The sequence below is a fragment of the Calonectris borealis genome, chromosome 4 (assembly GCF_964195595.1).
Source record: "Calonectris borealis chromosome 4, bCalBor7.hap1.2, whole genome shotgun sequence".
NCBI lineage: Eukaryota > Metazoa > Chordata > Aves > Procellariiformes > Procellariidae > Calonectris > Calonectris borealis.
Window position 1 is genome coordinate 36,043,044 of NC_134315.1, and position 144,179 is coordinate 36,187,222.

General features: G+C 37.8%; 1 protein-coding gene across 1 annotated transcript; it reads left to right on the top strand.

The window, feature by feature from the left end:
• The first annotated feature begins 12,361 nt into the window (after positions 1 to 12,361).
• MTNR1A (melatonin receptor 1A) lies at positions 12,362 to 73,751 on the top strand. Its single transcript, XM_075149214.1, has 2 exons — positions 12,362 to 12,679; positions 72,883 to 73,751. The coding sequence occupies exons 1-2, from the start codon at positions 12,487 to 12,489 to the stop codon at positions 73,749 to 73,751; spliced, it is 1,062 nt and encodes a 353-aa protein (XP_075005315.1). The 5' UTR covers positions 12,362 to 12,486.
• The last annotated feature ends 70,428 nt before the right edge of the window (positions 73,752 to 144,179 follow it).

Here is a 144,179-nt window from a genome sequence, read left to right on the forward strand (position 1 = left end):
GAATCAGAAGAGTAAGAGTGAGAAAACTTGTGGGTTGAGATAAAGACAGTTTAATAGAACAGAAAAGGAAGGGGGGGGAATAGAATATACAAAATGAATGTACTCGCCGAGCAATGCCCAAAAAAACCAGTGATCGCTACTTCCTGGACATGCCTACCATTCATATACTGAGCATGATGTTACACGGTATGGAATACCCTGTTAGCCAGCTGGGCCAGCTGTCCCAGCTATGCTCCCTCCCAGCCTTTTGTGCACAGGAAGCTGAAAAAGTCCTTGACTAGCAGGGTACTTAGCAACAACTAAAAACATCAGTGCGTTATCAACATTCTTCTCATACTAAATCCCAAACACAGCACTAGGAAGAAATTTAACCCTATCCCAGCCACAACCAGGACAGTGACACATTGTCATTACACTACAAAATGCTAGCACCCTGGAAATTCCTATTCTTAACGTTTTAAACGCAGACTTGGAGGAAGCAGAAGGCAGTCACAAATAATAGAACAGTTCTGTCCCCTCAGTGCACAAGTATGCAGTAATACAGAGTGCCTCGTCTAGCAGCTGTGCTTGTTACTCACTGGACTACTAACATTTTGGGACAATCTACATCAATCAACTCTCAAAAGCAGTTGTTAAGGACCAATATCCTGAAGAACCACAGGACAAAGACATGGACAGGGCAAGGAAACACGTCGTACAGTAAGAGGTACAGTTTGAGGTAAGCAACCTCACTCTATATTTACATGTAACAACTTAGGCCCCTTAGTGTGATCTACAACTAGAAGCACTGATTTAATACAGTGTTAGAGCCATTGATGACAAAGCTGAGTATTAACTCACTTATCTCAGCAACTTTGGTATCAGACTACAGACTTCAGAAAGTATCAGTTTCCAATCAGGATTTATAGCCCTGAATCTTACCCACCCTCATCCCCCCAAGTTCAAAGTTAGCTCCAAATTAATCTTTTAAAAAAAAAATTCAGAGGTAGCATGCTTAAAACAGTCAGCTACAATATGCAACATTGCACATTCCTACCCTAAAACACAGAGGAGCCAAGATTCTCTTTTCTGCTTGAAAAGTTTCAAAGATAACTTTCTAATCATCCTGGAGAATGCTTTTACAATTAGATAATATACTATTCTACAGTGAGAAGCTACCATTGCCTCCTTTTCAGGCCATTTCATGTTGCAGGAGAAGAGAGTATTAATATAGAGAGGAGTCCCAGAACATAGTTCCATTTCTACAGAGCATTTCTCCCTGTCCCAGCCACGTGGTGAATAGCATCTCACCTTAGAAACTCTGAAGCCAGAAGCAGCCCCTGCTGCACAAGAACTGTTATAACAGCTCTCTCTGAAAGCAAAAAGTGTGCACTAAGGCAGTGCTGAATGAAGAACTAAAGAGCTGGCACGTTTCCCATCAATCTCTTACATCATCTGCCCAAAAACGGTGCTCGTAGACAGGATGCAATTTATACAGTTATTTTAGGACTTACAACATGTAGGTAGAAGATGCCACAGATTTTAAGTGAGAAAAAAACACTGAAATAAAAGACTTGTCACACAGATGCAGCAGGGAAAGAGAGCTGCAGATCACAAAATAAAACATGATGAAATTTCAGCACTCAAAATCATTCCTCTAAAAGACAGAAGGAACAACAGCCAAGTTCATTTGTAGTGCAGCATCGCAACTAATGGTTTGATGTAATAAACAGCAGGTATCTCCCACTGATGCAGTAGGTACAGTCTGTTACAGTACCTATTATTCCATACTGCTCACTTCTTTAATTCTAAACAATGAAGACTTGTTGCTTAGGAGTTCGGTAACTAGCAGGTATTGTGTTTGCAGGTGTGTAGCATTGTTAGACCCTAGTAATGATTAACTTTGAAATTAAGAACCATAAGTGAACGTGGTCCAGATATGGCTCAGAGACAAACTTCGACCTTATAAGGAAAGAAAGGAACGGGTTCATGAAGAGTTTACTACCCTACCGACCACCAGAGACCACTCGAGACCCTCAAGAAGACCCTAAAGACTTTAGTGCGCATGTGTCTAGGATGATGTAATATTATAATTAGTTCTCAGAAATTCAATGAATATGTAAAAGAGAAACTTAAAATATGCATGAGAAGCATGGATATAAGCAGAAAGGTGATTAGACCAGGTGTGCTTGATTTGTGGCAAGTCCACCGAGCACCCAGGCCTGAATAAAACAATATCTCTCCTGAGCGTGTGGAATTGGTTACTTGCACGCTGGGCACGAATCCGCTTTTCGGACAACAGTTTTTGGCGACCCAGATGGGACTGCTGTGAAGCCTTGCCCGGATCGACTTGCCAGCTCTCGACGGGGAGACCCTGCTCTCTGGACTCCAGCGCGCATTGACCTTTTGATCGGGGACTCCGTGAGCATCCTCCCCAACCAGAGCAGGTGAGCGACTCAACGATGCAACGCTAAGGTAAATGAGATATTGTTCCGGGGTATAAAATTGTGCATGCACTTGCTAAGGAATTGTGGCCAAAGGTAAAAAGGTATATTCATATGCATTTGACAGTGACAACTGGAGTATATGAAATTGTGGCGCCAAAGGTAAAAAGGGTATATTCATATACGTTTGACAGTGACGACTGGAGTATATGAAATCATGGTTTAGAACGTTCTTTTTGGGCAAAAATATGGGAACTCAATAGTCTAAAGTAACACCTTGCTCTCCCCTTGGATGCATCATAAAACATTGGGGAAAATTTGGGGGAGATCCTTTGAGAAAGGAGAAATTAATTGAGTATTGTACTAAATGGTGGCCAATGTATAAATTAGAAGATGAGATAAAATGGCCAGAATTGGGAACTTTGCAATATAGTACTATCTTGCAACTTATGTTATTTTGTGGACAACCAGAGTAAATGGGATGAGGTCCCTTATGTGGACTTGTTCTTTACCTTGAGAAATGATCATGAAATTCGGAAGAAATGTAAACTTTTAGACTCAGATTCTCATGTGATGATGATGATGATGGAGGACAAGGAACCAAAAACGCATTGTTGTTCTTCTTGTAGTATAGGAAAACAGTGTTTAAAACTAGGAGAAGAGGAAGAAGATATACAGATGTTGATGGCACCGAGTAAAAATGAAAGTTTTGAAACTGAAGCAAGGGGAAGTAATACATTTAGTCCAATAACTGGCAGAACTAGGACCCAACAGGGGTTTGTCTTATTAGCACCTCTTCATCAGGCTGTGGACCTAAGCGGGGAACCAGTGTTTGTGAAAATACCTTTTACTACTTTTGATTTGATTAATTGGAAAGAATTGGTAGGATCATATAGAGAAAATCCTGAAAAGGTGTATAGATCTTTTAAGACAATTATTAAAAATCATAATCCAGATTGGCAAGATATTCAAATTTTTTTTAATAATTTGTTAACTCCTGGAGAAAAGAGAGTGGTATTGGAAAAAAACTAATACGGAAAATGAAAGAAAAAAAAATAGGAAACAGAAAGCTGCTATTCTTGTGGCTGCTTTTGTGAATGACCAAGGATCTGCTGGAGGTAGGGGCAGAAGATATTTGAGAGGTAAAAGCAAAGAGTACTTAAGGGGCAGAGGTACAAGATGTGGAAATATATTTAAACAGTCTACTCTGTTAGGGATCAATCAATGTGCTGCATATAACAAACAAGGACACTGGAAAAATGAGTGTCCAGGGAATAAGAAAGTTGCTGTGATTCGGCCACAGCAAATTCCACCTGAAGCTGATCTACTTATGATGGGAGAGGATTTTGAATAATGGGGACTGGGGGCAGAAAATGATGTTCTCCCAGCTGAGCCCCTGGTTCCAGTAAAGCTGGGAAATAAAGTAGTTGATTTTTTAGTGGACACTGGAGCAAAATATTCTGTTATAAATACAAGTAAAGGACCAATGAGTAAATTTAATGTATCTATTGTTGGGGTCACGGGAAAGAAAGAGGTAAGGCCTTTGTTGAAACCTTTAAAATGTAAAATTGGAGTAAAAACATTGATGCATGAATTTTTATATATACCGGAATGCACCATGCCTCTCTTAGGATGGGATTTATTGAATAAATTGGGAGCACAAATTAACTTTAAAAAAAGGAAAAATCCAAGTTCATTTTCCTGAAGCTAATGCCTGGCAAGCCCAAGTTTATTTATTACAGACAAACACAGAAGAATCTGAAGAAATACCAGAATAAATTAAAGATGCAGTTTACCCTTTTGTTTGGGCAACAGAAAAACCAGGAAGAGCAAAGAATGTGGAACCGGTAGAACTTGAATTGAAAACAGGAGTTCAACCGGTAAGAAAGAAACAATATCCTATTAGTATAGAAGCCAGAAAAGGTTTGGAACAATAATAAATAATTTTCTCAAAAATGGACTTTTAAGAGAATGTACTCTATCCTTCCAGTGAAAAAGCAATTAGTGGTAGACATTAATCCAGTCCATATATGCTGCTAACAACTATCAGTGAATCAAATGCACATTTCTCAGTTTTAGATTTGAAAGATGCTTTCTTTTTTGTATACCTCTGGAAGAAAACAGTCAAAAGATTTTTGCCTTTGAAGGGGAAGATCTGTTGACCGGGAGGAGAACTCAGCTCTGCTGGACTGTGCTGCCACGAGGATTTAAAAATAGCCCAACCGTCTTTGGAGCAGCCCTGACCAAGGAATTGGAACAGTGGTCCGGTAAGGAAGATCAAATCACCCTCCAGTATGTTGATGACATCCTATTGGGAGCAGATACTATTGAGATCTGCAAAGAAAAGACTGTTAGCCTCCTAAACTTATTGGGAATGGCTGGGTACAGGGTGTCAGAAAAGAAAGCACAAATTGCAAAACAAACTGTAATTTATTTGGGATTTGAGATTTCCCAAGGACAATGAAGATTGGGAAATAATAGGAAAAAAGCCATTTGCAAGATGGCACCCCCTCACTCAAGCTCTGTTAGTGGAACAAGATGACATCATTTTGAAGTAAGTGCAATTTTAAATCCTGCTTCTTTAATGCCAAGTGAAAAAGAGAGTGATCCTAATCATGATTGTTTACAAGTTATCAAACAGGTATATGCCAGCAGGCCAGATCTGAAAGATGTCCCCCTCCAGACTCCGGATGAAAAATTATTTACTGATGGAAGCAGCTTTGCTGTGAAAGGAGCAAGGAGGGCTGGCTATGCTGTGGTAACTTTAACCAAAGATCATGAAGTAAAAGCATTACCTCCAAATACATCCACCCAGAAGGCAAAGATAACAGCTTTGACAAGAGCTTTAGATCTAGCTAAAGGTAAAAGACTTAATATTTATACAGACTCTAAATATGCTTTTGGAGTTGTTCATGCCCATGGAGCGATATGGAAAGAGCGAGAACTTTGTCTGCCAGTGGCTCACCTATGAAGTATGGAACAAAGATTTTAAATTTATTGAAAGCAGTACAAAAAAAACCCGAAGAAGTTGCTGTGATTCATTGTAAAGCGCATCAAAGAGGAAACGCAAAAGTAATACAAAGAAATTGAAAGGCAAATGAAGCTGCCAAGCATGTAGCGCTGAATACCACACCCCAAATTATAATGAAAAAAGAAAAATATATATAAGTTGGTTGAACTATTACAGTGCAGAAAGAATGACCTAGGATGATGGATTACTTCACATGGACAATGTATAGTAACTCCTGAAATCATGAAGAAATTGATGGTCACAAGCCATGCTGAGACACATATGGGAGCAGAAGCAATAGTCGAGTCGGTAAAACGATATGCAATAGGGACCAAAATATTATTGATTGCTAAAAGTGTGAGTAATACATGTGAGATTTGTCTTAGGAACAATCCGAAAATACAAATCCGACCCCCTCCTGGAGAGGTAAGGAAAAGCATAACTCCCGGTGAGTATTGGCAAATAGATTTTTCAGAATTACCAAGGTGCAATCAATACCGATATTTATTGGTATTGGTAGATACCTTCTCTGGATGGCCAGAAGCTTTCCCGTGTCGAACCACAAAGCAAAAGAGGTAACAAAACACTTATTAAAGGAAATTATTCCAAGATTTGGAGTCCCTTTAGGGATGTCCTCGGACAGAGGTCCACATTTTGTGGCAGAGGTTATTAAGAATGTGAGTAAGACACTAAGAAGATCACAATTTAGTAGACAAGTAGAGAGAATGAACCAAACATTAAAAAGACAAATTTCTAAAATATGTCAGGAAGCTCAGTTGAAATGGATTGAAGCTTTACCACTTGCCTTGTTAAGAATTAGGGTAACCCCGAGAGCTAGAGAAAAAGTAAGTCCATTTGAAATTCTGTATGGTAAACCTTATAATGTCTATCTAACAGGAAGGTTTGAACAAATGCACATAATAGGAGAAAAAAGTGTTAACTGAATATCTCTTGTCTTTGAGTAAAATAGTGAGTTCTTTACACAAATATGTTCTTTTGAGCACACTTTTACCCCTTGAATTTCTGGTACGTTCATTCAGTCCAGGAGACCAAGTCTACCTGTGAACGTGGAAGGACGACCCCTTTGGAGAAAAGTGGAAAGGACCCTTCCAAGTGTTTAGAAGAAATAAACTCTTGGATTCATTACACCAGAATAAAGAAAATACTTCCTAGACCGTGGACATCTACACCTAAGGAACCATTGAAATTAACTTTAAGGCTGTCGAAACCAGGACAAAGGCGTACTTGATGAGTCACCAGAGATGTTGCTGAATTATTTGTGATATTTAAAATATTTATTGTTAGAAAGGAAACCAAATTAATTAGGAATTGTGGGTTTAGGAATAGAAAGTGTGGAGCCTGTTGATATTAGTTACAGCGATCAGTAAAGCTCAATCCCAATTTCTATTGCCAAAATGGAATAGAAATCGAAATATCTGGGAACTTTTAACCCGAGAAGTAAATTTTCATGGCTTCCAAATTTAAATTGGCTCAAACAGTTATTTTTACTTGCAATACTGGTCGTCATCTTAGCTATAATTACTTGTTGTATGATTCAATGTATGTCTTTTTGTAGACTAAATGCTTATAAGTGAATGGTGTGAGATTCATGATGCTCAACATCATAAGTCTCAAAGGGGGGAATTGATGCAGTAGGTACAGTCTGTTACAGTACCTATTATTCCATACTGCTCACTTCTTTAATTCTAAACAATGAAGACTTGTTGCTTAGGAGTTCGGTAACTAGCAGGTATTGTGTTTGCAGGTGTGTAGCATTGTTAGACCCTAGTAATGATTAACTTTGAAATTAAGAACCATAAGTGAACGTGGTCCAGATATGGCTCAGAGACAAACTTCGACCTTATAAGGAAAGAAAGGAACGGGTTCATGAAGAGTTTACTACCCTACCGACCACCAGAGACCACTCGAGACCCTCAAGAAGACCCTAAAGACTTTAGTGCGCATGTGTCTAGGATGATGTAATATTATAATTAGTTCTCAGAAATTCAATGAATATGTAAAAGAGAAACTTAAAATATGCATGAGAAGCATGGATATAAGCAGAAAGGTGATTAGACCAGGTGCTTGATTTGTGGCAAGTCCACCGAGCACCCAGGCCTGAATAAAACAATATCTCTCCTGAGCATGTGGAATCAGTTACTTGCACGCCGGGCACGAATCCGCTTTTCGGACACCACCACCATGAGACGAAATGCAACATACTTATTGTCACACCAATTTTATTGTTGAGGAAGTGGAATTGTCCCACATGTTCACCTATAGGCATATCAGCAAGAGCTGTGTACTGAACATCAGCTGTCAAGGCAAGTTTGTGGGGAGAACTAAAGGACTGTGTCAGCGCTCTGGGAAGCAGCCCAAGAGGCTGGCAAATGTAACGGTGAAAGTGGCTCAGAGCACCATAGTGAAGAGGAGCTATGAGTTGCTTTTTTTCCTAGAGTGTCCACGAACCGTCATAACTGTTCTTCAAGATAATGGGGGAACTCTGAAGGTCTCAAAATAATAAGCTTTACTATAAAGAACAGCACCAGACAATCTGCAGCCACGTAATTTAATGCTGAGCATTCAAATGAGCAGCTGCTCCTACTCGCCACACTACTGCCTGTCACAGAAACACACTGCCACTTCATTTACCTCATCCCTTTCCCCCTCGACTCTAAGATAGTTTCTACATTTCACTACTGAAATGCCTATTGGGATTGAGCAGAACAGAGTCTGCATTTATTTATTTCATGCAGCTTCTGGGCTTCTCTGCAGAAGAGAAAGGCACCAGAACATAAAGGATATCAGAAGCTGCTGTTTCACTGCCACAGGCACCACAGCTTACCTATTTTCTTGTCCCAGCACAGCCCTCCAAGGGCTTCTTCCTGGATTTGTGTCCAAGTCAGCCCCTTCCCAGGTATGCTGTTATCAGCCTCCCCAGCTGATGGAAGAAAAACATGCAGTACCCTGATGAAGACTTCTCCATATGGAGACAAATGTTACCCCTTTTGCCCTCCCACTTCATTTGCTGCCAGGCACCCACAGCAGCACACTCTCAGTACTTGGTCCTGTTACCGACCATCACATATTCCAGTCCCTCCTGCTAGGCAGGCTCCATTCTCTTACTCAGAGAACCAGCTGAATTGCTAATTTCTTCTCATGCTTTCTACGTTTCCACCTATCTTTTCAGACAGATGGTCTCTCAATCATCTGGTGTCCCTTGCCGGGTAGCAGTAAGAGCTTCTCCACAAGGGAAGGCAAGCCAGGAGCCAAGGGAAACCACAGCCCAGGCAGCGCCCTCACCAACCAGAGCACAGTCTCACAGGATATAAGAGCAGCAGGCAGAGCCAGATGCTGACAACAGGCTCAGACAGGCTCAGGCAGCCCCAGACAGGGCAAAGAGATGAGTCCGGATCAGCATCCATCCAGAGAGCCCAAGTAAGATCAACAGGATACAGGACCAAAATCAAGACTACAACATCAGTCCAAGGTCAGCCAGAGACAGGACTGGCGACAGGCACACCCACAGCGTAACTCAGGCAGAGACAAATCAGCGCTCTTCTAAGAAAGACCAGACAAGTTCTGTGTTTCTTCATGTAATAAAGTAAATTCACCAAAAGCTGATTTGGATCTCTGCTAACTTTGCTGATTACAGTGAAGTCAATCCTGATTTAAACAATTATAATAGGAAGTGACTGGCCCTAGCGATTTGCTTGTTCTTATGTCTTGATCACTTCTATGCTGCTTTCATGTAAAGCATAATTTAACTTCAGTTACTTACACTTTAAAAATGCGTATGTAGAAAAAAACTGTAGAAAATGTGAGGAAAGAGAGACCAGTCCCAGAGGATGTAGCAGAGAATACCAGTCAAACTGCCTCTCAGACTGTCTGACTGACTCTGAATGCTGATTGGTGTGAACTAGCCTGATCTTGTCAGAGCTGCTGCTCTGCAATTTTCACAGCCTGCTTATTTGGGGGGCATCTTAAAGTCTCAAACTCTCAAAAATGTGAATAAACAACTGCAAAACCTCAAAGAGCAGCATGTTTTCTAGGATGAGGTGTCTCTGTCACAGTGAAGGAAGGACAGCCCAGAGGGAATGGGAAGGTAGTCCTGGCTGGAGCCTGACCCGTGTAGTGATGCTCAGTTCCCACTCTCCAGGAAGCAAAGTCAGCACACGGAGCAATAGCACAAGGCTTCTCAACGTATCTTGGCCCTTGTTGATGCTTGGGGTCACCCATAGCTCTTATAGGGTTTTCTGATAGGACCTCTCCAGTTCCTTTTTCAGGAAGCATTACCTTCCCTAAGCATTGCTCTCACCAGCAGAAGTAGCCTTTATGCCCAGTGTACACTGTTGTCACAAGACTAAAGTGGGACTGAGTGATGTCTCTATTCCCCTGTGGGTCTAAATTGCAAACGTGTGGCTGAACATCCCAGCAATGAGACAAATGACAGCAGTCCCCTCATGGACCAGCTTCCCTTTCTTTGAAGCAAAATTCTGGGCTGATCCTCATCGTCACTCTACCTTCTAGTTAAAAATATCTGACCTTGTGAAACTTCACAATTCTCTCTGAGTAGCCTCTCCCTGTCCAGTGAAACACCCGAGGAGGTCTACTGAGGACCAGGCAGTTCTGTCTGACTCCATGGGTGCCTGCCCTTGATCTGATGGCCCCCTGGTACTGGCTCCCCCTAATTTTAATCTTCTCCCACAACTTGATAACCTATTTGTAATGCACCTACAAGGATACACACACGGTCGTTTTTCTCCCTCTGCAAGATCACCTCGGGGGGGTGGGCGGGGAGGGGACAGGGTGTGCTCACCACCACACCCCGCTCAGGGCCTGCGGCGCCGCTGGGAGGGGTGGGGGAAGGACCTACTGCAACCTCCCCTCTAGTGCGGGCTGCTGCTTTCCATCGCCGGTGACGGGCTTTGCTCTCCTCGGGGCAGTTGGAGGGACTGCTCTGTAGAGCCGACACATCTCCCCGGGTCTGCTGTTTATCGCGGTGGGGGGAGGAAGACACGACAAGCTGCCGGAAGACTGCGCGTTTTTAAAGTCAGTAAGCGATCAAGTGAATCAGCGCTCCCCCACGGAAAAAATGCTCTCGTGCACCAGCGGGAGGCTGAGCCGCTGCGCTCCGTGCTCCGCTGCCCGCGCTGGTGCAAAAAAACCCCGGATGATTCAGGAGCTCGGGGTTTCCCTTACACCCACCTGCCCAGCCCAGCCCAGCCCAGCCCAGCCCCGCCGTGCGGGCTGGGACTGCGGGGCTGACCGGGCCGGGGGCGCCGCCGCCCTGCCTCTCCGCGGCAGCGCTGGAGGCGGCGGCGGGGCGGCCGCCCCGGCGGGGCTGAAGAGGGGGTTCAGTCCTGGGGAGAAAGCGCGGCCGTCGGTAGCGCCTCGGGGTACGAGCTGCCGCTCCCGCTTTCGCCGAGGTCCCCGCGGCAAGGGCCGGACCCGGCAGCGCTGCCAAGGGCCGCCGGTTTTCTTGTCACACCCGCCGCCGTTACGTAACGTAGCCGGCGGAGCTACCGTTGGTCTTAACGGTTTTTAACCGCTCATAACGGTGGCCTTAATCATTCATCACCGAGGACTGCCATGACAAGTGTAACACTGTAACCGCCGGGCGGCTGAGCGCAGGCTGCGGTGCCTGACTTGGCGGCGGCAGCAGCGGGAGCCCCTCCCGCCCCGCGCAGAGCCGCGCAGCGCCCCGCGGAGCCTGCGCCGCCCCAGGAGAAGCCCCGCGCTCCCACTGCGGACTCCCCCCGCCCCCACCGCCGCCGGGGTTTCGGGTACCCCCGAGTCGCAGTGCCCCAGTAAGTGTTTCGGGCGGGACGGCGGTGCGCGGGGTCCGCTGACAGCCCTGTGCTTAGGGAGCGCAGCGTGAGTTGCCATCCGCGCTCGCAGCCTCCGTTACCCTCAACGGGAGAGTAATTCCTATGCCCAGTTTGCTCCGGTAATTTAAACAGCTTTATATCCTGTTCAGTGGATATAAGGAGGAGATTCAGTGCCGTTATTACAGTCAGAAGAAAGTGCCTTTTTTTTTTTTTGCCGGAACACCCACCTTACGAGGGGTGAGGGGGTATCCCATTCACTCAACCGGTCTCTCCTCACGGCGGGGCAGTGGCTCCCTATTCGCGCCGCACTGCTTTTGGGGGACGGCGGAGCCAGACCCCACCGGGCTCCTAGCTGCGGCTCGCCCGCGCTGCCCAGGGGGTGGGGGAAGAAGGAGGGGGGGCTGCCGGGGCGGTGTATCCCCCCGCCACCCCCGTGCAGCGGCGGCACGTGGTGCTGCCGGGACGCGGGTCCTCAGGCGCCCGCCCGCCCCAGCCAGCGCGGCTTCGCCGGGAGCTTTTTATAGCAGCACCGAGCCGCTCCTCGACGGGGGGTTTCTCGCCGCGCTCGCGTTACTGTGCGAGTGCGATGTTCAATAAAGACGAGGGAGGAGGGGAGTGCAGTTCAGCGCGCGCCTAATTAAGAGACGGCGTTAACCAGGAGAGCTAAAAATAGCCCCGAGCGCCGCAAACCCCATAAGCGCAGGCAGCACAACCCATCGATCCCTCTCGCGCCGCCGCCGCTGAGCGGCCGGGCGCGGGTATGGGGGAAGCGGGGCGCGGGCCTGAACGGGGCCGCCGCGCCGGGCGGGCGCCGCGGGGGGGCGCTGTGGCGCTGCGTCGCCGCCGCCACGGCCGCGCGGCAGCTGGAACCCCCGGCCGCGCACGTGCCGGCGCGGGGGCGGCCCGGTGTCACCCGGCGGCAGCGGTGGCGGCGGCGGCGGCGGCGGGCGGGGCGGCGGGCGTGGGGAGGCTATAAAAGTGGCCCGCCGCGGCACATGCAGACTTCGGGGAAACTTCCTAGCCGGAGCGGCGGTGGCGGCGGCCATGGGAGTAGCGCCCGCTCCCGCCGGCCCTGCTCCGCCCTAGGGCGGCCAGCCCCGCGGCGGAGGGCGGCTGCGGCCGGGACCCCCGCCCCGCCCTGCCCCCGCGGGAGGCAGCGCTGGCGGGCGCGCCCGCTCCGCCGGCACCCGGCTCTGCCCTGGGAGGCGGAGGCGGCGGCAGGATGAGAGTGAACGGGAGCGATCTGAACAGCTCCGTCCTCCCGCGGGACCCGCCGGCCGAGGGCGCCCCGCGGCGCCCGCCCTGGGTGACCGCTACCTTGGCCGCCATCCTCATCTTCACCATCGTGGTGGACCTGCTGGGCAACCTCCTGGTCGTCCTCTCCGTCTACCGCAACAAGAAGCTGCGGAACGCGGGTAAGGGGCGGCGGGGGGCCAGGGGGGCCGCGGCTGCGGGGCAGCGCCGGGGCCTCCTCGTCGGCCGGTAAAACTTTGCCCGGGCGCGCAACTCCAGGGCTGGGCGCTCTTTGCCTTCATGCCCAGCTAGCGGCTGCAGGCTGTGACAGATGCCAGGGGCTTCGTCTTTCATACCGAGTTGGTGATCGAGCGGGTAAGGGTATTTTTAGCGCCCGCCACCAAATCGTGGTGCTATTTTTAGCTCTCGACAGTTCCCACCTAGCAAAATAGAAAGGCAAGTAAGCCTTATTTAAGAATGAAATTTAGACATGATACTGGGGATGCTGCTGTGGCATACAGTGTGTGTCTGTGCATGCTGGATGCTATTCTTCTGATCGATTTTCTTTGAGTTACGGAAATGTATCCAGTAACAAATACTATGATTGAAGCTTCAAATGAAGGAAATATTAAGTTACAGACATAGCAGGATTCAGGGGAAACAAGAAAGATCAAGACAGTCATTTAATTTTCTTTGTTCACCTCCTACTTGCTATCTAGGTCTTTGGGGAATGGGAAACATCTGACAGAAAACATTTAGGCACGTTCTTAAAAAAAGTAAATCTCTACTTTTGACAGGGTAGATTCTGTGATGGTCTATTGAGTAAATGCCTTTTAGTTCATGGGTTATTGGTCAGACACGCAGGAACTTCTTCAGATTCATTCTGCTTTATCATGTCAGACCAGCTGCTGTGCACGTGTACCAAATCTGTGCACACAAAACCCTATGCATCTTTCATTGAAAAAAAATATGGGAGCATGTGAAGGGAGCTGTGTTGTTATTGAAAGCAGAATTTCACTCCATGATGATTGAGATGCTGCTTTTATTTTTTTCACAACTGGCTGTCAGGTTCTTTATTATAACTCCACTAGCTAGTGGTTTAAAATTCATCTGAGGGGGAACTTGAGCCTGGGCTTTGCTATAAGCTAGTCTAATAAAGGTAGCTAATATTGGACTCAGGCAAACAGTGGCATGCTTAACTTTCTAAGGTTAAGTCAGGTAATTCAAATGGATTGTACGTTTCAGTTTTATTCAGCCATAGTGGAATGCCAACACACAGGATCAAAAGGAAGACTAACATTTTTTTTTTCCTCACTACGGTTGCCACTGATGTAAATTCTAAAAGCTGTATTCTCTTCTTGCTTTCATTAACAGAAATTTCATTCATTGGAACTGGCAGGGTTACACACTGCAATACTGTATATTTGAGAGGAGAATCAGTCTCTAGAAGTCCAAGTCAGCGCTTGACTACCCTTGTTCCCTGGGAGATTTTCAGATGGAGGGAGAAAGGGTTGAGAGAGGCATATTACTGTGGTTACTCCAGGGGAAAGGGTGATATTCTCCTCCCCCTTAATTACTAAATATATACTTCAGCACTTCTGTGGGGAGTTTGCAATACAGACATACCTGGTAGTAAGTCTGAAATAAACGTGGTGCCTGTTTTCTGGAAACATAACTGAATCGTTGGGCTCTATGTGGACGCATATTCTCTACAGCAGATCTCATGTAATCCCTCTTGAATCTCGACACGTGCTCACTTGCTCACTCTTACCACATTTCTTGTTCTTGCCTTTTCTGTCATAGTGGCTGTTAAGAACTGCAGCAAACTGGCAACAGTTATCTCCTACAGCTAGGAGAATAGAGCATTCTTCTGAACATAAATTGTTTTAGACTGGAACATGAACTAGATGCTGTTTTACCCTCTGAAATTAAGGATTACTTAAAACAGATACTTGGTACAAGATGGGAAATAGTTTATAGTCTGTTTTAGGAAAAAAATAAATAGTAACAATAAATCTTGTTTACACCAATTCAGATTACTCAGGAAGAGATTACATTGAAAATAATCTGATTTATACATACAATTAATTTATAACTTGCTGATTATGAAGACAGTTACAACTTTTTACAGACCTGTAATAAGAAAGAAACTTCTGATTTTACAACAACCTATATTAAAAAGTCTTTTGCTGGCACATTTATTGAGGAAAAAGGACACAGGATGAAAATTCCACTGGAAAAAGGTCAGGGAGGAATAGAAGATACCTCCTGAAGAAAACATATCTCACTGAAGACTTTCTTCCTTCTTTGCAAGAGAGGACTAACAGAAATAAGGACTATTTAACACTTCACCAAAAAGGTGGATTTGGTGGGGGAAAACATCTTGCATCTCTGTCCCACTCTCTATTATATAAATATTTTTGGAAGAGAACTACAAATTGAACCTGTGGACTTATGATTAAAAAATTGCATTGGGGAATAGTAGGAAGGCCTAGAAAAACCTTCTCAACAAGTGGTGTAACCTTCTTGGCAGTCAGAAGGTTAGTAAGAGACACTGATCAAAGCAGAGGAGTCAGTATCTCAAAGAAGTTTGTCACAGCAAGTGAGGAGTGTCTGATACTACAGACTCCTTCATAGTCACAAGCATGGCTTCAGTAGATGCTCTTCTAGACACAGAAGCTGATGATGCAACTGGTAGGATCCTCTTTTATTTAATGTACTTAACTTGTAATAAGTTTCATAGTTCTGGTCTGGTTTTTTTTTATGGTGGCTTTGTAATCTAACAGGTGCCTGACACCAATTCAGTCCTGATGGGATCAGCTGCAATTTAATGCTGGCATACACAAAGACTGAATTTGGTTTATGATCTTTTAACTTTGAAACAAAGTTCAAGGGAAACATTCAAGGCATAAGGATTTTAGTGACCATATCTTGATAGTACATTCCTGCAGCTCAAACTTTTTAAACTGATGTGCTTTCTTTAATAACTAATTTTAAAAAGAATGAGAATAGCTCATTTTAAAAAGAAGTTTGGTGTAAATAATCCTAATGTGTCTCATTTTCCATTGCTAATATTCATAGATCAGAAATAAGGTCATTCAACAAAAGTTCTATCCCGAAAAGATGAAATAACTAGTCTTAGAGAAGGTGGATTAAAGAAATACTAGTACTTTCTGCAACCAGTGGAGTTTTACTTGAAACTATCAGCATTGAATTAGAGCATCTCAGAAAACTGGAGAGATCATTTAGTGATTTATGTAATACTGCACACAAATTCAGTGATTGCTAGTATCCTTATGCCTTTGTTGTTACCCACACCAAGAAAAACAATGCATCAAGAACAAGCTGAGGGAGCAGTTGTAAGTCTTTGACTATGCAGATTAGTTTACTGCTTGTTATGTTAAAATGTCAGTTATCACGCAGGTGACAGGGGGACTTGGGTACTCAGTGATTGCAGGACTGGACCATTCTTAAGGTCAATGAAGAAAGCTCTCTTGAGGGCTATTATCCCTCTTGCTCTTCTTTCCTTTCCTTTTGAAACTGTTCTCTCAGCCCAGCGGGTTGCTTTTTCCTGAGCGCTTTACGTGCTGAGCAAAGGTGCTCTGACTACCCCTCCAACAGACTCCTGGGTTGGAAGGGAGCCTCCAGTAGGCAAGAAGAGAGCCCCAGCACTCTCACCCTCACTCTTCTGTGTCTGTCCTGCATGCTAACACCTGACACGAGTTGGGATAACACAGGGGCTGGTGCCAAGCTGGTAACGAGCATCTACCACATCAGGGCAGAAAGCTGCATTAACCCCCTTCTCACCAATCTCTGTTCTGTGCTAGATGCATTTGGGTTTTTGTATTTTTTCCCAGTTTCCCATGTTCTTGGCCCAAATGTTTTGTTGCTAAAACTCGTTTTTGTTACTAGTGATGAAGGCAGAGGGGAAGTCTGACATTGCTGAGGCCCCAGGGCCCTAGAGCAGCAAGATACAGCTAATTTCACTAGGACTGCGCACATGCTTAAACTTAAGTGTGTGTGTTAACTACTTTTCGGAATGAAATGGCAATGAAAAAGGGAAAAACCAATGTTCGTATGCTAAATCTGCCTCAGCTGCATTAGGTCCAAACAGTTCCGTAAAGACAGCTCTGTGAGTGCTCAAAAGAATAATGAACTCAAGAGTAATCCTTGACAAAACCTGTAAGATCAGTGGAGTCACTTATGGAAGAACTAAGGAACAAAGCTAATTATGATTTTTTTTTTTTAAATCCAATATTTATTAAATAGTACAGCCATTGCAGAATTGGGGGATGGGATCTATCAGTAAGAATTTTATTTTGAAGGCTTTTCAAACTGGTCCTGGGTTTTTGTTTGAGCAGTGTAGGAATTTAGTTGAAGAGTGTTCCTCTCAGTGCATTTTTTAGAATATAAATTTTAAATATAAGAATGGAACTATCTTTTGATAATCAGATTGGAGATCTCATCAGCCTTTTCAGAATATGGTTGTTCTTGATGATGTTTTGGTTTTTGGTTTTAAAATGATAATGTTAAATGCTCTATTAAAAATTGTTTTATCTAATAAATGAAATTCCTGTTGTGAATTCAGACTAACGGAATCATTGTTTTTGTCACAGGTGATCCTTGGATTTCTTTTTGTGCCCCGAGAGAAAATGGGTAGCCCGACACATATTTGACTCAAGGGAGATAACTTGTAGAAGATCAAGTTGTAGCACGAATTCAGGGTTCTGATGAAAACTGAGATGTTGATGGCAATGAACATTATTTCAGACATGAATAACTTCCAGTATTAAAAATGGTAAGCTGTTTGGGAGAAGGGAAAATGTCTAGTGGAGATGCTGAACTTTGCCAGTTGTTGAACAGAACTGAGCATAAAAATACAGTTTAAATAAAGCTGTTCCTTAGACTGGTTTTGATTGAATAATTTACTGAATCAAAGGTTTACTTCGGAAACCTGTTTAAATGGCACTGTGCTGTCAGTGACCAAAGGTAGAGTATTTCAAATAAGTAATACTCTGTTCTTACTAATATGTCTGTCAAACTCAGCTATTTATTCTCTCTGCAAGATTCTGCATTCTGAAGTTTTTAGAGGCTTTGCTTTTTCTAGTTTGCTGCTGCCAGCAGACAACGGTACTGATACACTATACTATTTGCTGTCTCTTTTAGGTTTTTTTTTTGGAGGGGTTCTCCCTTTTCTCATTAAGATTTTTTTCATCTTTAATCTTTTCATTAGCAATTTCTGATCTGCTTCTACTCTTAACCCTTTTCTATTTCTTTTCTTGTTAGAACTTTCTTATCTTGTTAGAACATAGATACTTCATGTCTTTCTAGCATAAGACATCATCAGCAAGTCTAATTTAGTGACAGAAAATGCTACCAACAATCATCTAATGCTGATATGACAATGTCCATTCTGTTTGTACAATGAGGTTTGCTTTCCTAGGGCAATAAAAATGTTGCAGTGTCAATTCAATGTTGTGCATCACAGTTTAATTTTGCAAGCTCAATAAGAACCTTGTCACCCTTGCTGTTGGCAATTTTTCTTCTACTCGCATCCATGAGCTGCCTCAAATTCCACGTTTTCCACTCCTGGGAAACAATTACCAACCTCTGTTTCAGGAGGACAAGTGTTACTAACAATTCTTCAGGGTAACAGGACACAATTTGTTAACGTTTTAACGTTTGCTTATTTAATGAACAAATAAACATGTATTTAACAAGTGTAGTTAAATAATGCTTGGGACTATAATACAAATGCTGCTACTAAAGAAGTGTTCTTTCAAAATCATGAAGCCACAAAGAAGGGCAGTATTACAGTTCAGTGAGATAATCCAGGTTCCTATCTTACATGACAAAATAAATGTCTGATTATCTTCTTAGTTTTAAGTATGGATAAAATATACAAAAAAACTTTACTGATACCCTTAAAAACAGGTGATAAGCATGCTGCAAACTTTTTAATCTTTTCTTTTTCAAGTAGAGCAGAAACTAAGGTATAATCAGTAAGTCTGTTTAACTTTTAAATAGTGACTTCTGTAGCTTCTCAATAGTTTTGTGGTAATAAACACCCAGTAAATGTACAAAGTTTCGTGTCCTATAGTTCTTTTTTTATGAAGTTCGTTATCTGTAAAGAGAAGGCAAACTTATACTCCTTCCTTGAAGAAACACCTTGCACCAGAAGTAAAAGATTTTTCAGCTCATTCTTTTCATTTTATAAATGATCTAATGTAGTACCAGGTCATATCATTAGATATGCTTTTTGAAGAATAGTTATTACCTTATCGATGATCATAAAAATGCAGCTCTTGATTATCTCAGAGTCCTATACTTGAGTTAGGGACTTGAATTAGGTTGTCGGGTTTGGGGCAGGGGGCGGCTGGTGTTTTTTTGATTGTGGGGGACTCCTCATCTTTTCCATTGCTAGAGTTCTAAGAAAGTCCTTCAACTGGTTATAGTGCAACAGTCAGTACTATGCTATTTAGTCAGACAAGATGGCCAACTCTATAGCCATTGGCCAAAGTGATGAATGGGCATGAGTACAGGAATCAGCCTTGAAAATTGGTATCCAGTCACACCCTAGAGAAGTTTCAACAGATACTTATCTTTGTGTGTGTTTTGGGGAAGAATCATTAATGTTCTTTCCCCCCTGGGTAGTAGCTATGGATTTCATTTGATGTTCCTGTTTTCCAGACTGAGTGATGAGCAGTTTTCTACTCCTTAGTCTTGATTTTTAAGGACACATTCCTCTCCTTGTCTGTGTTGGGGAGAAAAGACGTGATTTCATTTTCAGAGGTGAAGGAGTATTCTTAGCCCAATACAGTCAGAGTATGGACTTTTTTGTGTTAGAGATACTGAAAGGAAGGTACCTCTTTACGTGAATTTTCCTCATTAACAGCCACTCTTTGCCCCTTCAGTCAAACATCACAAAGTCACTTGTAAAATGAAGAATTGCAATGCCTGTTTATCCCCCTTCAGCACTCTTTGGATATTTTTTTTCTTGAGTAACAGCATCCACAGACTTATTTTGAGACTGGATATTGTTGAAAATATGGGACTTGCGTATTATGAAGAATCGAGGTTTGCATAACTGTGAATGAATCAGTTACTTCAGTTGCATTTTTGTTTCATTTTGGATGAAGAATTAATAGCCTATAAATAAAAAAACCCACCTGTTTTTATTAACAGTTTATGTGTATTTTGCATTAATAAATTCTGTCTTAATTGTAGTAATTATTTACATTAAAGGTATGTCTCCAGATTATCTCTGGCTGTGTAATTCTGGGGTCTGCCTTCTGTAATTTGAGTATTGTATTGTACTGTAATGCCTGCACCTAACATGTAGGTTCACATAACTGCAACTTGCTTTACAAAACCTAGGTTCTTCCCCACACTTCCATTATGCCATATTACATCTCCCAACCTTCCCCGAATCTGTTACTTAATTAGTTCTCACTTAGGACAAAGGATTGAAAGGGACCTTCTCGATCACCAAGTCCAATTTCTAGATGTGGTAGGTGTTCATACAAATCCTTTTAGAATCACCCTTCACCTTAAGTTACAGCTTTTTCTCCTTATTCCAACTCACTGCCTAAATCTATTCTCTGTCAGTTTATATGCTTTTGCTATTGTACCAATGTTACTTAACATTACTTAACATCTCTCTATTCTTGTAATGAGTGAGAATAAAAACATCTTTTGGCTGTCATCTTGCTAGTCAAAAAAAGGCAGATATCAAATTCTGTTAGTCTATTTACAAAATAATCTTTCCCCTTTTGCAAGAGAGCACTACCCCTAGGATTATGCCTCATCTCTGGAAATACCTTCCCTGAAAGCGAAATCCTGGTTTTACTGAAAGCAATAGCAAACCTCTTACCAAGGTGAGTGCCTGTCTCTCACTTTTTTGGCTGTAATGCTTGCCCGTGAGTAAGAAGGCTGCTATACTGCTAACAATCTTAAACCCAAAATGCGGTAAGCAGAGAAGTCTTTACCATAGCTTTGGAATCAGAATAGGATTTTTGTTGGATCACTGATATCCTTGCAATAAAGCAGATTACAGATCAGGATCATAAGTGCCTGATCTATATATCCTGAGGTGGGTGCATCATGGGAAGCCACTTACAATTTCATGTATAGTAGGTATGCAAGCTAGTAAGTCTGAGAATTGATGCTTCAAGAACACTGCTGGGAATAAAGAAAACACAAGAAACCATCTACTACTGCTGTGCTGTCTTTTCTAGGGTTTTGGGGGTTTTTTTTGTTTAACAAATGGATATTATGTTACTTAGGTCAAGGACAGTTTGTTTTTACTAGAGTTGTCTGGTCAGATCACATCAGTTTATCGTTGGTATTATCTTTGTCCTCTTCTGCTTTCTAGAAACTCGTAGTTCTTTAATATATTCATTAAGCAGAATAAATTTCAGAATTGGGGTTTTGCTGCTATAGCCTCATTGTACGGATTGTCTGGTGGTTCTGTTGCCAAATACGACATCATCATATATATGTATGATGTTCCTTTGGAAATTTCTCTTATCAATCTGCCTATCTCTGACCACTACCTTTTCAGCTTTCCTCTTGATTTTTTTTCTTGTCTAAGGAACCACACTGTTGAGAATCTCTGCAGTGCCTCATAAACCCTTCTTATTCTCCCTTCCTGATGATGTAACACATTTCAACACTTGTTGCTAAGAATTTTCTTAGTATTGGCTATGTCTTGTTTTGGGATATACAGAAACACATTTATATAAAAGCATACGTAAATCCTATTGGTTTTTACGATGTTGCAGAAGGTACTCGTACTAAAGGTTGTTCCATTTTGTGGTATACATTGGTTTTATGAATTTACAGATATAGATGCACCTAGGAACATTTTGTCTAATTATTTGGGTATTTTTGCAGAAAGTACCTTTTCATTTTCTTTTTCTAATGCAGCATCCACTGGCAGATAGTAACTCATATTTTCGTATATTGCTTGTGAATGTACACACTCTCTCTAGAAATGAGGATCTCTCATATGTAGGAGAATAATATTCAGCATGTCTGACAGGAAGGAAAGAAGGACAGTAATCTTTCCTTATCTTTCCTCCACACAGGTGGTGGGTTTAGTTCATGGTATAAATTAGAACAGCATCAACATTTCTGTAATTCATGCTTATTGCAACAGCTCCTACAGGGATTTTTGTATCAACGAGTGTCACATAAACATAGCTTTCACTGGCCAAGCTCATTCTAACTATTCGGCATGTAAGCGTCCAGGACTACAGAGTTAACAGTAGTCCCCGTCAGGCTGAGTAAAACAGCTTTTCATCTCCTCTGTATACTGGTAAGCACGGAGAAGACAGCAGAACCAAGTTTGTGTCTTAGCATATATTAAATACCTGATGTAGAGCTCAAAATGCAGTCAGATTTTCTTGCATTTTCTTACAGCAAAGGTTTTCGAACATTGTTTTTAGCAAATAATCAGGCATTTCTTTTGCAGCTTCTTTTACAAATTTGTGTACGTCCTAGTCCTGTTTTTTGCAGCTCTTCTTCTGATTCCTTTTTCTCTTACCCACTCAGTGTATCCCACTACTGGGAATCTCTGCAGTGCCTGGTAAGATTGTCAACTATGAAAATTTTGTTAGTTGCTGGAAACCTGCCTTGATTTTGATAGTTTTTATGGCATACTACTTGTCTTGTTCATAGACACTCTCCTCCAACAGTATTTTGTGTCTACCTAACATACCCACTTTTGTTCAATTATTTTTGGATGTTCCTAGGAATTTGTCCTGCTTCTGTTCATCATACGTTTGCACTTTTTCTTTGGACAATCCGTACCCACTCAGTATTATGCTGAAGATGGCATGAAGATGATCACTCCTGTACTGAAGAATAACTTTGCACTATCCTTGTTAAATTGCTTGGTGCTGAAGTTTTTTTTTCTTTTTTCTTTTTTCCCTGCATTTTTCCATTGAGGGTAGATCCATCAGGTTTTGTCTGAAAGGCTCTTGTTTTAGAGTTGTTGCTGACTTGGGTCTCTCCCTTATGGGATCCATTACACATTCTGTGAAAGCTGTTTTTTATACGCTCTATAATAATAGAATACTGAGATGCTGCACTGTTCTTAGGGGCATTACGTATACTAGCATTTTAAAAGGAGGTTAAGTGCTGCTCTTGCAATTATTCCTGGTAGGAATTTCTAGTGCATACTTAGTGACAATCTAGGGGAGATTATACAGTTGCACAAAGCTTGCCCTTGCACCTTGTTAATACTGCTTGCAGCAATCATTATCTAAAACAGGCCCTAAAGGTATGGCTGAATCTGACAAACATGTAAATGCATAAGTATGAATAAAAACAAAGAAGCAAATAAGCTAAGTTGAAGCAACGTAGTGGAGGTAGAATTTGCAATCTGCTTATTTTCAGTGCTTGTTTTGTACTGGGGTATCCCATGTGTCACAATAGTGATGCATCCCTTCATTGTCAGCTTTTCTCTTCTGCTTTTCTCAAGCTATTGCAGTGACAGGGCTTTGCTGCCAGAATGCTTACTGGAGTCTAGATGCCTGAGCACATCTTTCTTGTGCAGAGATAACTTCATAGACTACCACCAAAGCAGTGAATTGATTTCTACAATCTTTTGCTTATATTCAGATATTCATATTATCTCCTGTCCCCATATTTACTCAGCAAACTTTCTTGATCAGATTCAAATCTCACAGAGATTTCAGCTGTGTGTTTTGAATTGCTGACGATTCCTTGTGATGACTGGATGGAATGTTTGCTTACTTTACTCGAGAACATGAAACTTGCTTGTCTTGCAAATAAATGCAAATAAATGAATTTGCTTGTGTTGTTTTTTGGTCTACTCTCTTACACAGGTATTCCAATGAAGTAAATGGAATTTCCAGTAGTAACACTGGGTGGCAGCTCCAGTATATGTTTAATTTAAGCTAAAACCCATTCTGAAGACATATTTATTAACATTATTTTAAGAATTTATTTTGTAGGAGCATTTCTACATATTCATGTGATAAGTACAAATGTAGTATCTAACCAAGTACTTTTTCTAGAAACACTAAAAAATGGACATTTTTAGTACATTGGAATGTTGCTGGAAATAAAGGACTGTCTAATGATCATCTGTAAATTAAAATAATATTATGCCTTCTACATTCAAAAATGAGCTATGAGAAGAGTCAGATGAGCTGACAAGTTAGGAATGCAGTATAACTGGAAAAGTTAGATTAATATGTCAGTTACAGTAGGGCACTAATTAGGCAGTAATCTTAAAACCAACTTTCCTCTCTCAGGTCTAAGTGTGGAGTTAGTTATTAGAAGTAAGCTACTAGTCTCTTTGCACATGTACCTACATGGTTACTTAGGGCTGGAGCCTGTCTGTCCTACCAGAGACCATTCTCAGGATTAGAAGCCCCAAACCCCACCCAGTGATTACAGCTGCAGTAATTACAGTGCTTATGGTGGACAGAAAGGGCCTCACTGCAAACTTTCAGTTATTCAAGGTGATTTTAGTCCACAGGGTGTCATTCAGCTAGCAGCCTCAAAATGGTGCTGTTCTCTCTCATGCTTTCTTGCGTTGTTTTATTTCTCTTGCTCCTGTAAAAGAAATTGGACGCTTCAGAGCCCAGAACATTTTGGGTTGCATTTTTTTGCAGTTAATGTTATGTGATAAGTATCCTGATTTTGATAAGTACCCTGACTTATTTGCCCTGAAATTAATTATTCAAGTGAGTTTTTAGCTCTAACTTGGAATTCTCCTCAGAAACCGTGCAGAACAGAACAGCTGCTTCAAAGATACCTCTGCAGCATCCGTGAGAGATGGACGTGCATGGTACTAGACCCCATCATAATCCTTGTCACAAGGAGGCTTTCCAGAAGGACCTGCTCTTTTGTTCAGGATATCTCGATTCCACCAGGCTTCTGACCATTTTAGATTGCAGTACTAAGGGAATCCATTTGACTAAGTTCTCCTGCCTGTTTGCTATCTGACAAGGATAAGAGAGCTATGCTGCTCATAGCTGAAACAAAACTGCATGTTATCCAGCATGCTCTAAGGTACCAAATAATAAATGCAAGTGGGTGTAGTTCATTTGTCATTTTCTCTTGCCCTTTATTTCTCTGGAGTTTTCAAACAGCTTTAGGTTGTTTTTCCAGCTCTTGAACAACAAATGGCAGCAAGCTCTCCAATGCTGTTATTTGTGCTTCTTCAGAAGATCAGACTTAGAAAATCTTCTATTGAAGTTCTAATGAAAGGGCATCAGTTGCCCTTTTCCTTATTGTCTTCCAGAACCACCTTCCCAGTCCTCTGTAGACTTCATTGACTCTATATCCATACTCAAAGTTCAGAAGTGACCTTTTTCTTTCAATCTGCGTCAATATATTGAATACTAAATTTCTGAGCACTTGTGTACATGTGACCTCTATTTCTTGTTCTCCCTGGGACTTTTGCTTTTAGGGAACTTTTTGCTGTTCTCCTCTTTTTTTTTGTCCTTCTGTCTGTCATGTCTTTCCTTCCATATTTGTTCCTAATCAAAGCTTATAATTCATTACATTTCATTAGATCCCCTCATAGGTCTTGCTTTATGTCATGGTTTTCAAGCTGTCAGTGTAGAAAATAGCTAAATCCATTGGCTTCTATTGCTTTTTGCAGTCCCTAGGCAATTTTTGCTACATGTATTTTCTACACCAAACCCTATGTCATTTTAAACGGTGATTACGCTTAGGAAACAATGACTTTAAAAATTACACTTTAGCACTTCATATTTATTCTGCCTCTACATCAAATCCTTTCAGTTTACAAATCATTGTGAAATACCAGGAGTGTTCAGCTATGAAGATAAGTCTTTTCTACATAGGTAGATAGGCTTGATAGCATCCCAGTTAATAACTACTACTAATAGTATCTGAAAGAAAGTGTAGCAATAACATAACTTCAGTCAAAACAATTTCAAAAGATAAGAATTTTATAGTAAGTAGAAAAAAAAAATTTTGAACCATCCTGAAATACAGTATTACACTGCAAGTATCTTAGAAAGATTTACTGACAAGTGTTCTTCGCTTCTTGCTGTTTCAAGTTCTTGTTTGGATTATCGCCACTGGAAAAAAAGTCTGCTTGGAGTTAAGCTGTTTAAACCAGTACCTAATACTTTGTTAATTATCTAGACAGATTACTTATTTTAATGACTCAGCATTGCCTTCAAAATTTCATGGTATACTGGCACTGTTCTGAGAGGAGGGACTGTGGAAAAAGGGATTAATATGAGTCTTGAAATTAGTCTCAGTTAAGTGGAGAAAATGGTGGAATAATTTTGAACCTGAAACTCATAGGCACCTGAGATTCCCATTTGCTAGTATTGTGAATCCAGAAAAAAAATCACTGCAAGTTTCCTCTGTCACCAATGACTTTTACTTATACTATTACAATATACACATTTACTTATACTATTACAATATACAATGTACTATATACAATAGCTAACTATTGTTTGGGTCTAAGCTGTTTTCTTTGTTACACTGTAAAGCCCTTTAAGCAGAAATAGTGTATACATTACACAAACTATTGACACCAAAAAATAGGTGACAGAAGTATGTAATGAAATAAGAAGAGTAAGGCCTTTCTAAGTATGGAACAAAAAATTCCAACCATATGAGATTTTTCAAAATTCTAGTATTGGAAAAATCTGGACTCAGCTGTAGTTAAAAGTATTGACTCTCTTTTAAGGACCTATTTATTCCCTGGAGATGATACTGTCCAAGCCTAATTGGACATGAGGCCTTTGGCTTCGGAACTGAAGATGCCACAGATGCCAAAGGATCTTATAGATATTCAGTTTTCAGAGCTTGTGAAGTTCTGTAAGAGTCTGTAATAATTTGTAAATGAGACTTGGATAGTGTAAAAAATTAGTCCAGGACAAGAAAGATATTAGATCACATGCTGCTTTAAGATACAGATGGAATAGGCAGTTATGTATAGGAATGCCATAGGCAGAGTTAATTATATATTTGAAGAAGAAAAAGGATTAAGGTGACCTATTTGATTCCCTTCTACACAAACTGAAATAGGAATATGATTTTAAGATCAATTTTTTACAACTGAAGTAATGCTCAGCATAACCTTGGAAGTATTTCCCAAGAAAATTAAATATTATCTGGAATTGACTGCTGTCTGTTTTATTTTGACCCATTTGTTTATATATTTGTTGATATTTCTTTGAGGCATATACAATGATAAGTAATTTCTTCTCAGCTGAGGATCTAATTCTTTCTTATGTTACAAGTGTCTATCTCCTGTTACAACTACTGTTGTAGTATTGTAAAAGCCCAGTTCCTAAGCCATTTTTGGACTTTACTGTTTGAATGATACTGGCTTGTGTGTAGCATCCCAGTTCTGCTGTCGAATTTACTTGTTCCAGTACTTTGTTATGTTCCCATGAACATTTCCCAGCTTCATTCTGGAACAGTCTTTTATCTCAGCAGGGCAGTCAGTGATTCTTTATCTGAAATAACTGTGCAGGAAATATAATCTTCCACAGCATCTCTGTGCCATATAGAAGCCTTGTACCAGACTATGACTGCAGCTTTTTTGGCTTGGTTTTCCATGGAGAGAACATATAGTTAATGTATTTGATTTCTTTCTTTCACTATGTGATCCAACTTGCTATTTTCTGTCACTGCTCTCTTCAGTGCTTCCTCATATTCTCTCTGCGTTTGTGTCATGTCCTTAGCTATTGCATGGATGCCTGTAATGTCCCTGAATTAGTCTCTTAGTTCTTTTGTCAAAGTATTCCACTATTCCACAGTTTACTTTATCCCCAAAAGAATATGAAAAAATGTGTAATGCTGTGTGACCAGTTTAGCTGATTCTTCATCTTTTTTTGTCAATATCCATTTTCCTTATCCAGAATAGTTAATTTGTTTTCACCACCTATTTGATTATTTGATTATTTGATCTTAAATGTTTGTGGTTAAGTGCATAGACTCTTCTTATTTCTTAATAGCTATGTTAGGATCTTCAAGATTAATACAAATTGTAGTTGGGAGGGTGCTTTAGGGCTGTGCTATTAACATGTGTCATGACAAATTCACACTACTTATGGTTCTTCCCTTTCTAGGTGTATTTCGACGAAAATCGATTTTTCTGAAACTTCTGTATTTTAAAGGAGTATATGAATCATTACAAATCTACAATGCTCAGGAATGCCCCTAGCCCCTCAAAGAATTTCAGACACTACACAATTAGATTTATTTCAGTGATGGATGCATTTGTTCAGAGCATGCCTATTTTAGCATATTTAGACTTAGCAAAAAGGAAGCTTTTCAGCTTCAGTGGCACTGCAGAACTGTTCAAGAAAAAGTATTAAGAACTGTCCTTATTCTGGACTGTTGCTTCCACTAAGTTCATCTCACCTGAGGCTTTTTTGGATCCCTTCACATCTTGCAAGCACAGTGTCAGACTACCTTGTCTGAGGGAGACCTATTATCTCTATTAAATGAGTATCCATAATAATGCAATACATTAGCTTCAGTCCCTTTATAAAGCTTGAGTGATACATTCTCTAAATACAGCGAAGGATACTAAGTTTCTCTGAATTCCAAGCTTTATATGTGATTTATTCTGTAGTACTTTAAGGCTGAGGCAGAAATTTGTGAATTTACCTTTTGGGTAAGTCATCTACTCTGAGTATGCCAGATTGTGATTTTGTTTTCCACATTTGTGACCCATTACTTCAAAACTTGTGTCTGTATAGAGACTCAGTTGTGTGGACTGTTGTATATATTCCGCATATATAATTACATGTATTCATTTCTGACTTTCAAGTTTGGTGCTCTCCCTGTTCTTTTGTGAGTGGTCTATGAATTTGTCAGTATGCAATTCAGTCTTGATCTTCCTGTACATTTTTAAAATAATTTTTATGCAGTTTGTGGAATTCTGAAAATGTACATTGCATGTTACTTAATGATAACTTTAAAAGAAAACACATGAGTTTTTCTCCAAATATCCTTCCTTACAAATGCCATTTGTTCTCGAAAGTGTTTTATTCAGAGAATATATGTCCAATACACCTTCAAAAAATTACCTTGAAATGAACTATGTAATTAGATGTTCTTTCGTGATCATGTACTGAGGCAATTTCCTGCTTAAGTTTGCACAGCTGTCTTTGGATGAGATGATACAATGAAGATAAACATTAGAAGGTGTTGGGTTTATTTTTTCTGGAATTGTTCCAAAACATACCATTTTGAGAGGCATCAGTTAGATGGCAAAGCTAGTGGAGTTCATGAGACTGTGATTCATCTGATCTGCTGGGTTCCACTGCAGCATAGTCTTTTCAGTATAACTGTAACTAAATGTTTGTTACTGGATTACAGGTATTGGATACTATCAGGTGGATTAAGTGATCTCCCTTTAAAAAGTCTTCATTTCCAGCATTTCCATATGATGCTATTTAAAACTTGTATCTCCGTTTACCTCTCTTTTGATTTAGGTACATCATGAAGGTCATTGAATTAAACATATGAGTTGGTCACTAGTGATACAAAGTTCAAAAGCTCATGTGAATTCTTTTGGCTTTCTGTCAGCCCCTTTAGCCATGCCATTTAGTTGACTTTTCTGCCTCATATTGCCTAGCTTCAGTGAAAATACAGCTTTTGGATATTTCCACTTTGTGTCTCAAATGACAGCTCAAATAATGTCTAACATGCCCCAGAATGCACCTTCTCTCATTTCTTCTTGCACCAGTGCCTAAAGTTCATGATGATTCTCACAGAGCTGGCCCTAAAATCTCAATTTTACCAGGTGAAATAAATGTTGTCATCTCTTCCACCACATTTCCGTAGCTTTCCATGCTATTGAAATCAGAAACTTCACAGAAGTTGCTGGACTTTGCTGAAAGGAGGAGATGGGCTTGAGCTGCATTTTTCTCCTTGCTAAGATTGCTCACATCAATGAAGTTAACATTGTTTTAAAGTGTACATATGTGAAATCAGTGATCAGCCCCTCAGTTTGGCCAAAAACTACCTTGCTGTACTTGCTGGGAAAGCCTACAATGCTGCTTATTTACAGGCAGCTTTGTCTGTTTTCTCCTAAGACCAGCACGTCTGATGACCATGTTCAGAAGGCTGCAGGTTATCTGTGAACAGATTTATAGTAAGAAATTCAGATGTCCTTTAGTTTGTGAATTTTTAAACTTCTAATAAAATTGTTTCCGTCCTTACAAGCAAGTTGAAATACCCATTGACAGTGACTATGTGTGAGTGAAAATTCTACTGACAGCTATAGAGTAGTCATAAAATACAGGCATGGCATAGCTTTAAAATCACTACAAGAAAAGCTAGTAATGCTTGCTGCTACAGTTATGGTCTTTGCCACATAAACTGCAGACATCAAAACTTTCTAGAAAGTTTCTGTTCTACTGACACGTTTATCATATTGATGTTAATTTTAAGAGACAATGAGTGACTTTGACTTAAAAGTAATCATCATAGAATTAACATGCTTTTTACATTAAAATATTAATCTGGGTCTAGCAGCCAAATATTCTCTCTCATAAAAGCAACAGCAAATCAGACAGACTCCTGAAAAAATCTTGTCCCTGAAGAAACTAAATAGCAAAGCTGAGGTCACATAGAGTAAACCACAAATCAAGCTGCTAGCGTGACTCGGAGATTTGTTAATACAGCTGTAAACCGTAAACAGAGATTTTCTAAAAAGCATTGGAGCGGTCCCTCTGTTGATATGCAGTGGTTTAAATATTGAAACTATCATGAACAGTATAAGGGGAAAGCACGAATTTGGAAACAGCCTCTTGTTTTCATTTTCATAAGCCTTATCTACTAATTTGAAAAAGTGTTTTCTAAACCATAGGAAAAAGATGAAAGAGGCTTATGTTTATGACAACAGAAATGAAATTACATATTAATAGGAATAATATTTACCAATTTCATGCTTATTTATACTGCCCCTGACATGGATTGAGCTTCTATGTGGTAAACTTTGCAAAAGCACAAAAAAAGAGGTCCCTATTAAACAGATTGCAATCAAGCAATTAGGAATTAGGTTCGTGCAATTATTTATTGTTTGAGGTCTGATCACAGCAGTATTCTGGAATTCTTTGCTAGTCATTCATTCCAGATGTGTGTCACAGCTATAACTGGTATTAAAGTTGGGTAAGAGATGCAGCTGACTGAAAGCCTGTTTAGTGTATATATGTATGTATATATACTATGCATATCATATACTATGGGAAATATATAACCCTGTCACATGACATCTTTTATATTGCCCGGAGCAGCACCCCTTACAATAATAATTTCATTTTTAATTAACACCTGCATACCTTTGGCTGCAGATGTTTAGATTTTCTGCCCTCTCAGTATGTGAGAATACATCTACTGATATATTTGTCTTCAAATCTAATTTCAGATGGACTGAGTCTCTCAAATGTGGTTTTCACTTCAGTGTCATATTTCATCTATTGGATGAAAATCCAGAGCCTTCTGCCCCATTGAATTCAGCTATGCTGATTTTTAACATTGAATTGAGAGTTTCACAGTAGATTTTAATAGCAGTGGCATTGCCCACATTTTGTTGTGTGAAAGTGGGGTGTCTGTGCCACCACAGAGTTTGATAGTTTCCTTCTTAATCTGCTTTAAATCAAACAGATCCTTAACTGATGTAAATGTTCTCAGCTCCTACAGCTGTGACAGTCAGCTGCAGCTGATGTTACACACCACCCTGTAATGATCTTTGCCTAGTTAAATTGAATTTCAAGCCATAAGAAGTTACAGTATTTTCTTATTCAACACGACATCTGCCCACTTAAGCTGTAACAGAACTTGATTGGATACTATGAGGTAGATTAAGTGGCCTCCCTTCAAAAATTTTTTATTTCCAGCATTTTGATATAATGCCATTTAAAACTCCTTACACGCTTTCAGTGTGCTTTACATCATTGCAGAGGCTTCAGAGAGGACACTGGGATTGGCCAAGCAGTCCTCTAGACATCTTTGTTTAGATCTGCAAGCTGTGTAGGGTGGATGGGAATCACTCATAGTAGGATATGCGCATGACAAAATGCTAGAGGTAAAACGCAAAGTTGCGTACCAGGAACTGGAGCTTTGCAATGTGTGTTATCCATGTGCATGCTCTGCATCCCCTTTCACTCTCCCCATCCCCTTATCAAAGTCCCTGACACACTAGGGCTCTGCAGTTCAGAAGAACTGAGAGGTGGAAAGCAGGTACCAGCTTCTCTACCCACACTGCAGAGTAGAGAGAACAGCAGGACAGTTGAGGTCTACAGGAGTATTCTTGAGATAAATTTTCCAGCTGAAGGGTGTACAGTGCACGTACCTCCTATACTGTTACGGGCATGCATAGAGTTCTGAAGATCTGTAATTATTAGTGTCTTCTTTTTCTCTCCCTGACATGGAGGGATTTTTTGTGTTGTGGGAACTACTGACTGGGGAACTGTCCATTCCGTCCACTTCAGGGAAACCTGGGTAGGTTAGCAAGGCTTTACAATTTGCGAAGGACCTTTTCAGAAACTTGGTTCCTGCTGTCTTTCAAATATAGTCATCTCACAGGGGACTCAGATGAAGTTTCTTTTTTCTTTTCTCACATGACCTTTTTTGTACAAGTGAAGAAGGGGGAAGGTGGTCACTGCTGGGTTTTTTTGTTGTTTCTTCAGACAGTGTTCTTCTTCCATGCAGTTCCATTTCAACACAAACATTTTGAGGATGTGAATGCCCAGTCAAACAATGCTTATCCCTGAAGCTGACTTATTTTTAAATGCTCTGCAGGGCTGGGGCTCAGCTGTGTATGTCACCATTGGAATGCTTGGAACTAAAAGCCATTATGAAGATTTTCTTTTTACTTCTTTTTTTTTTTCTTGTCTCAACTGAACTTAGGATTCAAATGTTTTTGAGAGCAGAAAATATTCAAGACACACAAAATGCTGCCACTGAATTTGCAACAAGTCCCAAGAATACTTCAATTATTTTAGATAGTTCTGTCTTCATCGTATTGCAACACCTCCACAAAAGCAGAGCATGATTGATATATTAAACATCTAGGGAAAGAAAAAAACTAGCTTCAGTGCTAGTTACACTTGAGAAGAAGAGACAAATGTGTTTTATTTTCTATCAAGATGCTCAAGGCATTTTCTCATCAAATGACTTGACTCTTCTTCTGGTAAACAAAATATTCAAAATGAAGTTCCTAAGACATGATTTTAGCAATGGTAACTGGAAGATTTTTTATGTCACTGTATCTACGTGCCTAGTACATCCATGTTCCAGTCACTCAAATCCATGGATTTCTCTAAAATCAAAATCAGTTCCAACACGCTGCATTCCCCTTTGGCTTATCCTCAGCTACCTAAATTGTCACAAAAGTCATATTAATAGAGGCAGCTGCTTTTCATCAAAATTAAGTTTGTGATGCTGTTCTTTGAGTACTGACAGGCCAAAGCTGTGCACATCAATTGCAATCCAAAGTTCAGAAGGAGCTTTCACTGCTAATTTTTCTGGGATTTATTTGTCTTTGTTGTTTTAAAGTTAACTTCCAGGTGATTTTATTCCACAATTTTAGTATCCGTTTTACCCCATCTTTGAATGTTTTTCATATGAGAGCTCTTACTGATGTTATTAAGCAGCCAGGGTTGTTCCGGTTTCTAAAGGCAAATGGATGGTTTGCAAAGACAAATTTCACCATTTCCAGGAAGCAAATGACTTCACTGCTTTGTGCCAGTGATTCCTTTCACAATCATGTCTTTTAAGCTAAATGGCACTTTTTGCAGATTTTTTCCTCCCAAAATTTCCAGGAGCATGACTGTCATAAGAGAACATCATCTCTCTTCAGAAAAGATGTGAGGTTACTACCTGTTGGACTGTCAAGCCAAATCTGCCTGACATGTATGCTTTGCCAATGGTATCATTAACAGAAGCAGAAAGTCTTTTTAGACTCCATCTATATTGCAGTTATCCGGAATGTAGAGTTTGGAAACTATATAATCACAGTGATTGCTGTCTGATTTCTATCTGGCGGATTGCAGTGGCTGAAAAATGATCTATGACATTATATTGGCACTTGAATTCTGAATGGGACATATAAGCATGACCTTAAAACAAATAATTTAAGGTGCTTAGGAACTTACATTCTTTTCTGGTTGGAAATTTTTATCTATCCAGTCTATCTCCCTTCAACCTCTTAGTCTTTTGTGCCCTCAGAATGAAATATTAGTAGTTCTCAACATACTAGGTATGTCAAATTCTAGAGGGATGAGAGCGAATAGCTGTTGTAGGAATTTCCAGGGGTCATCCAGTCTGCCTCTTATCCTACCTAACACCTACCTAGAGGATCAGCTCTACCAAAGTGACCCTGAAAAAGTATCTCCTAGGTCAATTCATTACTGTATTTCAGAATCTGCTTGCTTTTTCCTGTGCAGTAAGGTTATGGAGTAAAGACTGACTTTGCATCTATGCATACAGTAACTACTTTCTCATTCTCTTCAGGAAGTAGTGTTTCTCTTCCTGCTTCTCATGGCATGTGAAATTGATGAAGGGAGCTTAAAAGTATTATCATTAGTCTCTGAGGGGCCTATCTTTGTCACATGTCTGTGTCACATACAAAGATTAAACACATATAATCATTTTCCAATAACACATAATAATTTTCCCAATAAAATAAGATGAGAAATATTCACTTGCTCCTTATCCTCAACCTAAGACTTTATGAAGAAAATTCTCAAAAGAATTTGACCAATTACAAACCCACTTTGGATCATGTGATCATCTTATTGAGGTTTATGACAAAAAATGTCTGCATATATTAGAGTGTTTACAATTTTGGAAGGCAAAATCTTTAATTTCAAACTATATTGTATTTTTATGCTTCAAGATAGATTAGCATTCCGTAAAAAAAAAAAAAATTGCTGTTTAATATTATTACATCTTTTTGAGAAGAATAAGGGGTTTTTAGCTATAATTTGAGAGCAGTAAGATACGGCTTAATCTTGAGTTAACAGTGAAGGTTCCATACTTGTCCATGGAAAACAGTCTATCTTCTTGTTGAAGTTTTGGGGTTTTTTTTTCCCCTGAAACTTGTTGCCAGCACCCTACTGATGTTAACGATCCATAACTCTATCAGAATTTTCAGAACCTCATTATGAAAGCTCAGTAAGTAAGTTTGATATCTTGCCAAATTCACCTTCAGTTTTATATTCTGTTTCTTTTTTTCTGTTTAGATTTGTGGAATTTTTTTTAGTCTTTGTAATGATGACCAAGAAAAGCACCTTGGTCTGTTGACACTTGAGTAGTGATAATAGGATCCAGCCTTGACTGATTACAGAAGTCACTGTCTAGAACAGTTCAGTCTGCTTTTGCAGATGAAATCTAAAAAAAAAAAAAAAAAAAAAAAACCAAGAAAAAGGAAAGAAAATAAGTATCTTTTTAATTGCTTTTCATTCTGCTGATAGAAATGGTACATGTTATTTCTTCTATTGCTGGTTTCTGAGAGGTTTAATTAATCTGTTTTGTGCATAAGCTAAACAAATTAATATCCCTAGAAGCAAAACTTTATTTTCCACCTAACAAACCGAACATATCTTTTATTGATTCTAGGCCTGACAAAAGTCATCCAGCCTTTTCACATATGTCTTGCCACCTTTCTTACATGAAGTCTTAGTTTCATCAGCCATGATTTTAAAGACACAAAATTACACTTCTTCTGGAAGAAAAACTGTATAAGAGTTCTTCGGTGGATAACTCTTACCATTATTTAGTCTTGCTTCATCTCCTGAAATCTGATCTCAGGTACTCTGTTTTGAAAAAGTTTTCAAAAAAAATGCACAATAATAACTCATTATATCAAAGACAGTATTAAGATGATGAAGTCAATTTTGTGTGACCATTCATATTTGGAAAGGAGGAGTGAATGGCAATATTAGAACAATCATGAATTACGTAGCAAGTCATGATACCAGTGTAAAACTTCAAATGCTTGAATCAGACTAACACATCAATCTTTAGTAAAGAAACTGAACCCCTGCAGTTCAACCCCTAAATCAAATAAATCTTTCCTTTTGATCCAGTTTTGTTGGGCTGTTTTCCTAAAGTCTTAATCTTAATCAGCTTCTGCTTTACAGTCAGTGGACAGCTCAGCCCATTATCTTTGCACCATTCAACCTGTCAGAATTCATTAGCTTGCCATCTACAGAGAACTCCCTCTGCAACCAATTACTTGTTAATTCATCTACAGCAAACTCTGAGGGATTTTGTTAAAGAGCCATTTTAGGCAAAGTATTTGATTTTTACTTCCTTTGGCACTATTTACCCAAAGGTTCAACAAATGTCAGATTTTTACAGCTCACCCAAGCTTGGTAAGATTTTTTGCTTCTCGAGATTTTGAAAGTAATCCATTAGCAGTGATTTTGGCAGTGGGTAAATCCACAATAAAAATCTTGTGTGTTATTGCATTGAACTTTTTAGAACTTTTTTCTCTGTAGTGCAGTTACCTTCGTGAAAGGACACTAAAAAGAATAAGTTGCAGCATCTTTCAATTTGCAATGTAAGAGACATTAATTACTTGATGTACATAAAACATATTTTTCTGAGATTACTACAGGGCATTGAAACTTTCTTCTCTTGGAATACAATTTCTTCATTTTTGTTAAGCCTGATCTATTTTTGTAAGAATGTCACCATTAGGATGACCAACATCCTCTTTAACTGAAAACTAGCAATTTGATTCATTCTTATACCAGAATGCTAAACATTTTAAACAATAGAATGATAGAATCATTAAGGTTGGAAAAGACCTCTAAGATCATCGAGTCCAACCATCAACTCAACACCACCATGCCCACTAAACCATGTCCCTAAGCGCCTCATCTACACATCTTTTAGATACTTCCAGGGATGGTGACTCAACCACTTCCCTGGGCAGCCTGTTCCAAGGCCTCACCACTCTTTCAGTAAAGAAATTTTTCCTAATTTCTAGTCTAAACCTCGCTTGGCACAACTTGAGGCCATTTCCTCTTATCCTATTGCTAGCTACTTCGGAAAAGAGACCAACACCCACCTTACTACAACCTCCTTTCAGGTAGTTGTAGAGCGCGATAAGGTCTCCCCTCAGCTTCCTCTTCTCCAGACTAAACAACCCCAGTTCCCTCAGCCCCTCCTCATAAGGCTTGTTCTCCAGACCCTTCACCAGCTTCGTTGCCCTTCTCTGGACATGTTCCAGCACCTCCATGTCCTTCTTGTAGTGAGGGGCCCAAAACTGAACACAGTATTTGAGGTGCAGCCTCAACAGTGCCAAGTACAGGGGCGCGATCACTTCCCTGCTCCTGCTGGTCACGCTATTTCTGATACAGGCCAGGATGGTGTTGGCCTTCTTGGCCACCTGGGCACACTGACGGCTCATGTTCAGCCGGCTGTCAACCAGCACCCCTGCTCCTTTTCCTCTGGGCAGCTTTCCAGCCACTCTTCCCCAAGCCTGTAGCGTTGCCTGGGGTTGTTGTGGCCGAAGTGCAAGACCCGGCACTTGGCCTTGTTGAACCTCATACAGTTGGCCTCGGCCCATCGATCCAGCCTGTCCAGGTCCCTCTGCAGAGCCTTCCTACCCTTGAGCAGATCAACACTCCCGCCCAACTTGGTGTCGTCTGCAAACTTACTGAGGGAGCACTCGATCCCCTCATCCAGATCATTGATGAAGATATTGAACAGGACCGGCCCCAGTACTGAGCCCTGGGGAACACCGCTCGTGACCGGCCGCCAACTGGATTTAACTCCGTTGACCACAACTCTCTGGGCTCGGCCGTCCAGCCAGTTTTTTACCCAGCGAAGAGTGTACCTGTCTAAGCCGTGAGCCGCCAGCTTCTCTAGGAGAATGCTGTGGGAGACAGTGTCAAAGGCTTTACTGAAGTCCAGCTAGACCACATCCACAGCCTTTCCCTCATCCACGAGGCGGGTCACCTGATCATAGAAGGAGATCAGGTTGGTCAAGCAGGACCTGCCTTCCATGAACCTGTGCTGGCTGGGCCTGATCCCCTGGTTGTCCCAGACATGGCTCATGAGCAGCCTCAAAACGAACCGCTCCGTAATCTTCCCCGGCACCGAGGTCAGGCTGACCGGTCTGTAGTTCCCCGGATCCTCCCTCCGGCCCTTCTTGTAGATGGGCGTCACATTGGCGAGCCTCCAGTCATCCGGGACCTCCCCTGTTAACCAGGACTGCTGGTAAATGATGGGAGTGGCTCGGCAAGCTCCTCTGCCAGCTCCCTCAGTACCCTCGGGTGGATCCCATCCGGCCCCATAGACTTGTGAGCGTCCAGGTGGCATAGCAGATCATTAACGTCTTCCTCTTGAATTATGGGGGGTTTATCCTGCTCGCTGTCCCTGTCTTCCTGCTCAGGGGGCTGAGTACCCTGAGGATAACTGGTCTGACTGAGGCAAAGAAGGCATTAAGTACCTCAGCATTTTCCTCATCCTTGGTGGCAATGTTCCCCCCTGCATCCAATAAAGGATGGAGATTCTCCTTGGCTCTCTTTTTGTCATTATATTTGTAAAAACGTTTTTTGTTATCTTTTATGCCAGTGGCCAGGTTGAGTTTTAGCTGGGCTTTTTCCTTTCTAATTTTTTCTCTGCTCTCTGCATGACCTAACCAGATCCCTGTACTTTTCTCGAGTTGCCTGCCCCTTCTTCCACAAGTGATAAACTCTCCTTTTTTTCCTGAGTCCCAGCAAAAGCTCCCTGTTCAGCCAGGCCGGTCATCTTCCCTGCCCGTTCTTCTTACGGCACGTGGGGACAGCCTGCTCCTGCGCCTTTAAGACTTTTTTTTCCTCAAAGAAATAATAAAGCCTATTAAAAAAAAAAGAAGGTAAGAACCATAGTAGGAAGAGAGTAAAGTATTGTCTTTGAGAAAAATAATTTAATAATAGCAAAAAAAATCTCCAGAAGGCTAATTGCTTGCTTCATAAAGCAGAATGAAGATGTGACAGAAAGTTAGGAAAGCCACAGAATTTGCCTCTCTTTACTTCTTTTTTTTTTTTTTTTTTTGTAAAATTGATCAGAAAATAAAATAATTGAAAGTGGCACTCTTATTTTTCACCTCTGGAATGTCGTGTGCAAACTTCAGAGGCCAGGATAAAGAGTTATCAGAGCTTTTTCCTTTATAAAGAAACTTTTCTCATTGATTTATTTAAAAATATATATTGTGCATTTTTTTTGACAATGTTCTTCTCAAATAATATGAAATAAATATTACTACTTTTTAAATAGTATGAACACTTTTTTTTTTTTGCTCTTTACTGATAATTATATTTTATACTGATCTTCTCTGCTTAAAAGCAGAAAAGTAAAAAAAGAGGAGTAATAAAAGAAAAACATGTTTCTTGATAATCTAGCTAGAGAAGCAGGCTGGCAGGGGCCTCATGAAGTTCACCAAGGAGAAGTGCAAAGTCCTGCACATTATTTTAGCTCACTACTGTATAGCCAAAAAAGATCCCTCTATTACCTTATTCCCTTCAACAGCCTGAGAATGGGAAGAGGGAAGAAATGGTGTATGTGTACTCATGTTCTATGAACAAATGAACATTAATGTCTTTCCTTTTGCCTTTCCTGAGAAAGGTCAGCTAGAGACTAGGCTGAGTATGCAAGAGTGAACTTGCTGTCTTTGATAGTCAGCACATCTTTAGCAAAAAAAAAAAAAAAGGACACTTAATCAAAAAAAAAAATCCAAACTCAAAAAAAACCAACAGGAGAAACAACGTTCAAAAGTTGCCATTAACACCAATTTGAAAAAGTTACAGAAATTTAGTTATCTGAGGTAAGATTTGTGCAAAAGGATAATAAATTTCTCTGAAATAATGGCTGGAGAAAACAGGCAGACTTCCAACATAGTTCCTCTCATGAGATCTGACAAGAAACAGCGAAATCCAGGTTAAGTCTCATTTACACACAAAGGCTTTTAGTTTAATGTAATTATACAATAGATTGCAAATTATATGGGAATGTATGCTCCATGCAGAAGATTAGAAACATTCCATTGTTTAGTCTGATTTCTTTTTAATAATATTTACCACTTACTGGGTGTATTCAGAGAACAGACTTTCAGGCCTATGAGAAATCTGTCATTGTAGTGACACACAAAGCAGCAATTAATGGTTCTGACCGTCTATTCTCCAAAGTGCCCTACACAGACAGGAAAATGCCATATGCAAAACATCTATTATAAGTTCCTTGATTACATGCCTGCTTTTCTCTATTGACTCTAGAGGACTAGGATATGAGAGATAGCAGTCACTTTGAATTGCTTTTCTTGATTGCTTGAATTTAGCTGATCTAGTAAGTGCCAGTATCAATCTATGGCTCCACTGTATTAAATTTATAAAGCCTATAGAGGCAAGCTTGGATGGGGCATATCAGGCTCTGACTGCAAGTTAACAGATGTTGGCTATTCCCAGAAACGTTGCTTTGTAGTGCAGGTGATACTGATACATCTGAAGGTGTAAACTTTTGCAAAAGTTAAATATCCACATTTTCAATATGAGTTCCAATCTGTATTTGCTATGATTGCTTCTAACTCAGTATGTTACTTTAACTCATCTGAGATTTCTGAAGATATGTCTTTTCCCCGGTTTCTCATTTTCATAAGAAATTTAAAGCCCATTGACATGAACAATAAAGCTTTCCTTGATTTCAGAATGAGAATTGGGTCTAATATTAATTCTTCACTAGAAAATAATTTCAAAATAACCCACTAGGTCTAACTAAGACTTTAACATGCTCATAATATAAAAAAAAACTTTATAAATTAATATTGTGATTGTTCAAAAATGCATTCAACTAGTTGTAATTTCCACTACCAGACACTAGAGGGGAAAAATGTTCCGTGTTTTTAGACCATTAAGATGCAAACCAAACTGTAATGTATTCCATTTTATGCATCACTTCTCAGAATAAGAATGCAGTCACTTATAGTAACATTTGTTAAAGATTTTCTAGTTGTAGCAGGAAGTGATTAATTATACCGTAGTAATATTGAGTCGTTGAATTAGCACTCAGATCTGAGAGAACAGGGGATTCATAACAGTATTCTTTACTAAGCAGTCAGCTGGTATTAAGATGTGATACAGTCTGATTTTTTTAATCCTTACAGAAGCTGAAAATCCATTAAAATACAGTAACAGTTTCATCCAGGTAATGATAGCTGGTTCATTTCATTCCCGTCTACAGATGGAATCCTCATGAACATTTTATAGGTGCATGTTCATTCACAGAAACTGCAGTTCATTTTTGCTAGGAAACATACTTTAATTTTCATGAACCAAAAAATTCTGTTTGTAATTGTCTTTCTCCAAGCGAGTCCCCCAACTTTTCTCTTGAACTCCGTACTCTCTCTGTTCTGCTTTTCCACAAAAAAAAAACCACTCCAAAAAAAAAAAAGGAAATTTGACATACTTAGATCTTTGCAGAATCCAAATATTTTTGATATATATATCCAAATATATATCCCAATACATTTTGTTTGAAATAATCTGGAGATTTTCAAAAATTCAATGGTGTTTTCTCCCAGACAGGCACACAAAGCAAAAGTGTGTAACAGTCATGGGTAACAGGGAGCACAACAGATGTGTGCAAGTGTACTCCTCAAACTAAGCCAAAAAACATCCTAACCCAGATGTCAGAACATCTCCAATACTAAAAGCCAAATGTCATGATGGGACAGTGTTAAAAGCAGTGGGATGTCATCTGCTTTCTTTCTCCATGTACTGTAAGTTAAAGTTCAGTTATCTCCAGAGTTTTCAGAACCATACCTTTTTAATCATAGTTGCTAGCCATTTCTTTGCTCATTCCTTGTAATTGCTACAGTTTTACAAACTGTCCTTATGGTTGTTTCTATTACAACTGCTTAATACAACTTGCTGTTTGTACTGCTGAAAAATGTGATTGAGATTCTCAAAGAAGCCCAAGGAAACTAGATTTCTGGTTCCTGCTAAACTTGAGTGAGATCTGGGCATCCATGTCCCTGAGGCCTGTTTTAGAACCTCAGTCCAAGGTTCTCCTACGAAGACATCTGCTACCTTATTACTTTGATGTCTTTGCTTAGATTGACAGAATCTCAGTGGATTAATTTCAGTATCAATATGTTTTTCATATTGATAGACATGAGCAACAGGGTAAAAGGGAGGAAAGATAAATAGAAGGGTCAGCCAGGAGAATTACTCAACATAATTGGTTACCCCTTGTCTGAGTGCTACAGTACAGTGAGAGATGATGCTGTGCTAGTTCTGCTAGGTGACAAAAGATGAACTGACAAGTGAAGAATAATATGAACTTTTGTTTGATACTCATTTGGTAGATGAGAAGACAAGGATGCAACTACATTCAGGGGCAGGGGGGGAGAAAAAGATTATCATAACAAGCAAAAGACTGACACCTTTCCCCAAAATGATTTGGATTTTCTTTTTTTTTTTTTTTTTAAGAAATATAAAAAAGAAAGAGTGGCAAGATTTTCAGAAGTCCCCAAATTCTTGATGAGGTTATAGTCTAAAGTGTAAATATATCTAAACATGAAGGAAAAGAGTGCTACAAACAGATCAGTCGGTTTAGTCATCTGGAAGTAGATAATTTTATATAGAGACAGCCAAATACAGAGTTTAGACAGGATTCTATACAGCAACTTTAAATAATTGGGAAGATTTATTATTTTTATTTTACCTTTTACAAATGTGACTTCATAGAGATTTTTCTGACAATTCTCTTAGCAATAAAATTCCAGTGCCTCTCACAAAGTAAGGGCTGGATTATTAATCAAAATGTGTAACTAATTAGATAAACCAAGGCACCACATATGTAAGCAAGGCATCATATATATCTATAATGGAATGATATATAAAAGGGAGCACTTATGTTTTGAACAGCTTCATACATAATGTATAGCAAACATGACTACTTAGCAAGGCTGAAATGTTCCAGGCAATGATTTCCAGAAACGAATAGTCAGATTATCTGAACACATATCCATGCAATTGCTGATGCAGTTATTAAATGTCATCTTCAGTTTTAAACATGCATAAATCACTCCAGTTCATATTAATGAGACTGATGTATGCTTAACAAGGGGAAAATATATCCCTAATAAATGAGACTTGTCACTGAGATTTCTGAATATCTTAAATAGCTTAATTTTGTACTATTCTGTCACATTGTTTTCTAACATTATTATTCAACAACTTTGGCTATACTGTGAGTTATGATCAAATAAATGCACCTAAAAAAAATTAACAGAGTTCAACTTGGTTTGTAATAAAGTCAGGCTTCTGCCATAAACTTGATATGGACTTGAACTTCTCTGATACTCATAGAGATATCTATCACAGCTACCTGCATTTTATTTCTTGTGCTATATTTGGCATTATGTACCTGTATATAATACTGCATATGTGTATGTAAGCATGATTATGTATATGTGTATTATTAAAGACTTAGATTTTTCTCCTGCAGTTACATAATTATATATAGAAGTTGTAAAATCATTAACCTAGAAGGGAACAAAGACAGCTCCCCATGGAAAAGACTGTATATATCCAGGAAAACCTTCATTTTGTTCTGTGATTTCTGATTTTTTGTGTCCTCCTATTTCCTAGAGTTTGTCAATTGCAAATACAATGTTTTTCCAGTGTTGAAATCATAACCAATAAAGCTTTTGTTATTGAGCTCTAAGCTGTGTCAATTCTTAATCTCTACAAGCATTTCTATGTAATCTAGAAGAAACAGGAAAATATATTTTGTTAATCTACTAACAAAGATTAAGTGCAATTCAATCTGGATTAACCTGCATTCCACAAAATTGAACTCTGCTGTACTCAGGGTTAGGCCTCCTATTTCATCATACTGCAGATAATCCTTGATGGCACAAAATGTTACTGAGAGAATGAGTAGTACAGTAGCTGAGAATCAGTACAGAAGCATAAATGAAAGATCTGGCATAGTCTTCGTTTCTTCATGTTGCTACTACAGTGTTCCTTTCTTTTCTGATGCAATAATGTGACATACATACTTTATTATAGAAATATTGATTTCTCTTTGTCTATTTTAAATACTTTCTACAAAGAAGTACTTCTACAAAGGCGGCTGTTTCTTGGTATTTTGGGAAAGTTTATTTTGAGTCTAGTCCATCTCATTTTTCCAAGGATGTTTCACCTATGAGTAGATATGGCACAAACCTACTTGGTTGCCAAGATCCTAGAAATTCATGCTTATCTTTTCAGTATTTTTTGGGCATACTTCTTTAAGCCATCTCAGGCAAGGCATGACACTAATTTTCTAACAGTTAAGAACATAAAGAAAGATTCCATTCCTTTTTATAAATTATTTATTTTTCTTCTCCCTATCTGTTCCATAGCTTTTTTAGACGTTTATCTTACTTTCTTAAGATACTTACAAATGAGGTACTTAAACCTAGGTGCCATCTGAGGTGCCATATGGTATTTGAGATAGATTTCTGCACAGGGCTGGGACATATAAACAGAACATGGGCAACCATCTCCTTAGGCAGCAGCAAGAGGCTAGTTAGGGCACCCTAGGGTCTCACAAATGACACGAGATCCCTGTGTTTAAGGAACTGAAGACCAACTCCTATAGTTTGCTGAATGTTCATTATCAAGGACATAATTGTTTTTTGTTAAGTAACAGGAATTCGCAGAATCACAGAATCATTTAAGTTGGAAGGGACCTCTTGAGATCATCTAGTCTACACCCTGCACAAGGTTGCCTAGGTTGCCTAGGACAGTGTCCAGTTGGGTTTTGAGTATCTCCACAACCTCTCTGCCAGTATTGACCATCCCTACAGTAAGAAAGTGTTTTCTTATGTTCAGAGGGAATTTCATGTATTTAAATTTGTGCCTACTGCCTTTTGTCCTATCATGGGCCACCACTGAGGAGAGTCCGGCTCCCTCATCTTCATTCCCTCCCATCACACATTGGTAAGTCCCCCCCTTGAGTCTTCTCTTCTCCAGGCTGAACAGTCTCTCTGGTCTGAGGGGTTTGAGCTTCCTGAAGGCTGTTTTTACTGGTAAAGACTGAGGCAAAGAAGGCACTGAGCACTCCGGCCTTTGGCATTTCATTTGCCACCATTCAGTCCCATTCAGCAGCAGGCCCACGTTTTCCCTAGTCTTCCTTTTGCTGTTTATGTATTTGTAGAATCATTTCTTATTGCCCTTCACATTCCTTGCCAGATTCAACTCCAGCTGGCTTTTCTAACCCTATCTCTGCATGACTGGACAGGAACTTTATACTCCTCCTAGGTGACCTGCCTCTGCTTCTACTTCTTGTACACTTTTTTATGTCTGAGTTTAGTTAATTGCTCCTTGCTTATCCATGCAGGTCTCTGCCACCATTTCTTGATCTTCCAATTGGGACAGACCTTTCTTGAACTTGGAGGAGGTGATCCTTGAATATCAGCCACCTCTCCTGGACCATTCTTCCAGGGGCATATCCTCTGAAAAGGTTGAAATCTAGGACTGTGATCCTGCTTTGCTCAATTCCTTCCCTTAGAATCCTGAACTCCACCATCTCATGGTCATTGCAGCCAAGACTGCCTCTGACTTTCAAGTTCCCAACAAGTTCTTCCTTGTATCAGGTCCAGAATAGCATCTTTCTTTGTTGGGTCCTCAATTGCCTGTGCCAGGAAGTTGTCTTCAGTGCACTCAAGGAACCTAGAATGTTTGAGCCCTGCCGTATTGTCCTTCTGGCAGATATCAGGATGGTTGAAGGCTTCCATGAGGACCAGGGCCTGTGAATGTAAGACTTCTTCCAGTTATTTGAAGGCCTCATCTAGTTTGAAGAAAACCTCATCTACTTCATCTTCCTGATCAGGAGGTCTGTAGCAGATACCAACTACAACAGCAGACCATGTTGGTCTGCCCACTAACCTTCACCCGTAAGCTCTCAGCTGACTCCTGACATGTGCCAAGGCAGGGCTCCATGCATTCCAGCTGCTCTCTGTCATGTAAAGGGCAACTCCCCCTCCTTGCCTTCCCAGCCTGCCCTTCCTAAAGGGCCTGTATACCTCCACTGCAGCACTCCAACCACGTAAGCCATCCCACCATGTCTCCATTATCTCAATGAGGTCATAGCCCTATAGCGGCACACAGACTTCCAGCTCCTCCTGTTTGTTCTCCATGCTGCATGCATCAGAGGCATTTCAGAGAGGCACCAGGTGTGCTAATTCCCCAGTACAGGCTTGAGAGTTCTCCCCACAAGGCTGTTCTGCAGGCACTTCCTGCTTTACGTGCCTATACTCACAGAATTCCACTTCAACTCTGTGGCTTTGTTGATTGCTGTGTCCCTTCTGTTCCCATCACCTTGGGCCCTTGGCTTGCCTATCCTATTCCTTTAACGAGCTACAATTTTTCACACAACTTATAAAAACCTTGCAGCAGTGTCTTAGAGACCCTCTTTCAAATTTGATTGAAAAGTTTCAGACATTGGAAAAGGGGGACATCCAGACAGGAGTGTCTTTAAAGCGTTTTTCTTGAGGCTTTATGATATCTAAAGATCTTACCTAAAAAAAGGATTTCTTGTTTACAACCCAAGTTTGATCCTTCTGCTAGCAAATGTATTTGCCAATAAATTTTACCTCATCTTGGTTTTCATCATAGTCTGTACAGCAAAAGACTATCAATAGGTATAAAATATGAAAAATTTCCAGAAATTTTCTACTTTACTTTCTTCATATAGATGGGAAAATATTTTTTCCTCTACTCTTTCTTGTACAGTCATTTTGGTTCTAACCAAGCAACTTCAGGATAGTGTCTAATATAACAGGACAGTTTAGCATAAGCTACTGGTAGAGTAAAATAGTAATTGGTGGTTAAGATTTGTAAAGCCACTTCAAGCTGCTGGATGGCCAATTCTAGTTAAAATTGATGGACAACATGAGTCGAAATATTAAATGCAGCTTTCAAAATCTGAACTAAAGTTATAAAAAAGGGTTATGATTTAATCTTCTGCAACTTCTTATCACTGTTGCCTCTACTGTCAAATCATTACTAAACACATGCTATAAATGTTATATGTTGGTTGTGTAGCCAGCCTACACAATTGGTTCTGTATGTATAAAATTAAAGCCTACATTATGCATATTCCTAGCACAGCTGAATGGTCCTTTCTGAGGTTTATATAGTATGTTAGGGCCATTTCAAATGCAGCTAAATTGCCTGCAAACTCTATTTCAGCCAGTTCTCCACAAAATAGTAAGGATCGTAGTGATGTCTGTGTCCAGGCTAGCAAATAGATAGAGAGTACTCCTTTTATAGAGGATGTGTAGCCATCTTTCCACTGCAGCTCACAGTGCAGGAAACATATTTGTTTACTCCTTAGAATAGCACACTGAGCATTGTCAAATATTACACACCACTTTGATAATACCCTAGTTTAAAAAGTAATGGTGAAGATTCAGTGCTACCATACACTGGCTTGCTGCTTGTACACCTATTTGGTCAGTTTTGGAACACTATTAAAGAGTTTTCCATAGTAATTTATTAAAAAAAAAAAAAGTACTTTCTAGGTAAGTTCAATTTTTTTTTTTTTTTTTGAGGGGGAAGGCTAGTGACTACTTGATCAACTGGTATCCAGTATATCATTTCTCTTATCAAAAACATCCACTTATTTGCTTCTGCATATTCACAAGTAATCTGACTGTGATCTTTTGAAGATGGAATGCATTTAAACTAAAGACGCAAGCACTATGAGGAGAGAGCACAGAGAGCCGCACTGTGTTCAAGTCATTAAGTTACTACTTTATTAAAATATTTTTGTGGACCCATTCATGGATGCACATTTAAAATGCTAAATTTACAGAATATTGGCTCAGAAAAGATTCATGACTTCAACTTGGACACCCATCTGTTTTTTCAACAAAGTTTTTTTTTTTTTTAGAGATGTCATCACTACTTTATACTTGACTTTTCTTTGAACATTGAATTTTGAGAGTAGGCTGGTTATTAGTCTCACTTGAAATGAGTGGAGCTTGGCAGGCATGTAAATATTGTGTGTAATTTATTGCATGAGAAAAGAAGTGCCTAGAATAAGGTCTTCCCATATATTTTAGTCCATACGTGAAAGCTATCTAGGATTTTTTTAAAACATATTACAAATGTAAATTTAAACTTCATGAAGCAACAGAAATCTTCTTTATGGCAAAATTATTCACTGAATTAATGGCATCCTTGAATTAAACAAAACACGTTTTTAATGATGGCTCTGGCTGGCTCTTTGCAGAGTTTTTCACAAGTAGTATGCTACTAGCTCTCAAAAAATCAGCAGGCAGAATTCTGCTGTCAAATATGCAAATTCAGACTGATTTGATCATTCTGTCTCAGAAAAACTTAAAACCAACTGAGGATCCTGAAGATTCTGTTAGTCTCTCTTGGATGTGATTAATTCCAGAGACATATTTTGCATATAGATATGATCTGGACCTGAACCAAAGCGTTTATCTGTACACTTTTTAGCTTAATGGAGATGGAAAGGGTTTAGAAGCTTAAGTAAAATTCCTCCAACTTTGATCCCTGTCTATATCAAATATTTAGGCATATTGTGACAAATAGACATGCTTTGATGACCCTGAACAACTTACCTCTACTGTGTATCTCTTCCCTCCATGCAGATCTTCTTACACTGAGTCACTCTGATTTAGCTGACTACAAGGACTGTTTATTATTTTCAGTATATAACTCTTTGTTCCAGTTCGCAGTCATCTACCAAGAAAAGTATTATGGATTAGCAATAATGGCTAAGAAAATAAAGATTTTTCCAAAATTATAATATAAGCTCTCTCTTTTTAAAAATTATTTTAATTTAAATATAAAGAGTAAGATCTGAGCCAAAATAAAATGTTGCTAAGGAACAGGATTCCAACTGTTGACTTAATTACAATATCCCCTGAAATACTATAGTATTTTTATGTGCATAGCAAATAAATAATAATAATTATTTCACAGACCTGTAGTTCAAACAACTGTCCAGAAATTTCATATATGTTGAACTGCTGCAGCTCCCAATAACATGGGACTTCTGAGTACCAGAAATAAATAGACCTCTAAAAGCTCAATGTTTCATAAAATAAGCATCTGTTCAGGTTATAGAACAGAAAGTTGTTCCTATGGTGAAACACTGTAACCTCTGAGTTTATACTTATTACAGTATACAGTCTTATGAATTGAGAATTATACATGCTTCATTTTTGAGTTCTTTGTTTGTGCATATTGTTCCTAAATGGCCAAGGACCATGAAATGTGGATGTCTCATATCATGATGGATGAAGTGATTTAAAGAACATTCTCACCCAGTGTTTGCACATACAAAGAACAATACAGCTGAGAAACAGGCCATATTCTCTTGACTTTCTGAAAATGCAACATGCACAGATCTAAAAATGCTCCTGCTAACTGTTTGATATTTAAACTGATTTTGTTTGTTAAATAAAAGTTAAAAGTTAAACTTGTCAAGGATGTGAACATCATTTTTAGTAAAGAGTTTCTATTTTCACCCAGGCATTATGCTGAAATAATAGGATAGATTTCAATATAATAAAATTATAGCACATCTGTCTGTCTATTTTTTGGAAAGTCTATGGGAGAATACTAATGATTTTAGGCCTCGGTAAGGACACATTGTCAAATGTATGCGACTTTAAATTTGAGAAACTGCAAAATAGCTTTATTCTCAGTGCCTGTAAATCTGTATGATTTCCTCAAAGTTACTGTGATTACATTGATTAACTCAAGCAAACCCAATTGGACCTGAAAGTTTTCCTCCAATACAATCATAAGAAAAGACACAGAAATGGCATGTAACAGAATCACCTCTATTTGTCTTGAATGTATCAGAAGGTGAACACATATCCAATAGCAGTACTTTTCCTGCAATGATCATTGCAGTTACAATTCCTCTCTAACATGGAGCCCTTTTGGGAGATGGTAACATGAATGCCTATTAGCACAAACACTGGCTCTTTCACTTTTTATTTTCTTTTATGGCTGGTCTGTGCCATAAGAATACAGGGCTATAACTGGAAGAGTCACTCAGGCTAGCGAAGCTGCTGTGTTACTTGTATTCATTCTTAAACACAACTGAGAGCAAATAAGTCAATTCTATTCACAGAACAGTTAACTTTACAAGAGAAGATGTCAGGCTTGACGGATTTGTTAACTTCAGTGACCGCACCAACATTAAATGACATACAAAGTATTTGCCAGTTAGAATAAAAAATTACCTGAAAGATTGGCAGTATGTTTAATAGTAAACTTTTGCTAGAGAACATATGGATTCTTTTACTCTTTCAAATATTTAACTATTATAATAATTTTTATAGTAATTCTAGTACAACCTCCATGAGACATTGCCATGTGTTTACAATGTCAAGATCACCAGTATAGGACATTTATATTACAGTTTCTGAAGATTTCCAGCAGTTATATAAGAAATACAATCAAATTCACTTTAACTTGATACATGCCATTGGCAAAGGCACCTATTTTTTCTTAACTGCATGACATAAAAACTTCAGGACAAAAAGCTACCCATCACTCAGTGATGGACACTGTGCTATCCTTTCACATACTGACTAGACTAGGGAATATGAAACTTTTTTTTTCAGAGGCTGTCTTTTCCTATATACCATCCACCAGCAATTTATCAGTAAGAGAAAGAAAGGAAGCAAAGAAGTTGGTCCTAGCATGAGTAAGGTATCTCCAAATGCCTCATTCCTTTTGTTTTTGGAACATCTGTGCTCTGGAAGCAGAGCTCATCTTCTAGAACTAACATGTTTTCCACTACTTGTGTCTCGAACTGTGGGAAGAAGAAGGGGAGAAGAAATCAAAGAACAGAGAAGGAACAGAAGAATGAAAAAAAGCCAGCATCATTTTGGAAGCAATCCATTAATTTACTGTCTGTAGAAGTGATAAAACTTCAATATCTTCGGCTGGCTCAGGTAAGGCTGTACATGACCATGCTGCAGCTCTCTTAAGATTACTGGAAGGCCAGAATTTGTTACAGCTCTGTCCTTATAAATGCCACCATTCTTTTGAAAATAGAAGTTTTGCTTTTCTGACCTTTTAGTAAAATCTACAAGACACAAAGTTGGCTGTACTAAATGTTAGGTTTTTTTAAATTAACTTCTCAATCCAGCCTAGTAATCATGAAATTTTTAAAAAATAATCCCTTTGCTCAGAAGATGAACTTTGTAAACTAGATCAAGTTCTACAGCAAGCACTGACCTTACAGGATAGCAAGGCAAAGCACCATTCATCAGCAAAAAGTATATAGTGTCTAAAAGACACTTAAAATAAGCACTTAATCAGCAATTTTTCTGAAACATATCTTCCAGAGCGAGGGACAGGTCTCTATTATCCATTTCTCTGGTATTCTGTGTGAGTTTTTTCCACATAAAATTTCAATCTATTTCTGCATACAAAGTTCAGCTTAGAAAGGGAAATATTTCTGCTTTCTGTAAAAAGCACTATTTTATTTTCTTTAACTTTTGCCAGGAAAACTAGAGAGTTGAGATATCTGGGTTTTTACCCTTGAATTTGCTTCAAAGGTTTGTTCAGAATTTTACATGAGTGAATCTGTTGGGGTGCTTTTATTCACTCTTAAACACACTTGAGTGCAAATACATTAATTCCATTTGCAGAATAGTTAACTTTACAAGGAAACAGGTTATGCCTGATTTGTTAATTCTGGAGACTGCATCATAATGAATTAGTATGTTGAAACTTAAAAAGATACTATGTTGAAATTCGAAAAACAGACCTATTCAAGTCCCATTAAAGTTTTTTGTAATCACACTACTTTTTCTGAATTTGATTTAAAAAATTCTGAAGCAGTTGACTATAGCAACATTTTAAATAGCCAACAGCTAATATTTTAATTCTATTACTTCTCAGAATTTTCTTCTAGAAAAGCTTTGCTTTGAAATCACTACACTCTAGTTATTTTTTCTTGGTGTGAAGTGACTAAAATAAGAAAATGCAGCAATTACTGCTAATGGAAATTTGCAGGTGTCTTCTTTGAAGGGCTTGATTGTGTGCAATAATAATGAGTGTGAGAATTATAAAATACAGGATGTATTCGTGGTGGTTTAGGAATTTCACTAGACTTCTGTCATTGGCTTTTTTGGGGATTGGGATTCCCTCTCTTCATTTTTGTGAAAATTAATAGTCTCAAAGAACAAGATGTTGTGGGGAACACTAAAAGATCACTATATAGAACTGATGTTCTCAGTGAATCACTTTATGTATGAACATTAGATTTACCACATTAAAAAATACTAGTGCACTCATTTAATACTACAAACCATGGTCCAAATACTCTACATTTGTACAACTAACTGAAGTTGCTGTGAGGTTGATTTGTAATTTGAACTTGTGGATAGCATGATTTTAAAATCGTAAATCTTGTACTAAATATAATCAAATTTACATTAAAATTTAAATTTTCATTATGAACTAGATGCATCAGTGATTTCAGATATTATTCCCTATTTATAGAACCACAAGTGTATGGCAGTCCACGCTTCTTGTCCACAATATAGCTAAGATTATTTCCAGCCTTGTATGGCCCAGGTTTGTTCAATAGTCATCATTACACGTCTATATATGAATACAGCTGTTCAGCTGTATCAATTATTGTTTGTAAACTCATTAAAAAGCACACCGATACAAGCAATACATATAGATCAAAATCTTACAAACTGTATGTACATATTCACAGAAAACAATGTCAGCATGTGAAACACATTAAACTACCATGCTAAGCTTTAGCTCCTGGATGCATTTGTGATAGGAAGATGGAGAAAGACCTGCTCCACTCCCCTCCTGCCTCAGGGAACTGCATTTTAGAAAGTCTCTCCACAGCAGAAGAGCACTGTGAAAAGGCAGCCTCTAATGCCTGGATTCTAGCATTTCTCAACAGCAAACCGGATGTTGAACAAATGTTCATGCAATTAATTAGTATTACAGTCCTCATTGTTACCATAAACTGCAGAAATATAATTTCTATGTCCTTTAAGTACAACAGAATTTTATCGTTCTTGGGTGATTAGCATTCTGTGCATTTTAGCCTATTTTTGCTCACTCAGATATAGGTACAGCAGGGAGGAGAGCTTCATTGTCACAAAAAATGTTAATTTCTGCATGTTAAATGTTAATTATCTATATGAAGACAACAATGGAAATATAGTAATAAATCAAAAAAGTGTTTTTTCTTAACTATACTGTTAGATATGATAGCATATGCAACACAGAATACAGATTTTACAAAGTGATTACAAATACATAACATATAGATACTGGAAAAGAGGAATATGGGAAAAAGTTGAATAAAAGGAGGAATATAAATGCTAGGCAAGACTATAGTTTCGTAGGACAAAAAGGAGTTATAAAGCTGCACAATGAGGCAGCGGCAAAATCCAATCCTGTGTCCACCATTTAATGCTGATCCCACTTGAGATTGTAAATAACTGATCAGCTACATTTCCTTCTAGAGATGTGGTAAGCGGTAAATTCTCTGACTTGTATGAAAGAAAAATATATTTAGAGCAATTTGTCAGATTTATGTGAAGGTGCTCACATTTTTCTTTTTTCTTTTTCCTTCTTTTTACCTAATACAAAGAAAACTAAGAGCTTGGTATGGAACCAGGAGTTACAGCGTTAGTTCCATGAAAATTTATGCACTAGAACAGGTTAAAGAAACCAAGCCAACCACTGCAAATTGGCACAAAATATTGGACTCTGCTGTGTCCTTGTTCTGTGGAACACAAGCAAATTCTCTCTTTGGTAGAGGGAAATAGTAAGAAGCTAACATCTGATTCCTGTCTTCACATTAGCTGCTTGATTAATAAAAGCTGAACCTCAGTTATACCTGCCTAAAGATACTGAACAACTAGCATTCCAACAGCTTTCTTATTTCTTTTCCAAACAGATCTTGGAGCAAAAGAGTACCGTGTCCTATAGGACAGGATTTACTAAAAGGGAACAGTAACTATGGAATAATGCCATATTATTTTCCCCTTTAACACCTGTAATTTAAATTTAAAGTATTTACTCCAGAAGAACATATTCCTCTGTGGCAAAATCTTTTCTCCCTACACTAGGACTCTCATTGTCTTCCAGTGTTTTTTTCATGTGTCTCAGTATCCGGTCATCTGAAGGAGTTTTGCCACATTGTCACTTTTACCACTATTTTACCTCCTATTCTTCCCACTTTAGGGACTTGTTCAGCAGTGTGGAATAAGTTCTTATTCCGAGCAATGCTTGCTTGTCAGTGGTGGTGTCTCCAAGTTGGGCTGCTGTTCAGACAATTAATCATCAGAGGGAAGGTTTGGTGACCAAGCTGAGGTAGATACTTTGTCAGCACTGCTGAACCTGCTCCTGCTTTGTCCATCTACTGACTTTTATACATCTGCTGAAAATCTCATATAACTAAGTTTCTTCTTATCCTGGAAGAAAAAGGTTGGATGTGTTTGTTCATTTGTTTGACTTGGCAGTTTAGCATAAGGTTTTTGATTCCATGCAGACTTAAAAGAGACATTTTCAGGAACTGTCTTGAAGATGAAAAGTTTAACTACTGTTCTTCTCTCCCTTAAGTCTGACTAAAGGTATGTGTTTCCTTTTTTCTCACTCTGTGTGCTACATTCTGTTAGTAAAGGCATATCTGGGTGAGGTTGATCACCCAGAAGAAAGGGGAGATGACTCTTTCCCTCAGAAGCAGCTAAGCAGGGTCAATAAAAGCAAGCACTGGCCAAGAGGAAGACCAGGCACAGGAAGGCATCAAGAAGAAGGGAGCTTGCAGCTACAGCAGGGACTGAGATGGCTGAGAAGAACACAAAACAGATCCGGCCTAAGAAATGGGGAGAAGAGGACCACAGGAGACCATCAAAGTCCTTGAACCAGCTGAAATCGATCTTGGAAGAAAGGATCTGCCTTGAAAGTACAAAAAAGGCAGGGAGAAATGGGTTTATTTTTATTCTTTGTCTTAAATGGTTTTCTTCATTGAGCTCACTGCAAGAGAAGTTAAAGTTCTGACCAGTTCAACATCCTGCCACACCAAATTTACATGAAACTTGACCTTGTTAATAAAATATACCTAAAAATATCATAAAGAACTGACACTGTCCTATTCCAGGTATTGGAATTTATAAAAAAATCCCCTTGGACTTTCCTAAAATATTAATTCAAGTCTATCAGGAAATTAATATAATGACATCAAATACTACTATTACCCATCAGTGGTTGCAACTGACACACACAATTTCAATAAAAGAATTTGAAGGAGGTTTTTTACGTGTTACCAAAATAGTTACTACTTCTTCATGGACTGACCAGTTTTACTTCACACAAATGAAGGCTGTTAGTCTGGGTTTACGTATTTTTTGGAAGAGTAAAGAATTTTCAGATCTTTTGGGGAAGCCCTTCTGCTGTTACTTTACAAAATACATTAATCTGCTAAAGCAGACATTTTTGTGCTTGTACGTGGAAACAGCTGAAGTAGCGCTCTCTGAGGAGCTCAAGCCGACTCTCACTTTCAAAACTGTTGAAGGAATCTTTTCACCTACAAAGCTAAATACAGATGTTTCTGAAACTAAAGTAAGAAAATTTAGGAGGTTTTAGCTGAGATGTGGAAGACACTTTTTTCCCCCCCTTTTTTAGCATTCATTCACCTGTAGAACATTTTACAAGAATAACGTTTAAAAAATGAGGTGACTATTCCCTAACAGACCGCTCTGAAGTGCTGTCTGAAGCTAAGGCTGTCTTACCACTTGCTCACCACTATCCTTTTCATAATAAATTTCATGTCAGGTTTTGCAACACAGTATAAATACACAGTATAAATACACTGTATCTTTGACATACATACACTGATTGTACAGAACCTCTTCTTTCTGGCATCCTTTCAGCATAGGAATTTTTTTTTTAATATTCATTGAAACAATTATCCCACCTTTCTTTGGGTGCCTTCTTTATTTTTAGCTTCCTAAGTAGAAGTGTTGACTTCTGGTTTGTTAAATTTTGTTAAATAATGAAGTATGTTGGCACACTAAAAACCTGTACCTAAAAAAAGATGAAGAACTCAGGAGTAAGGTTCAGAGGGAGAACAGGCAAACTTTTTACTGAATATTTAAAAGGATATATCTTTAGCTGTCTATATTTAGCTTTTCAACTTGCTTAAAAGCTTTTTTTGTCAGATTCTCTGTAACATTTAAACAAAGATAGAAAGGAGTATAAGAGAAAAAATAGGCATTAAAAAAACAAAGGAGCTCCAGCAGCCAAAGTATTAGATATATAATATTATAAGGCTAAGATTATATTGGTAGTATAGTTTTCCAAATCTATTTTATTTTCACATAGAGAAAGGGTTCACATTGTTTACACTGGAGGTATTGAACTTGATTTTACAAATCGTGTTTGGATTCTCAAGGTGAGCAGTTAGGATATTTCTGAGTCATAACAAAAATCAATCGGTACAAATATTTCAGATGAGATATCATAACACAATTTTTAAATGCTACCATACTGAAATTACTGTAATACAAAATCCAATATTTTTGACAGCAAATATTGGTTTCAGCAATTTATTTCATTGTACTGGACAGATTTTTCTGGTGCTACAGGTTAAGTAAGAACCCTGAGTGATACGTTCTGCAGACATATGTAGGTACTGAAAGTCAACAGCATTTATATATTTCTTTCCTATTAGCTAGTGCCATTGCTTCATTGTCCTTCAGCTACATTCTTGATAAACAGACAGTTTAGACTTAAACAATAGAAAAATAAATGCTTTCTGAAAAATTCCACACCACTCTCATGAAAGAAAAACCCAGAGAACAGGCAGAGAACTAAAACAAGATGGAGAAGAATAATAATTCAATAATAAAATTATGAGATATATTCAATACACAGAGCCACTTATTTGCTTACCTACAGTACTTCAACTTGTCTGAAGTCAGTGACGTTAGCTAAATCATTATTTTAGCCAAATGCTTCTAGTCAAAAACCTTCTTTCTAAGCACGCAATGGTTTGGCAAATTCATCAGCACGCTAAATTACATGTCTCCCTGTAAGTGAGCTCTTAGTGAAGAACTTCATTTAATACTGTTAAGATAAAAGGCACAAATCCAAACCCCATTTCATTTCTAATAAGCATTAAATAGAAAAATCATGTATTTGATAATTCACTAACCAAGAGGATATTGAAAAAATTTGGAGTTGTATGTCAGTATTTACTAAAGAGAAGGAAAGTCCTTTAAGAGGTTGACCTCACTTATGTAAGCTCATCAGGGTACGTTGTGGAAATACCTGAAGTCTTCTGTGATGTCAAAGGGCAATCATACCTGACTATTTCTCTCACTAGTTTCTTTCAAATAATTATTGCTTGGAAATTTTATTCTGTGCTGTGTGAAAAATCCCATTATGCAGGGGGGGAAAAAAAAAAGCAACAAGCAATAAATGAATTCCCCTCCTAATTGTAACTTCTAGAGCCTGGTCAAACTAGAGCCAACATATGTAGAGGTTTTATCATTCAGACTGATAGCAAAAAATAGATTATTCAGTTAAGATTTAAGTGGAGATATATTCATTAACTACAAGTATAACACTATATGCAAGCCAAGATTCCTGTTTCCATATTCTGTCATAAGCAGTAACTATCAGTTGACCCATAGGTCACGATGCCTAAATGGAGGGCACTCCAAATATTTTGTACTATGAAAAGATTAGGCAGGATTATAGTTCTTATTCTAAATATTATATTTAAAATGAATTAATCAATTTTAATGTTTTTAAACACCATCATGAATCCTGTTGCGGAGTAACTAGCTGCTGTACATGTGCATCAGTACTTCTCATATCATTGTATACTGTAAAGGTATTGGTATGAATTTAGGACAGCTTCATTTTTTGCCTGCAGTGAAGTCACAGTGTATATTTTAGGCTGCCCAGAAGAAATGCTGAAAAAAACCCACTCGTCTTTATTTGTCTGAAGAATTAAAGGAATAATGACTTCAGAATATTTTTTAAAGTTCTATAAACTCTTTATAGTCAATTTGGCCCTGTTATTTTATCTGTACTGCCAGTTACTTTTGTAATGAAGAAATTAAATTGTACAAAGATAAGAATCCTGAGAAGCCTTAAAATAAATGAAAATATTTTGATGGTCATTCAAATGTCATAAATGTTAAAGTTTATCTTAAAATCTCTATAGATTATTGCTACTAGCAATGGGGATAGCATTAGAAAACTGAGAAATTGTTTTCTCCAAATCCATTTTAGTTTTGTTAGAGCACTAGAAATTAGATCTTTAGGAAAAAAATAGGAAAAGTTTAGGTGCAGAGAAATTATATATTTCCCCCAACTTTTTGATACAAATTAAAATACAGATTTTACTTAAGATAGTGCAATGTCTTCATTCCTTCTCCACTAATATAAAATTTCAATAGTAGCCTGAGGTTCTATCAGCAAGCTATTTTAAAATACACATCTAATATAAGCAAACAAACATTGTTTCTGAGTCAATTATACTATACAGGTGGTAAAATGTGATAATTACCTGTATGAATCAAGGCAATAATGAATATACTACCTAATTCCTTAATTTCTAATAAATTTATCCTATATCATATATCTAAATTCATGTTATTTTAAATAATACAAACAGGGAAAATATACTAATGCTTCTATGCTTTTGACACACTTAATTGTCAGGGCTATCATTTTAATTGCTTGCTGCAGCAATCCTGAATAGATTTCTCACACAGACATGCTTTAAGAAAGTTATCTGAAATCTATATTGTTGCTTTGTCATATATTGAATTTGCTTGACACTCAGTGTAACCAGTTTAGGTTTAATTTGTATTTCTTACCATATTTTCACCCCAATGTGACAGGTGCAGAACCCTGCAGTTGGTGTGGGTGATCACCAAATTACAAAGGCGCATGCCAAGAAAGGGACTCTCCTGGCTGGCTGCGGATATACAGACGCGGGAGGACAGTGTAGGTGTTCCATGTTGGACTAGAACAGTCTATTCTGGCCCATTAGCTAGAGTAAATTTCTCAGGGTTTATAAAACTTTTCACAGAGGAAAGGAACTACACATCAGGGGTCTTCAATCTCTCTTAATCCAGAGTTGTTGTTTTCCCATTTCCTTTTTGTAAAGAGGGAGAAACAAACATTAGAGAAGACAGGTATTAAGATCCTTGGCCTTGCTGCTATGCCTATACAAGTTCCACGTCTTTGTCCTTCGTTTAGTTTCCAGTGCTAAATGCATTTCTGATGCTATAGAAGAGCAAGAGCTCTTGATACCATCAGTTACTTTCATCAACAAAACCCACTAATATTGCAATTAAAATAGCACTTATTCTAGTGAATTCCCCATGATACTTGATACTATTTCACTTGCCCCCCTGTGGTCTGGGACCATTCAACTTCTGGATTTTTGAGAAAGGGAGAGATTTTAGAGAAAGGGAGACAGGAAGAACTGGAGGCAGCTGGGTCTTTCATAATGACACAATGGAATACCCCCTAAAAATCTTCAAACAGCTAAGGTGGGAGTGTAATATAATAATCATCTCCTGTGTCTTCTCACCTTTTTTGAGGAACTTGGGACAAACAGAGTCGAAAGGAGGGGAAATAAGGGAGGAAAAAGGCTTCTGTCAGAAACAAAAAAGATTTTGGGTTGTAAGGTGGTAAGTAGAGAAAAGACGTGGTGATGGAAGAAATAAGAGAAGGAAGAAACGGAATAGAGAATGGATAGAGGAAGAGACAGTAAATACACATGTTTAACTATATATAAGTCATATTTTCTATAGTGCTATTTTCCAGTTTCCTGGCAGATGTCCTACCATTGCTGATTTTAGGAGAAACAACTGGGAAGACTGTTTTAAGAACCCATTTCATTAGCTTTGCTGTCTACTGTGGACTCTGTAGTTAAATGTGGGATTGGCTGATTGACCACCTGTACTGTTATTAGTCATAACAGAAAGAAAATGGATTATTTTGTACTCTTGAGAGTTTTTAAACATCTTTTTCTTCCCATGAATAATTCTAAGGACAAATTCAGCCACAAAATCCGGTTACATAAAACTGTGACTTTCAAAGAGACTCATGAAAGGGATTTCATGTTTGCAATATTATATACAGTACAGAAGTCTGCTGTCAGTTATGTGATTGCACCTTCACTCTCCTGTTTTCTCCTACGTGTTTTCTCAAAATACATCTTAGAACTTGGAAGGGAGTAGGCTGTATCTTCCCATTTTCTAGTACTGGTCCTGACTGATCTATGAGATTTTGTACAAATACAAAACATAATTATATTTCACAAGCATCCCTCTCTGCCTTTTCCTGCTTTTCCCCTTTCATTTGTTTTAGTCTTTGAACTGTATTATTAGTTTTATTTATCTGAGCTGTGGTATTACTGTGAGAGTACCAGTTTTGTCCTTCCATTTATTTCCAGTCTCTAATGCAAATACAGTTGAAGGGGGAAAAAGTACTCTTACGCTGATTCTGCTGTGATGCAGTTCAGTAGCATGACGCTCTGACATCAGCAGTATTGTTATTCTAATCGGTTTCGTGCTGCTTCCTGAACTGTGATGACAATCTTAGTGTTCTGTAACATCTAGGCAATACTTTGTTGGAAAACAGGCTGTTCCGCAGGATTTTTCTCCTCCCAAATGAATCACAGAAATCAGAGATAGAAAAGATCGAATCAGAAGTGGTAATATAATTCCCTTCTGTAAAAGTGGATAAGTTACTCAGGCAAATCTATTTGGTCTCTGAAATATTGTCATCATGGTAGAAGGGGCTGATGTTCAAAGAGAATAAATGTCCTGACCTTGAGAACACACCAGCCCAGTGAACTGTAGAAAGAACAGCCCAGGCAGATACCAGAGCCAAAACCAGGTTCACAGAACTTGAGACATCCACCACTACATCTGCCTGCCCTGGTTTCTAACTTCCACTTGCAAGACAGTAGGGTTTGTTGATTCACTTCAATGTCATTACAAGCCTCCTTGATATTTTATGTTATGTCTTAGTTCACCCTTGGCTGGGTGGACAAACAAAACCTAAGTTAAAAATTATTTAAACAGAATTACATCTGACTGGATTATTTGTCATGACTTTGCATTTTGGTGAAAAACACCCATAGAACTGAAAAAACATATATTTACACGCTGAATGGGGCACATAACTACAGCAATATTCATTGTGAATATCAGGAAACACGTATACGGCACTTCAAACTTTTGTCAAACAGCAATTAAACTATTTATTGTATCAACATCTACTGGACATTTGTCAATGAAGTGTTTAAAAAACTGAATTGTTCAATTTCAGGACTTCTTATTTAACAAGAGTCACTTTCATCTATTATTTCTATATTATAAAACTACAAAACTGTATGACAATGCCAGTTAAATACAATCTTGTTACCAAAGTAAATACGTATTAGCTAGATATTACGCTGATAAAATTTTAGAGATTTCCATAAAAGAACAGAAGTCTTGTTCAATTTGCTGCTGCTTCTAAAGCAAAATATCTTGGACACGAACCTACTATGTAAAGTCTCAAAGCAAAATATTTCATGGCACTGCATAATATTGAGTGTATCTTGAGGTTCACTGGTAGCTCCGACTGCTATTATTTAAAGTCCTTTTTAAAACTGCACTTCTTAAAAATCCTTAAAAAAGACCCAAACCCTGACCACCTCTAGATTTTTAAGTTTAGGTCCACAAAAGATCTTCAGTCAACTCCTGTGTACTCCTACATTAGATGCCTAAATGTGTAATTGTAGCCTAGGCCTTTTCTTTACTGCTGCTTTTCTCAGGTGCTTTATATTTCATGTCACAAAAAATTCATCCAATGGATAGCACTATCCTTCTTGGCATACCTAGAAATAACTCAGTCTTGCCAGTACTGAGATATTCAATATCCCATGCACCTACTAAACCTACTGCCTAGTACAAACTGAGTACTCCTATCATGTGAGAGGTCCAATACAAGAGACATTTTCAAAGCAGTCCTGACATGTCATACAAAACTGCCAGAGGCAAGGTACATCCCGAAGTCTGTAGCACTCATCCAGCATATGGATTCAATTCCCTTCTCTGCCTGACAGTAAAACTCACATCACTTTCCTCTCATGACTGAACCCCAAGAATAGCACTGACAAATATTTTTAGACTGTAAGAAGGAGAGCAGTAGCTGTCTCACTCACACATGTGCCATGGAACTACAGAAAAAGATGGTAGGTGATAACGTCACAGAAAACTGTATGCCATTTGGCATATCTGCAAAACTTACTTAATCACATCTATGTACTGTTTGGCTACAGTCGACTTGGACCTGACACCAAAATCCTCCATTCTTATATTCTGAGTATTATATAATTCCTCACTGCCATTTTCTGCCAATTACTCTTTCATGCATCTAATTTTCTTGGTCAGAAGATGGCATAGGCATTTCAAATTAAATTGTTGCTGCAGCTTCACTGGAAGTTTCTGTTTGAGGATTATTACAATCTAAATATGGTATAACATTTTCTTTTCAGAGTGCATCAGTATGATCTTTCATTTATGCTGTGCTGATTACATCAAATTGTCTTCAACTTGCAGCACATTGGAATAAAGTATTACAATATGGATTATTCTGATAACATGGTCTTTAACAAATCTGTTCTTCCCTATCTCTCAAATATACTGTTATGTAGTTCTCCAGCTGTCCAGACCTGTAAGATTTAGCACCCTGAATTTCTATGAACTGCAGTTAAATTTGGAGGTTACTTAGGTCATTGCAGTACCTGAACTTGTCTGTGACACTCAGAATCTCTACCTTAGTAAGATTATAAATGAGTTCAAACTGTAAATATTTAATACTCTCTCCTCAGTGCTAACAAGCTGTCGTGGTTTAACCCCAGCCAGCAACTAAGCCCCACACAGTCCTTTGCTCACTCCTCCCTGGTGGGATGGGGGAGAGAATCAGAAGAGTAAAAGTGAAAAAACTCATGGGTTGAGATAAAGACAGTTTGATAGGGAAAGCAAAAGCCACGCACGCAAGCAAAGCAAAACAAGGAATTCATTCACTACTTCCCCATCAGCAGGCAAGTGTTCAGCCATCTACAGGAAAGCAGAGCTCCATCATGCATAACAGTTACTTGGAAAGACAAACACCATCACTCTGAACATCCCCATCCCCATCCCCATCCCCATCCCCATCCCCATCCCCATCCCCATCCCCATCCCCATCCCCATCCCCATCCCCATCCCCATCCCCATCCCCATCCCCATCCCCATCCCCATCCCCATCCCCATCCCCATCCCCATCCCCGCTTCCTTCTTCTTCCCCGAGCTTTATATGCTGAGCATGACGTCATATGGTATGGGATATCCCTTTGGTCAGTGGGGGTCAGCTGTCCCAGCTGTGTCCCCTCCCAGCTTCTTGTGCACCCCCAGCCTACTCGCTGGTGGGGTGGTGTGAGAAGCAGCAAAAGCCTTGACTCTGTGTAAGCACTGCTCAGCAATAGCGAAAACTTTTCAACACAAATCCAAAACATAGCCCCATACTAGCTACTATGAAGAAAATTAACTCTATCCCAGCCAAAACCAGCACACAAGCTACCTGCCTGACATCAGTACAGCTGTAGGCAATTGCCAAGTCTGTAAGTACATAGGTGGTTTCATTAGTGTCCTAAATAGATGATAGAGGGTCTGAAAATCCCTTCTATTATGTGGTAGAGTTGTACCTTTGAATGAGATTTTAAGAAAATTGCTAAATAATACAAGGTCTTTTTTCAGCTTAAAAGGAAAGAGAAAGGTTTTCCTACATGTGCTTAAAGCTAAAAGGTTCATTGTGGGCTTTAAGCCATTCAAATTTCCCTGCATCACCACCTGCAACATCAGGGTTAATTTGCTAATGAGAAGCAAAACCCACAGGCCCATCACGCTATTCAAATTTAATGTGCATGTGGACTTCTTGATTCAGGCCAGGTTTATAAATAGTGCCTTTAGTTTAAAAATAGGCTTTTCACATCTAAGGGAGTTGATATTATGATCTGTAAAGTGAATGAAGTTCCCAGGAGTAACTGCAGCTTATGTAATATTTATTCCCACATTTTTGCTCAGCTGTTTTGTGCCATTTTGATGCTGAGCTGCAAGGACTGTTAGATTCTTAAACCTTTCAAATCTTTCTTCAGTGGAGCTGGGACTGTCTGCACACTTGCTTGTCTAGGTAACCTTACTTGGCTTTGGGATTTTGCCTAAGAAACAGTGGTCATTGACCCCACTTACAGGTATTTTCATTTAATAATTTTTATTGCACATGACCTTTGTGGAATCCCAAACTGTGCTGCCAGGTACAGCAACTTTTCAATATTAAATTGATCCTAGAAAGATTATGGACAGATCTTCTTTTTCTTGAAATGTTTTAACTGGTTAAAGCCCCAGGGAGAAGGGTTACTGAGCCTGTAGAGCTAAGCTCTGTCTCCAGATACATGAACAGGTACATATTTTATTAAATCTGCATTAGGCACTCACAAAAACAGCTTTCACTCCTTGATTTTGTAGTTGTTTGTGATATTTTAAAAGTGAAATACCGGTGCTAATGTGGAAGGGAAGATGAACAAGTGGGAGAGAGTGTCCCATCCCGTCTCCCCCTTAAATTCATTATCCGAGGAGAAAAAAGTGCAATTGCCAATAATTTCTAAGAGGTGATTCCCGAGGTACAGAAATGACGGCACTGCCGAGTACAGATACCAGATTAGACTTACGACCGATGATTTTATCACCTCATAAAACAGCAGCGAAATGATAATCTTGGCCCAATTCCAAATAATGATAAACAGCACAAAAGGGAACATATACTGCAAGCAAGGTATTACATGACCCAACATTGAGAGCCAGCCCCACAACTTTGACAGCCAATATATCAACATTGTGACCAATCAATATAATGGATGCTTATAACAATTTTGCCTTAACACACTTTGGTCAGATCTATCGTTATCTCAACCCTTCAAGCCCCACGTTGGGCGCCAAAAAGGACTGTCGTGGTTTAACCTGGCAGGCAGCCAAATACCATGCAGCCGCTCGCTCACTCCCTCCGCCCCCCAGTGGGACGGGGAGAGAATCGGAAGGGTAAGAGTGAGAAAAACTCGTGGGTTGAGATAAAGACAGTTTAATAGAACAGAAGAGGGAAAATAATAATAATAATAATGATAGAATGTACAAAATGAGTGATACACAATGCAATTGCTCACCACCCACGCTGACCAATAACCAAGTAGCGATCGGCACTTCCTGGATCACGTTTACTGTTCATATACTGAGCATGACGTCACATGGTATGGAATACCCCATTAGCCAGCTGGGCTGGCTGTCCTGATTATGTTGCCTCCCATCTTGTGTACCTAGCTCAGTCAGTAGGCATGGGAGCTGTCCTTGGACTAGGAGGGCACTTAGCAACAACTGACAACATCAGTGTGTTATCAACATTCTCCTCATACTAAATCCAAAACACAGCACTAGGAAGAAATTTAACCCTATCCCAGCCGAAACCAGGACATAATGGAACAACATTTACAGAAGAACGTTCATGGAATGTGAAACAAATCTAGTGTTTATATTTGTATTGAGACACTATTTTGTGCATGGAAACAGCCACGAGAGAAGCAGAGGCCTAACAAAATGCCTTTCTAAGGAAGAAGTTCAGCTCTTAGTGGCAAAACAAAGCATATCGTGTTGAACGTCACGCTTAGCCTTCTAATTTTGCTTTCTTTATAAACTAGCCCATTTCATGTGACGTCTTATATTCTAGAATCAGAGACTTATTCATTCCTACCATTCAGCTGCGAAGGGGAGTTACTAGTTTTCTAAACCAGGTGTTTTGCCAGCTATCAATGCTGTTATTTTTGCTAGATATAAATGTGTCAGTATGACACTGTGTTTAGTTATAACTATGAGGTGCCACAATTAAATTTTCTACTGCTGCAGGCATTCACCGGCACGTACCTAATCTTAGTCTTGTTTTCAGCGAGCAGCACAAAACCCTAGATTAACATTCCAAGCAAGGGCTGGATTAATGAGAACCATTTCAAAATACTAAAAAAAAAATCTGTAAGCTATCCTTGAAGAAAATCAGTAGAGGTATTGGAGTGATCAGAAATCAGTGCTTTAAAATGTAAATAAAAATTTGGTGCCATTAAATGTATAAAAACTATGGACATAACAATCTTGGCAATATGATCTTTGAATACATCACAACTTTTAAAAAACCTGATCTAAATTTATAGCAAAGCATCCTGTTAATTAAGCCTAGTTATGAAACAATCAGAAATTACTGTTAGCATATCTGGCAATATCTGACAGGTGATAAAAAAAGACAGTAGGTAAGAATGGCATGGACCTGGTAGTTAGAAATTAAGTTTGATTTTGTAGCTGATCCAACATTGCAAATGTTTACATTATCCTCTTTCCTTAAAGATGTACTTAACAAGTAAACAGTCGAGGTCTGAGTCAATGGCCACTGAAACAAAAGCTTCATTTGTGACTTCAATGATAATTGTACGTACTGTTTAGTCTTACCTAAAAGCAAAAGCATCTCCAGTTAGCATAAAGACTTTAAATCTCGCTTAGCTAAATTTGGTGCAACCTGAAGCACTAATACATAAACAGGAAACGTAATGTTATGTACTTCAAAATGCAGCAATATGATGAAAACATGATGGTGTCTGGAAAGCATTTGTTGTAAGAAGCCAATACATTATGTATACAGGAAATAATTTGAAATAGATGAATAGAAATAGTGACCTAGCAACCAATATTAAAAGGTACAGAAAAATCTTGAGGAAAAAAGGAGGAGAAATAGTAGCCTTACCAATGTTGTCAGCAAAATGAGATCTTCTCTAAAATTCATTCAGCTTTCCTTAGTACCAAAAAATTCTAGCTGGATTCTCTAGTGCTTTAAAACATTGTTATTTTGTTCCGTAGATAAGCTGTTTCCCTTTTTTACAATGTATTTTTTTGCTCAGGCTAAACGTTTTGGAAGAGTTAAAATACTTCATAGTCTCAGCACTTGAGGAAAGAGCTCTGTAGACCACATGTCCCTCAGTTCTCCTAAAATTGCAGTAAGAGTTCATCCTTTTTGATCTGCTGGCAAAGTGCTCAGCCCTCCAGTCTAAGTCTATGGGACACATTCAGCACCACTTAGACTAAGTAACTGTAATTTTTTTCCATTAATATTCTGCACTTACATAAGTTGCTAGAAATTTCTGGAAACTTTCTAATTCCCATTAACTTCAGGACATACTTAGCACTAAAACTAGGGAATAACAACCCACATAGTAATTTGTGTATGTTATGCAGATACAAGTTGGTACTGATACAGCTACATCATGTAGTTCTTATTTGATGCTCTTATATTCATTTTGACATCATGACAATTAATCCCATAAGCATTTTTTTAATAATCTGTCAGGATCACAGTTTTTACACTCAGTTTATGTTGTATTTTGCTCTTGGAAAAGCCAAATTGTCTAGGAGAGCACTTATTTGTTTTCTGTTGCATTAATGCAGTTTTTTATTCAGCAGGTAGGTCTGATGTTGCTATGAGTTTGCTGGGCAGAAAGGTGGGTTTTTTTCAGTAAGGGTGGTGAAAATATTTAATGGAACGTTGCTTTAGACTGCATCTAAAAGCATATCCTGCTAAAGCTGTTACCAGTAGATTATCTTTCTTCCCACATATATCCGTAGCACAACATCTGCTTAAATTTATTAAAGTTTGTCCGACTTATGTCAAAGTCAAGAAATTCAACCTCTACCTTCTCAGTTCAGCCAACAGGTGTTAATGCACAGTAATGCATTCTTTAGTTACATAAATCACATTTTTTCACAGCAACATGATCTCACTCTCTAAAGAGAATGAATACTTTTTTTTTCAAGGAAAAGTTATTCAAGATTCTGATTTTGTGGCTTTTTTAAAGGGTTCAATATGGAGCTTCAGGCTTCGTTTACAGCATTCTGTTCAAACCCAACCCTGAAGATAAAAATTAATTTTTTCTTATATCTTTTTTTATGGTACTCACCTCTACAATACTAAGTGTTCCACAAACATAAGAAATTAATTTCACAATATGCCATAAAATATATGGTAATTTAATAAAATATCAATATGTTCCACTAATGGTGGGTGTCTAAATCTAGGATCATATTTTTAAATTGTATATTATATAACATATGAAAGCTCAACATCATTTCATATCTGACTTCAGAGTCTGAAATTATGAACTTCAAAATATACAACAAACATACTAATCCCAAATAAATTTTTACCTGAATTTTCTGTTTTATTTTAACAACAAATTTTCTGTGCTCACAAGGAAAATGTATCTGAACTCAAGTTTGAAGATAACCCTTCCTGAAAGGCAGGTTAAAAATCCTCTCTGCAAGCCTTTCTGGCCCAATGCTTTGGTCATCCAGCTGACATGCTAACCGTGAGCTGGCAGCCTGGGACTTGGTTTCCAAGCTCATGATTTTTTTAAAAAGACAGACTCCCAGGATATCCTGCTAGCCTCCAATTTCCATATGAAACAGCTTGTATTTCCAAGACTTTCAGTTTGTCACTTTACAGCAGCTGACTGAGAATATAAGCTGGGACAACTATGGCCCATCAGTTTGTGGAAGCCTGAAATTTGTCTGATTCAGAGACAGAGTGCCTACTCTTCCTAGACTCAGTCATTTCCACAGCACAGAGTTCCTTAAACTATTCAGAGAAAAGTATACCACCTGTCTTCTTTCAACAAAGGGAAAAACCACACACACTTTTAGCTTTGTTCTTCTAGCTGAATCTTTTGGCTCAAGTGGATAAATAATGATAATAGTAGCAATATTAATGGAGACCATCAGCAGAAGTTTCAGTGGATGGCAGAGAGAGAAGCTTGCGGTGGGCAGTCTCCAGCTAAGCAGAAAATCTACAAGCAAATATAAATAGGATTCTTTTAAGTATTACATTTAAATAAGTGTCCCAGTTCCTTGGCCCATCTGGAGTTTATATGGTGCCATTTCATCAAACCTGCAATATTCTGGGTGAGGAAAAAACCTACCAGCAGCAACTTTTCATTCACTTTCCACTTCTCGATTCATAAGATAAACAGAGAGCTCTGAGTTTCATATAGTCTCTTTATCCATTCTTGTATCACTTGCCACTATGTCAAGGGTAAATTCTGAAAGAAATGCTTTTTTCCCTTGTCGTCTTCTGCTTAAAGGAGCTCTGATGTTTGTGCTGAAATGATCTGGAATTCTGCCAAAGCCTACAGGATAAGCATATTTCAGTCTGGCAGTGAATTCCCAGGCAAAAGAAGAAAGAACTACAGACACCACCAAGAGAAAGTTATTTATAAATCCAGATACAAAATCTATGAAAACTAGTGTAGTAATCTTTTAACTGAGGCCATTTGTCCCAGCTGCCATTAGTATAAATATCAAATGTTGTACTTTGTGCATGTATCAAAATTTAAACAAAAGAGAATAAGTAGCATCCTGAGCCAGATAATTTCAATGTTTTTCTCTGTAGGTGTTTGCAGATTTAATATTTCTACCTGGCCATTTGAAACATAAGGTTAGTGAGAGAATATGGATTTTAAGATGTTTGAGATAATATATTAAAAAAACATTTTTCGAGAATTATAGCAGCTAAAATGCCCTATTGATCCATAGATACTTTTACCTTTCTTTCTACTTTTATCTATTTGCATTTTGTCTGCTCAAAATAAATGCATAAAACAGTTCACCAAGCCCACTTTGGATTAATAATGAAATTCTGCATCATCTAAAACTAGCAATATATTTTCTTACAGGTTGCAATAGGAGCTCATATTTCATCTTCAGTGAATAATCTCAGAATTCCAAAATATAATCTCAATCACACACATACCTATGTATACATGCATACACATGCATTTATATACCTACACACATGCATGTATATGCATGGTGAGTGAGCCAACTAGGGAAGGCACCCCGCTGGACCTGTTGTTTGTGAACAGAGAAGGACTTGTGGGTGACGTGACAATTGGAGGCCATCTTGGGCATAGCGATCACGAAATGATAGAATTTTTGATTCTCAGAGAAGTAAGGAGGGGGGTCAGCAGAACTGCCACCTTGGACTTCCAGAGGGCAGACTTTGGCCTGTTTAGGAGACTGGTTGACAGAGTCCCTTGGGAGGCAGTCCTGAAGGGCAAAGGAGTCCAGGAAGGCTGGACATTCTTCAAGAAGGAAATCTTAAAGGTGCAGAAGCAGGCCATTCCCATGTGCCGAAAGATGAGCCGGTGGGGAAGGCCTGGCTGAACAGAGAGCTTTGGCTGGAACTCAGGAAAAAAAGGAGAATTTGTGACCTTTGGAAGAAGGGGCAGGCAACTCAGGAGGACTACAAAGATGTCATGAGGTTATGCAGGGAGAAAATCAGAAGGCACGAGCCCAGCTAGACCTTAATCTGGCTACTGCTGTAAAAGACAATAAAAAATGTATAAATACATTAGCAACAAAAGGAGGGCTAAGGAGAACCTCCATCCTTTATTGGATGAGGGGGAAAACATAGTGACAAAGGATGAGGAAAAGGCTGAGGTACTTAATGACTTCTTTGCCTCAGTCTTTAATAGTAAGACCAGTTGTTCTCCAGGTACCCAGCCCCCTGAGCTGGAAGACACAGACGGAGAGCAGAATGAAGCCCCCATAATCCAAGGGGAAATGGTTAGCAACCTGCTACATCACTTAGACACACACAAGTCTATGGGACCAGATGGGATCCACCCAAGGGTACTGAGGGAGCCAGCGGAAGTGCTCACCAAGCCACTTTCCATCATTTATCAGCAGTCCTGGCTAACCGGTGAGGTCCCAGTTGACTGGAAGCTAGCAAATGTGACGCCCATCTACAAGAAGGGCTAGCAGGAGGATCTGGGGAACTACAGGCCGGTCAGTCTGACCTTGGTGCCAGAGAAGGTTATGGAGCAGATCATCCTGAATGCCATCAAGTGGCACGTACAGGACAACCAGGTGATCAGGCCCAGCCAGCGTGGATTTATGAAGGCAGGTCCTTCTTGACCAACCTGACCTCCTTCTATGACCAGGTGACCCGCCTAGTGGATGAGGGAAAGGCTCTGGATGTGGTCTAGCCTAGACTTTAGTAAAGCCTTTGACACTGTTTCCCACAGCATTCTTCTGGAGAAACTGGCTTGGACGGGTTTACTCTTTGCTCGGTAAAAAACTGACTGGATGGCCAGGCCCAAAGAGTTGTGGTGAATGGAGTTAAATCCAGTTGGTGACTGGTCACAAGTGGTGTTCCCCAGGGCTTACTATTCTGTTTAATATCTTTATCAATGATCTGGACGAGGGGATCGAGTGCTCCCTCAGTAAGTTTGCAGATGACACCAAGCTGGGCAGGAGTGTTGATCTGCTCGAGGGTAGGAAGGCTCTGCAGAAGGACCTGGACAGGCTGGATCGATGGGCTGAGGCCAACTGTATGAGGTTCAACAAGGCCAAGTGCCGAGTCCTGCCCTTCGGCCACAACAACCCCAGGCAACGCTACAGGCTTGGGGAAGAGTGGCTGGAAAGCTGCCCAGAGGAAGAGGACCTGGGGGTACTGGTTGACAGCCAGCTGAACATGAGCTGGCAGTGTGCCCAGGTGGCCAAGAAGGCCAATAGCATCCTGTCTTGTATCAGAAATAGTGTGGCCAGCAGGAGTAGGGAAGTGATTCCACGGGTGAGGTCGCACCTCGAATACTGTGTTCAGTTTTGGGCCCCTCACTACAAGAAGGACATTGAGGTGCTGGAGCATGTCCAGAGAAGGGCAACGAAGCTGGTGAAGGGCCTGGAGCACAAGTCTTATGAGGAGCGGCTGAGGGAACTGGGACTCTTTAGCCTGGAGAAGAGGAGGCTCAGGGGAGACCTTATCGCTCTCTACAATACCTGAAAGGAGGTTGTAGTGAGGTGGGTGTTGGTCTCTTCTCCCAAGTAACAAGCGATAGGACAAGAGGAAATGGCCTCAAGTTGCTCCAGGGGAGGTTTAGAGAGGATATTAGGAAAAATGTCTTCACTGAAAGGGTTGTCAAGCATTGGAACAGGCTGCCCAGGGAAGTGGTTGAGTCACTATCCCTGGGAGGTATTTAAAAGACATGTAGATGTGGTGCTTAGGGACATGGTATAGTGGTGGACTTGGCAGTGCTAGGTTAACAGTTGGACTTGATGATCTTAAAGGTCTTTTCCAACCTAAACGATTCTATGATTCTATGACGTATACATATTTATAGCTTTCTGTAGATACGGACATGAATAACTAGACCAATACATGTAGTAGTTATTTTTAAAAAATGAATAAAAGATATATCAATGTGTCTTGTGACCTTCGTAGAAACTGGAATGGTTGGGAGGCATTCAGATCAGTTATCATTTAAGCAACTAAAAAAAGAATATATAATCTATGCTCACAAGATTAATTCAAAACGTGGTTATGATGGGTTCCATTATCTTTTAGGAACAGAGAGGGGTTCTATTAAGAACTAACACATTCTAAAATAATCTCCCTTTATTTTACTTAAAAAATGGACCAAGAGAATGGATCATTGCTTAATTTTCCAGTTTGGAGGCAGAGAAGAATGTGGCATCAATAGTGTCTGGGAACTGTCTACGTCGCTGCCCAGCACCACTTCTTTTACTGAAGAGTATGTCTCTCAATTTAAGAAAGACAACTAAGATTGTGTTCAGCTAGAGTCTTGAAGTTAAGTTTAGTTAAGTGCTATCCAGCAGATTCAAAAAAAGTCACTTTAAAAGTCACGTTAAAGTCATGAAAGCTTGAAATACAAATGGGAAAAAAACATATTTTCATTTCAGGACTGGAAAAGTTAAGGGGTAATGTAAGGAAAGGGAATTAAGTAGGGAAGGTAAATGTGTGTTTTGAAATTTATTAGTAATCATATTATTTCTGCTGATTTTTCAAGAGAGACTATTTAAAACCAAAGCAAGGCTTAAAGTTATGAATATTTTAGTTTAATATGAATTCTGAGTCTGTGTTATTGGAAGAATCCAAATAAATGAGATTATAAAAATATTAGGTCATGGTAATTAAATTCAAAGACAGTTTTCTTTTAAAAGGTCCATCTTTAAGTTAAGCTACTTCCTTTTTAGATTAAAAATGAGTGTCTTATTTCTGATATAGGACAATGACTTTTGATCTAGAAAGTAGAAACTAATTACATTTAAAGTGTTCCACTAAGGGTGCTTATTAGTATATTGAGAGCAGAAGTGACAGAAAAGAGCAAAAGAAAAACTAATACTTGCCTTTTTATATTTATTTTACAGGAAATGTGTTTGTTGTAAGCCTGGCAGTTGCAGACTTGGTTGTAGCAATCTACCCGTATCCACTGGTCCTCACATCTGTATTTCACAACGGATGGAATCTGGGATACCTTCACTGCCAGATTAGTGGCTTCTTGATGGGCCTAAGTGTCATTGGATCAATCTTCAATATTACAGGCATCGCTATCAATCGGTACTGCTATATCTGCCACAGTCTCAAATATGACAAGCTGTACAGCGACAAGAATTCATTATGCTATGTTGTTCTTATCTGGGTCCTAACATTTGTTGCTATCGTGCCCAACCTGTTTGTGGGATCGCTACAATATGACCCCAGGATTTACTCATGTACATTTGCACAATCTGTGAGCTCAGCATATACAATAGCAGTTGTGTTTTTCCATTTCCTGCTTCCCATAGCCATAGTTACTTTTTGTTACTTGAGAATATGGATCCTTGTTATTCAGGTAAGGCGAAGGGTTAAACCAGATAACAACCCCAGACTGAAACCACATGACTTCAGAAACTTTGTAACCATGTTTGTGGTATTTGTACTGTTTGCAGTCTGCTGGGCTCCTTTGAACTTCATCGGCCTTGCTGTGGCTGTCAACCCAGAAACTATAATCCCTAGGATTCCAGAGTGGTTGTTTGTATCTAGTTATTACATGGCATATTTCAACAGCTGCCTTAACGCTATCATATATGGACTCCTGAACCAGAACTTCAGAAGAGAATACAAGAGAATTATTGTCACTTTTTGTACAGCAAAGGTTTTTTTCCAGGATAGTTCTAATGATGCAGGAGACAGGATGAAAAGTAAACCTTCTCCATTGATTACAAACAACAATCAAGTGAAGGTGGACTCTGTCTGAAAATGCGAATCTTATTATCACTCAGAAGCATCCAAATAAAATATCTGTTTTATTAGACCTACTGTTAAATATCGTGGTGAAATATCTCTTCTACACTGAAAGCACTTTGATCAAATTCCTTGCATGGTATTTGGGAACTCAAGTTACAGAGCCTTGACATACAGGTCCTATTATACAATGGTATATCTCTTGTATAACAACACAATTATATCCTTGAGGGAATTACAAAATTATGCATGGATACTTTTTTTTTTCCTTAAATGGAGATAAACAACTAGAAACACATTGAAACAGAAGTATCCACATTGCCTGGCTCAATAAAAGAAATCACAAAACTATTCCTAGCACTTTCCGCCTGCTTCTTCTGGCCAGGTTATGGTCCTGATTCTAAAACATCTGGGAACTTCTTTTAAAAGATTAAATCAGACCATTATGAAATATATCAGGAAATGTGAAGTGAGAAATCAAGGTAATTGAAAATTCATTAAGATTTTTGATAAGTACCTCTACCTATATTGCTTTGCTCCTAACATAGACACAATTATTCATTTTTTGGAGATTAAACCTCACCAGCCCTCCTAGGAATGGCATTCTCAATTGACTTCTCAATTTTAAAATAGCTTTTAGGAGAAGACATATACCTGACTGATTATCTTCAAAGCTACAAGGGCAGGAGGATAAACAGCAAGGAAAGAAAAGAGCCATGATTCATCAGCTCAAGCCATTAGGGCATGAAAAAAGGTGTAGGAGAGGTGGGAAGAGAAACATAAATCACCATTCTTTCTGAAGAGACAGTAATTCATGAAATCAGGAAGTGCCCCAGAAGAGTTTCTGGGGAAACACATCCTAGAAACATAAGTGAGGAAGGACCGTTATTTCTTACTTGTGTACAGTACAGAAGTTCTAAACCTCTGTGAGAAGATGATTAATGCATTTAAGAGGGACGGTGGTTGAGGATGGCAGTTTTGTCCAGTTAGTGGAATCTTAACCTCATGAAACCCTGGGAAATGAGAAATATTTACAGGATAAGCATTTAACATCTTTCTCAACTTGATCTTCTGAGAATAGCCTGAGACTATAGGTTATTTTGTAATCTGCCATAGATAAGCTTTTCAAAATAATAATTAGGTGTTTACCACAATGATGAACACAGTGTAGTAACCTAGAACAATTAGACACCTTTAAATAACAGAATAGAGAAGATGCTACTTATGATCCTGGTACAAGGAGGAACATGTAACTCTCAGGACAGAACCTGCTATGTGGACTTTCCACTGTCAGCAGGCACTTCTTCAGTGAGAGGAAGCATACTGTGAAGTGAGGAAGAATAGCTAGACAGGCTGTTTCCTGCAACAATGAATCTCTGTTTATAATGAAGCCCTCTGGTGGAGAAAAGCAATTCACAACAATAGGATTCACCTTCAAATTGACCTTAAAAAGAAGGAGCATTAGGTTCTGGAAAGATGCTCCAACTGTCACACCTTTTAATGCTCAAGTGTTCATATCCACACTGACGTTCAAGTACACTTGAGCTTTTCCAAGCCAATCCAATCATTTCAACTGGACTAAGAGTTTCTGAATAGCCATCAGACTTCTGTTAATCTATATTAAAATATGGACTTTACCTAAACAGTTCATTTAAATTATTACTTGCTGTACTGGAGATTTTCTTGAGCTTATATGTCTTAGAAACCAACAGTCACTCTATGTTACATAATTCCTTAAATTGCATACAATTCTAACAGCAATTCTTCTTTCTTGGATCATAGATCAGTGTACCCTTAACTTGAAAATAAACTAAAAGAGAACAGATTCATATTTACTTGAAAACCCCACTGACACTTCAACTGACCAGTTTCTTACCTTAAAAATAGGTGCCTCATGTCAAGTTGACAATGGAACTAATGAACAATGTTGTGAAACCCTGGAGATGAACTAGCAAGTCAATGCATTGCCGAGGTGCTTGACTCATCTTTGTTTACATTTGCCAGTCAGAACCACTGTGTAAATAACCAGCTCTCTTCTATTGTGTTATCATCATATGATGAGATATGATACAACATTATTAACAGCATAAAGTCTATCACAGCTTTCTTCACTGTGATTTCATCCTTGGAGGATGCTTAGCTCTGTAATTTTATTGCTTTGTGTGTAGTGATTTCAGAATAGCAAGGGAGGCATGACCACCTTATAAAAGAAGTTTTTCATGTAAGGAAAAAAACTAATTAAATTCTTACAAAACTTGCCTTATTTAAAGCATATTTTCAATGAAAATAATGTCTTATGATGCATCTAATAAAGTAGCATAAAGATAGTTTAAGTAGCTTAATCATTAGTAAATTCAGAATTCTCAAAGATCTTTCACTTGCCATTTCCAACAGAAAATGTATATGTTTATCATGTCTACATACTTATGAGCCGGTTCAAGATACTGTATCCAATATTGTGGGTTATCTAAGGAATTAAAGTCCCCTGTAATACACAACTGCTAAAATATATTTTTTATGATAATGAAAATGCTTTGCTATATGCAATAAAACATATTATACCAAAGGTATATATTTTATTGAATAGACCTGTAATAAAAATGGAGAGCATTTTTCAGATCTGATATTTTGAAATATTTGTATTAAACCTAAGTCACAGAAATGTGCATGTTGGTGATGTTATGAACTGCTAAATATAGCAATAATTTTAAGAAATTAATCTCTTGTTCTTCTTTGGGGGGGGGAAGAGTGTTAGTCTTTAGAATTTAGTTTAAATTAATATGGATGCAAAATTTGGGAAATATCTGCTGCCCTCTTCAAATTAATTTTGCATTTACTGCCATTCTGAAGTATGTTTTAGGAAAGGTTTGCAAAACAACTCATTGCAAAAGTGAAAGCATAATGATGTTTAACTCTGCAGTAATGATTTCTTTTAATCAAATTCTATTGCTTCAAAGGAGTCAAAGTGATTCATGTAAGACAATCAATTACCTCGTCAGCTGCTCATTGACAATGAGCATGACAATGTAAGTCAGCACCTCACAAGATCAGAGTCTTTATGGTCAACATAAAAATGACTGATGAAAATAATTGTGATTTCCATCCATTCTAAGGACATGGATTTTATTCAAAATTAGTTGCTTCTGTGCAAGTGGATGAGCCACGACATGTTTTTTACATTCCAAGTCATTACATTTTCCCCTGTATGAAAGGCTAGCATAGCACAAATGCATTATTTAGAGCTCTATTTGGAAGTTTTAAATAGTGTACTTGTCCTAGCAGTCATCAGCCCTGGATGGATTTAATTCTAAAACATGAGTCTTGGCAGTCTACCGCACCTGCAGGGACCCATCCCTTTCCTACTTCCTATCCATTTCTGGTCTGAGCCCCAATGAAGCCAAAGGGCCTCTGTGAAAGAGCAGTGAAGCCCCTGTATGCCACACACCGAAGACTTAGGGCCTAATTGACCTTGACCTTATCCCACAAGAATTTCTTTCTTATATCACACTCTTGATTATGTTGACAATCTGAATATGATCTTCTATCACTGCATCTTGAACCCTTACAGATAGATAGTTTTATTGGTGGTCATCTTCATTGCAAACTTCACATTAACAAGGAAGTTTGGCATTACTTCATATTTACCAGCAAAGAGAATATTAATGAATATATTAATATCAATTAACAGGGTATTTGTTGTAGTTAAACTGTAACTGTATGCAACAATGTAATTTCATTTGGAATAGCTCACTTAAGAGTGCTTTGCACACTTTCTTCTTCCACTGGGCTAGTGGAAGTGCATAGATATGAAGCAAATATATGTTATTTCGATAGGCATAATATATAGCAATGATTTTACTATTTTTTCTTTTTCTTCTTATATGTTTTAGAAGGTAAGTCTTTGAATCATCCATAATAAACATACTATTGTAATCAATCTGTATTGCAGTGTATAGCACATCCTTCTATAATCAATTAATACCACATCTTTTCCTTCTTTTGGACCACTTTTGAAATGGTATTATGTTAAATCTGATTAATTATGACATACTGAAGGGAACTGTTATTTCCCTTAAACTGCACTGAAAAAACAATCATAAAGAAAGCTCCTTAAAATATAATACACAAGTACATAAGTATATGTGGTCATCAAATTTAAAACAGAATCTCAGAAACTCTTCTATTTGAACATCGTGTTCACAAACTTTAGTAATACAGATGGACTGTTATTCTTTAATTCTTTTCTAATAACTGCACTTTCTAAGTATCATTAATACAGTTTACAAATAATTAAGAACTACAAATGTCTGTTATCTTGTCACGGAGGCTTGGGAAATCACATGTGCTAAAGCCAAATTCCTGGAAGAAAAAATATTCAAATAGTGGCATGACTTATAGCTCATGTACTGTATCTCTAATTTTACCTGTGTTAATTAAGAATTCCATTATGTGGTTTTATGAATTTACTCATTAAAAATACTATTCCTACCTCAAATATGTGTCTGAGAGATTGAAATAAAGAATAGGGTGGAAAAGACTTACAGTACAAGTCAATAGCCTTTAGAATTTTTAATAGAAAGAAAAGTAAGTTCAGCAAAGAAGTACATATATTAATAATGGTCAGAAAAACTATTTTCCCAATTCAAGAAAATACTCATCTCTCAAACCATCCCTATTACAAACACTGACAAAAGCATGCATATTTTGAGAAGCTTTTCATTAATAAATGTATATACCGGTTATTCCAAAAGTTACAACCAAATAGTATTTGAGACACAATGTCTCATTTTCAGCTCACATGAACCAGCACAGCTTCACTGATTGGTGTCAGCCAAGGATTTTGGCATATTAGATTTCATAAATCTAAAAATTAGCTATTTTACACTATTACACAAGCAATGTATGTTTCATTTCTAAGGAACTCATCACTTGTCATCTGTCCAGGTTGTGGGAGAATGTGAATGTGCCTGCTAAATATCTGCAAAATTAACCTCATCCAGTGGAACTCTCTTTGTGATTTGTCATTTTAATAAGTAAATCTATTAAGTCAGCAGTCTCTTATTGGCTTCATTCTTAACTGTCTAAATAGTATCTACTTAACAGAAAACTGTACCAACACAAGAGATTTGGGCAATCCAGAGACAGCAAGTCTACTTAGTGTTATTCTTTATGCTTATATTGCATGTGTGTACAAGGGTTTCATTTAATTGCAACAAGAATTTTACTTTGCATGTTTCTTTCCAGATTCTGAAAGTGCTTCTACTCAAATACATACTCTTCACTTTTCTTCAATATGTACAAATATGCAATTTTTCATAATGTATATAAAAGTCAGGGCAATACAATGAGATTATCAGGTGTATGGTTCTGACCAAAATATTTTTCCACACAACTTAAGCTGTGGAATTTTTTGCCACAGAGCACTGCCTGTACATACCCTAAACAGGTACACAAAAACCAATTGCACTGATTCAGAGCAAGAAGATTCCCTAGGGCTAGCAAGCACAAAAATAAAACTTCAGCATCAGGAAATCCCTAAGCCAAGGATTATTGGAATGATACCTGGAGGAAGTATCACTATATTCTTGTCCTGTTCTTATCCTCTTCCTCAGTATAGATATTGGCCAAAGGATCCTGGAGGAGATGGACCTTTGATCTGACTAACTACATATGATCTAGAAATATAAAAGAGAACTAATCCAACACAGTACACTTTGAAAGACAAAGGGCCTGATCATAATTCATTTGTATCAAGAAACTGGCAATGTTCTTTTTTTGCCCTACTAACCAATAACTGTTATTACAATAAAAACTATGTTTTAAAAATATAGCACAGTCAAATCCTAGGAAAGTAGAGTAGATTAGGATAGGACAGAGCAGGACAGCCACTCAAATTACAAATTACTAAATAGGTTTAGTAACAACAGAAGAACATATGTGGGCAAGAATGACATCAAAATCATCATTAACTTCTACTAAGAGTAAATTAATAAGATACTTTTGTTCACTTTTTAATGATACAATATCAGATGCTTAAAAAACTCACATGGAAAAACTTCATTAAGCCCTTTGTGATTATTTTTAAAGTTACATAAATATATTATATAGTTCTATGGATTATATATGCATGCTTTACAAAATTCAAATCATAGAAAAAGACATGTCCCACAATTACCATATTCAAGTAGATGTTTACACCCAACATAAGAAAATATAGCTACTACAGGCACATTAACCCAAATATAAAGTCCTTAGATTCCCAAACTTCTGTTGCAGACTGGCTGAAAGACTAATATGCCAATAATTTGTTCACTATTTTCTAGTCTTTCCTGATAGTTTAATAACATGTAATGTCTCCCTCACCATAAATTTTGCCTAGCTTGAAAGCAGAAATATTAACTGCTTCATTAATATTTATGCTCACGCAGATCAACTCTCCCAACCAATTTTGATGTTAATGCAATTTTCCAGGACAACTCCTAGAAATACTTCTCCTTCCCAAATTAATCCTGTCTCCTTTCCAATCCTAGATGACGTGTTTTCATTCCTCAGTTCTGATCATGCTATCAGCTTGGCTGTCCCTGTTCCATCTGTCCATACCAGTGAACGCCATAATGTTCTTGACTCTGAAACATCCCTGTCGTATTGTGAGCTATTATGACTACTTGTGTTTTTTAAGAGTAGTTTGTTAGCGATTAAAGACCGTCTTACAGACAAATTCAATACAATTGTTTCAGTATTAGTCACCCTCAAGAATCTATGATTTAATACAAGCATAAGAATTTATAACACAAATAAAACCCCACAGATGAGTATGTATGTTCAGAAAGGCAAGCCAAGAGGCTGTTGAATGTTGTCATAAATAACTCTGCAGAGTGTCATTGGGTCACATCTAAAAACAAGTATTAGTTATTACAAACTAACTATCTAATCACAGTTAAGGGCAGAATGATGATAGATGGAATGAAAAAAGTTCCATTCATAGTGGAAATACACAAATAAGGAAATTCAGAGCAGTGTCTGTGGCCACATGACAGCATTCTTAAACGGAGTTCAGTTTCAGCCTCTTCAGTTACTTTATTTTTTAGTTTTCTTCTTCAGCATCACAACATTTGGGCAGTGTTCCATGATCCTGAGAACAGCAGTTTAGCATCCGTCTGTGACATTCTTGGTTTCTGTTCTTCCTTCTATTTTGGAAGAAGAAAATGTTCAAGGACAACCCTGATAATGCGTTCCAAGTATGTTTGGATACATAACTGTAGGCAGCTATGGAAATTAAGTTTGCATTCAATAAAGAGTAAGTAACAGCCATAGCGAATGATAAGGCATTTGAAAATCACAGTATTACACTTGTTTTGTCAACAACAAATAACAAACTGAGCTACACTGAACTACTGGACTTGCATTTCCCCTGTCATCTTACTTTTAATTTCATTTCATTCAAACCTAATTCTTTCTAGCCGGTGGAGATGTCAACATAAAATTTTGGAGTGGACTTTGCATGTGTGTCTCTGTGTGTGTGTGTATGTGCATGCGTGCCCTATGGAGGTGGGGTAGAACAATATCTTACAAACTAAAACAGTAAGGTTACCCATTGTTACTAATAAGACAAGAATTGCTAGCTGCTATATGTAGAAGAACAGAAAAGAATGGTTGCTACCTTGTCTAAATCACCCTGCAGTGGGTCTCCCTTCTCTCTCAGCCTGATTTTCTACATGCTTGTCTCTGCCAGTTTGAGGAGAGGCAAACCGACCACCACTGTGGCTACTCTGCAGGCACAGCAGACTTCCTGCTCCAGGGTATACCTCCTGATCTGATATGTTGCAGTGCTGGGCTTGGTGCTAGCAGAAGCACCATGCACGCTTAGTGCAAGAAGGAAACAACTCTGAAAGATTTTGATGGTGTTTACGAAGTTCTGGTGGGCATGGACCACACTAATCCCCTAGTAAAAGCCATCCCTGTTTCATTTTACTGTCTACTAGTCCTAATTCTTTCCTTTCCTGGGCAACAGAGAGCACAATTGCTAATACCAGCGATCAAGGTATTAATGGATTTCAACTGAGTCGTGACAGCAAATCCTGTGAAGTTTTTTCTTATTTTCAAGACTAGCAGCAACAGAAAGTGAATCTAAGTGGCAGAATTTCATTAGTTTTCAGACATGGAAATTTAGAATTTTCTCAATTTGCTGCTTCTAAAAAGCAAGTATTTTAACTCTGGAGATGAACTGAAATAGAATGTAAGTGATTTATACTAAAATATCATCATTCCTTTTGTTGAAATTTGCTATCTCACATTTATGTCAGCATATCTTGCAGGTAAAGCAAGTTTAGATTAGTTGGTATTTGAACAGGACATCTAAGTGAAAACTTTTCAAGTGTTATCAGTGAATTTTATCCAGTCATGATAGTCAATACTAGTCCAATTTTATCATGGAATATTGGAGGACGTTGTGGTCTCATTCAGATGAAATGTATCATCGGGGCACCACTATTTGTCTTTTTTTAAGGACACACCATGAAAGAATAAATAAGTTATGCCCAAATTCAAGCCTGAGTTATTATATTCTCCCTGCTTAAAGGTCCCTCCTCTGTTTTAGAGCTAACTTTGTATATTTTTCCTTTCATGCAGTAAAAATTTGTTTAACATTGATATGCATTACTACTCCATTGCAACCGGTATTACACTCCCAGGATGGCTATACTTCAGTAATTAATGACAGAAGCAGCAGAAATAGTTCCTTTAACCAGCCATCAAATACATATATGCTTTTACTTGCAAATAGTGTAGGATAAATTCTCCCCACTCAAATCCACACCATGTATTTGATTTCTTTCTGGAAAAAAAGAGGGAGACTTAATCAGAATCAAAATCACTGCAATTGGTCCCCTGGGTCACTTTGAAAGTTGGGATCGCTAGCCCTAATTCTTCACAAACTGTGAATCAAGCACACAAAAACCTGAGAATGGCATTAAACAAAAATGTGATTTTAAATAACAACAGAGTATTTTAATTTGCCTTCCACTTTCAGGTCTTTAAGATGCAATCATATTTGTGTTTTCAATCCTTCCTGAAAACTGGGAGGACTAGACATTTACTTTTTCTTTTCCAGTGAAGAGTGATAGTCTCCTGTAACTGTTTGTAGGTGAAAAACACCACACATCATAATCAAGCTGAAATTAGAAGACCTATACTAAGATTCGTATTTGAAAACCAGGAAAAGCACTCTCCATGTACTTCTCCCAAGCTCAACAACACAACAAGAAGCTTCAATAAACTTCAGTGTTCATTTATCACTTGAATGCAAAATAGCTTGTTAATAGTTGGGTGGATAAATCACCTGACTATCTTTTAACACCTCCACTCTGCATTCTTTTCATCTACTATTTGCAAATCATCCTAGGGAGGATGAGGCAGTGTTAGGAAACCACAGTGAATGAACTGCATGTATATCGTCTTTCTGAGAATTTTATTGCTATTCAGTAGTAAGGAAAATTCATATATTAAAATAAAATAAAAATAAAATAATAATAAATTTAAAATAAATTTAAAAAATAATAATAAAATTAACACTATTACTGAAATAGTCACCTAAGAATTAGGTATACATATATTTTAAAAATATTTTCTCACAAAAAATAAACCCAGATGTTATTCTTTCAACTCTTTAGGGCTTTTTTTCCCTTAGATAGTTTCTAATCCTCTTTTTTTCCACTCTGAATATTTGTAATATTAAAATAAAGATGATTGTGCAACAAAATTCACTCATTTTGATTATGGATCCTATAGATCCTATAAGGCCTGCAGAACATCATGAGCGCATGCCAACTGGAAGACCTGGAGGGAAGGTTTAAGTTCAGCTAGCTCATACACCACTTCCAGCACATGTGCACATCTGGATGAGCAAAATACTAATGAAACTCTCCTTTTGTACAGGTCTGTACAACCTTTTGTTCTACAGATAATTTCCCCAGCCTTGTTTTCCTTTATGAGAAGCACTAGCCACTATTTTTATCCACTCAAATTCCCATGGATAATCGTGTCCTGTGCATATTGTAGATGAGAAGCCTCCAAGCTCTTGCATAGGACCTTTCCAGAAATAACAAGAGAGTGAGCCATGTGCTAAGTAAATTGTTCTGGCATGCGGCCTGTAACCGCAGCCTCTCCAGTGTGGAACTGCACATAAAATTCTTATACGACTCATGTGCAGTTGTTCTTTCACCTGGCAAATGCATATCTACTCACATTATGCAGTAAGCATTGAACTCGGTAAGATTCTTGCACTGTAAATCAACTTAATCAAGGCTGAAGACATCCAAGGTATAGGAGTGGAATAATTAATCTGCTACTTATTTGGAAGTTCAAACTCTTCTAAACTAACCCAACAACTAGAAGTGGTTCTTAGACCTATTGGTAGTAAACTAACGACCCCTTATTCTTTTGTTTTCTCTTTTTGCTAATATATCCATGCATTCCCCAGCATACTTAAACCAAGGTGCTTACACATCATTCTCCTACTCTTTTTTACTAAAACATCCATCTAAAAATATCCATTTAACTGTAACTATCCACAAGATGTTAGCCTATAAGCTATCCAACATTAACTCAAAACTTTACAAAATTAATGAAAATTTAAAACTTCCTCATTATTAACCTAATATTGTAATTGTTGCAATCTTAGTTTTTCTTTACACGTTATTAACAATCTCTCTTCACATCACACTGTAATAGGTCATAAAATCAGTTATGATTTTTTTTTATTTTCTGAATTTTTAGGAAACTTCAATAATATGCACGATTCTAAGCTGATTTATGTGAAAACTGAGGCATAGGTTTGTCAAGTGTTTGTGTTTGAGTAGTGTTACTGTAAACTTTTGGCTTAGTGAAACACCACTGTGGTTACATGAAAGCACTCAAATTTTTAAAAGCTTTCTGGAATTTACAGAGCCTGCATAAGCTAAATATTCCTAATGTAGAAAAGGGTGGAGACATCTCTGTGAGAGAAATTTTACTTACCGGAGCTGAGAAAGTTTTTGTAAATGTGCATTTGAGACTCAATTCCAATAAAATTATAATTTAATTTGCTTTTTGTTGCCTGTTTTAATTCAAATGACTTTTTTTTTTATTTCAATGTGTTTGAGCAGCGTGCAATTATAAAACTTGTAGCCCATATTTCGATCATAGTATGACATACAGACTAAAGTACAGAGGACAATAAAATGCATATGCAGTTTGGATTGGGATTTAATTATAATTTTTTTAATGTAACAAATTATATGCTGTCATTTAAGATTATTTAAGTTATAGTAAAAAGCTTTGTGACAAATTACTTGTTTAATTTAAAGTACAAGGTTAAAAATTTTCTGGCTTAGAGTGCCTAAGAAAACTAGTTAAATTCAAATAATGAACATATGAATAACTTTTTTTTTTTCTTTAAGATTTATTGAACAAAAAATACAATTCTTCAAAAAGTATAAATAGTTCAGTTTTCATCTCCTACAAATGCATAGGTACCATAAAAATGAAAAGCGCTACTCAGAATTAATAATACAACTCTATTTCAGTCCAGGAATGAGTTATTTTGATTCCAGAATGCACTTTTATCTAAAGGATAGCAATTATATTGTATATTACTTTTAATTCCAGCCAGAAAATTTCAGAAGAACACTAGAAAGATCCCAGCCATCTAAATTGTTAAAGAGCTCTTTTCAGAGGCCACAGAAAATATTGCCATTGTCAGTCTGCCTGTAACTGTGTACATTTGCTTCAGGATCTGAGATACGCAGACAATGGTAAGGTTTGACAAGATTGCGCCTCTGAAGGAAACCAAACTTTGATAAGATCTCATGGAAACTTATTTATTGCTGTACTTTCATTCATAAGGTGAAGCACACGAAGAAACCTCAGGAAGCACTGTAATAAAACACAGTAGGAAGGAATGCTCTCCAGTTGTCGTATCTTGAACCCTCCCCTGCTTTTACATCAAAGCAATGCTGAGGTAGCAGAATGATGAATCAGACTCAAGGGCCAAATTCACTCACTGTGCAGGTGATAACAGCTCTTTCTACCCCAGCAGAGAATGAAGTCTTGGCCTTTAACTAAGCTTTCCCACCACTGGCTGAGGCTCTCTTCTCTTTCACACAGTGAACCACAAGATAAATGTAATTACATATACCACTATATATACATCCTGCCAATATAAGTACATATACCACTGCAACACAGAGCACGGGAATCAACAAGCATGTTTAGGATTTTAAAGGCCGTGCCGGAGCTTCTGCAAACCCCCAGGGATGGCTGGCCCTAGGGGTGTGTTAATCCTGCATGGCCCAAGCAAGAACACAGGGTGCAGACCTCCACCCCTGGAAGTCTGTCACCACCTCTCCGGATGGTAATTGGCGCCTTAGCTATGTGGCTCCAACTCCTACCACAACCCGAGCCGAAAGCACACAGGGAGTGCCGGCCCTGTGAGCGGCTTCAGGCCCTCAGACAGCAGTGGGCAGATGCAAACAGGCACACATAGACTCGCCCAGGTATAGGCCCACAAAGGCCTCAGACTACTAATGAATAATTGCCTTCCTGCACTCAACTCTGCTTATAGTCTCTCAGATTAGTCGGGGAGTCCCTGAGCCCCTGAGGGTATTCAGGAGCACCAGATTACCTGAGCTGGATTACCTCATCTTGTGCCGTCATGTCAGGCCTCTTGCTGCCAGGAGCCTCTGTTGCTATGGCAACAAGGGGCCCAGCAAAATGGCTGTCCTCAGGAGACTTGGGCCCAGGACTTCCTTGACAGCCAGCTGCCTGGTAGCTGTCCTTTAACAGCAATTGACTGCCCCTTGTCCAGATGCCTGGTTCCCCTACCCACCCAAACACCTGGGCTTCAGCTAGCAATGCCATAATTCTGCACCAGGCCTTTGCCTTTTACCTTGACCAAGATGGCTGCAAAACGTTCCCGTGCAGTGCCCGGTACATCCGTTGTTTGCATGAAGCGGAAGAATATCAGGACGTTAAAAATGAAGACAAGGTTGTTTTGCAGAGTGCTGGAGCAGGTGCATACTACCCAAGAGCCAAAGTATGGTGTGCATCCACGAGCATTTGCTGAAAAGAAGCCTTAAGTAAGGAGCACAGCCCAAGGAGAATTGGGTTTCAGCTTGATCAAGCCACAGGCTAGGCAATGGGTTATTTATAACAATTTCCTGTGGGGTTTGGGGTGTGTGTGGGTGCTTGACAAGAATGTGGATCACAGAAAAGTGGGTAAGGTCAGTCTATTATGGGAAGACAAACAAGAAGGCAATTTTCAATTAAAGTCCAACATAGTCTTTCAGGCAAAACATGGCAGGCCGAGCAGAGCACCTGCTCCTGCTGCAGTCCAGAGGCACTCTGATGAGCCAGCTGTGACTGACATCACCTCAGCTAAAGCAGGAGCTGAGGCTAGATTAGAAATGTCACCGCTGGGAACCAGACACAGATCTCTCAACACTGGCAAGTGATACCGCAGATGGTTCTTGTGTCCCCAGTGTATGTCTGCTAATGTGAGGGTGAGGGTGTCAGTATTTTGTGTGGTTAGGAGAGCTTCACTGCAGATGGAAGCTCTGCTTCCAGACTACCAGGTGAAATTTAGCCAGAGAGTGATACATGCAAAAGGTGGCTGGATACGGACTAGAGAGCTGTATTGGCAGAGTCCTCGACCTGCGTGAGACAGTTTAGATGGCAAGGGACCTTTAAGCCTTTAAATTTGTTCACCTCAATTTAGCTATTATGTTAGTGTGAGGGGAAAATGGGTTAGTTGGTAGGAACTGCAGTGTGGGACATAGTTACTCAAACACAAAGCAGATGGTTAATTTACCTGTGGTTAATCTGGATTATTTCTGCAGAAAAACATGCACTCAGCAGTCTTGTATTATTAGCTTTATGCCAACACTCAGAAATCTGGGGGGAAAAAATTTTGAGGAAAACAAACCCCAAATTTATAAACAGATTACTTATATTTAAATATAACTTATAAACTAGGAAGAGAGATTGAGATGCTATCCAACACGTAGGAGAGCCTACCGTGTTACAGAATTTGCATAGATGCCTTGCAGTGGGAGTGGCTCTGGGAAAATATCCTTAGTTGCTCCCACAAATCCTAGTCCTTGCTTCATTTTGTGTGTCATCACCATTTCTATTTGTATAAAGCTGTCATTGTATTTTTTGCAACCTCAGAACTATTATTATAATAAAATGGACCATCTGTAGAAATCACATAAGGATGCATTTAAGATGATGACTAGAAGTTTCATGTTCACAGGCATTTGCAAAAATTCATGTATTCTCTTTTCCTTTAAAAAAAAAGTAATCCCTGTTATATCAGGGAAGACTATCGCTATTCAAAATGTATAGCTATGCATTACTGTAACAAGTTTATTTATAACATGCTGTGTAATGCAATATAGCTAGGGGACAAGTCAGTCAAAAAAAAAATCACAATTAATTCAAAGCAAACTGGCCTATTCTACAACAGTTATCTCCAGATTTGGGGCTGCATGCCAACTAAAATGTATTTTTAGATTTCTTAGTTTTTCTATCTGGCATACTTATGAAGGGGACATCTGGAAATAAGTGTCACAGTGCAATTACTGATATCCTAATCTACAAAAATACTTTTTGGAGGCCGTACAGTCGCTTACTCTATTTGATATAATTACATGGTTATGCATTCTGATTTTGAATGAGTTGAATGAGAAGATGGCTTCAATGCCTCGCAGATATGTCTATAATTTCTGTAACACTTTCCATATCATGTTGTTCTTGATATTTATTTTATTTGGATTTCTGAAACAGCATGAGGTGTATTAAAAAGAAGTGACAGCTACATTTAATTATGGCATGGCTGATGTATCTAAAAAGAATCTTAACTGAGAATTTCATTTTTCTTTTGGAACACTTGCAGAGAGAAGGCAATTTCCTCTGGCTTTTTTGTTTAACATCCTTCTATTGATTTTTCTACGGCTTAAGGAAACATAGTATTGCATCTCAAATCAAATAGTTAAAATATCAAGTGCTACCAAATAGTTGCTTCTGGTTGACACATGAAATTGATCTGATTAGTCACATCTTGGTGTGGCTGGTCCTGGATTGTGAATGCAGGCAATTCTAACAAAAATATTCCCTGTGTACATTAAAAAAACATTATTTCCAGGAGCTTCAGCCATGCATTTTTTGTATGAGCTTCTTGTAAACATTCCCACTAATAGAGACTGGTCAGAGAGTACTTGAAGAAAATAAACAGAAATAGAATATGGCCACAGCTGAACAGAATTCACTTAAATATTCAGGAAACTATTAATAGAAAGTGCTGGTAAAATCTGTCCAGCTCTAACATCTGGTTGACTTGGGTAAAAAAAAAAAATATTTCCTACTTTGAAATAAAATTAATTAAAGTTACCACAGTATTCTAGGACCTTGTGTCAGTTATTCCAGAAATCCAATTTATTGCAGATATATTGGAGGTTCACAGAAGAAGTAAACAGTTGCCGTGATGAAAAATGCTACAGGAGTAACTAGGTAGAGGATAGAAAAGTTATTTGTTCATATTATTTGCTTTAGGATATTAATTTCATGCCTAAATTAAAACCGAGCAATGGTGTTTGCATTAGCTGTGCTTTAGTGCAAAAACAAATCACTTTGTTAATATGAGTTAGCAGTTTTTCTTCTTAGAGGAAATAATGAAAAGCCCTATTTCTTGGACATATAAGCAGATGAGCCATCACCATAGCAACCAAAGGACGTATCCATTGCGTCATTCTGTCAAACGGCCCCTGCATGTGACTCCAAGCTCACATTCCTTATTTCCATCTGAAAGTAGGTTTTAGTCCTGCCATCCAATAAAATCAATACTCCATAGGATGTTTTCTGCCTGCCATAGTTTAGAAATAGGAAGCTACTTAAAGTAGCTTTCTTGTTTTAAAGGAACAGCAAAGGTTGTTTATCTGTCAATATACTGAAAGTTTATGAAAAAACAGAATTAATAGAAAACAGATAATTTGTTCCAGGAATGCTAAGTTTCCTCTTGCTCTTTATTGTGTTTAGTGATTCAGTCATGTCTTTGTTACAAAGCTTTATCACAGGTTCTTTGGACAGCCTCCAGCAGTGAGTCTGGCTTATTTAAACACCAAGTTTCTCTCCTAGAGTTATGAAAAAGGCTTTGATTTCTCCACCAAAAGGAGGAGAATTGCACTGCAATCATGTTTAATAAATCAGACAGCAGGAACCAAATACAAATTGCATAATGTTAAATGATCATCCATTTCTCTCGCAAGCTCTAAAGCAGGATTTTATTTTCCTGTTCTCCCCATCTTCAAAAGTGTTACAAGTCCAGCTTCCCTCTCAGACTCTAAAAGGTGATTTTCACTTTGCCTCTCCTTTCCTCTTCATCATCTCAGATTCTAACCTTCTCTACACCTGCTATGTAATAAGAACCAAGACATTGGGCCTCTGCTTTCCTGGTCTAATTCCCAAAACAGCCAGGCTGAGCTTTCCCAAATGTTACAAAAACAACGGCCACTTATGCTTGTGTGGGTTCTGCATTTTACCTCAACAGAGTCAGCCCAGGTTCAGTTTTTGTAAGTGTCCCAGTTTCGGCTGGGATAGGGTTAAATTTCTTCCTAGTGCTGTGTTTTGGATTTAGTATGAGGAGAATGTTGATAACACACTGATGTTGTCAGTTGTTGCTAAGTGCTCTCCTAGTCCAAGGACAGCTCCCATGCCTACTGACTGAGCTAGGTACACAAGATGGGAGGGAACATAATCAGGACAGCCAGCCCAGCTGGCTAATGGGGTATTCCATACCATGTGACGTCATGCTCAGTATATGAACAGTAAACGTGATCCAGGAAGTACCGATCGCTACTTGGTTATCGGTCAGCGTGGGTGGTGAGCAATTGCATTGTGCATCACTCATTTTGTATATTCTATCATTATTTATTATTATTATTTTCCCTCTTCTGTTCTATTAAACTGTCTTTATCTCAACCCACGAGTTTTTCTCACTCTTACCCTTCCGATTCTCTCCCCGTCCCACTGGGGGGGCGGAGGGAGTGAGTGAGCGGCTGCGTGGTATTTGGCTGCCTGCCAGATTAAACCACGACAGTAAGTCAAATGACTACTGCAACACTCTGTGGGAGAAAGCAATAATCTGTTGCCTCATTAGGTAGATATGGAGGTAGCCTTGTTACTTACGTTTTGAGCAAATGTTCTTTGTTCGCTGAGTGGTTTGTGATGAGTACCAGTGGTGCCTCAGAATAACACATAAATCTTCACTGAAATTCAAAGTCCGAGTTTAACTACAGAGCGATCAGACTCCAGGATCACTTGTGTCCATGCAAGTATGACAGTTATCAAAGATACGGAGCATAAGAGATGGAAAAAATTATGATGGAGAGAAGGCACCATCTCTATGTACCACTACATTAAAGTCATGGAATGGTATAACCTCCACTAGGACGTGTGGCTCCAGAATCTGAACTTTTTTTTTCCCAATAATGCTTTCTTCAGTCTTTCCTGAGTAAAACTGAAGGAGGTATATCAAAACTGTGCTCTTTCTCTCTCTTTCTCTCTTTCTCTGAAATACGCAGTACATTTTAGGTTTATAAAAATGTAAAATGTATTAAAATGTCCATAAAATGTAGCAAGATTCTATACTCAAGTGAATTAACAGCTATATGTAAAAGTGGCATGTCAATTTGCCATACCAGAATAATGTTCTTGAAACCCTATCTAAACAACTTCTGACTGTCAGTTTCAGTTAAGTTAGATGGACTGGTAGTTTACCAAAGCAGATTACGCAGAATCACACCAGTGAAACTGTTTCCTATAAATATGGCAAGTGAGTTTGGCAACCTCTTGTAAAAAGAAATCGGGCAAACCATGATGTATACCCTTTCTTTGTTAGGTGTCATTAGCAAAAACAAGAATCAATTCAAGTACAATGTCTAGCAGTTCCTTTTTTTCAAATAAAACAAAATATTTGGGTTTTAATTCTGAGCGAGAAACTTTCAGGTGTTAGGAACTTCAACTCTAAATCCAAAGAACAGCTGTTTTCTTCTCACTTTCAATCTAGTTAGTAGTTCATGGGAAGATGAACACCTCATTGAGGAGTGGGAGGTAAATAACTGTTCTTATAAAAAGAAATCAGAAAGGCTAAAAAAAATGGATAACAGCCTGCACAGTTTGTGCTGGCTCAGTTACCTCACAGTAATGTTCAAACATAGTGTTCACTCATACGGGACTCCCTTATTTAGTTAGACTGCTTCTACCACCAGATCTGATTCTCCTTAGCTGCCATCAGGCCAGGTCTGTCTAGTTCAAGGTTTGTGCCAACAGATACGCCATATTTATTCCCAGTCTTGAAAAGACTCAATTCCTTTAGTTTTGCTTTTGCCTAGTTGTCACCTGACACTAAGGGGACACTAGTCCTTTCATCAAGAGACATCAGCCTTATTAGTTGTCCCATTTTACAAATGCTGCCACTACATGCTGACCTAATGAAGTTTCTTCCACCTGACTTCTCTGCTGATAAATCTGGTTCAACAGAGCCATCTTGCCTCGTTTTATGTGTTCCTGGTTTACTTGCGTTAAGACTCTCAAAGCCCAGATGCATGTGGAAGCCTGGGCTGTCACTAGATCTTGATTGTGCCTGATCATTCTCTTGGCCCTTTTCAGTCTGAGTTTATGCACATGAACACAGTACCAATTTTCCAAGGTTCCTATTAATCACCTTATCTATACTTTCAAAACTGTTTTCTTGACTAAAATAGAAAAAAAAAAATATATAAACAGCATCCCTTGAAGAAAGGACTGCCAAGTCTTTCTAATCCAAACCCTTTGTGTTTAGGAAAAAAAAAAAAGATCAGTGGAAAAAAAATATTAGCATTTTGAAGGCCACACCGTATTTTTCTGAAATGTTTTCTGTAAGATATGTTCAATATGGAGAGCATCAAATATTAACTTTAAATGCAAGTGTCATGTCTTTAGCTGATGTAATACTAAGAAAATAGATCTGTGGCTGTGTTCAGAAAAATCAATATTGCAATTTGATTCAGATAGCTATTGCTTCCCTTTTTTTCATAGATCTGTGGACATTAAATCATGTCAGTTTCCATTGGTGAGAAGATTGCAGATGTTTATACCCAGATTTAGTCTGTAATTTATTATTGTTTTATATTTAAAATTTGGCAGCTTTCGGGTGCCCCTGCTCAAAGCTGTGCCTTTGCAGCAGCAAGTGCAAAATCTCAAAAGGTAAATGTAGCCCATGTGCCAGTGATTCCCAAAGGGTGGTATATAGTGTGGTATATAGTGTACCATAAGAATAGTAGAAATATGGCAGCACCCTGTCTGCTCTGCCATTTGCTTTTAGCATCTAATCTTAAGAGCCTGACAGAAGTGAGCAGTGGTAGGATGTGAGCAACCCATCTGGCCAGGTTTGGGGCAGTTTGGGAAGATCTTCTTTGTACTGCCAATTTTAATCCAAATTAAAGTGCACTCCAAGTATCAAAAACGTTGGGTAAGTCACTATGTGCCAACCAATCTGCACAGGGATTGACAATCGTTCTATTTTCAGAGACAAGTTAATTCTTTTAATAACATTTCACTGCCCTGACATTTTCAGGCAGCAAACAATGGATTTCTGGCCACCCAGCAGCCCAGGTAACAAGAGATTTGGAAACTGCGGACAAATGGCTTGTGTACTTATCTACATAAATAGTTTATACATAAAAATTAGGCTCTACCCAAGATGCTGATGTTGGTGTATCTGGTCACTAAAGACATAGTACATGTGTGTAAACAGTTCCTGGTTTGCTTTTTGCTAAGTTTTTATTTGTTTTGTACACTGAAAACATTAATCAGGATGAACAGTTAAAATGTTATGTGAATTAGCTAATTCAATAGAAACCATATGAGTCACAATACTCAGTCTGTTAAGCCATCACTGTTTTTTTAGACAAATGATTTGCTAAGAAGAAGAATTATTAAAAAAATTTAAAAATCCCAACTCCTATGACTGAATCTTTTAAGGCTAGCAGAAATTAAGGGTCCAGTATTTGTAATGACTATTTGGCCAGTTCCATTTGGTTAAAGCACCTTAATGAACCTGCCTGCATTTCCCTTTGTATCGTTCTATTAGCTTCCTTTCAGATGTTGACAATTAGAAAATACTTGGAAAATTGTGCATATAGGTTTAAACCACAATTAAATAAAACCAGGAATTGTTATTGTATAAGGTGATTTGTGTTTAGAATTTGCCTGCTGGTATTTGCTTGAAATGCCTAGCGTACTTTCCAGACATTATCACTGTAACAAATGCTTTTCCTTAGAACTTGTTTTCTAGATCTGCTTTCTGGAGATAACACCTTTCATTTTGGACTCTGTTTTCAACGGTGTGTAAAGTTGGCCATTAATTTTTATTTATTTATATGAGTTCATTCAGAATGAAAATGTCTTCCTCAAACTTGCCTATCTGTTTTTGAGATGGAGGCTAAACTGGAATGCTGAAGATGGGCTTGTGTAGAAATTCCACAACTGGAGCATCTTAGATGTGTTTAAGTATTTGACTGTAATCTAGTAAAAAGTAGTTGACACTGTAAAGCTCATGCATATCAGTGGTATATACCATGACATTTTTTAAAAGAAAAAACATTTGCTACTTTCAGAGAAGTTTAAGTTTACATTTAACACTTCTTCTATTGTTGGCAATTTTGAAGAAATCAAAGGGCCCCTGGGGTAGTCATTCATACCTTACAGGTTTCTCCTGTGACCCAGGAACGGAGCAGCAGGTAGATTGTCTGAGTTAAGACTTTCATCCATCACGGGCAGTTCAAAAGCTCATCTTTGAGGTTGAGGATCTCAGAACTTTCGATATGGTTCCCTTGTTCTATAAACTTTGGCTCTGCTGACGCTGACAGTGGGACTGAGTGTGTGTATCCAGCTTCTGATGGAAAATTACCAGGTACACTGGCTGTGTGACTGAAATAAGTTGCATGCACATCAAAGATAGTATAAGATGTTCTGAAACTTTACAGAAGATGTTGTTTTGGAATCAAGATACTTAAAGTGACTTCGTGCCATCCAGTATCTCTTCACCTCATCTTCCCAAGACTCAGTCCCAGCCCTAAGATCCCAGCTTCCTCCAGCACCAGTAAGACCTGCAGCCTGCAAACTGTCATGATTTAATTTTGTTTGTCAACTTTCATCTTTGCCCATCATTATTCATACCGGGAGATGGAAATCCCTTCAATGCAGTGCAGATGGAAACAGCTTAAGTGCAGTAAATAAACCCTCCAGTAATAGTTTGAATCGATGCCATCTTTTCTCTTTTGCTTTAAAAATGTAAAATATAGCTCAAATGAACAAACACTGGTTAGTCATACTAAGGCAAGGCAGTAGGCCCCAAAGTTGCCACTAGTAGCAAAAAATTATATAGCCTGCCTATTACAAAAAATGTCAAGGACATTTCAACATAACAAATATTCAGATGTGTAACCAGACATGAAACATAGGCAAACTAATTCTTCACATTCAATCCCTCCAACTAAATAACTCTTCCTAAATACAGTTCATCCAGAAATTTAGAGGAAGAGGAAAATTACACATCTACATAGGAAATCAGAAAAGACAAGTAGATCTGGAACATTTAGCATTAAATCTTCAATTATAATTAAATAGTATTTTTTTCAGCATTTGAAAAAAAAGAACTTAAACACAAGAATTAAAGAACAAAAATTATGCATATTCTAGTACTGCATAAAGAGCATTTTTTCTTCACAATATACGACTTTAATGGATCCAGTGGGGAAATAGCAACAAAAACTAAACAACTAGAATGACAGTCTGACCTCTGTGGAAACATCAGCACTTATTTGTCATCCTCTTCAGTGCTATAAGATGTCACCTAGAGAATTTCTTCTGAGATTTTTCTTTTTCTAACAAGGATTTAGCTTAATTTATATTCCCTACATGTAAAATGCAGCTTTATTCGTTCAAATTACATTACTTCTGTACCTCTCTGCGTAAAAGCGCTTTTTAAGAGAAACAAAGTATTTCCTTGCCTTGATCACAGGTCTTTGGCCTAAAAGAAGAAAAAAAGATTTCTTCCTAGATTCTCCAACTTGTCCTCCATGTCAGACAATAATGGTGTCCTGGTTCCAGCTGCGACAGAGTTAACTTTCTTCCCAGTAGCTTGGGGGGTGTGCTGTATTTTGGGTTTGATATGAGAGAAGCGTTGATGGCCCATTGATGCTTTGGTTGTTGCTAGGTGGTGCTTGCACCAGGGACTTTTTGTTTCTCTTTTCAGCCTCTCATGCCCTGCCACATGCAGGGGAAGCTGTGGCGGGGGGAGCACAGCTGGGGTGGTTGACCCAGCTGGCCAGTGGGGTATTCTATACCATATGACATCATGCTCAGTATAAAAACCAGGGGGGGGCCTCGCCCCCCGTTCGTGACACGTGGTCAGCGGTCGGTGAGCAGTTGCATTGTGTATTGCCTGCTTTGTATATTCTGCTATCGTTGTTGTTATCATCGTTATTTATTACTGTTCTACTTCATTTTATTTCAATTATTAAACTGTTTTTATCTCAACCTATGAGTTTTCCTACTTGTGCCCTCCCGATTCTCTCTCCCAGCCTACCAGGGAGGGAGGGGTGAGCGAGTGGCTGCGTGGGGTTTAGCTGCTGGCTGGGGTTAAACCATGACAAATGGCATTGTTAGTACTTTTCTTTCCTTCCCCTGGGTTCCTGTAGTTCTTCTCTCTATATGCAAGCAGATTTAGCATTAAATCCTCCATAAACCCACAGAGAACATTAGTATTGCCAGTGCCTTTATGTGATATATTTCATGTAATTTTCACCTATTTTTGAGCTTTGTTGTTTATCTGATCTGATAACTTTTTTCAGGTTATTATACAGTCTGGCTAAGATAAGAAATCATTGCCTAATAACAGCAGACCTAACATAGATTGGTAATAGTGCCCAGAGGATAAGGCTGGCTCAGAGACTGCCAGCTAGAATGCACAGGATTTCAGGAGATTTGGCAGTGACTACTAAAGCTAAATCGCTATTGTACTGGATCATAGAGAAGCAAAGATTTGCTGTGGTCTAAGGACAGTTATACAATTACTTTTCTTTATAATTAGCCATAGCGTAATATGAATGAAGAGCAAAACATGCTGTCCTTGTGCATAGACAAGGCCAAATAGGGCACCAGTCATCCTTTTATTTTCTCCCTTACCTATAAAATTGTAAGTTGTGAAATGCTGTCAATTGCACTATAGGCAGACTAAAAAAACAGTGATAAATATTCTGAGTTGGCACAGTGAATAGAAATGTCTTGCAAAGAAGTCTCCTACTTTGAACTGTGTATGTGTAGTCTATAAAGTGCTAAATATGATGTATTCATTCACCTAAAAATTTACCTGATAGAAGAATATCATAAATAGTTTGAGAAAAGCTTATCATCTCCATACAGCTATATGCTGTGGTGTCTGTCACCCTCTTGGACTTCTACAGCTATAGCAGCAGGTGCCAGTAAAAGGATCTTAACAACATGTGGGTACAAGTTACGTACGCTCATTAAAAGTGTGGTATACTGGGTGGTCATGGAGAAATGACTGAAATAATTTAGTTTCATTTCACATCTGTAAGTAGAATTGGGAGTACAATTTTCTTTTTAGTCATGTTTCTATCTTTCTTGCATTTGAATGCATTGTGTGATTAGTTTAAAGAAAAGGGTATTTTACCAGACAGGGAACGCAATGGCATTTCAGGTTCAATTGCTTTGTCTGTGGACTCCATAAATCTTAGTACTCTCGGTTGTCACATCTGATATTCTGCTGCCTGCCTGGCCCCCCATCAAATTGCATCACAGGTACTTTAGGAACGTACAGTATATTATAGAAAAAGAAGGCATACTGAAATATAATGGAAGAGGGAATAGTGCCAATTAAAGTACACACTGTGGAAATAAACCTCTTAAAAAAGAATTAATTTGTTCTTCCAGTCTGTATATTATTTATAAGGTAAAGCATGCAGGTTGCAACATCTTTCCTATGACTCAAGATTGTTTCCAGTATTGAATCTTTTTTGTATATGAACCAGCTAGATGGGATTTGCAAGAGCAAAGGGATTTCTGTATTTGTAGACAGGAAATTATGTCAGACAATGCAGAGTATATTCCCTAGCATACATTCAGATGAAGTTGTTTTCTTTCCTGTGTATGGGACATCGCTATTTCATCACTTTTGTCTGTACTGAGGCTAGGCCATAAGGCTGGTGCTCCATTTCAGCACAAGTATACTCTATAAGCTTTCAACCTTTAAATGCTTTTAGACTGAAATAGACCTCCAATTTTCCATGTTCTTCATACACCCTTTGAAAAGATAATTGGCTCACGGTAGTGTGAACTACACAACATAGATTATTGTGGATTTGTTTTGTTTGTTGAGGATGGGAAAGTAGCCTGGCTGAAAGAAATAGATTTTTCTTCTCCTCCCATCTTGTCTCAGAAATTTTAATGTTAATTTGTCATAATTTAAACTTCAGGTGAAATTTCAGATTCCTCCTTTTGTAAGAGAATCCAAAGACTTTGCAATGCTATCTACGTGTCTCCCAACTTCCAGGGCTGTCTCTCATAGGACTGAGGAAGCAACTTCACAAGTACTGTCACTTCAAATATATTTTTCCAGCATGCATGTATTTCATATTACAGCTGTAAATGTTTTATGTCATTTGCTATGTACTGGTAGCTAATTTTCTGTTTGATTTTCATAGAATCATAGAATCATAGAATCATTAATGTTGGAAAAGACCTCCAAGATCATCGAGTCCAACCATCAACCCAACACCACCATGCCCACTACACCATGTTCCTAAGGGTCTCATCTACACATCTTTTAAATACTTCCAGGGATGGTGACTCAACCACTTCCCTGGGCAGCCTGTTCCAAGGTGTCACCACTCTTTCAGTAAAGAAATTTCTCCTAATGTCCAATCTAAACCTCCCTTGGCGCAACTTGAGGCCATTTCCTCTCGTCCTATCGCTAGTTACTTGGCAGAAGAGACCAACACCCACCTCTCTACAACCTCCTTTCAGGTAGTAGTAAAGCGCGATGAGGTCTCCCCTCAGCCTCCTCTTCTCCAGACTAAACCACCCCAGTTCCCTCAGCCGCTCCTCATCAGACTTGTGCTCCAGGCCCTTCACCAGCTTCGTTGCCCTTCTCTGGACACGCTCCAGCACCTCCATGTCCTTCTTGTAGTGAGGGGCCCAAAACTGAACACAGGATTCGAGGTGCGGCCTCACCAGTGCCGAGTACAGGGGCATGATCACCTGCCTGCTCCTGCTGGCCACACTATTTCTGATACAGGCCAGGATGCCATTGGCCTTCTTGGCCACCTGGGCACACTGCCGGCTCATGTTCAGCCGGCTGTCAACCAGCACCCCCAGGGCCTTTTCCTCCAGGCAGCTTTCCAGCTGCTCTTCCCCAAGCCTGTAGCGTTGCATGGGGTTGTTGTGGCCGAAGTGCAGGACCCGGCACTTGGCCTTGTTAAACCTCATACAGTTGGCCTCGGCCCATCGATCCAGCCTGTCCAGGTCCCTCTGCAGAGCCTTGCTACCCTCGAGCAGATCAACACTCCCGCCCAGCTTGGTGTCATCTGCAAACTTACTGAGGGAGCACTCGATCCCCTCGTCCAGATCGTTGATAAAGATATTGAACAAGACCGGCCCCAGTACTGAGCCCTGGGGAACACCGCTCGTGACCGGACGCCAACTGGATTTAACTCTGTTGACCACAACTCTCTGGGCTCGGCCGTCCAGCCAGTTTTTCACCCAGTGAAGAGTGCACCTGTCTAAGCCGTGAGCCACTAGTTTCTCTAGGAGAATGCCTTGGGAGACAGTGTCAAAGGCTTTACTGAAGTCCAGGTAAACCACATCCACAGCCTTTCCTTCAACCACTAGGCAGGTCACCTGGTCATAGAAGGAGATCAGGTTGGTCAAGCAGGACCTGCCTTCCATGAACCTGTGCTGTCTGGGCTGGATCCCCTGGTTGTCCCAGACATGGCTCGTGAGCGCCCTCAAGATGAACCGCTCCATAATATTCCCCGGCACCAAGGTCAGGCTGACCGGCCTGTAGTTCCCCAGATCCTCCTTCCGGCCCTTCTTGTAGATGGGCGTCACATTGGCAAGCCTCCAGTCGTCCGGGACCTCCCCAGTTAACTCCCAGATGGAGTATTTTCAACATCAGTGCTTATGTGATTTACTGATCTGCTTTTGAGTCTTCTAGCGAACAGCATTTAAGACATGGTTTCCTCATGTTTAAGGTGAAATATAATGAACTACAGTTCCTTCGTTACTCTTTTTTTTTTCTCGTCACAACCTGAAAATATATTATCAGAGTCCTTTCCAATTTTTAAAGAGATCTGGAGATGTGAAATACCTGGAAATGTGAACAGTTGCCAAATTACAGTCTTCCTGAGGACTTTTGAAGAAGGCCACCTGGTGCAAATATCTCTGCCTTGGGGTTCAAAGCAGTAGGCACCTAAATGCATATATACCTCCATACGTACCCTCCAAAATGAGCTTGTCCTGCAGCAAGGCATTGTATCTGGATGGAATTACACAATGCCTGGAGTTTCTCAAAGGGCTTGCACCAGCATATTCTGCAACCACATGGCTCCGCATTTTCTGAGAAAGAATTAATTTTATTTACAACACAAAATATCCCTTTTCTGCCAGCAACAGTACCAGCTTCCAGAGGCTTTCCATTTCCATGCATCATGCTCCATTGATACTTCAGAACACATCTACATTACAAAACCAATGCTAGCATAGCCACATTGGCATAGCTCCTGCTGGAGATGCGGCATAGGCTGACAAGAGAACCTTTTCAGCTGTCATAGCAACACTACCTACCCTGCACAGCATAACCTAAAATGGAAAAAGCACTTTTGTATCGGCGTGGCTCTGACAGACACTGGGGGGTGTTGATACACTGTGTTTGCTAAATACCCTGGTATAATGCACAATATCCTAGTTTCAAATATAGGTGCTTCTTACACTGGTATTTTTCTGTGTGGTTGTGCTTTGAAATTATCATACAATATAGTCTGAATTAGTCCTGCAAAACATACTCCTTATCACAGAGGTTGAGGTTGGAAGGGACCTCTGACATTTATCTGGTCATTTATGCCAAGCATTAGCCTCAGTCAGAAAAGGGCCAGGTTCCAGTCTGGATCACAGGCTTGCCATTAGACCTTTGAAGCTCAGAGAATGAATAGTATTAAGATGGAAATGTCAACTAAAGGAGTGAACTAAACAGATGTTATCCAGATATAGGATCCCCTGCACAGAAAGCAGGCGTAAATAGAACTTGTCATGACGCCCTTCACACACAGAGTTGGCTTTCAGGAGCACAGGTTTGGTGCTGTGAGAAAAGGGTAGGCTGCAGTCTGCCCTGCATACCCTCACTACCAGAAAGAAATTGGGACATGCTGAGATTTTGCACAGACTTGAGAGATGTGAAAAAATTCCACACTGCCTCTGTAATCAAAAGGCTTTCTGAGGCTTTCAGGAGGTTGCAAACAACAAGCAAACAAGCAAAAAGGTAGTGTGATGAGTCTCAGAGCATGATGTCTCGAGAAACAAGTGCAAACGTCTTTTAAGAGAAACAAAACCTTCAGCTATCCTATCCACAATAGGTTGACTTGGTAGATGTGGAATGGTTCTCCATACATAATACTGTGTTTAAGTATATCCTTATAATGATGTAAATAGCAGTTAAATTTGCCTAAGCTGTACGTATAAAAGACTAAATGGGGGAAGAATTTTCCTGACTCTTTACAAGTATTTTTTATTGAAGGAAAAGTAATTCAAACAATGCCAAACTCACTTGGATAAATTTTTTGAACCAGTCACTAAGCCTCTTGTTAAATAACATGATTTCCACAGTTCTGAAATTAATGCTTTAGTAAAAGCTGCTGTTGTAAAGTATTTAATTTCTAAAATGTAGAAATATTTTGCAACCACACTATCTGACATGTTGCTTGCATTTACAAAGACATATAACCACAGCCCTCACAAGTCTGTCTTCTTACTAGCCTTGGGATTGTGTAAACCTGAAAATTTCTGAAAGTATAGGAAGTTGCTTATGGGGACTATTTTAAATAAAGAAATTGTTCTTTCTTTCACAAAAAGAGACTACATAAAGGTGTCTTGCTAACAATGGAGGAAGCTATTAACCGTTCACAGAAAATCTTTGACTAGACAAAAGACTGTGAGTGAAAGGAGATCACAGACTACTTTTACCCTGAAGAGTTAAAGGTCAGTGCCAATCAGGATGGGGTTTAATTAATTGGTGTAGCTATTAAGAAAAAGGAGAGAAGGAAACAGTACTAACAAAACGTCTCTATGGACCTTAAATTACAGAGGTTAGGTAGAAGCTTCTTACACCTGTGATATTTAGAAAAGCTGTTGTTGGGGGGATGAGTGATGTGTTCTTTTGGATATTTGAAGTGGTTTTCTGTTTGTTTATTTCTTCAACTGCTTTATATATTAGTCTGCTCAGCAGTGCCTGTACTAGCAGCTGGGATTTGAAGAGCATGAGAAGGTTCTCTTCTGTCCCGATCCGATGTCGGGGGAGGTTTTGATATGATCCCAAGAGTGAGATTAAGACACAAACGAGGTCAAATGCCGTGTACCCAAACCAGCAACTTTTAATATCAAAAGTAGAAAAGTAGTAGCGATAGGGTAGAATAGAGTAAAAAGGCAGAAGTCAAGCAAGCATTCAGGATAGAGTTGCAAGAATAGCCACCGCCATGGATCCGCGGCGTCCCGGGGGTCCAAGTCTCTCGGTGTCCGGCGGTGGGCGGTCGCTCTGGGGCCTGCAGTGTTTCGGCGAGGGGAGCAATCGCGCCGGGGTCCTCTTGGCAGTCCCTTTTATTCTCATTCGAGGGCTGCAGTTTCCATGGCAAGGACACGTCTCCGCATTCCTGAGTCTTGACCGTCCAAGCACGTGCCAGCCAGAGACCTTTCACACCTTGCCGCCGTTCTCAGCAGCCAAAGGAACCCTCGCCCAGACCTTTCACACCTTGTAGCTGATCTTATCATATTCAGCAGCCAAAGGAATCCTCGCCCAGATAAGCAGTCTTTGAGACAGAAGTTCTACAATTCAGTCTTTCACATCTTCCAGAGAAGAAAAAGAGGTATTTTAAACGTGGCTGTTGATCACTGCAGTTCTGAAGAGTGTGTCAGGCCTAAACTAGGCAAACCAGCAGTAGAGAAGCCTGTCCATAAAGGTCACTATTTCTCAGTCATTGCGGAAGCCAGTCCACTTAATTTTTTTAATTATGGGAACTTGCACACATAATACAGATTTACACCATAAGTTGATGTGGCTTTGTTTTGATTTGTAAAAGAAGATTGAACTGATCTTGCTAACAGGACAGCAATGGTTCTAGCAAATTATCCAACCTGCTGAGGAGTATTTTGGCAGCAGTCTTAATTGGAGCTGTTGTCTCAGCGCTGTCATAGTATAGCTGTGTTTTAACAGTTATTTCTTTTTTTCGCTCCACCACATTCAGTTCTCTGGCAGTCAGAGTCCACATTGAGATCCGCCAGAAACTTGCAGTACCAGAAATCATTTGATGTAGCCCTTATTACAGCTTAGATGCTGAACCAGGGAGGGCTTTGTCAGTCTGTAGGTGAGACGTCACTTTCTGAAACTTCAGTCTCAGTTTTGTCTTCCAGTTGGATGCTATATCCAAGGTAATGCAATTCTACACTGTAATCTAAATGACCTCTGTTTTTTGGAGATGAATTAGTGGCATATGGTACTTTTGCATTGCAGAAGCATCCTTAGTGATTTAGGTTACATGAAATGTAAAGAACTACTATTTTACAGAACATATTTATGGTATTTTTCTCTGTTATCACTGTTTCTGTTGATATGATTCAGGGATTAAATCTACACAACATTTATTTTTGGTCTCTCTTCTGCTGTGTAAGAAACCATTACAGCACAATAGAAAAACATAGTAGCTATTGCCTTCATGATTATGCATAGAAATAAAATACATTTTTTTTCCTATCGTCTAAATCTATTGGAAAATTGTTTGCAGTCTTATTTTAAAGCATATTGTAATTGTTGTTACAAAGTTAACATAGACAATATCTCTTAAATCAAGTATATTTCAAAAGTGAATGTTCTATTTCTGCTAGTTAAATGTACCAAGTCTCATGCTTTCATTTGGTACTGCATCATGTATAAATTGATTTTCTAGACTTAGGAGGACATATTTAGTTCCTACAGCTTTCAAGAGCATAATGCTCTACCAAGCTGTCTTGTTCTCATAACTGGCAGGACACTGAATACCTCTATAAGTAACAATTTAAAAATAGAAAGGAAGGGAAGGACAAACTGGAAGAGACAGGCCACCTTTAAAATGTCATGACTTACATATAAGTACAGAAACATTCATTCACTGATTTGCATAATGGAATTGTTGTGATTCTTTTGGGATTGCATTTCAGAAAAAGGTATTCCCCTATTTGAAAACAGTAAAGTAATCCTACATCAAATTAACGTATAAAGGTAGAATCTCTAGTGAGCTCAGTGTAAGACTGATGAAAATGCTGATGAAAATGCAAGTGGCCTACTTTAGACGTATATGATTTCTAGGACTTTTCATTGAACTAAACCAGTTTTCCAGGATATGTCTCTGATACTGTATACATATTTATATAGATCTAACATTGCTTACAGTCATATTTATGACAACTTAATTAAATTACTTATACGTAATTGCAGGGCCTCAGACTGAATTACCCGGTGTATGCTGCAGTCATGTTTATTGCAACATAGTTAACATATATTCTGTTCTCTTGAGCATTGTGTGACAATGGTACATCCCAGCTTAACATGGAGTCTAACTTTCCAGCAGAGGGAAGAAGTCTGTGTGACTAGTTACAAAATGCTGATGTATATACTAAGCAGTTCTCAGAGACTAATGAACAAATCTACATCTATATGCCCATAAAACATTAATCTCTAATCTGCCTGTGAAGTCTTGTCATCTCACATTGATACATAAATAAGACAATATGGTTAGGAATGAGTTAGAAAATCACAGCCAAATTGTTTGACCATGCCAGTGTGGTTGATGAGAGTAGGGCTAGTCACGCTAAGTCACTTTCCGTGCTTCAAGCCCAGCCAGTCCCCTCCCTGTCATGTCTCCTCTCTAGTTCTCTCCAGAGAATATGACTGACACACAGGCATGCAGGTCATCAGTGGGGGCTGCCTCTGAACTCTTATCTATCCATTGCAAACAAACTATGTTTAAAAGGGCAGAAACTGTAATGATCAAAATCAGGTGGTCAGTCTTTTTTGAGATGTAATTGTGATCAAAGCAACTTTCTCTGACACAATTTGCTTATTTTTCATCACTGATGTCTAGTTATTTAGTCATCCATTTCTATGCAGTTACTGTATTATTTATGGAAGTATGTCCAATACAGACACCGTTAAGACTGGTGCCAATTATAAAACCTTACCTGACATTCATATTGGTACAAACCCCACAATTCTAAAATTACTCCCCAAAAAGGAAACCAAATGCTTTTTCCACAAAAAACTAAGCCAAGGTAATTTGAATTCATGAGAAATAGTGGATATTTATGATGAATTTTTAGCAGGAAACTACCCACTCAAAGATTAATTAAGAAAAATTATTCTGAATAAGAAACTAGTGTGTGAAAATGGCAATCTGTTCCTGGACAAATCTCAGGTAGAAAGAAGCAAGCAAGTTAGCTAATTAAATCATTAAAAAATTATTATGAATTATTCATTCAGCTCAGATATCATATCTTTTTTATAAATGATTTTTTGGTAGTAGATATTAGTTTGTTTTTCTAAGGCTATTTTAAATAGTATGATTACTAGTAATATTTCTTGTTTCAGTGGATCCTCAATAGCATTTACAATGAAAGCCAGTTATTCTTAGGTAGGCATTAATGATTTGGTTCCCTGTCTTGGACACAGTCACATTTATTGTTATGTTTTTATAGGATGAACAGATCCTAGGACAGTTTTCAGTTTGTCCATGCTGATATGGAGATAGATATTATCCCTAGAACATATATCCTTTCCCTCAAAATCTGAGAACTGGCTTTATTTTTTGCACTAAAAAACAAAGGTTTTATTATCTAGTGGGGAAAGGAATGAGATTGATCTTGTCAGATCTTTCAGACTGTGAAATTGGAGTGAAATGGAAAATGTTTACCCCTTTAGTTGTATGCTTTACTTCTACTAAAATACTGGAGAGAGGTAAAACAGCTTCTAAAACAGATAAAAACTACTAAAAACCTAAAATATTGTTTCTCTTTCTTCCCACTTTTGATTTCCCCTTACTTTTTTTTTTTTTTTTTTGACTGGAGAAGAAGAGGGGAAGGAAGAAAGCAGAAAAGGAAATGTGAGGAGTTGAAAGATGCGAAATTTGTTACGGCCATAAAATTGAATTTTGAAACCAGTAAGATATTTCTTTTCTTTATGGAAAAGAAACACTTTTAATGGCTCTCACTTCTCAAAAACGGCAAAAGTCCTGCCAAGTCTCCAGCATCTTTCCAGAATGTGGATCCTGCCCTGGCTGTGTGTTATCACTTAGGAAACCTGTAGCTCTGTGGCCTTCTGGGTTGATTATTGCAGTGTATGTTAAAATTAAACCTCTGCCTATAGACAGCAAAATGTTTACTTTGATTAGAAAATAAAACTCATTCAAAAAGGTCTTTAAGATTGTATTTAATGTTCCTGTTCCTGCACTGGTTTTCAGTTAAATACCAATTCAAAATCAAGGTCTCATTCCTCTTCAAAATTCTCTGATTTAGTGATTCAAATTACTTTCCTGCCTACATGACCAGCCTGAGTGACCATAAAGTCCTGCAATCGTTACTTTCAGCCATAGTAACGGGACTGTCAACTCCCAAGTGCCATACATCTGATCAGGACATAATTCTTCCAGCAACCATTCCACAAAGGCAGGACTTGGCACTAAAGAGATCAGACTGGCCACGAGCTCTAGTTGCTGCAAAACAAAACCTTGGAACACTTGAAGAGAAAACCTTCCCTAAGTAAGTCTATAGACTATGTGGTTACAAGAATCACTGCAGATTGGGGATAGGAAGGGAATCAAAGGAGGACTTTTTGTATTTTCTACAATAAACAGTCACTTCAGATAAGGATTAAACATTTGAAACTAATGTCATTTCTTCAACCATCTGAATTTACTGATTTCTCATTTATTTTGTACCACTGTGTTTTTCTCCATTCTTCCCAGTGTCTTGTTCAAATCCTCAGAAGTTATTCATTTTCCGCATGTGTTGGCATACAGCAGTAATATGTAGTTGCTGTAGTTCCACTGTTTTTTCACTTCTGAAGTTTTGACTAGTTTTATTGGTTATATATTTTATCTTTTTGCATTAACATCACTATCTTGCCTTGGCTTGCACTTCTTGCCATAAATTCCCACCTTGTGTTAAAATTTATGCTAAAATTTCCATCTAGCTTCCCTTTGGCTCTCTTTCTCATATCTTTCCATGGTACAGAAATTGGAGTCTTTGTTCCTTTTATTATGGTGACTTGCAATACTTCATTCTTCTTGCCTATGCATCTGTTCAGAAGATTTGCCTGAGTTTTCATTTCACAGACTGCTTCTCAGCTGGCTGAGAAACATCTATTCAATTTTGCAATCATTTTGATACATAAATTCTATGAGTAATCTAAATTATATAAACACTTGATACTGAACAACATTCCAGGTATGTGCAAGATTTAATAGGGGATTGTTCATATGACATAGATTTGTTCAGACTTCTGAAAGTGTAGATAAGTAGAACAGTCGTGGCTTAATATGCAAAGCAAACACATGCACACTATGTTCAGTCTCATATTGCAAGATGTATCTGGAGGTAATATGTCCAGGAAGCAGATAAAAATTTGGTATGGAAAGTCGGGAAAGATTTCAGAAGCAGGAGGGAGTATGGACAGGAGGCAGCAATACTAAGTGAAATAAAATTTTATATACAGTTCTCTCTTTAAAATTCTCATCTTTGAGGGCCTGTTCTGAGCTATATGGGACTTGAGCAGAAACCGCTAAAATGCAAGGTCTTTATGCAAACCATTTTGAATGGATATTTTTCTTCTCTGTTTACTGCTACTGCACTGAAAAATGGCTGCAGGTCTTACGGAATAATAGGGGCTGGGGACAGATAGAAAACTGTTTATTATTATTCTCCGAATTCAAAATAAAATTGTTTTGATGAACATGTTTCATTTTTTGGATGATCATAACTGTATTTTTACCTTTTTTACTATGAAATACTGATGTCAAATATTATGTGAAAATGATTGCAGAAGCTGTAAAGTTTATTCTGTATTATGTGTGTTATGTTACAATGCTTTTTTATGGCATATGTAACAGGTAGTTGTTTTCATAGGATTGTTTTTTAATGAGAAGTGGCAATTTGGGTGTAATATGTGGTAGTAGTATGTAACACAAAACATAATTCTTGGCTGCAAGCAAGTCTGGTAAGAGTTTACCAATGGATTATAATGGGGTCATTATGATACAATGCAAATGGAAGATGATAAATCACATAATTAAGGGCCAGGGAATTCCAGATCACCATTGGTTCTGGATAATTGCACTTTGGCTAGAATTATTTCTTTTCCCCTAATCAATATGAAAATTCTACAGCTCATCTAAATATCTCACATATATTGGAAATTATGAAAATCTGTGTAACAGATGGGGTAGCTTATTTATTTTAGTAAAGTACACTGATTGCTAGCAATGAAAGAGAAAGGCTTTGTCTTTTTCTTTTTACCCTAAATGATTGGTAGTGTTTTCTAGCATTGAGGATCCATTTTTAGTACAGATATCTTTTCTCCAAATGTTTCTTCTTATAGCTCATTACTGAAGATTTGGAAGCCTATCTAAGATCAATGTAGCTGAAAGTCAAAGAATAGACTACTGCAATATCTTCCTGTGTGTCTGACTATCACTATATTGCATATGTTTCTTTCTTCCTCAGGGTTTGTATTTAAATTCAGATGCAGCCGTTACTCAAATGCATTATGGAATGCTAGGATCCAGTTTGCCCTCACAGCCTTTTCTAGAGACATCTACACTCACCCTGCCTGTGCTGAAAATTGATCAAGCCCTGTAGCTTTGGTCTCAGTAAGGATTACTGGAATTTAGCACAATGTCTTCAGAAAGGATGTGTTGGCATCCAGTAACCTTGGAGCACAGGTGGAATGATGCAGGCATCATGAATCTAGTATTGCAAATGAGTACATGCAGACTTTCCCCAGGGATTTTGGTAGTGTCTGCTTGCTGGCCAGATTCAGAGGTGTGATTGCTCTTCAAGCTCAACATTAGCTGAACACATACGCTAAATGTCCAAAAAATAAGCTCATATTGGAGATGGAAGCCACAACTTCTGTGGAGGTTGAATGACTTTCAAAGATCTTACGATAATGAGATATGATCTTTTGACAGCTAAGAAACTCCTATACTTGTAAAATCTCTGGAAAGAAAGAGATAACAGTAGCCAAGTGGTAATGTCTGGAATTATAGAGATTCAAAAGTCATGTGTCTTACATGGCTTTCTCAATGCACTTATAGTGTGATTGTGGTATGCTTGACTGCAGAGCTGAAACAGCTCTAGAGCTGAAGAGAGGATCTTTATGAGAAATGTTTGGCGTGCTGCTGCTCCTTTTTAGCTTTTGTGGCAATGCAAAGGAGTACCTCCAAATGCAGTTATTACAGAGGCAGTGCAGGGGTGGAGAAAAAGACTCATCCCCGTATCTTTCCTGTAATTCCTTTGAGAGAAAACTTAGGTGTTATAAGGGTGGATTTATTAGCTTGTGAAGATTGTTTTTGTCTCCTGATATGTGCATCTCTGCCATGACATTTTGTTCTGATGATAGCAGCTGATGTAATCTAAAAATGAACAGTACTAGGAAGTGAAAAGTCCTTTAGAATAATAATTCTTCTAGTTCCTTTCCTACTCTACTTCATAATGGTGTACAGAAGAGAATTCACCAATTTGTGAATTTACAATACTTAAAAAGTAAGGGCTTCCTCAGTTTACCTAAAAGATGAAATTTCCTTATCAAAGAGATACAAAGCCTTGAGAAATCCTGGTCTGCCAAATACTTTTTAAAGCAGAAGTGGAAGTTATATAGTGATGCTGGTGACCAGTAAAAATAGCATGAACCCTGCTAACCTCTTGTTTATTTATCTATTTAAAATATTTAAAAAAAAAAATTAAATTGAAGACAGAATGACACACAGAGAAAAGAATAACACTTATTATAACTTGGAAAAGAATAACAGTTATTGTATCCAGTCAGAGCTCAACAATATCTTGTTTCACATGAAAAAACAAAATGGAATGTCTACACTGAGTGCTCAGGAGAAGTCTGGTGTTCTTTTTCTTGTAGTAGCAGAAGACTTTGTATTTTTAATTGTATTAGTGTGCAATGTTGCTTTTTGTGGATCAGATTACCTCCTAAGAATGCAATGGCAAATGACAGACATATTAATGTGACTTTTGAAGCTTAACTGATTATAGCATTATTACAATGTTAATAAAAGGATACAGGCTTTCTGACTTGGTAATAGTAATTCCGGTATGAAAGAAACCTATCTGTCCCCCTCCTTCAAGCTCTATGTTCTGACACTATCGCCTTAGGTCTTACTCCAGACTAATGTTTTAAATAGGAGTAGAAATGAGTCCTTAAAGATTAGCACTGTTGTTAGAGTGACTGTTTCAAAATAAATCATGAGATCTTAAGTTTCTAAAGTCTCACAGATTTATTTCTCTACTTTGTACTTTCTACGAGTAAGGAAATGTGTTTGGGTGGAGTTTTTTTCCTCTTTTTTTCTGTGTCAGTTTTGCAATCTCAGCTTGGATTTTTGCAGTTAACTATGAGCTTTCCTGTTGCTTCATCATTGCCACCACTGCAGGTCCAACAGAGCAGTATCTATCTCCAGGATTCAAAAGCCAGAGCACCTGTACTGTGGTTAAATTCTCTCTTCAATTACTGCCTTCATAACTATGTTGACTTTAAATTTCTGGAAGAGTAAAAAGCAGACAAAGCTTATTTTAGTTAGCAAGTTAAGCAGATATTACTACAAAGGCATCTGAAGAAGTGATATTTTCATTTTTTTCCCCAGAGTTTATCTGCTCTCCTAAGTTTTCTTGAAGAGATTGAAAAGCAGGCTGCTAGCCAAATGCACCTTCAAAGTAATTAAGTTTTTGACATAACTTTGACCTAAGATTCATCAGAGGGATACATATTATTCAAGTTCTTTACAGAAGTAGTTATTGCAGATATTAAGAAGCTATATTCCACAGACTAAAGCTTAACTTTCCCAGCAGTTCGTTAGTTTCCAGACAAATAAAATGTTTATTAAGGAAATGTAGATTGAATTTACACAATAGATATTTTATCTAGTGTTGCATTTAAATCTTTGTCAAAAGATCCCAGTCCTTTCCCTAAAAACATCACAGGGAGATTTGTCCTTGGTTTATTAAAGACAGATTCATGAAATGCAGAAGAATGCAAGTAACTCTCTTATGTTTTTACAAATAAAAAGTACTTAATTATGAGTATAACACTTTAGATTGTGTGCATGACTGCCCATTCAGATCTGTGCTTTAAGTTGTGCTGTGGTATGAAACCAAATGCTCAGAAACCAGAAAGGTTATTAGTAATAAAATAATTGTCATTGCCATTGCTTATAAGCAATTTCTTGCATTAAGAGAGATGGAGAAGGATTTCTTTTTTTGTCTGTGCTTACAAGTTCTTAAAAATTTTCTGCCAAAGGTTAGGAATTAGACACAGTTAACAGCCTGAAATGAAAATCAAATCAATTTTATGAGGGTTATGATATATCTTAAGTTAAAATATTTCAAAAAGTGTAGAAGGGCAGAAGAAATAAAAAATGTTTAATAAAATACAAAGCCCTTCAGTTCAGTATCTGAAAATTATATTGATCTCATTTTAAATGTTTATAAGTATTCAATTCCACTTTAAAAAGTCTATTACAGGGTCCATTCTTTATTTGATAAAAATATGAAAAACACTTATTTTCTTTTTTCTAAGACCCTTTTATACAAAACTCAATTCAAAGTTTACATAAAACTATACTGAAGTTTTAAAATGTATTTGAAGGAAGGAATGTCTTGACTCTGGAAAAATCTATTTTTCTGGAGTGTTTTTATTTAATGAACTGAGGTACAATTTTGTTATCTTTTATTTGTTTGCTTGTTTTTCTGTTTTCTGTTATTGTTGATAACTATTTTGGGGAAAAATTATTCACTAAAAGTAAATTCTTTTACTGGAAATTCTAGTTGAAAATACTGAATCCATATGGAAAATGTTTATAAGTGTATTTCAGATTTATTAACATATTACAGTTGCACTTAATTCTTAATGCACATCAAATTCTTATACTTTTCCAGAATTTAAATTAGTTTATTTCTTCCCCTTTTTCTTGAAGTGCAAGTGTAAGTAAAGCACCCTCTCTGAAATAAGCACAGTTCTCGGCCACGGTGTGTATATATATATATGTATGTATGTATGTATGTATATCTCACAGTGTATAGATTGATATGAACACATTGCTCTCCTGAAGAGCTCACAATCTGAACAGAGAAGACAGGATGGGAGAATAAAAGAACACTTAGTATCTCACATTTACAGTTAAGGAACTGATGCAAAAAGAATTGCCACAAGAAATTGCCACAGGGAAGCTTGGAGGAAAGCTTGATCTCCTGGATACCTTCATGCTTAACAACCTTCCTTTCAACTGGTACATTAATTCAGTCTGTGAGCCAATGCAGCTACAGAACTATTTCAAAATATATAGTAATATCTGCTGAGCTGCATGAGTATGTAAATTCATCATTATTACCAGATTATTCTGCCTGAAAGGCAGAGCCCAATTAGGAATTATTTCTTACAAATGAAAGTGTCACATCTGGATTTTTGTTGTTTTAAATGAATAAACAAAATTACCATTTTTAGCTCCGAATAGTACTCACAAAATCTATATTTGCTGGACAAAGACAGCACTTCTCCACAGTAGTTAAGAAGTCTTCTAACAGGAACATAGAGTGATAATCTTACCTACCATAAAGTTGATTATGTACGTAGGCAAAATGCCCACCAAATTAACCAATGAAGCTTACATGAGCTGCTGTGTATTCATTATTATGCACTACAGTACTGTGCTTGCATTGATGGATTAGAAGTGAACACTCTTCCCTAATAAATTTCAGCAAATCTTTGGTTTGATACAGCTTGTTTTGAAAGGCAGTGCTTTTGGCACTGGGAGGGGGGCAGGAAACAGGTCACAGCTCATCTAAATTCCAAAATGCAGTTAACTGCTATTTCAAAGCCTGTAGCAACAACTTCAGAGATGAAACATTAAAAGGACAGAAAGTTTAACATTACGTAAGTATGAGAAGACAGGCACAAACAGTTGGATTGTAAGTATATTTAATTCTGGTAGCAGTTCCCTCAATTATGTCTCACTTTTCCTTTAAATGTTGCTGCAGACAAATGTGAAAAAAGAGAGTCTAGAGCACAATTAGAAGAGAGAAAAATTCCATTTTTGTCCAGTCTGAGATGGGAAATACTAATTTAAAGTTCTGTCAGATGCACTAGTGTGGGTTTAGCTGAAACAGTTTCCTTGCCCTTTTGCCAGAGATCACCACCATCTCAGTAGCTACAGCAGAACAGGGTGCTTGTCAGCAGCTGCACTTTGACATATTAATAAAAAGTTCCCTTTATCAGGAGTTGGAGACAGACTGTGAACCAAAGCAACTCTGAGAACATGCAGTCTGTTCTCTGCTGAGGCTTTCATCAATTATTATGCATCTGACAAGTTCATCCTTGATTATGAGTGGCAGATCCAGCAAAGCACCTTCCAGATTGTTGTGTCCAGCCTGCATCAAAAATTGTCCCTAGAAATTTACTGGATATGGTGCACCCATTATGTAACATATAAAAAAAGTATTAGAGCAGTTAAAGTCAGCAGGCAACTTCTTGTGCTGCCTGGTTCCTGGCTGCAGTTGTCTCACAGTGCTTACTCTGGACACTAGGCCAACTGCCCTTTCTTTCATCCTGTCCTGTGCTCCCCACATACTCTAGCTTTATTGATGATTTTTCCAAAAATATGTAGATATTCCTGGAAATTTACTTAGCACCTATCTGCTTCATCTTTGATCCAATAATAGAGAAGTTTTAAACTGAGAGTTTAGACAAAAATTATTACTAACAATAATCTAAGGAGTCTTCTTTTATTACTAACAATTTGAATAATCTCTCTTTGATCTATCAAGTAATATTTTCATTTACAGGGAACAACTTGTTGACAGCCTCAGCTTCTATTATTCTCTTTGGATGTGCAATCCATTGCCTTGCTCTATTTTTAAAAAAAAGCTTCTTGAACCCATCAAACATGAGTCTCATTTCAAACAAAGAATATAAGAAGGGGAATTTCCTTAATTGATCCCTGTTTTATAGTCCACTGAAGGAAAAAAAAAATTTTCTGTATTTTTTCCAGAGTTCATAAATGTAAGTCTTTCTCTGCAAGTACTTTAAACATTCAGGTTTCATTTTTGGAAAGCTATCTACTAAGCTGTTACTAGAAATATCTGGGCATTTTTATATAGATTTCAAAGTGCTATAAGGGAAACCCATTAAGATTAGCATTATTTATGTTACAGATAGGGAATCTGAGGCACAGAAAGGGGTTCTGCTTTTGAGTATAGAAGATTTTGTTATATTAACATTTCAAAGCATAGTGCTTATTGTCATTTTGAAATTTTTCTATTTAAATAGATTTAAATTTTTTAGAAGCCAATTCTGAAACATTTTGTGTTTTGTAAGGTAGTGCCAGGTACTCCACAGAGTTGCAAAAGCTGTAGTTTAAGTTCCAACCTAATAACTCCTTTCTGCTCACCGGGACAGTATATCTGTCACAGAACTTTCTGTCCTCTCTTAGCCTTTTCTGATCCATCATCAACAAGGCTGTTTACATTTTGTTCCATTTTATCACCTCTTTATTCCCATTATCTATTCTAATTTAGTGTATGTTTTAGATTTCTTTTCAATTCTGATTAAGTAATTAACAAATCTCTGAGGCCACACTTTGTTTATTACAGAGGGACAGTTAATTCTGGTTAGGCTTGCCTTGAAGACTCTTTTCACATTGTCTTTTCAACATACAAATTAAATGATTGAAGGGACATTACCAGAGTGTAGGGACCTTTAAGACATTTGTTCATTGTATCTTAAGCACGCTCATTAATTAACTTTCCTTATGTATAAAAAAATCACAAACTGGAGAACACAATCAGAATGTTTTGTGGTCACAGTCTCCTAACAGGTCTGTCTAAACCTTGTGATTTTGATGAGCCTAGATCTAGAATACTTTAAATATCCTTAACTGACTTCGCAGTACCTAAATGCTAAAACTTTTGTGATCTTCAGTTTCTCGTACTTAACCTCAATATTGAACATGGACAACTGAAGCCATTATTTAGTATATTAAGATCAATAAAACCACGTAAACAAAAACAAATTTTATCTTTTGAGAATGTAAGTGATCTCTGACTTGTACAATTGCAGGTTGTTATAAACTCAAGTTTAATGATGGTAAATACCCCAAAGATCTACTGAATGTTATATTAATAATTTTATGTTACCACTGATTATACTGTTTATTAAAATTCACCAATCCACTGTGCTGTAATCCCATTTGTCCTATATACTATAGTTGCATGTGGCTTAAGTTAACTGACAATGAAATAATGTTAGTGATTTAAGGAGAGTAACTGGCAGAGATAGCATGTGCTTATCTGATTTAGGGAGAGTGTCTGGCCAGAGTTTAAGGGATTGGTTTATGTCACACAGTTCTAAAACAACTATGATAATATTTCTAGTTGTGATCATTAAAATCAGATGGCAAGGGATTACTAGTATGATACTTTCCAGGATTAAGAACTTGCAATAGTTCTGTGAATCAAAAAGAGCTTGGATGTTTTATTGTCCTCCTGCATGGAAGAGAAAGAATTTTTGGTTTTGTTTTTGTAAGCTTTGAAAGAGACTAGGGGCTTTCTATGTTGGATAAACTAGGGACTGAAAAGCAGTTTATATGACTCTGCTTTGGCAGAATAAATTGGTTTGTATTTGCTTTTACTGCCTTTGCACTTGGAAAAATGATTAATTAAGGTACTGTACTGGAAAATCATGAGATCTCTTAATTGTTATTTCTAAATCTTATGATACACCTAGGAACCTGGAGAGACGCCAGAGACTGCAATTTTATTTAAGTTGTACAGCATACACTGTTACCAAAAAACTCAGCAATCTCAAAAAAAATTAGTTCACAGAGCCCTTGTTATATTTGCTTTTTTTAAGGGAATTTCAGATTGCAGATGTTCTGGAAAAATGAATAAAACCAGTGATTTAGATTGGTTAATACATCCATTACCATTGCCTTCACCTCAATCCACTAAAGAACGAGACAATACCATGATTTCTTGATAGCTGACTTTGATAACATGTGATTATTTCATCAGCTTGAAGCACTGGTACATTATGAACCGCTTGAATCATAAGTGACACTTTGTGTTTATCATTTCATTGCTGAAAAGTGACTAGACAATGTGTGGTCTGCCAAGCTTGCATATGTCACATAGCTCCCTGCATAATGCAATTAAGTGGAGAATCAGGAAAATCTATAAATTGCTGCTTGGTTGTTCTGTTTGAATTTGCAGAATAATTCTACCCTAGTATCTAAGGCCTGGGGCTTTTCCTTAAGTATCTCTAAGCAAGTGGTTTTGAAGAAAAGTTGTAAAAAACTGAACCAGAGGTAAATCAAAAACTGATGTATTCCCTTTCGTGAAAGCAGCTGTGAGCAAAGCCATGAACTATATGAATTTGTTCTTCTATTCTTGTCATAGGATTTCCCTGAAAAGTGATCATAAAAACACCTTAACTACTAACATATTTAACAGCTCCCCATGTAGTCCAGTAAACACCATTACCAGGAGAAGGTGCCAGGCTTTACACTGGCCTGGCAGTGCAGGGTCTCAGCCCTTGCCCTCGCTTGCCTTGGCCTGAGGTGATTGTGGCTTGGTTTAACATTGTGCAGTGGTCAGCATCTGCTGCCTGACCTGTTTTAGGCTGAGCCCTGGGAATACCTAGATTAAGGCATCTGTCTCATTCAAAAGATGAGAAAAGAGAATTCCCTCTCTGTACTAAAAGATGAAGCTGTCTTCTGAGAGCTTCTGACATAAACATTTCCATACATTTTAACTGGTGCTGATCAGTTATTTTAAAGTACATTAACTGTTGTCTCTAAATCAGTCTCTTGAAGGAATGCATAAAAGAGCATCAGTATTTACACTATGTATATCTAATCTCTATTTGACATTTGTTAATGCTTTATGAAATAATTATCTCTGAATTCTAAGTTGTAATTATTCAAAAAATGCAAAAAAAAAATTTAAATCTACAGATAAAAACAGAGAGGATTTAGGGTTTTTTTAATAAATTACGGTTGGTCTTATTTGGAAGTGTACTGCAGTTTCTATAGCATCCAAATCAGGAAGATAATTATGTACATTGGCTGTGTCTAGATTATTTTTGAATGTACAACAAGCAAGTGCTTAGATCGAGTCTGGATTGAGACCTTTTCATGTCAAGTTTGAGATGACTTTGCTCTCAAACCATATAAATCATCATACCTCCACAGATCACAGTATTTTAGATTACCATGTATGTGCACGTCCTTTGTAATTGTATGGTCCAATTGCTTGCCTAAAAATTTGGGCAGATATCTACAATGAGAGAGTGATTTTTTTAGGAAATGCAATCTTCTTGCATTCTTATTAGTTCTTATTATAACTTTTGCAACAATTCACTCGGATAAAATGACCAAAGAATGAGGCCTTTTGTCTCAGCTTTTTTATTTCAAGCAGTTGACTGGAAAGATTGATGCAAACTTGTTATCTGATAATCAGTGGAAGAGAAGGAAAAATAAAGATTACAATGCTCTTTGGTGTTCTCTGTTGTGATATACATTGTTCAAACACACATAATCTCTGTCCCAATGAAGTAAACATAAGAATACCAATAGCCTGATTTCATGTTTCCAATCATTGCAATTTGTTCAGTATAATTCTTGCTGAGGTGAGGTCACAAAATATGAACAGATTTTAAAACAATTATTCTGACTTTCCTATTAGGTTTGGTAATTATATTTGCATCTTTGTTCCTCTTGCCATTTTTTGCTTGTCTGAAGCGCTTATTTGAATAAAAAGAGAAAGTCTATGGCCTTGATGGTTGTTATTTCGTGTAATTTACAAGAGACAACCTAGGGAAGTCTGCGACACAAAACCAGAAAATTAGCAAAGCACAATAGTGGAGAGCAACAGACTCTGACTGTGATGTTAAGCTGGTTTAAAATGTAGGGACAAGTACAGGTAGGAAAGAAAATCAATTAATCTAAATTACAAAAAAAAACCACAAACCAGCCCACAGAAGACAGGTCCAACTAACTTCAAAATCGATGGATCCAAAAAAGCTCTGAAGTATTCTGTGATATGCAACAGGCAAACTATGTCTTAAAAGCCAAGTTTAACAAAAGTTATACAGTAACTTTTTCAAATTCAGGTACACATGCAGCAGATTAACAGAATGATGCCTCTTCTTTCAAAGTCTGTGGGTGTTTTTATTTTAGACTTGGGTTTCCTTTGGAATCAAGTATATCCATATATTCCTCATAACAAAGATGGAAATTACATTAAGCAATTACATAATTTTCTCTTTATTTTCTCCCCAGCAATACATCAAATATTACCCTCGTATCTGTCTGATAACTGCATCAGTTTTGTTTCTCCCTTTTTGCAACTGCTAGTCAAGTTTTGTAGGTTGCTCATTCATGTACATCCTTATCCTCATCACCATGCAGTATCCTTTTTGAATTAGATTTATACCTTGTAATTTAATATCGAGCCAGGCAGTCTGGCCACAAATATCTGTCCATTGTTCTGCCTTAACTGAAGAACGGTTACTTAGCAATAGATGTCTTAATTTTTACAAATGTTCTTACAAAGAAGTCTATGTGTTACTGTCCCATAAGTGTCCCAGAGACTTTTTTACTGCTGAAAGACAACTTGATCCATCCTATTCCTTATATCTTGTGATACAAATCCACAAATAAAAACTACTATCTAATAGTAGTTCGGAATATTTAAGCAACTGGCTTTTCTTGGCCTTCCTCAGTTTCTCATATGTCATATCTTACTTGAGTGATTGCTTGAGAAGGAATACATCTTTTTTATAGTACTATATAATTTTTTTCACATACCCATAAAACCACCATTGGTTTTGGTCCTGCTGTCCCATATAACATATTCACTATCTTAGTTCTGTATTTTGCTTTAACTTCTTTGAAAGACAAATCTGATATTTTTCTTCTATTTTCATTTCATGAATTTGACCAAATTCTGATTTTACAAACTTTTTTTTAAAATTCTATTATAACTCCATTTACTTCAACAAAATTTCTTCTAATTTACTATCCATGTGGAATAATACAACTCATTTTCTACCAATCATATTTTTTACTTATCACTGTGCTCAGAACTCTAGAGTTTATTTTCCTGTTTTATTTTATCGTTTCAGATGTATTTTATTCCCCAATGTTCTATTACTCTCTTCATATTTATGTATTTGTTTACAAAGATTCTGCTATAACTTCTCTAGTTATGTGGTTTCTCTGACTTAAGATTTTTTCCACCACTTATTCTATGTCTCAGTTAATCAGTATTTTAAAACCTATTTTCAGAAGTGATAGGTCTTTTAAGAAATCACATATTTTTTTGCAGGACTGAAAAGTATGTGATTAGTTTTGTATCTTCAGTTTTTCTCATTGAAATCTCTTTAGACTTACTGAGTTTCCTTATTGCTAGGATAATTTTAAACTGACCTATGTCCTTCCTTAGGTGACCAGTCAGGAAATGTTATCTTAACCCAGCAAATACTAACAACTCAGATATATCTTTATGACCTCCAGCTGATTACTTCAATTGTATTTTATCTACTCATGCAACCTCCTGGCACAAAACACCACAACCTGTTTTCTTAAAAAAAAACCAAATTGCCAAAAAGTTACCACAATGCTCTTTTTTTCTACTGATAAGGTGACCTCAGATACAAAAATATATAGGAATGTATACTAAAAAGTGTATAAGGAAAAATTAATCTTTTGGGATGAATAACACTAGTCATTAATAAACTTTATTTAAACTTTATTGTATGTATACTATATATATTATCATTCTAGATATTATATATGTTCTCTCTATATTGTAATTAGCTATATATTTAAATTATATATGACTAACCTACACAGCGTCAAAGTTTATTAAAATCATTGAAGCAACCATTGTGAGAAGTGACACCTTTTTAATCAGCAGGCATTCTCCCTCTGGGTGAATTTCTGCACTCTATCTCTGGGTACGTGAACTCTGTGATAGACAGATTCATTGGGTTTGAGGGGAAGTCTCTCTCTCAGGCTATTAATAAGAAAAAAAATACCACAGTAATTGTTGCCATATGGGAATGCCATGACCCCAGCAGTCAGCTGTGCTTATCCATACTGAGTAACTACTAAGGAAGCTCTATAGAGAGATTCACAGCTAAAGTTTTTCTTTTTTTCTTCTCCCGTGATGTTCTCACACCATCCCTATGTACTTTACAGGGTAGAAAACAAAACACACACGTGCCTCTCACTTCTGCTCTGCCAAGCTTGTGAACTATTGTATGTAATAAATTACAAATTGCTGCAGCAAAGGATAAAAAATTTCTAAATCACAAGAAATGGTTGGCAGAGTTTTTAATGAATCATCACAACTGCTCCATCTAGGGGAATTTTATTTTTATACAAAACTAGAACCAACTTTTCCATATTCTGCCAAAGATCAGTGGACTTGTATGTTTGTTTTGAAATCAGTTTAAATCAGTGAGTGATTTGCTCTCATAGGATCAAAGTTTGGCCCACAATACTATGCATTTTCTGTCTGAAAAGACAGACATTCTGAGCATGTATTTGATACAGTTTTTTCTTAATTTTAATAAGGTGGGGCAGTTCTTCTATAAAGAGAACTGACAATTCTGGGCAGCACTTTTAAACATTGTTATGAGCAGTCCAACTGAAGCAAAACCTGTTCAGTGAGTGGGATAAGGTCCTACATTCTTGTAATAACTTTGCATCCACGTTTTCCAGCAGCAGTTCAGATGAAAAATACTCCAACTTTTCGAGTGCATAACTGTGATGGGAAAAATGCTTACTGTGTCTCTGGCCAACTCATTTTTCCATACTCTTAGATCAGTAGGTGTAAAATAGTGCTATTATCAATTTTAAAAAATTATTATTAATATCATACAAGAATAATAAAGACACTAAGCTATTCAGATGTTAAAGGGGACTAAGTAAGTATCTTAACTAGATGTAGCATAAAAGCTTCCTGTAGGATTATTCCGATAACATGAGTGTGATTCCACTACTGTGTCATCCTCTCAAGCATTTTGGCTTTTTAGTTGATCTATTTTGCTTTCAAAGATTGGTATATACCAAGAAGGTATATACACCTATAATTGTTCTCATTTATTGATGTACCTACTGAAATGGGAACCTTTAGACCCAAACTGTCACTGTAACATTAAAAAAAAAAATTTGGCTCATAGATGAAGCCTCCAGAACCAATTTGCCTCAGGAACTCATCAATGATGAGGGTATCTTGTTGCTGTGGTAGTGAGTGTTTAAAATATCACTGTGTGGGTGGTATGTTGGCATGTTACTTTTTACAATCCAAGCCCTTCCGATTAAACAAAACATAGAGTAAAAGTAAATCAGAAGTAATTTTCAGTTTACAAGTTCAGATTTCACTTTTAAAAAATCATGTATTTGAAATCAGTATAAACTATTAACCTACTCTCAAACAATTTTGTTTATGTACTTTGTTTGATGATTAATCTACAGTTGATTTAAAGGTTGTTTGCTGAGCAGAACAAAGTCAGGATATGAGATGTTACAGCAAAACTTAATGGTTCTGTTCTCATTTTTATATCTTTGAGTGTGTAGGCTCCAAGTATTGCCGAGGGCAAAGCTCCTAACAGATTGTAAAAAAATTATATGGCTCTTGGAAAGCATGTTTTTAGATATTTATATCTATATCTCCGTGTGTGTGTCTGTGCCTGTTTAAGTATAAATGTATTTCAAGCGCAGTATTCCTTTACATTCCTCTCCCCTCCAAATGGAACGATCTGTTGCTATGACCACTGTTGCAGTGAGTCAACATCTATTTAAATCTAGTAGGTTAGCAACATGCAGTCAATCACTGGATTTCATTGGCTGAATATTCCCAAGGGTTTTCTAATTAGTAAAGTATTCCTCTCCACTTAAAACGCCACACAATTTTTCCAGGCACATACTGCTAATATAGAGCATTGTCTCTCTCTCTTGTTCTCTCTCTTTTTTAAAAGAATAATTTCCTTCTCTAATGTCAGGGATGTTGTTAAATAAGCAGCCCATATGAATATATGAGTATGTGGAATATAGGTACAGAATTGCATTTTTAAGACACACACGCTACCAACGAAACGAAGTACAGATCAGCTATGAAAACTTTATCGCATGCTCAGAGAAATGAGCTTGGAAGAGACATGGTGCGATTAAAACAACCAAACTCACTTCCAAGCAGCTCCATCAATTAGCATTTAAGGACACTTGAGATTGCTTAACTGACACTCTTAACTGACACAATATATCAGAGGAAATTTAATGTTCTTTTCTGTAAATAAAGTGCTGGCAAGTAGTATAGACAAGGAAATAGTGTTCTTATAGAGGCCAATAAATCTTTTCTCTCAATCACCGTGGATCATTTTTGTCAACCTGTTGCACACTTAAACACTCACCTTGCATATGAAGAAAGGAATGCCTACCAACATTTTATCAGACTCAACTGGAGGAGAGGAGGTCCCCAGAAAATTCCTTCTGAATTCAGGTGATATGAGGCACCATCAAACAGATGGAAATGCAGAGTAGTGAAGTGGCTCCTTTTAGGATATATGAGCTATATTTAGAGTACACGATCCAGGAACACATCTTAGTCCCTAGGCCCATGTAAGTGATCCAGACATATATCTAATCCCATATCAGAATGAGATCAGATGCACAAAAGCCCCTGTCCCTACATTCCTTTCCCTGGCAAGAAAAGCACTCCACGTGGGCTCTAAGAGAACCACCGCATGCTGCAGCCAAATCTTGAAGACCAGGACCTGCCTTGTGCTGTGCATCTCTTGCATGGCCAGAGAATGTCTTGAAAAGATCTTCTCATAAAGATTCCTAACCCCTTTGTTCTGATTGTCAGCATGTAAGCCTTCATTTACAACAGTGATTCTAGGGTTTAGATTGCTCATTTATGTCCACCTTTGAAAATGCAGTAATCTACTTCCCAGAAAATCAAATCACTTTAATGTGTCTTAAGTTACTACTGCAACATCAATAAAATGAGGATATGGTCTTATTTAAAAATGTGGACCACAGCCCTTGCCTCTCCATTTTTAAATCATTCTTGAATCTTTCTTTTTATTATCCCAAACTTTTTTTTTCCATTTTACTAATTTGTGTTTTCCATTTAAGTCTTCCACGATAATTACAAAAAAAAAAAAAAAAAAAGACAGACTTCTGCCTTTTTTATTAGTAATCCTAGGTTAATTTTGGAAAAGACAATGTAAATTTTGCCATACATCACATATTATTGTAGGGAATATTAATAACAGTTTTCCCTGCCATCCAAACAATAAGCATTATTAATAAAAAAAAATTCACTGTAATTTGTACATCATAAGCCTGAGCTCTGATTTGCAGACCAACTAGAAAGGCACCTGCCCAAAGGCATGGCTTTTTGCAGCCATACCACCATTACAGTTAGTTTTTATAAAACACAATCTATGAAAATCATGTCATAAATCTGTTTTGTAAGAAACTGTAATCAAGTCAGGTAATATGCATTTCATATTCATACCTTATTAATAAGACACCCACAAAAGGAACCAAGTTTAGAAATCCAAAAGGCAAGAATTCAACGAAACTACATTCCATTAGACACAAATTAATTTTGATGACACTAACAGCATTAACAATTAAATGTAAAAGGGCAACTGCATAATCAAACCCAATAAAACTAGATTTTATTGATCCAGCAAAGTGATAGAGTCATATAAATGTGGCTGTTACATTGCGGGTGGAAAAGAGCAGAGTAAACTGCTCAAATACTGTATTCCACAGTAAAATATATAAACTCATATCTTTACCTATCTATTCATGGAGCTGACTGATGCATCAGTATTTCTTTGTTTCACCTACTTAATTGCCAGGTGCACTGACATATTGAGTCTCCGTATTTCCTCTTTCTCTGTTTCCTCTCTGCATTTCTCCTGAATTCCACACTCAGATGCATGGTTCTGCTGTTTTAAGGTTTCACAACTGTTTAACTGCTTTGATAGTAGGTATTCTAACATCTTGGTTAAAGAAAAGATTTACAGTCTTCTAGCACTGTGAATCACTATAGATCATAAACATTTTTGTTAATGATATCAGTTATGTAGTTTAGGTTAAGTTTTTAAAAAATATTTGAAATAATTAAGTATTATTCTCTTTCTTTGGCAAGTAGACTTTAAGAATATAAACTGGAAAACCACTAAACTTTATCATCTTCTTAAGAGCTGAATTTCCCAAACTATTTACAGACTTATGTGGTATAATTTGTCTTACAGACAGGATTATGTATGCCATTATTTAAAACAAGTTAACTCCTTTAGCCAAGAAAGATGAGATTTGAAGGCTTTTTCCAAATGCATCTCATATCCAAGGATGTGTGCACACTGAAATAACATAGTGTGTAGCTGCCAATCAGAAACTTTCTCTCAGGACTGCTTATTTCTTCTGTAGTTGAGATAGCCATGGGCTAATTATTTACATCTAAAAAATGGGGAGAGATGGTTATTGCACTAGTAATTTACAGCTGGCTGCAAACTGGACCCTAGGCTACCGTAGCTACATAATTACTATAACAAAAACTGAATTAACATTAAAAGAGTCAAAAAAATCCCAACCCCCAAAGTCCAAAAAAGGTAACAAATACAGGAGATTATATTTTCTACTGAAACTAGCAGTTGGAAAATACTAGTTTAATTCTCAACTCTGCCACAGGCTAAGCAAGCCATTTACCCACTTGGTGCCCCTGTTTCTCTGACTACAAAAATCTGAATAATCTCATTTATACACTCTCATACAGTAATTTCAGAACCCAAACAGGAAAGAAATGTTAGAGATGTGTGAAGTATATTTTTTAGAACACCACCATAATTGCCCAAACAGACAGAATTTGAATTTCCAGTCCATTACAATGGCTCCTAAGTGCTACAGTCATCATCCCCATCATCTGTGAATACCCACCCCAGTATCCTGTTTCTAAAAAGTGACTAGTACTGGATGCTTCCAAAAAAGATTTAAAAAAACAGATATAACCAAGGGAAAAAAAGTCTACAAGTATAGTTTCTTTCTAATCCCCAGCCTGCCCTGTTCTTTTTTTAGAGAAATATTTTTTTGCTGAAAAAGAAAAGGGAGTTTGGCTTTTGTTCTATTTAGGTCTGTTTATACAATCTTGTGGTCGTTTTCATGTTAATACATGAGCCTTTCGCAGAAAAGAAAACAAAGCATTTTATCTATATCTTTCTCTTCCTCTGCCTGTTACCCTTCTCCAGAGGGACTTTCTTCAAGTTCCTACTTCTTATATTAGACGAAAAAAGCATATTTGAAAGATGTTTATCAACATTTTTTGAGACTTCAAGTCTTAAAAACATCAGTCATCAACAGCCCTCTATAAAACATAGGAGTTTGCATCTGCAAATCTGAGTTGCAAAACATTCCTTTTTAGTCTTCTTGACATTATATCCACATAATTACCAATGACAGAACTTGACACTCTCTCACCACAAACATGACTCTGTATTGAGGTATTCCATCATATTTGACGATGACGGTCTTTTGTCAAGTCTTGATATCAGTAAGGGGAGTAAAAATTGTGCAAGTAAGAACATCTTTCACAGCTGTTTCTAATTACTCACAGTTTGAAGACTTAATGAAGAATCCTTGCAGTTGAATAAGCATAAGCTGAAATGAAAACTTAATCAAACTTCGCCTTTGATTTTCATGGATCTTACTTACTATTTTGTATTTTTCATTTGAAAACAACCAACTATTCAAAATTTTTACAGTTGATACACTGTATCTCATAGGTCTTCAGTATTTCCACCTCAAATCATGAAACAACTTTCCAAAATTAAGGAAATTTTCTGCAATGTCATGAATTATTGATGGAATAATAAATTGTGAGTTGTTTTCTTTCACTTTTTGGTTTTGGAGCACTTAGAATACTTCAGATAATGTTTCCCCCCTTTTTTTCCCAAAAATGGATTCATTTTCCTCCTTTTTCCCTCATTCATGAGGCTAAAAACATTTTTTAACATGAAAACATTTTCCCATATTTAACAATACTAGAAACAAAGCAGAAGGTAGTACAAAAACATAAAGTGTTGTAAGGTTTTCATTACACATTATTTCTCCAGAGGTCCAATAATCTATGATATGAAAGTAGAAGAGCATAGATTCTTGTATGGCAACAAAAGAGAGGCGGTAAAAAGTATTTGCATAAGCCATCACAACTCAGAATTCTGCTGGGGATTCCCCAAGGCCACTCAGAATCCCCTTTGGTATTCTACTTTAAGTGATTACAATGCCCCCACAGAGGACTTTCAAAAGAATAATCACGGAGGGTCTTAGTAGCTTTTAGGATCTATATTTTTGTTGTACCTTAAAATGACAGCCATCTGGAAAAGTGTTATTGGCACCTACCCTGATGTCAGTGATTAGTATAAGCATTAAGATATATGTGGGAAGGGTGTGGAGGAGTCACTTTCCTAACCTCAGGCAAAAGAGGGATTTATATATAAGTATTCTATCTAATCTTAAACTTAGGAAAATTTTAAATCCTAAAGATTTCAAACTTGTAATTGTCTTGCCATTGAAAATATCAAAATATGCAAAATAAACAATATTAATTGTAAAAATCTTCCCTTTCATACCAGAACACATCCCCCCTACACCTGGCTGTATATGAAAGAAGAGTTCCTTTGCAAAAAAAAACGAAATCCAAAACCAAAACCCCCAAAGAAACTAAAACAAGACACTGACTCTCTTTATGCCTCTTCAGCACATGATACACTTTAATGCTAACAAGTATAAATTGCTACACAAGGCTGTCATATTCCCCTATTAATTTTCCTAGGTTACAAGGTATTTAGAATAATTTCCTGAGGTGAGCAGTCTTTCTATATGCCAGCAGGATTATCAGTTATTTGTAGGAACTTACACTGAAGTATAACTTATACACTAAAGTGTCTTGTTATAGTTAAATAAGAACCCTACTATATATATGGCTTTAATAACCCTTCAGAAAAATATTGGGAGTTTTGTTGTTCCCAGTTTCTAGCTATAGTGCTAGCTCTTTTAGCTAATTCTGCAATTATGGCTTCTAAAATCCACAGCAGGAATTTGAGAAATTCCAAACTGATCACTCTGACATATAATTTATGTTTTTCTTTGCACACTCATCTTTATAAAAAATGAATCCACTAATGTCTCAGATGGGAACATTCTGTAGATAATAAAAGATCAAAGGGCTCTAGTCTGAAAAAAAGGTTGTGTACCACAATGCAGGGACATTAAACACGTCATTTTGAAGTTCCTGCTTCTTGGAGTAAAATCCAGACTGATGTCTTAAGGCTCAAGACTTTCAATATGATGCCTGAAGAAAGTTAAATACCGGACAAGGTAGGTATTGAGCACCTGGAGATGGAAAAGCTGAAATAAGCTCATATGCCTTTTCTCTGTAGAACTAGGGAGCATTATTTCAACAAGGTGAATACTTCTTTGCGGACTGTCTGCAGAAACTTCTCTGTAAGACAAATGTCTATGATTTTTCTTTGAAAAATGAAATGTGCTATTCTTTCCTTTCAGGACATGGTTGAGAGGAAGAAAAGACCCATAGAAAAACTTGTAACTCATGCTAGAGCTGGTGTACTTTGAGCTCCCTTCTTTGGCTTACAGACTTAAAATATCACAGTCCAGGAGACTGCCATAACTACTGAATGACACATAACAGTTCTCCTTCTGGCCCAGCTGGCTTTTCTTGACAATTACATGGCTTCAACAGGAGGAGTTTACTTCCAAATCAGGGAGGCAGGCGATTTGAATTCACATCTCCCCAGGGAAAGAGGAAAACTGAACCCGGGTCTTGTGGTCCTGAATGAGAGCTGTAGTCACTGAGATGCCAATAGTAAAATAAATCCTTTATATGCCATGTGAACTATATTCCATCCTACAGCTACTAGTTCTGTTCTCCTTTGGTAGATAAGCATTGCCCCATTCAGTTTGTAGATGTGGATTAGATTTAGGCACCATATAAGCATGAGCTGCCCCACAGAGTCAGGCCTGAAATATTATGGTCATTTACATAAATGGAACATTAGATGCTAATGGAAACTGAGGCATTATTTGAGTTTATGGACCTCAAGGATTAGTTGGGAATTAAGCAGAGAATTAAGAATCACAGTTCAGAGTTTAAACATCTGCCTAAGTCCAAGGCCATCTTTGATGACCTAACAGGCCTTTTATTTTCACTATCTGTCCTAAAATTTGGGAGCGGACAAGGCACTCAGACAGAACCTATGTCATTGAGCAAATATTCAGTTTTCTGTCTTCATTGGTCTGTGCGGCCAGCCATGTTAGCAGCGTGTGTGTGTGCACGCTCTTGGGAATACATGCTCAGCCTTGCCACTGGCTAGACTTGGGGACATTGAGCCACAGCTGCAGCCCCCCACCCAGGGGGCCACCTGGGTCCTGAAGTCCACCAGATGTGGCATCCTTTGACCACATAAATCAAGAAAAGCAAAAGGAATCAGAAAAATAAAATGTTAATGCTAGGGTATCCTTTTCTCAGAAAGAGAAACTCAGCAGAGTGCACTGCTCAGTTGAAGGGAACTCTCCACATTTCTCAGCATTTCAGGGAAACTAAATTGTTTCACAGATTACAGACTGCAGATATTTCAGCTGAGATCTGAAGACAGTGCATCTCCTCCTGGCCACACTTTGCATTCTTTCCTAGGGCAAAAACCCCGTGAAGCTGTCTTAAACGCTTAGTGGAGAATTCACTGTGTGCATAGTTTTCTACCTGTGTTGTACTCTGGAAATATGGATAAATCAGAGTGAAACCTGCATTATTTATAACAGAAGTTGGCAGGATAGATTACCATAACTCCATTTTGCTGATCTTCAATAGCTACAGTCAGGAAAAGACAATGCTCTCCTTGAAGTCTCTCCCATGAAAGAAAACGTCTGCCCACAGACATAACAGCTTGCATATACATCACTTTCCTCCCTGAGGAAACAATTAGTGTAATTTCTAGAGGAGGAGACAACCCATTCTTAATCTGGATGCATCAGGGAACTAGATTTACTTGTGAATAGAGTTTTACTTGACTTAGGATCTTCAGACTATGCCCAAGCCATAGACCCAACATATTTAATTTGATTTTGTTTCCTCCTTGGTATTATCTCCCAGCTTGTTGCTATTATTTCTGGCCTCCTCTGTTTCCAGTTTGTCAAGCACCAAAAAATGTAGAAGCATTAACTTTGAGTTACTGAAAGCTTCTGTAAAATGAGCAGACTAATATGATTGCATGAAATTCCAGATTAATATGGATTTTTTGTAAAAACTGAATGGGCTACGAATAAGAATTCTTCAGAAGGAAAACACAATTTGAAAAAGGTTTATGAAGGCTATCTTAGAGGCCAGAGTGTCTCAGAGGCCCTTCTAAAAACATGACAGAGCAGGATAGCTAGCGTACACACGCAATATAATGGTAATGGCAGAAAAACATTAAGACAAGCCAAAGTACATAATATACAACTGATATCCACTAGAGCAGGCCGGGAATGTCTCCTTAAATGATTCCCTAATAGGAAAAGTTATTTTGTGTAGAAAAAATTGCTGATACTTTTTCTCTAAACCAATTCACTGTGTCTGGAAACAGTTGGACGTGAATTGAAATATTTCCATTTATTGAACTGATTATAAATTTTTGGTTTCAAACCATTTAATAATAAACAGTACTCTTCTTATGGCAAAGTGTCTCTTGAAAATTGTGGCTTGAACCATTTTTTCTCATGAGCTTTCTGGGACAACTTTTTCTTCTAAATTACAGTATATCATTTTTTTCTGATAAAGCAGCACAGTGAGTCTTGAGAAGTATAATTTAGTCAAGGACTGAAGACATTAGAGAAGAACAGAATACCAGTTCCCTAAATGATGATTCTCAGGACATTATAGGAAAGTGTAGTTTAATCTTGAATTGACTCAAAGCGAAAGATTATTTTTTTGCATATATTCATTTATTGTCACGATTTCTGAATTTCCCAGTACTTTTCAGTCATGCAAATGTTTCCATATTTTATTTTAGGTTCCATTTAGGCCAACAAGTGCTAGTAAAATGCTTTCCCAAAGGATGGAAATTTCAGTATTTGTTAAACTTATTAGTAACTTTTGTAGGCTTATAATTGGTTTAAAACCAAAGTGTTTTAATTATAATCTTGAACGTGCAAGTGTCAACATAATTTAAAAAAAAACGGTTTTGAGGTGAAGGATCAGCAATTAGCGGTGCCACTACCATCTAGCGGGGATCTTTGCTGCTGCACCATGTCCGCAGTGGTGCTCTGGAGTAGCAAAGGGAGGTGCCTGCTGGTAGATACTTGAATGACTTCAAGCATATTTGATTATAGAGGAGTAAAGACATGGATGTTCATATCAGTTTCTCCTTTAAAATGTTTTATAACATCTCTCTTTTATTATATTTAATAATTTCTAATATCACAAGGTCTTTTCTGTTGCCCAAAACATTTTTTAATACGTAAGTGAATGTTTCCCTCTTTTTAAATATGTAGTTCCTTTTTTCCTCCTCTATATTCATTCTGACTCAACCTGTTGAAGTCAATAAATAGTTTGGGTTTGTTGTCTTTAAGAGTCTGTTGTTTTGTAAATTTTTCTGAACAGAAGAAAAAGAAAAAACTGTAAAAGGTATGACTTACAGACTAAATCTGACTTGGTGTCCTTTATAAATAGCCCAACCTCATGAGGTTCACTTACTGTACAGCATAGTAAATTCTCACCTTTAGAAAAGTAATGCACTCAGAGACTGCAATTGCTCTTTTAAAAAGAATCCCAGCGCGGTCAGTTACTGTTTAATAACATCTTGTACAATTGCTCTGAATTTATTTTTCTGGTAGCTAACTACTACACTCTGCCTAAAAGCACTTATTGAACCTCTGGGCTTACAATAAAATAGAGTATATTGGAACAAAATAAAGAAAAAGTCAACTTCTTCATTCTAATTGGGTGTTCAGAAAGATGTATATTTTATAACATCTTCAAGGACAAAAAGCAAACCTTCTAAAAACAGAATATTTGATGTATAATCTAGACAGCATTTAGAGAAATGAAAAATGTTTAAATAGATTTCAGTAGTGTTCCTTTTAAAAGGGAAACTTTTCCCATGATTTACTATAAATTACACTTCCAGCTTCCACCAGTGTTTATTACTGCCTCCTAAATATATTCCTTTCTCTTTTCCTTTCTTAAAGGAAAAATGGGATAGCGAATCGCTAACTTAACTGAGCATATACAAACTTTTAGAGTGAAGATACAATCTTGTTTAAATGGTTAACGTCATAATTCCTGGCATAAGAATTTCATTCATCTTCCTAAAAAGTCCCATATTTCTCATATTATACATGTATTTCTTGGAACGTATTTTTTGCTTGCAAATCTTTCCAGTTATTAATATGATATGAGTAAGTTCAGGTTAGGATAAAACTGAGGATCCTATTCTATAGGTTGACAAATTCCCCATTTATTTTCAATGTTGAGATTAAGAGTTCTATTCAAATTTCTGTCATGGTAATGTCTTTGATTCTTGCACTGGACTTCTAGCAGTGACAATAAGGATGTTAACAGTGGTGTGACTGCCATCTCTAACAGTTGTCAGATAGGACAATGAGTGTCTGTGAACAAATGAGTAAACCTTGCACTTCCAACCTGAAATAAAGTATTTCTCTTCAGAGGCTTAGGAGAATAGAAAGGGAAAATCTTTAAGACAAAGAAGAAACAGACAAAGGGCTAGACCTCTACAAACAGAGGTTAATTCAAGGAAGGAATAAAGGATTTTTTTGCCTTGCTGAGAGGAAACCTTTAGTTGCCACATCAGCTGAAGCTAAGAGGAACTTGCTGTACAGGTCAGAGAAGAGACTGTATTATGTGCAAGAGTTACTTAAATAAGGAAATAAAATAAGGTTCGGGACAGAAGACTGTAAAAGGACAGTGCTCCATTTCTAGAATACACAAGAGCACTAAGGACACCAAGGTAAGTAGTTACACAGCTAGTTTTTCAGAAATTCAGTAGTGTCCCCTAGTATGGGCATCCCAATTAAGAGCAGGGACCTTATATTGTTAGAGGGTGCCATAACTGGTGGACTTCAGGACCCAGGTGGCCCCCTATGGTCCAAGCCCCACAGATGTGAGGCTGCTGTGGCTCCACGTCCCCAGGTCCAGCCAGTGGCAAGGCCGAGCATGTATTGCCAATAGCACACACACACTGCTAACACAGCTGGCCACACTGTTAGTCTGGATGGCATTATGGAGAGAGGGGTTTTGGCTGACCTTCCCTGGTGGGTTTCCCACTGGGGTCAATGGTCTAATTAGTCTCCTCTGATGGGCTTTGGAGAAGGTGATTATGCAAACTTCATTTCACTTATCGGGTCGCCAGGGTTCCTCTGCTTGTGTTGTTCCCATGATCCTTGCTGGTCAGCTGTGTTCTCTGTGATTAGCTTTTAATCACATAACCTAGCACATTGAAAATTAAATATTATAAATACAGCTGAAATATATAATTTCAATTAAACAATAATCATAATAATTGGTGGTTTGATTAGTTATATTTATCTTCAATTTGTTTCAACTAACATTTTGACGAGTTAATCTTAATGATATGTAATATGGTATATCCTAATAATTTGAAAATAGCATAATGAAATGATGCAGAAGACTGCTGAATCAAATTGTGTTTATATTTTTTACTGGAAAATTTTGAAAATTTATTTTTCTTTTTCCAATTCAAAACATCAGAATGGTTTTAGTAGCTTTGAGAGGGTTTCTAATATTTAAGTTTTGCAAAGGCTAGGAAACATATTAGCAATTAAAAAGTTCAGTGTCATTGTAGAATATGTACTGTTATTTACGTAAGAGTAAAAATTGCAACCTCCATATTTCAGCTTTTTTAGGAAATTTTAAAAAGTAAATTTCAGTGCAAATTATGAACATCAGAAATTTTGCAAAACTGATTCAGGCAAAAAATTAAAATGAAATCTGATAAAGAAGTATATTGTATTTTGTGACATAATTGTAAGGTAACCCTACTGAATTTCTCCCTTAAATCTTTAAGTGAGAAAACCATAATATTATTTGCATATATTTACTAGAGTTCCTTTTCCTTACATATATAAGTCAAAAGTTATAGTTCATGTTTTTCTACATGACTTGTGACATTGCCTTATCCTTCTACAATATCACAATGCTCAAAAAGGAGTTTGAGTATTTGTCATACAGGAAATGAATATGGTATAAAGTCAAATTTTATTAAAGCTTTGGCTTTGACTTTCTTTCTGCCACCAGAAGCTTTAAACACACTTCTGAATTGATGATGCAGCTTTTCTGTTTCTCTTTAGATTTCCCAGACCTACCTCATGCTACATACACTGACAATTTGAGCAACATGCTGAACCTCATTTTTACCTCCTACTTTCAGATCAATTAGGTAAGGCTAATGCTATAATAGGGTCATATTAGCACAGGTACTGTGTCTACAAGGCTAGGAACACACTTGATTGTAGTGACATAGTATTTCATCACTTAATTTAATTTATTTGTTTGTTTTTTCAGTCATCAAACAGAAGGTCAATGAAACTAAGGTATGCATAGGGTCTGATAGTTCATATTTAACTCTCTGTTCATGAACAAATCCTGCTTTTTTCAAACATTTGCTGCAAATTGTAATTAAATGCACAATGTGTATAAATGTAAGATAATGAATTGATGATAATATACTTGTTTCTCTCACAGGCTTTCCTTATTCTCTGTTTTCCATTTATTGTGTCAAATTTATCATCTAACACTGTGTTGTTTCTGCTCCCTAATTAAATGAACTGAGGACAAATAAATAGTTTAGAAAATGATGCACTTACTTAAGAGTGTTCTGACAAGCTCTCATTTATGCTAAAATTAGACAAATGAGTGACATCTTGGCAATATGCATTTTCAGGTACAAGTCATGAATATTAATAAATAATTATCAGTAGCATAATATATGGCAAACCTTGAAAATCTCTGCAAATCACTTTTTGTGCTATTCAGATGAATATGTTGCGTGTAGCAGTTGCAGCATTGTGCTGTTCATCATGTCACAGATGTACAGTTGCTTTGTTGTGGTTTTAATTACATTTACAACAGTGTGAGCTGCCTCTGTTCATCAGACACCATTGTTATAGTAGCTGTTTACTCATTTATATTTTTTGGACAGATGAAACAATAATTTCATGAGCTATAAATTCACCCTCGCCCTTGGGTGACTCGATTTTTGTAATCAGAGTTATGGGGTGCTTAGTTTTACTTTGCAATTCCTTTGGAAATGCATGCATACATGCAAAGCTATTCCACATAACCACAATAACTTCTAAACTTAGTTATTTCCTGTGAAACCTATGATATTTATTTTATAACATTATAGCATTAAAATCCTGGTCCCTTCAGGACTTTATAGTTAGCATGAATTTATAATATTCTGCAGTTTATAATAATATTCCACACCTTAAATATAGCCAGAACAGCCAGAACTGTGGGAAAGTTTGTAGATTTATAATTGTTGTCCGAAAAGCGTACTCGTGCCCGGCGTGCAAGTAACCAATTCCACACGCTCAGGAGAGATATTGTTTTATTCAGGCCTGGGTGCTCAGTGGACTTGCCACAAATCAAGCACACCTGGTCTAATCACCTTTCTGTTTATATCCCTGCTTCTCATACATATTTTAAGATTCTTTTTTACATAGTCATTAATTTTCCAAGAACTAATTATAATATTACATCATCCTAGACACATGCGCACTAAAGTCTTTAGGGTCTTCTTGCGGGTCTCGAGTGGCCTCTGGTGGTCGGCAGGGTAGTGAACTCTTCGTGAACCTGTTCTTTTCTTCCCTTATAAGGTCGAGGTTTGTCTCCGAGCCATGTCTGGATCACGTTTATTTATGGTTCTTAATTTTAAGATTAATCTTTACTAGGGTCTAACAATACTACACACCTGCAACCACAATACCTAATTTTTAAGCATCAAATCTTCATTGTTTTAAAATCACAAAAACGAACAAACTATAGCTACTATATCATAATCATAGAGCCCACAGAACCAGAACAGTGCAGATCACATGCTAATGAGACTCCTAACAATATAATTTTCCCATTACAAAAAACAGAAGCACAAATCACATCTCAGACCCTTTCTTCTCTTTTTTTAACCAAACCAACCACCATTATGCAGTTTGTCCTGGTGCACTTCCACAGTAGCCATATCTGTTGCATGGAAGTATTCAGTGCCACTTTCTTTTCTGGTCATGCTGATAAACCAAGCGCAATCTCAGAATTCTGGTCATATTATGCCCAGAGATTTCAATATTAAGAAGATTTCAGAATCTAAACCACTGATTTTCTCTACTTGTCAAGATCTTCAGGTTGCTTATGCTGATTTACAGAGTATTTTCAATACATGGACGATAAGGGATTTTATAGTCACAAACTGTAGTCACAAACAAGTCACAAGGATTTATGAAGCAGTAAAAATAAATATTGCAAAGTGCAAAAATAAAATCAAGTAAGTTGGCAGTTGTGCAAAATTGCAATCCATATAGCTCCCATTGTCCAGTGATGAAAAGTATTCTGGAGCTTCATATATTAATTTGCTCAAATTTACTATTGCGTGTGTTCAAACCATGCAGCTACTCAATATTGTGACTCCTGCCTATTTGAATCCCTAGTCTAATTACTTTGCTCTTCTCTCTGCTGAGATGGATGAGCCACTTGAGAGTAATCCATGCAAATTAGTTTGTCTAGTTCGTTCCTGTGCATTTGCAGGGGTTTCTTCCTTTTCCTGTTTTCTGTCATCAGTAAATTTTACTGCCTCTGAACTCTGTTCTTCACCAAATCTTTTACACCCTAAGTAAAAAATTGAGGTCCAAAGTTGATGTTTGCAGAGCGTTTCAGATACTCCTCTCCACCATTCCCTCTCATATTTTAATTGTGTAACCCCAAATATTCAAATGGCGGGTATATAGAGCTTGTGCATTTCAGCACATGTGAGCATCCAGCTCTTCAGTCTTTACAAGTCATATGAAAAATCAGGGTAATCAGTCTGTGTAATGAACATTCTTCAGTTTTTATTCTGAATTGCAGAAAAGGACTAATAATGACTCTGCTGCCTTAGAATAGAAGTCAGTCCAAATATGCTGTTACAATATAGAATATCTTTTAAACATCAGTCAGAACATCTCTATCAACAGGTCAATACAAGAAATGCATTCCTTTTAAGTGAATCCTATTTTTTCAATACATTTTGTCCACTTTGTTTTTCTTATGCCTGCAAGATTTTTGTTAAGAGTATGTCTCACTGCTTTTTGATATATATGCTTAAATTTAGTCGAGGTAGGAAGTATGCTTAATTCCTCACACTTTAAAATACAATAATGGAATGAGAATACTCAATATGTCATGTTTCAAACTGCAGAAAGTTTCATTTGCTGTCAAAAAATTCATAGGATTCTATGCTTGTTGATTCTCTTGGTCTGGAGGTATGACAATGCCCTGCGGCAGAGTTTTTTCCATCACCCTTGTATATACCACACTCATATTCAAGGTATTTTGTTCATATTCTGGTCAGAATATGCAGAAAAAAAAGAAATCATATAAGATATGTATTTATAGATTCACATATTTCCATCTGACAGGCAGAGGTGATATGATCTCTATCTAGACCACACACACATAAAATCTCTGTATGAGCTGAACTTTGCAAATCAGTCAGGCAGATGGAGAGCACACCGAAGGCATGGGGCTTCCAGTGCCTTCCAGTTGGCTATCTAATTATCTATTTTAATACCTTGCAATGGCTTTCAAAGCAGTTATTAGGTTTCATAATCTTTTCAGAAGTTTTATCCATCCCTGGTCATTTCCCTAGAAGCTGTTTTACTTCCTCTACCTATGTATATTCAGTAGTTTTTCTTTACCAGACTTGTTTTCCAGTATTTTTTCCCCTGTACTTTGCCCCTCCAGGCTAAACATATTCACTGTTCTGTTTGATGTATATTTTCTAAATCTCGCCTAATAATTGCTACTGTGTACTGTTTCTTTGTTGTGCAAGCACTCATTCATAGATCTATCTATTAGCGTCTTTGTAGATTTGCCTGTTTGATAGGGGATCATCCATGTCTCTTCAATGACATTATTATTTTTCACAGATATATACAGACAGAAATACAGATCCATTTAAAGATACTGGATACATCAGTACTGATTCATCAATTTAGGTATCTTGCATCAAGTAGTGACTGAAATCTGAATGTCTTTCTGTATTTTGGAAAAAATAACGATGATTTGTGTGTGTTTGCACAGCATTGAACACAACTAAATTTAATCTTGACTAAAACATCACATATTAATTTACTTTAACTTTTGCAGTAGTTATGCCTACAGATACTTAATTCGTTAAATAGCTGACTTTTTACTATGGATGGGTTTATACTGCTTCAAGGAATAAGACATTTATCCTTGATTAAAGCTTTTGTATATGACCATAACAGAGATAACAGAAACCAGCATACTGCTGATTTTGTAATAGGAGAATATTTTCTGGATCACATTTATGCTTAACATTATATGGATTTGCCAAAAAAAAATTGGAATAGTTTCGTCTGTTCTTTATTCCCTAGGTAGTTGTATGCATTGATGTTGAAAGTACTACTTCACTGGTATGTTTGTGGCTAGCAACAGGAAGCATTTAAAAAGCTTCTGTTGTACTCAATTTTACTTTTTTCCATTTCTGTCAGGCAGAATATGTCTTTCAAGTTTTTCAGAAAATCACAGAAATACTGCTTAGTTTGGTGCAGGTTCTTGGTGCTGTACTTTCTTCAATTAATAATGGAGCTATTTTAATTTATTTACACTGCTGAAATCCATGCCACTCTTCCAATTTTCTAGGCTTGTTTCAAAATACCAACTTCATGAAGTATTGTGGGTGAACAGTGTGGTTTTTCCATGGAAGATCTCATCTGTGGTACAGACACCATATATTCAAAAGACATGCTTTTTAACTCACCACCACAGAGCTCCACCCTGTGTGGCTGAACCACAAAGACAAATTATTCCTTCTTCTGCTATTTTTATTTATGTGTGCATTTTCACAGATCATGCCAGTCATATTTTCCATGATAGATAGGTTTCATTGACATAAAACTTAGGTACCTGAATATTTGTAAGTGGATATGTTTGCAACAGGTTTTGGGGGACTTACAGAAGATTATCAACTATAATTCCCTACATTTCTAACTATATTTTGAGAAGATTTATTTTAATGGAAGATTTTACTTTGCTTTAATTTGGAGAAGACCTAGCTTGAGTGGAAGAGAAAGGAGTAAATGTTGTGACATGTGAAGTGCAAGAAATGGTAAGGGCATTTGGTGGAAGAAGGAGAGATGTCTCACTAAGAATGAAGAAGGAGCATGGAAGATGTCTGAGTTTACTTGGAAATGGGAATGGGGAATTTTATTGCTACAGCAGGGAATGAAAAAATAATAGTGGTAAAAGGGTAAAAAATGACAGGGTGGTGTCATAATAGATTCCCAGCAAAATGTGACAGGATGAGACAGCTCTGCGAAGCATAGCATCATTCAGTGAAACAAACATAAGACAAGGAAATATAGGACAGAGAGGACTGTCATTCTCAAGAAAAGCAAGTTGGTATCCACAAATGGACTCAGAAGAGGTAGTTACTAATAGTTGTGGTATTTGAACCTGCAACTGTCACAACCGATCCAGTTGTGTCTCTAGGAATGTGATCTATTTGTCATATAGTCAAGGTGACAATGTCTATCCCTTTCCCTTACCACTTCTTCTTACATATAAGGACCCACCTCACATGTTTGTAATAAGTAAAGAACAACAGGTTCCTTTGGATACTGATCCCAGCTTGGATATTTATTTAGATAAGCTAAAGCTCTGAAACTCCTTCACTGACTAAAGAAGGATTCTTGGGATACTGCTTTCTTAATTTAGGAATCTAGGTTGAAATTGGAAACACACACTGGTCCATAGTCTTTCCTCAGGGTTTTTCAAGTGAAGGTTGTGACCAAACAACTGAACTGATGCTCTGATTTATCTGTGGATAAAAAGCAAACAGTTCATATTTTTATTGTTAAGTATTCCTCTGTAGTGTAGACAGCAACATTTATTTTAAACACAAAAGGCTATATTTTAAGGAGAACTCTAGGATTCAATAGCTGATATCAAGTTTTTCTGTTCCATTTTTTACTTTAGTACATGCAGTCTTAGAGTTTGTGTTTTATCTGCTATGACTTTACTAGTTTTACAGTACAAGAAAAAGAAATAGTGACTTCCTAGAATTATGCTTATCAGCTGAAGCAAGTTAAGACCATCTTTGATTAGGGTAAGAAAGAAATTCTTATCCGCCTATTCTTAATTATGGTATTAAATTATTGCAGTTGGAATGAGTTCTTTTAGGAGTCCATATGCTTTTACATCAAAAAGTAGGAAAAAATCAGGCCAAATAGGAATGAGGTTTTAATTCCTTATCTCTAATACTCAGATGAAACAAGGCAATACTGAGTGTTCAGCTGCCATGGAAATCTTTTGAATAAGTACCTTTTAAATTAAAACATATAGATCTGTTCAAAAGATCTATGGAATAAGAGGCATAAATCTCATTTGATTGTTGATAACTTTATTTCAAACGAAGACGACTGTAAATAGGAGAAAATTGCACCTTGCATCTACCACTGACATTTCCCTTTCAAGCTTTATTCTAACTGCAGACTGCACCTGAAAATAGAATTAATTACCAAATTAATTAATTAATCACCAAATGATCTGAAAGAAAAATGACATTCTAGGATTTCCAAGCATAAATCTCACTCACGTCATGTCATTTCTAAGTAACAATTTTCATTTTAGAAGTGATACTATATGCTTCACATCGTTACATTTTATTTCTTTTTATTACTCTCGCCCTCACCAACAATGAGTTTTTTCTCTCTGACATGTTCTATTTTTGTCCCAACAATCTTTTCAGAAGATTTTTGGAGTTTCCTCCTTCCAGGAGAGATTGTCTTCTCTTTTTGAGGCCCCATTTACCATTTATTGCCATCATCTTGGTTGTGTTCATTTTTTGATAAAATTCACTCTAAATGTTTTTCCCTTAGCCTAATACTCAGAAACTTCTAAGCATTACATCTTAGAATATTTTTAAAAAATATTAAGCTGGAAGCAGCCAATGGGAATTACATATTTTTCATTTGAAAGATCTGAAGTAAGGAATAGTCATTGGCAGTTGAAAAATGACCACATGACAGAAGCTGTAAACCTGCCTTAACATTTGCATCTGTTACTAGCTTTAGTTACAAATTAGGGCTGAATTACTTTCCCTGGTTAACATGCTGGTAAACTACTTGTATGACTCAGAGATGGTTCCATTTACAGAAAAAGTGTATGCAGTATATCTCCTCCCTATATTTATATAACAATAACTATTAAAATACTATTAAAATTTTGAAGGAATATAGCAAAATTTTTTAACCATTAAAATTGTTGATTTGCAATCAGAAGATTAAAAAATGAAAGTGTTTAAGAGAGAGTCTAAAAAACTGTTTTATTGGTGATCGTTTTGAGAATAAGTATTTCCATTTGCAATATTGTGTAGTGTTACATCTGATTTTAAATATTACCATCTGCTAGTATCCTGAAAGAACATGAAGCTTGAGATGCACCTTTGTGCGACAGGTTATATTCCATTCATTAATTATACAACATAAATAAGCCTGTGTATTAAGTGTAAAAACAAACATCATTAGAAAGAGTTTTCCTAATCTAAATATTATAAAGAAGATTCTAAATTGCAGAAATTGATATGGGAAAAAACCCTATTTTTAAATAATGAAATCTTTTATCTCTGAGAAAACAACTTTGTGCAAACTATTTTTCTTGGTACTATTTCTCTCTCTTTTGGGGCACATCTGTTAAAGTATTATTAGTTTTCGCATTTTCCAACTTCCTAGTGGATGATTTTGTCATCTTAAGTCTTTTGCTAGAGAATGTGTGTGAAATTTTAACTTTCAGCATATACCCTTTCACTTATCCCTTCTTTGAGGTAAACAAATCCAGTACTTCCAGTCTCTCATCACAGGAGATTGCTCCGTACCCTTACTCTTTCTCACTAGCACTCTTTGAATCTCTAATCCAAAGCCAAATTCTCCTTTGAGGGAGGAGGGAGAGCAAGACCCCCATCGTCTCCGGTATTCTAAAGGCATAATAACATTCTACGTCATGCATTCATGTAACCTTGATGATTTGTTTGACTGAAACTGCTCAGTGAGCTGTAGTTTTCACTGAGCCACCTGCAATGATACCCAGACCCTTTATTAAATACCAAAATTTTAGAACTCTATAAAGCGAAAAAATGAATCCATTTATTCACTCCTCAGTATGCATTTATCAACATATTCTGTCGTCATCCCTATTCACCTGTCTCAAGGGGTCTCTGTAAAGCTTCTCAGAAGCTCTTCTGGACTTGGCTTATCAAAATGACTGCAAATCAAAATGACTTGGCTAATCAAAATAACTGGACTGTTTTCATCCCTTTCCTTGGCATTGTAAAGAGTTTATAACTTTGATCACTGAAAGCGTTATGGGAAGCTCATTAGAAATGTAAGTATTAGCACATTGATATTATTATTTTACTATTAAACTTGGATTGGTTTCCATACAAAATTGCATAACCTTGTTCCTCTCTGCAACTGTTTGGGGATAGAGACAATGTAATTCTTTACTTGCTAATGATGAAATCAGTCTCAATGAGCCTAATTCAGCGATGACCAATTTCAGTGGCTACTACTATCGAAGAACTTGTTTAGAAAATCTGTCAACCTTACTATTCTTTTTCATATTTAAACAGAATACAAATAATTTTCCCCCATCGGAAAACTATTGAGATTTAGAAGAACATTATTCTGAAGTGGGATGAAAAGTCAAAGTCTCAACATTTTCAATAGCTAATATTCCTCTTCTCCAGTCAGATGTGTATTTTGACTTAAAAAAATTATGCTTCAACAACTTCAGAACAATTTTTATAAGTTGAACCTTTTTATTTGTATGGGAGTTACTACAATTAACATTTTGAAAAGACAAAATAGTAAGAAGTATTGAGCCAGATCTTTTACATTTTTTCCTGAAGTGAGAAATTTTTGAAAACAAGGCTTTTTCTATGAGAAAAATGGTTTTTTTTAAAAATTGTCTGCTGACTATTTGCTGTAGCCTTAGTCATTGCCTGCTAGTAACATGTGTGTTAGAGTTGTAACCCTGGATATGTCAGTGCCAGAGTAGCTGCAGTCTGGAAAGACCAGGGTTAATTTTGCCTTATAAAGAATGAGCTCAAGCTCAGTGACAGTCTCCTTCAGGTTTGTAGCCTGCGGAGCTATAACAAGCTCCCTTTGGCAAGGCATTAATTCCTGTTACTGTCATGACATAGCATCATATTCCCTAGCACAACACAAAATTCACATTTTCTCTACAGTATTCAAAGCAAACATGTACTAGATTCCACATGTGTCCTGAACAGGATGTTCAGATTTCATTCCCACGATAAGGTCTTATATTAGGTATAAAGTACTTACTAAATTTCCCTCTTCTCCTCTCTTTTAGCAGCACAATGCCTGTTGTACCATTCTCCTGCCACTGTTAGCCCCTTCTTGTGTAGATAGTGCATCTACTGGCAACAGCTTCAATAGCAGAGAGACCTTCTTACTTGACTAAAAGCTTTGTAATGGCTATAACACTAGTCTCCAACTAGACCTGCATCGACTCCTAACAGATTAGACACTTTCAATTTGGTTGTCACAGTTAAAAGCCAAAGTTTGTGAGATAATCTTGATCCTATTGTAAACGAAAATGAATCCCAGAGGGATAAAGAACATTTTCTTTGAGGAAGTAATGAATAAGCTTCCATTGCCTTCTTGTCATACTCTTCTCATGTAACAAGATGTCAAAACAAAGAGCTGCTTTAAATATCAGACAGACTTTAGAGGGTCCAAAGGAGTGCCATGAAGATGATCAAAGGGCTGGAGAACCTGTGCTGTGAGGAAAGACTGAAGGAATTAGGTCTTTTCACCCTGGAGAAGAGAGGGCTCAGGGGGGACCTCATCAGTACTTAAAGGGTGACTATACAGAGGACAGAGGCTCTCTCTTCACAAGGAGCCACATGGAGAGGACAAGGGGCAACAGGTGCAAGTTGCATCGGGAGAGTTTTCTTCTTCATATAAGAAAGAAATTTTTCACAGTGAGAACAACTGATCACTGGAACAACCTCCCAAGGAACATGGTGGAATCTCCATCACTGGAGGTTTTCAAGACACGACTGGACAGGATGCTAAATAATCTCATCTAGGCTCTCTTTTCCGTGAAAGATTTGACCAGATGATCTTTCAAAGTCCCTTCCAACCTGGGCTGTTCTATGGTATCAACCATAATTGAGTTTCTCTATTTGTTTGTTGTCTGTCATTTCCTCAGAATAGTAATTAGTACTCAATTCAACTAAAGAAGGTGCTTTAGGTGTTTATTGAGCTAGTGACTCCATGAGTAGCTTCTTAGGGTGCATTTTTGCAGGACAGGATATTCAAACAAAAATCTGGATTATCATAATTATTTCTGAGTATATTGTTTTGATAGTTATCAGAGGTTCTGTTATCTTCTGACTTTTGATCTCAGCTGGACTATGTAC

Coding starts and splice junctions, on each gene's coding strand:
- MTNR1A (XM_075149214.1), top strand. CDS start 12,487: ATGAGAGTGAACGGGAGCGATCTGAACAGCTCCGTCCTCCCGCGGGAC. Junction 12,680..72,882: donor CAAGAAGCTGCGGAACGCGG/GTAAGGGGCGGC, acceptor TTTATTTTACAG/GAAATGTGTTTGTTGTAAGC.